The 121,876-nt window shown below is 35.3% G+C and overlaps 23 protein-coding genes and 1 pseudogene across 46 annotated transcripts; 5 read left to right on the forward strand and 19 right to left on the reverse strand.

The window, feature by feature from the left end:
- Positions 1 to 10,268: 10,268 nt before the first annotated feature.
- Positions 10,269 to 12,746, reverse strand: LOC125609963. Of its 18 annotated transcripts, none has more exons than XR_007340034.1 (6): positions 12,309 to 12,683; positions 11,961 to 12,227; positions 11,743 to 11,854; positions 11,325 to 11,424; positions 11,031 to 11,231; positions 10,269 to 10,931 (listed from the first exon to the last, which is right to left on the reverse strand). XR_007340034.1 is itself a non-coding variant. In XM_048781600.1 (6 exons), exons 2-6 carry the CDS (start codon positions 12,132 to 12,134, stop codon positions 10,551 to 10,553), a joined length of 561 nt encoding a protein of 186 aa, XP_048637557.1. In that variant the 5' UTR covers positions 12,135 to 12,230; positions 12,309 to 12,746; the 3' UTR covers positions 10,269 to 10,550. The 18 variants fall into 18 exon arrangements, 2 of the variants coding, with proteins under 2 accessions (XP_048637557.1, XP_048637554.1); XM_048781600.1 differs by lacking the exon at positions 11,743 to 11,854 and having other exon boundaries at positions 10,269 to 10,588; positions 10,849 to 10,931; positions 11,031 to 11,196; positions 11,961 to 12,230; positions 12,309 to 12,746; XM_048781597.1 differs by lacking the exon at positions 11,743 to 11,854 and having other exon boundaries at positions 10,269 to 10,588; positions 10,849 to 10,931; positions 11,031 to 11,196; positions 12,309 to 12,728.
- Positions 12,747 to 24,333: 11,587 nt separating this feature from the next.
- On the forward strand, positions 24,334 to 26,052 carry LOC106399043 (auxin-responsive protein IAA27). The gene is made up of 5 exons (XM_013839548.3): positions 24,334 to 24,865; positions 24,954 to 25,213; positions 25,286 to 25,427; positions 25,538 to 25,599; positions 25,754 to 26,052. The coding sequence occupies exons 1-5, from the start codon at positions 24,495 to 24,497 to the stop codon at positions 25,789 to 25,791; spliced, it is 873 nt and encodes a 290-aa protein (XP_013695002.2). The 5' UTR covers positions 24,334 to 24,494; the 3' UTR covers positions 25,792 to 26,052.
- Positions 26,053 to 26,213: 161 nt separating this feature from the next.
- LOC106441068 lies at positions 26,214 to 27,766 on the reverse strand. The gene is made up of 3 exons (XM_013882848.3): positions 27,679 to 27,766; positions 26,635 to 27,247; positions 26,214 to 26,555 (listed from the first exon to the last, which is right to left on the reverse strand). The coding sequence occupies exons 2-3, from the start codon at positions 27,245 to 27,247 to the stop codon at positions 26,428 to 26,430; spliced, it is 741 nt and encodes a 246-aa protein (XP_013738302.2). The 5' UTR covers positions 27,679 to 27,766; the 3' UTR covers positions 26,214 to 26,427.
- A 135-nt stretch (positions 27,767 to 27,901) lies between these two features.
- LOC106398700 (polyprotein of EF-Ts, chloroplastic) lies at positions 27,902 to 31,846 on the reverse strand. Its single transcript, XM_048781621.1, has 7 exons — positions 31,658 to 31,846; positions 30,141 to 31,497; positions 29,688 to 30,050; positions 29,328 to 29,623; positions 28,827 to 29,245; positions 28,427 to 28,751; positions 27,902 to 28,355 (listed from the first exon to the last, which is right to left on the reverse strand). Exons 2-7 carry the CDS (start codon positions 31,495 to 31,497, stop codon positions 28,071 to 28,073), a joined length of 3,045 nt encoding a protein of 1,014 aa, XP_048637578.1. The 5' UTR covers positions 31,658 to 31,846; the 3' UTR covers positions 27,902 to 28,070.
- A 288-nt stretch (positions 31,847 to 32,134) lies between these two features.
- Positions 32,135 to 34,749, reverse strand: LOC106398818 (aspartate--tRNA ligase 1, cytoplasmic-like). The gene is made up of 9 exons (XM_048781633.1): positions 34,724 to 34,749; positions 34,054 to 34,557; positions 33,867 to 33,977; positions 33,679 to 33,792; positions 33,280 to 33,570; positions 33,033 to 33,197; positions 32,743 to 32,938; positions 32,543 to 32,657; positions 32,135 to 32,454 (listed from the first exon to the last, which is right to left on the reverse strand). Exons 2-9 carry the CDS (start codon positions 34,537 to 34,539, stop codon positions 32,328 to 32,330), a joined length of 1,605 nt encoding a protein of 534 aa, XP_048637590.1. The 5' UTR covers positions 34,540 to 34,557; positions 34,724 to 34,749; the 3' UTR covers positions 32,135 to 32,327.
- Positions 34,750 to 38,809: 4,060 nt separating this feature from the next.
- Positions 38,810 to 40,822, forward strand: LOC106372520 (annotated as a pseudogene).
- A 220-nt stretch (positions 40,823 to 41,042) lies between these two features.
- LOC106398620 (26S proteasome regulatory subunit 4 homolog A) lies at positions 41,043 to 43,487 on the reverse strand. Its single transcript, XM_013839170.3, has 6 exons — positions 42,934 to 43,487; positions 42,607 to 42,852; positions 41,871 to 42,040; positions 41,572 to 41,788; positions 41,344 to 41,484; positions 41,043 to 41,255 (listed from the first exon to the last, which is right to left on the reverse strand). Exons 1-6 carry the CDS (start codon positions 43,405 to 43,407, stop codon positions 41,172 to 41,174), a joined length of 1,332 nt encoding a protein of 443 aa, XP_013694624.1. The 5' UTR covers positions 43,408 to 43,487; the 3' UTR covers positions 41,043 to 41,171.
- A 578-nt stretch (positions 43,488 to 44,065) lies between these two features.
- On the reverse strand, positions 44,066 to 45,409 carry LOC125610005 (S-protein homolog 21-like). Its single transcript, XM_048781649.1, has 2 exons — positions 45,122 to 45,409; positions 44,066 to 45,007 (listed from the first exon to the last, which is right to left on the reverse strand). Exons 1-2 carry the CDS (start codon positions 45,371 to 45,373, stop codon positions 44,783 to 44,785), a joined length of 477 nt encoding a protein of 158 aa, XP_048637606.1. The 5' UTR covers positions 45,374 to 45,409; the 3' UTR covers positions 44,066 to 44,782.
- A 1,538-nt stretch (positions 45,410 to 46,947) lies between these two features.
- Positions 46,948 to 48,113, reverse strand: LOC111200025 (S-protein homolog 21). Its single transcript, XM_022690706.2, has 2 exons — positions 47,567 to 48,113; positions 46,948 to 47,493 (listed from the first exon to the last, which is right to left on the reverse strand). The coding sequence occupies exons 1-2, from the start codon at positions 47,813 to 47,815 to the stop codon at positions 47,257 to 47,259; spliced, it is 486 nt and encodes a 161-aa protein (XP_022546427.1). The 5' UTR covers positions 47,816 to 48,113; the 3' UTR covers positions 46,948 to 47,256.
- Positions 48,114 to 48,248: 135 nt separating this feature from the next.
- LOC106372512 (S-protein homolog 74-like) lies at positions 48,249 to 50,142 on the reverse strand. The gene has a single exon (XM_048781663.1). The coding sequence runs from the start codon at positions 49,382 to 49,384 to the stop codon at positions 48,908 to 48,910; it is 477 nt and encodes a 158-aa protein (XP_048637620.1). The 5' UTR covers positions 49,385 to 50,142; the 3' UTR covers positions 48,249 to 48,907.
- A 1,846-nt stretch (positions 50,143 to 51,988) lies between these two features.
- LOC106398506 (glycine-rich cell wall structural protein-like) lies at positions 51,989 to 52,721 on the reverse strand. The gene has a single exon (XM_048781668.1). It carries the CDS (start codon positions 52,618 to 52,620, stop codon positions 52,255 to 52,257), a length of 366 nt encoding a protein of 121 aa, XP_048637625.1. The 5' UTR covers positions 52,621 to 52,721; the 3' UTR covers positions 51,989 to 52,254.
- Positions 52,722 to 58,769: 6,048 nt separating this feature from the next.
- On the reverse strand, positions 58,770 to 59,494 carry LOC106398416 (glycine-rich protein 23). The gene has a single exon (XM_013838999.3). It carries the CDS (start codon positions 59,404 to 59,406, stop codon positions 58,972 to 58,974), a length of 435 nt encoding a protein of 144 aa, XP_013694453.1. The 5' UTR covers positions 59,407 to 59,494; the 3' UTR covers positions 58,770 to 58,971.
- A 2,898-nt stretch (positions 59,495 to 62,392) lies between these two features.
- LOC106398246 (peroxisomal fatty acid beta-oxidation multifunctional protein AIM1) lies at positions 62,393 to 67,526 on the forward strand. Its single transcript, XM_048781677.1, has 18 exons — positions 62,393 to 62,649; positions 62,743 to 62,814; positions 62,962 to 63,024; positions 63,115 to 63,171; positions 63,270 to 63,337; positions 63,425 to 63,506; positions 63,595 to 63,650; positions 63,734 to 64,036; positions 64,122 to 64,208; positions 64,334 to 64,508; positions 65,224 to 65,345; positions 65,457 to 65,620; positions 65,702 to 65,956; positions 66,049 to 66,170; positions 66,237 to 66,358; positions 66,453 to 66,601; positions 66,797 to 66,935; positions 67,299 to 67,526. Exons 1-18 carry the CDS (start codon positions 62,553 to 62,555, stop codon positions 67,332 to 67,334), a joined length of 2,169 nt encoding a protein of 722 aa, XP_048637634.1. The 5' UTR covers positions 62,393 to 62,552; the 3' UTR covers positions 67,335 to 67,526.
- An 85-nt stretch (positions 67,527 to 67,611) lies between these two features.
- Positions 67,612 to 70,969, reverse strand: LOC106375555 (protein tesmin/TSO1-like CXC 5). Its single transcript, XM_013815500.3, has 8 exons — positions 70,274 to 70,969; positions 69,892 to 69,999; positions 69,482 to 69,659; positions 69,034 to 69,393; positions 68,856 to 68,959; positions 68,675 to 68,769; positions 68,224 to 68,583; positions 67,612 to 68,148 (listed from the first exon to the last, which is right to left on the reverse strand). Exons 1-8 carry the CDS (start codon positions 70,591 to 70,593, stop codon positions 67,922 to 67,924), a joined length of 1,752 nt encoding a protein of 583 aa, XP_013670954.2. The 5' UTR covers positions 70,594 to 70,969; the 3' UTR covers positions 67,612 to 67,921.
- A 337-nt stretch (positions 70,970 to 71,306) lies between these two features.
- On the reverse strand, positions 71,307 to 73,020 carry LOC125610037. The gene is made up of 3 exons (XM_048781692.1): positions 72,793 to 73,020; positions 72,042 to 72,351; positions 71,307 to 71,934 (listed from the first exon to the last, which is right to left on the reverse strand). Exons 1-3 carry the CDS (start codon positions 72,953 to 72,955, stop codon positions 71,436 to 71,438), a joined length of 972 nt encoding a protein of 323 aa, XP_048637649.1. The 5' UTR covers positions 72,956 to 73,020; the 3' UTR covers positions 71,307 to 71,435.
- Positions 73,021 to 73,499: 479 nt separating this feature from the next.
- On the reverse strand, positions 73,500 to 75,588 carry LOC125610033 (cyclin-dependent kinase F-1). Of its 2 annotated transcripts, XR_007340041.1 has the most exons (4): positions 75,034 to 75,588; positions 73,942 to 74,874; positions 73,602 to 73,739; positions 73,500 to 73,558 (listed from the first exon to the last, which is right to left on the reverse strand). XR_007340041.1 is itself a non-coding variant. In XM_048781687.1 (3 exons), the coding sequence occupies exons 1-2, from the start codon at positions 75,535 to 75,537 to the stop codon at positions 73,960 to 73,962; spliced, it is 1,419 nt and encodes a 472-aa protein (XP_048637644.1). In that variant the 5' UTR covers positions 75,538 to 75,588; the 3' UTR covers positions 73,500 to 73,739; positions 73,942 to 73,959. The 2 variants fall into 2 exon arrangements, 1 of the variants encoding a protein (XP_048637644.1); XM_048781687.1 differs by having other exon boundaries at positions 73,500 to 73,739.
- A 550-nt stretch (positions 75,589 to 76,138) lies between these two features.
- Positions 76,139 to 77,916, reverse strand: LOC125610052 (rac-like GTP-binding protein ARAC7). The gene is made up of 7 exons (XM_048781712.1): positions 77,577 to 77,916; positions 77,324 to 77,411; positions 77,128 to 77,237; positions 76,980 to 77,043; positions 76,761 to 76,885; positions 76,562 to 76,671; positions 76,139 to 76,451 (listed from the first exon to the last, which is right to left on the reverse strand). Exons 1-7 carry the CDS (start codon positions 77,673 to 77,675, stop codon positions 76,418 to 76,420), a joined length of 630 nt encoding a protein of 209 aa, XP_048637669.1. The 5' UTR covers positions 77,676 to 77,916; the 3' UTR covers positions 76,139 to 76,417.
- Positions 77,917 to 78,636: 720 nt separating this feature from the next.
- LOC125610040 (DNA topoisomerase 2-like) lies at positions 78,637 to 84,669 on the reverse strand. The gene is made up of 18 exons (XM_048781697.1): positions 83,915 to 84,669; positions 83,553 to 83,845; positions 83,396 to 83,462; positions 83,039 to 83,309; positions 82,751 to 82,947; positions 82,465 to 82,674; positions 82,249 to 82,362; positions 82,061 to 82,168; positions 81,810 to 81,974; positions 81,385 to 81,726; positions 81,187 to 81,320; positions 80,742 to 81,090; positions 80,482 to 80,668; positions 80,356 to 80,405; positions 79,837 to 80,265; positions 79,585 to 79,747; positions 79,346 to 79,498; positions 78,637 to 79,257 (listed from the first exon to the last, which is right to left on the reverse strand). The coding sequence occupies exons 1-18, from the start codon at positions 84,482 to 84,484 to the stop codon at positions 78,842 to 78,844; spliced, it is 4,218 nt and encodes a 1,405-aa protein (XP_048637654.1). The 5' UTR covers positions 84,485 to 84,669; the 3' UTR covers positions 78,637 to 78,841.
- A 1,165-nt stretch (positions 84,670 to 85,834) lies between these two features.
- On the reverse strand, positions 85,835 to 88,330 carry LOC125610049 (bark storage protein A-like). Its single transcript, XM_048781707.1, has 5 exons — positions 88,046 to 88,330; positions 87,709 to 87,776; positions 87,446 to 87,601; positions 86,749 to 86,982; positions 85,835 to 86,287 (listed from the first exon to the last, which is right to left on the reverse strand). Exons 1-5 carry the CDS (start codon positions 88,269 to 88,271, stop codon positions 85,928 to 85,930), a joined length of 1,044 nt encoding a protein of 347 aa, XP_048637664.1. The 5' UTR covers positions 88,272 to 88,330; the 3' UTR covers positions 85,835 to 85,927.
- Positions 88,331 to 97,767: 9,437 nt separating this feature from the next.
- On the forward strand, positions 97,768 to 100,045 carry LOC125610044 (AFP homolog 2-like). Of its 2 annotated transcripts, none has more exons than XM_048781701.1 (4): positions 97,768 to 97,948; positions 98,237 to 98,285; positions 98,398 to 99,353; positions 99,417 to 100,045. In XM_048781701.1, the coding sequence occupies exons 3-4, from the start codon at positions 98,462 to 98,464 to the stop codon at positions 99,803 to 99,805; spliced, it is 1,281 nt and encodes a 426-aa protein (XP_048637658.1). In that variant the 5' UTR covers positions 97,768 to 97,948; positions 98,237 to 98,285; positions 98,398 to 98,461; the 3' UTR covers positions 99,806 to 100,045. The 2 variants fall into 2 exon arrangements, with proteins under 2 accessions (XP_048637658.1, XP_048637660.1); XM_048781703.1 differs by having other exon boundaries at positions 99,420 to 100,045.
- A 1,654-nt stretch (positions 100,046 to 101,699) lies between these two features.
- LOC106374300 (E3 ubiquitin-protein ligase ATL42) lies at positions 101,700 to 103,254 on the forward strand. The gene has a single exon (XM_013814360.3). The coding sequence runs from the start codon at positions 101,857 to 101,859 to the stop codon at positions 103,108 to 103,110; it is 1,254 nt and encodes a 417-aa protein (XP_013669814.2). The 5' UTR covers positions 101,700 to 101,856; the 3' UTR covers positions 103,111 to 103,254.
- Positions 103,255 to 105,055: 1,801 nt separating this feature from the next.
- Positions 105,056 to 107,992, reverse strand: LOC106375561 (casein kinase 1-like protein 3). 4 transcript variants are annotated; one of them, XM_048781726.1, is made up of 14 exons: positions 107,759 to 107,992; positions 107,637 to 107,677; positions 107,440 to 107,509; positions 107,146 to 107,294; positions 106,969 to 107,064; positions 106,828 to 106,898; positions 106,670 to 106,731; positions 106,544 to 106,607; positions 106,368 to 106,452; positions 106,165 to 106,291; positions 105,868 to 106,080; positions 105,643 to 105,767; positions 105,368 to 105,540; positions 105,056 to 105,258 (listed from the first exon to the last, which is right to left on the reverse strand). In XM_048781726.1, exons 1-13 carry the CDS (start codon positions 107,832 to 107,834, stop codon positions 105,388 to 105,390), a joined length of 1,332 nt encoding a protein of 443 aa, XP_048637683.1. In that variant the 5' UTR covers positions 107,835 to 107,992; the 3' UTR covers positions 105,056 to 105,258; positions 105,368 to 105,387. The 4 variants fall into 4 exon arrangements, with proteins under 4 accessions (XP_048637683.1, XP_048637687.1, XP_048637680.1 ...); XM_048781730.1 differs by having other exon boundaries at positions 105,056 to 105,540; positions 105,868 to 105,925; positions 106,004 to 106,080; positions 107,759 to 107,990; XM_048781723.1 differs by having other exon boundaries at positions 105,056 to 105,540.
- Positions 107,993 to 108,353: 361 nt separating this feature from the next.
- Positions 108,354 to 110,088, reverse strand: LOC125610058 (probable xyloglucan endotransglucosylase/hydrolase protein 26). The gene is made up of 4 exons (XM_048781736.1): positions 109,838 to 110,088; positions 109,645 to 109,745; positions 109,345 to 109,538; positions 108,354 to 108,909 (listed from the first exon to the last, which is right to left on the reverse strand). Exons 1-4 carry the CDS (start codon positions 110,007 to 110,009, stop codon positions 108,498 to 108,500), a joined length of 879 nt encoding a protein of 292 aa, XP_048637693.1. The 5' UTR covers positions 110,010 to 110,088; the 3' UTR covers positions 108,354 to 108,497.
- A 1,568-nt stretch (positions 110,089 to 111,656) lies between these two features.
- Positions 111,657 to 114,612, reverse strand: BNAC01G09610D (protein SPEAR3). Of its 2 annotated transcripts, none has more exons than XM_013814362.3 (6): positions 114,311 to 114,612; positions 113,972 to 114,201; positions 113,566 to 113,640; positions 112,346 to 112,419; positions 112,113 to 112,188; positions 111,657 to 111,963 (listed from the first exon to the last, which is right to left on the reverse strand). In XM_013814362.3, the coding sequence occupies exons 2-6, from the start codon at positions 114,197 to 114,199 to the stop codon at positions 111,871 to 111,873; spliced, it is 546 nt and encodes a 181-aa protein (XP_013669816.2). In that variant the 5' UTR covers positions 114,200 to 114,201; positions 114,311 to 114,612; the 3' UTR covers positions 111,657 to 111,870. The 2 variants fall into 2 exon arrangements, with proteins under 2 accessions (XP_013669816.2, XP_048637696.1); XM_048781739.1 differs by having other exon boundaries at positions 113,972 to 114,237; positions 114,311 to 114,378.
- Positions 114,613 to 121,876: the final 7,264 nt, after the last annotated feature.

Here is a 121,876-nt window from a genome sequence, read left to right on the forward strand (position 1 = left end):
TTTTCTGTTGTAATATCTTTTAAATATTGTATATATTTATTACAAAAAAGTAATGTCAACCTTGAAATTCATTTACGTAATAAATACTTCTTTCGTTTCATATTAGCTTTGTCTTAGAGTTAAAATTTTATTTTATTTTAAATATTATTTTATGTTTTTAATGCATTTGTTTGATGGTTTTTCAATTGCTCTCATTTGGTGAAGATAGTTTCAGAACTAGAAGAATCGTCAGCATTTGCAAGTTATTTAGAAGACATCAAGATCCTGAAGAAAAAATTTCTCATACCAAGGATACAAAATTTGAGAGCGGATAGTCTAACACGCAGTGTTAGGAAGCAATCATCTTTCATCGTTTATATAGATCAAGATTTTCCGATTTAGTTCACAGAGTCAGTATGAATCCGTAGTTGATGACAAAAAAAATTAACATAATTAAATAAAATAATATATTAATTAGGGTTAAAATAATAAATTTAGTAATTTTCCTAATTTGTGTGAAAGAAACTAAAACAACGTATAAATTGAAACATAAAGAATAATTGTTAGGAATAAATTATTTTCTTGAACAATTACATTGAATCCACTTGTCCACTAGCTTGACTACTTCATTAAACAAACTTGATTTAAGAAAGAAAAAGAAGCAATTTCCATTCTCATAAGACAATGATTACTGAAAAAGAAAAGAATGTCTTGTGTTGTGTCTTGTAGACTTTTTAGTGTGGCTAAGACTTATCGGCATGCTCGATTAAGTCGGATCAAGATGAATCTATATTTTACTTTTATCTACGTATGAAAATTTTGCGATGATTCGTACGTAGTTTTGTTTCTTACTACCATATACTGCGTGTATGTCCGTTTCGTTATTTGGACTTTAGTCTAAATGTTTAACCCACTGTTGGCTTGTATCAAGGACTCAAGGAGCATACTTTACTTCTCATATTAGTTGGATGCTTCGGCCAAATCTGACGTTAAAGTGAAACTTATAATCCTAATCCGGTGATGGAAAAAGGTGAATGATAAACTTTCTGCTTAAAAAGTTAAAAGATGTAAAATGTACTAGAATCCTGACAAAATGGAACGTATCTTAAGAATATAGTCTATGATTTTGTCAATATGAAAACTTAAATATATTCGAAATTAATAGTTGATTACAATTCTAAAAGTGACTTCATCAAATGAGAATACAATATGTCAAAAAAAAGTCTTACAATATTTCTGAAGAGAATTAACGATAAATCATGAAGTTAAGATTATGAATATCTAAAATTGTTTACTTGTATATACTATTCCAAATTGCTTTTAGGGCCGACTGTTAATTACCCGTTTGGTCAAAAAGATTATGATTTTATTCATCTGTTAAAGAGAAGATATATAAGTTGTTGAATTATAATTATAACTGGCTTGTTAAAATGATTGAATTTGAAAATATAGAAGGCAAAAAGTATATTTAAAAATATCATATACTAAAATCCCTCTAATAATAAAATATCCAAAATTTTAAAAGTCGTTTTTTTACTAAACCGATGTTTATATATAACCTTTTATTTCTTAAGTGGTTGTTAAACAATTTGTATAACTTATACCATTTTCAATGTATTTTTCTATTTTTGATTCTAAAATAGAAGAATTTTATTATAGATGTGTATTCCTCTAAAATAATTAAAAAATAATTACAGAATAAAAAAAAGATTATTACTTTTGTAGAAGAAAAATAGAAACTTCTGTTTTAGAAGTAGAAATAGAGTTGGATTGGAATAAATTTGCCTCTAAATGCTGTTATAGAAACAAATATAAAGATAAGTTGGATATACTTATCCAAGTATAAGTTATAACCACATGCTTCGACCACTTTTATAAACGGTTTGTTTAATCATGAAAGTAATCCGTACGTCTAATTTGCTAACTGAGGAACGAAGAGATGGCTCACGCCCAACCGCTTCCATATCATCTTCAGTTAAATCTAAATAACTAAGTAGAATTAGTTTTGAGACCTTTAGATAGTTTTTTGGTATTAGACATGCCTAGAACTTATATGTCAGAATAAACACATGTAGATGATTACACCAAAAAAAAACACATGTAGATGAGAGGAGATGTTATTTAATCTTTGTCGACACAAGTAAAGTGGCCAATTTAAAGAATTATTTATGCCTTAAGTTCTTCAAAATGCTTTTATGTCTTTAAGAGGAAAAGGAAAAGAATTGATGATAATTACGTATAATATTGTAACTGATACGTATATGCAAACAAGAATGAGTTGGATTGCTCAATACGTATAATATTGTAACTGATGCGAATCCAGAACTGCCTTCGCCTCTTGCACTCTTCTCTTAATTTGGCTAAAATTCTCCTTACAAAGAGTCTTTATAGGAGACTTGAGTTGCTTGAGTCTGTAACACAGAGAAGTCAGGTTCTTAGCAGGGGCTCCAAACTGAATCCAACAATCCTTGATGGTAGGAACAAAGGATGGCAGATTAGCTAGATAACTCGGAAACATGAAAGCACGGCTCCCAAATTCAGGCCTGGTGGAGGTAAGCCGAATATGACACGGGGTATGATCAGAAAACTCCGACGGTTCAAAAGAGCAAAACCCTTTAGGATAAGACAGCTGCCACCGATCATTAACTAGGCATCTATCGATCTTCTTGCCTATAGGATCAGACGGACGGTGATTTGACCAAGTGAAACGAGGACCCTGCGATGCAAGATCAAAGACACCAATATCCGATAAGCAAGAGGCAAACTCACGCATGGCTCTAGTAGAATTGATAATGGCCGGGTTAGACGACTCCCGCGGTTCAAGAATTTCATTAAAATCTCCACAGACCATCCAAGGGTGAGAAGATAAATCAAAAGCAACAGCAGTATCCCTCAGAGAAATCCATAACTGCCTGCGATCTTCTAGTTCGTTAGAAGCATAAATTAATTGTTGATTCTTGACAACCCGGATTTCTTGCCTCCAACCTTGTCGTGGTCCAAAGGATGGGACTTGCGAGTAGGACTTGCAAGAAATCCTCATTCAGCTAAAATTAATTGTTGATTTGGATAATAATGCATTGAATTTATGAAGACAGTCATCGTCATGAGAAAAAGTAAGTCAAATTAAACTTAAATTAAGAGACTAAAATCATCTTCAATGATACTATATTTTTCCCTTTAAACACCAAATATACACCAAATATATAGAGTAAAAGTCACTTCAATAGAACACCAAATGTTACACCAAATATAGAGGGATGAACATTATTACTCTATATATAGAACAATACTATTCATTTACTCTATTTTTAGAGTTGAACTTTTTCCTTACAAAATGGTCCCTCGCTTTTACAAGTTTCCATTTTCTACCTTAATAAATCATATATTATAACATTATACTTTTAAATATCATTGAATTTATAAAACTAATTATTAAATTAGCTGAAATTTTAAATGAACTAATAACATATTTAATTTGAAAAAACAACAGCATAATAACTAATAAACTAAAAATACATAATCCATAATAAAAATATAAAAGATTCAAACTTATCATACACTAATGGTAATGATGGCTAAAAATGAATGTGTGTCTTTTGTTTTTTATTTAAGTGTTGTAATAAGATTTTTGTTTTAAAGTAACCATTTAGTTTTAATAATATTATAATTGTATTGTGTTATTGTTGCAATATCAAATATAAGGGTTAAATTTCAATATTTCAAAAGTTATGGGTAAAATAATATATTAATAAATAAGTGGAGAAAGAATATAATAAAAATATTTTATTATAGAGTAAATATAGAGGTAACCATTGGAGCAAAACTTTCATCTATTTTTAGAGTACTTTATATTTGGAATAAAAATAGAAGCAATCATCGGAGATGGTCTAACTAATCCAGATTTAATACGTCCGATTTTTGGTGGAGGTTTGAGCAAAAAAAAAAAACAAACTTTTAGTAGAGCCTTAAGCAAAAAAAAAAAGAAAGAAAACTTTTGGTAGAGCTGACTAAGTTTGCTTTGTATTGCTTTCAAATGTAGTCTGCTTTGGGATAATGAAATAAAAGGTTAATGATTTAGCTTTCAAGTTGGTGTAACGTATAAGGTTCAACTTCACATTATTATTAGTGTTTCTACATATTACAATAAATAATTTTATCATTATGGCGTATGAAATTATTAATTTTATTTTTAAAAGCACATTTCAGGATTTGAAAATTTAAAATGTGCATACTTTCCTCTCGTACCCCAACTACCATTTCCATCATGAAAATCAGATTTCAACGAGGCTTTTATCATTTGTATCTTATCAGTATTAAAATTACACTATATATACGTTAATATCATTTAAATTTAATTATGTACCATATAAAATAGAAGAAGTGTATTTTGATTATTAAAATTTATTTATGTGTTCACACCAATTTGATTATATGTATATGTAATAGTTAGTGACTTTTTAATTATTTAATATATATTTATTATTTCATAATATCTAAGAGAATATATAATACATAAAAAATCTTTTATATATATATATATATATAAATATTTATGAAATGTTTATTACGCGCAAAGTGCATATCTTAATCTAGTTATATTAAAAACATTTTTTTATCAATATTGAATTAATTAACATGCTTCAAAATAACCATATAAACTGGGGTGTGTTCAATTTGAAATTGGAATTGGTTTTATTTTATTAAATTCTAGTTAAACCATTTAAAAATTATCAGATTTAGAATGTAAAATTTTTAATAAAAACACTCTAAAATAACTAAAAAGCATTACATTTACGACTTAAATATTTTTAATAATAATAACTTTTAAGATATCATGTCAAATAACAAATTGAATAAATATTTGAATTGTTGACAAAAAAATAGATATTTGAATAATATTGAATTTGTTATTTTAATACAAATCATTTCAGACTTCCAATTGAATAGCTCTGAATATGGTATTCATTTATCATGGATAAAAAAAAAAAAAAATGGTGCTATATTAAAAGATAAATAAATCTAATAAAATAATAGAAACATATAAATTAAAAGAAACCCAGACGATTCAAATTAGAGACAATGGGGCAGAAACATATTCTGAGTGGGGGGTAACAGAGCAGTGCATCCAGCGTTTTCTATAAGAACTTGCACACATTTAAATAATTATTATAATTCTTCACTGAGGACAGCCGCCCCCACCTCACATAAGGTTTGTAATGTACGAAATGATAATGTTACGGTGTACTTTTATAATGTATTAGTTACAGATAAATAGGTGAATAATATTTGCAGAGGCTGGTGTGTGGGGCTCATATTCTATGGGCTTACTATTAACTTAAAACAAACTCTTTTCACACGTTGGGCTTTTCGCACGTGAAAATAACCCAATCATGTTTTTGAGACAGGATTAGGCCCACACGTCGTCCCATTTCTTACATGTCGCCTCCAGTTTCAGTCTGCCGATTTCACCCCCTACTCAACACCTCTCTTTCTTTTCTATCAACTATTTTATTTATATAAAATATAACATGATAAAAAGATAATAAAAATACAATCAATTACAAATTTAGTGAAAAAATACATTATAACACATAAATTAAAATTTGAAAATCTATCTTCTGAACTATATTCTTTGATAAAATAGACCAAATTTTATTTTGCAATTTTCTTCTGTTGTATTATATTGGCCAAACTCCAATATATAGACATAAATCGATTAATAATTTAATATAATAATTCTTTCAGAATAACAAAAACCTAAATCTGCCAATTTTCAACTATTCAAAAAATATTGCAATACAACAAAAAAAAATTAGTCTTGATTATTGCAAAAAATGATCTATAGTGCTTTTTATGACAATCTTGAACAACGTAATTAGGGCAAGTTCCTTGCCACTTAAATCTGTATATAATACCAATACGATGATTGTCTTGTTGTCGATCATGGCCACAAATCTGGATACTCACCACCTCTATTTCATGTGATATTATGGTATTTATCTCTATTTTCAGCATAATAATTGATTTCTTTTGTCGACAATATCTTTAAAAAAAAATCCGAGTGTATGTATATAAAATTGTAAAATCGAGTAAAAATCTAAATATTTCTAAAACTGATGAATAAAGATGTCTACCCGTTTAGTACATACAGATCCGAGAGTTAACGTGTATGCATATAAATTTATAAGAGAATTCAAGTTCTGTTTTTTGTCTTTTTATCATAGAAAGCAAAACATTTAAGGAAAAAAAAATTCTTAACATTCTAACCAACAAAAAATGATGAAACACTCGTTATACAAGGTTCACAAAGTTAGGAAAACTCTTGTTCCATTTTCATACAACTGATGACATTAAAAAATTTAAAGAAAAAATCACTCTCAAAACATTGCAGTTAATGTCCTTTTTTCGAAACAAGTGTGTTGTTTGATGCGGAAAATATGAAAATAGAGATTATATTAGGAAAGTTAGATTCTAATATAGCGACGTTAGTGAACAAAAAAAAAAAATATATATATATAGCGACGTTAGTATGTCGATCGTCAGTACTGGCTACTAATCGTCAATTGTCAAATGAAGTAACGAAGTCAACGTATTATACAAAATATTGTCTTCATTTAATACAAAGTAAACGACATATCCATAAATTAGATTTGTTCTACAAGAAACCTCTTAAAATAATACCAGTTTTTGATTAATAAAACTGTATAAGAAACATTAAACATACCAGATGAATCCATAACTCATGTCTTAGATCTAGATTAGATCTTCCAAAGCAATAGAAGGTTTTTCTAGGTGAGAAAAGAAATTTATAGTGATTGAGTACTAACCAATAAGATATACGATTTATCTTCAGCTTGTTTGCAATCGAAATTGGTCAATTCTTTTAGAGAATTCACGAGGACAGTTTTAAAACAAAAGTATATTATATATTAGAATAAAGTTAGCATGATTACATATGGAGTTAAATCATGGAGGCCTTAAAAGGGAGCTTAAATAATTGAGAAGAGCAGTGACAACTTGTGTTAATAATTAGTGATAACAGTTAATCTATCTATTCGTTTTTAATAACGCGATTAAAATAAAGGACCCTTAATCAATGTCCATATTTTGCCTTAGGCCCGTAGAGAAAAAAAACAAGTGTCTACATGTTCTCTTTAGTTAGATAGATTTCTCATTTCTGTATCGTTACATTAATTCTTATTCTAGTTTCTTTTTGAAAACGGGCTTTACATTCTTATTCTAGTTTTTATTTTACCTACATTCTTATTCTAGTTGCAGAGTATAAATTTTGTTTCATGGAGTTTATAAGTTTCTCTTAGTCATATATATATGTTTATAAGTGTATGTTTTTTCATAATTTTGTTTTTTGCGAACTTTTCTTCATAATTCTTTTAATACGTCTCTTTGATTCCTTACTATTTTGTTTGTTTTGGTTAGTTGCCATAAGAACGATAACGATGTTTGTTTTTTTCTTGTCAACGATCATGTTATTTGTTAGGTTTGTTAATTTTCTCGAATTATTAGGTCGTAGTTGCGGTAACCTTCTTTCGTTGATTTTTATTTTTTTTGGAACACCTCTTTCGTTGTTTTTAGGGAAATCAGGTGGAATAGCGTAAAAAACCCATAATTAACTATATAACTAAAAAAAGATACTTTCATTATTTTTGAAATATATACTATATTATCCCCATTATTCGGTTAACGAAAGAGAAAACATTTTCTTCTTTTTCTCTCCGATTATCAACTAGCATCACCCTTCTTCCATCCCCACTACTTTGTCCTCCGTCACTGTTATATATGTTGATTCCGCTTCTCTTTTGAAATCTACATACCACGGTGGTGTTACGGTCAAGACGTTTTCTTTATCTTGTAAGTTCCTGAATGTACCATGCTATTTAACAATATGAACTATGCTATTTTATTTGCTACTCTATTTTAATAATGTTTCATTTTATGTACTATGTGCATATTTGGATATTTTGGGTAGAGTTTATTTTTTTTTTTAGGGTTTAGTGATTAGTGTTTTGAGTTTAGTTTATGAAAATTTTGGGTTGACGTTGGGGTAAACATTACCCATTCCCTGAAATTATAGACATTTCAAAATTTGAACATTAATATGTACTATGTTATTTCGTTTGTTACTACTCTATTTTGATAATTATTCATATTATGTATTATGTGCATATTTTGATATTTGAGTTAATGTTTATATTTTCTTTTAGGGTTTAGTGATTATTGTTCTGGGTTTAATTTATGGAAAGTTTGTGATGATGTTGGGGTAAAAATTACTTCTTTTACATTAATCATAAGCATTCCAAAAAATGAACAATATGTGTTAAGTACTATGATATTTGTTTATTACTATTTTATTGATATTTGAGTTAGAGTTTATATTACTTTTTAGATTTAGTGATTAGTGTTTCGAATTTAGTTTTATTGTTTTCAATGTTCTTATATAATGAAAGAGTTATGTTTACAAGCTTATAATTTTATTTTCATGTTGTTTGCTATATACATATGAGCATTGAAAAATTTTATAGATGTTGAGCATGTAGACACATTATACCTTCTAATATAATCTGATATATTTGATACTTTCATTATATATACTATTTTATTTAGTTAAGTCCATACCATTCCGTTTGTTCTGCCATATTTATTTTGTTGTCGGCGTGGTAATCAACACTACCATACATTTTTATAATGATGCTTCTTCTTTTGTGTAACTGGGAACCGTCTTATTAGAAGGATAAAACCGAGATAAAATAGGACAAATGCTATGAGATCTAATTATGTGAAAATCAATGCTATATTTTTAATTTTATTTCTAAATTTGGCTATTTCACAAATTAACTTTTGTTTTTATACTGTCTTTATTTTGGGTGAGAAAAACACATTATTCTTTTTTGGGTCAACTTCGAGTTGTTTTAGCAAACCCTAAAGTTTTTTGAATGGTCAATTGCGGTCGAATCCACTACTGGGCCGTAGAGAGAATAGCTTACATGCGCTATATATCATACTAGGTGTTTTGCCCGCGATGCGGGCTTAAACATTTTCATAAATTTTTGAAAAGTTCTTTGTATACTATACTAGTTATATTGTGTTTTCCAAAAAGAATTCTTGCGATCAATTTAGTATCATCTATGCATTGTCTACTCTCGAATATATAAATATATATTTCTGAACAATTAAATATTGAAATATATTAGTGGTATAATTTAAACTTGGGTCTCTAGTCAAAAAACAGAACTTGTTTCCAATTTATGTAAAAAATATTATTTTTTTGAATGAGCAAAGATTTAAGGATGGTTATTGTTTTAAGAACACTAGGTCGTTTTCCGCGCTATGCGCGGATAATTGATTTTTAAATTTGACAGATTTGCAATTTTTTAACATCTAACTTATAGTATAAAAGGGAGGAGATTACATGCACTGATTTTGGTTGTTGAAATGTTACTTCTAGCTTTATTTTGGCCTTTCTAAATTGTAATAAATCTGTGTTTTATAAGTTTGTTAGAATAGCATGTTTGGAAGAGGGCTAAATGTTGCTTTTTGTTAGGTTTTCTTGATAATCATCATTTGAGTTATATTGGTGTGTTTTTAGCTCAAGCTCATGTATTAAAGTTACTCTTATCCTGCTTTAGAAGCTTTTGATGATTTTTATTGTATGATCAAAGTAAAACTGTGTCGACAATGATTTACTTTCCTGTAAATAAGACGTATTAATCATAGTGTATTTCATTTTTAAAAGTTGATTTCTTTTATCTTTATATATTTAACGAATAATGTTTGTCACCAAGACAATTTCACATTTCCAATTACCTATGCTTTGCAGTTCCTTGAACATAAATATTTAAATTTACAATATTGAGTGAGTTATTTTTATATGTAAAAAATAATAATGAAAAAGGTAATGTGTTTTTAATATGAATAAAAACTATATTATATGAATAACACTAAAGAGATTAATTGTAGTTACAATTAATTTTAAAATCATAAGCATGAAGTTTAAGTGCAAAAAAAAAGAACCCTCACAAAGAATCAACCACAAAAGAAAAATATTAAAGGGAAACTGATGAAATTAAAGGAAGAGGTTTGGAGTTTCTGGAGTGTTCTCGATGATTTGGTCTGGTAGAGAGAGCAGTGGAGTGGAGAGATGATAAGTAGCTTAGGGACTTTGCAGTGCGTATTTTTAAAACACATGGACACTGTAACATTTTCAAACTTACAAATTCCATGTTATCCTACCTAGACATAAATTGCTGGTGCATACTTAAGGGAAAGAGAAGTAGCAATGAGTTCGTTGCTTATCTTACAGTACCAATTTTCAGAATGTACGTGACAAATCTCTATGATATAAAGTTACAGATTATGAACTGCAAAGTCTTTTATATTTAAAGAGCTAACGCCTAGACATCAACATTGGGTTTTCAAGAGAATTAACATTGCCGCAGGTCAGTCTCCAGCTGATTTCAAGATGACTGACGGAATCAACACCAACCCTTTCTTGCTCCATACATATTATTTACAAAGAAGAAGCCAAAAGGTTATCCGCCCGACCAAGCAATAACTTATGCAATTTGGAGTTGATCCTCGTACAGTCCAATGTCCATAGAGCAAAACAAATGCAAATATACATTTTTTCAGTTCCAAAATATAAAAATACATAATATAAATTAAGCTGACATGAGGCTCAAAGAAATTAGTGTTCAACACAAGCTGGTTGTAGATGAGGCTCTGATTATGTAAATGTACATATACAACTAAGCTAACAATGCATATTACCCGGTCAGTAAGAGAGGAGATAAAAGAAATAAGATCATGTGAAAACAAACAATCACTAAAAGAAAAAATAATATACGGATTTACCTGGGAAGAGGCATGTTTCTTTTCTAGGGGTGCCACAGGGCCTGTTTTTTTCCGCTATTTTCTTCAAGATGCGCAACTGTCTCCTAAATTGATTAACAACAATGCACAACACTGACAATGTTAGCGATTGGGTGTAACACAATGCTTTCTCAGAGATGCAAACACAAGTATTATATTAAGACTTTTGATAGATAAAACTTGAATTCATTAGCAGCTGAGTATGGTACTCAGTTATCTCCCTAGATATTAACTCCATGATAGCCTCTTTAGTAACTTTTCTTCTCTCGATATCAAATTCCGTCTTTGTAATGGGCTGACACGAAGGATCCCTCTCCACTGTTGCCAAACCTTTTAATTATGGATCAAAAAGGGCCTAATGAACGCTTCAATTGGAAATGCACATTGTATAGTCAGAGCTGGAATTTTCGAAAAAAAACTTATATGATAAACTTGCAAAGTAATCAACACAATTTTACCTGTAGAAATGTGGTGGGTGTTCCAGGAAAAGTCATATATAACTTGTATGAGTTTTGACTCAAACTTGTACAAACAGAAAGCTTTAAAACCAGAGCAACACTGAAAGTAAAAAATAAAACAAAGAACCTTAGTAGAAGATCAAACACAAAAGAAAAAAGAGAAAGATAAGTGGGCCTAAATTATATTGAGATATTTATGTAGAAATTGAAGAGTCAGTAAACATACGGGAGCCGAACGTCAAAGTACCGATTCTAGAAACTTAACTATTCTATACAGATTACTAACCATACAAATATAAACAGAACCATGAGTATGGAAAGTAACCATGATTAGAACGTCAAATATATGTCATACTCATAGCTATAAACTTTACTATTCTATACAGAGAATGTGCAATAGTTGAAGACAATATACTACTTAGTTTGCAAATGGATCAAGACACACTGTGTGGTTGCTATTGCCACTTCGTGAAGGACCGGGCGTTGAATGAGCATCTGTTCATTTAGCAGTTTCATGTGGCCAACGACATCTACATCAATGGTTGGGAAGTTGCAGTTAAATGGGGCCTTCAAATGTCTATAACTACGCAGATAAGCAATCAAATTGAATATGACTTTAAAGTTGTAACAGCTTACAATAGAGGTCACCCCTGAGTCCATAGTTGGCTTCAAAACCTCATGTAAGTTAAACCTAAACCTGTCTGCGTCAATAGGGAGGCACATGTGGTCAAGATCGGAGAGGACAGAGCTGTGCGTGAAGCAAATGGCCAAACCAAGATCAGCAACTCGATAGATCTCTTTGCTTTTCATAGCAAAAAAGTTCCTGAACTATAAGTGAATCCTAGTTTGAGGTCAGGGAGGTAGAGTGGAGCACAATTAGATGAGACCTTGCATCACAGTGTCCTGCTGGAAAAGAAACCAGTGAGTGGTTAATGAGATTTCTCTATAATCCATGAAACAAAATTGGGAAAGAAACATTCATACCGGAGACTTGCTGGAGATATAAGCCGATTTCATAGCCATATCTTCATTTGGTTGTCTTAAGGTCGCAGATCCTCAATGAAAGCTTTGATGTAGGGTTATTTTTTTTTTTTAATTTTTTTTTTTGATGTAGGGTTTATTAGTTTATATAAGAACAGAAAGAAGGGGAGGTGAAAAGCTTTGATGGGGTAATATCTCTTATTATTAAGATAGTTTAAAGTACAAAATTGAATGAGTGAGAGCAACAGAAACTTGGATTGCAGAGGTTATCGTGAAGTTGAAGAGACAGAGACGACTTGGACAATGCTTGGAAGGAGGTTTGGGCTCTTTTTAATATTTTGAGCTCACGTGAATTGACCGACCCGTTTAAAACCTGTTTCAAGTAACAAAGATGACGTGGCGATTTGGAAGCTTCTGATAGGTTGATTTTCTTAACCAACGTGGCATAGCTAGAATTTGAGGATATCTTCCTTTTATTATTGTTAGATTAACTTGTTATTTCTGAACAATTAAATATTAAAATATTTTATTGGTATAATTTAAACTTGGGTCTCTAGTCAAAAAACAAAACTTGTTTCCAATTTATGTAAAGAATATTATTTTTTGTGAATGAGCAAAGATTTAAGGATGGTTATTGGCAAATAAATGTTTGAGAACTTTAATTTTTTTTTTTTTTGAGATTCTACTGCTATAATAGTTTAAGGGTTTTTGAAATATTACTAATTAATTGTTATTGATTAGAAGATTTTCAAATTTCATCAAAATTCTTTATTTATTTATGATAATAGTTTTTCATTCTATTTTAACAAAATTTAACGTTATTAAAATATAATTTATCTTTTTTATTCATAAGATACAACTTTCAAAATATTTTGGCAATTAAAATAATGGATGTAAGATTTAAAATCTACTATGTAATTTGTTATTTGAATATCACAACAAAAAATTACATAGCGGTAGAGTTTAGGTTTTTTAGCTTTAAGTTTTGAGATTATTTTTTAGTGTTTAGGGTCGATAGAGTTTTAGCGTTAGATGGGATTTATGGTTAGGTTTAGGTAGGGTTTTAGGGTTAGGTTTAGGCAGGGTTTAGGGTTAGGTAGGATTTTTAGGGTTAGGCAGGGTTTAGGGTTAGGAAGGGTTTAGGGTTAGAAAGGGTTTAGGGTTAGGTAGGGTTTAGGGTTTAGGGTTAAAAAGGATTTAGGGTAGGTAGGGTTTAGGGTTAGTAGGGTTTAGGGTTGGTAGGGTTAGGGCTAGGTAGAGTTTAGGGTTAGGTAGGGTTTAGGGTTAGGTAGGGTTTAGGGTTACGTAGGGTTTAGGGTTAGGTAGGGTTTAGGGTTAGAAAGGGTTTAGGGTTAGTAGGGTTTAGGGTTAGGTAGGGTTTAGGGTTAGGTAGGGTTAGGGTTAGGTAGGGTTTAGGGTTAGTAGGGTTTAGGGTTAGGTAGAGTTTAGGGTAGGTAGGGTTTAGGGTTAGGGTTAGGTAGGGTTTAGGGTTAGGTTTTTGGTAGGGTTTTAGGGTTAGGAAGAGTTTAGGGTTAGGTAGAGTTTAGGGTAGGTAGGGTTTAGGGTTAGGTAGGATTTAGGGTTAGGTTTTAGGTAGGGTTTTAGGGTTAGGAAGGGTTTAGGGTTAGGTAGGGTTTAGGGTTAAATAGGGTTTGGGTTAGGTAGGGTTTACGTTTTGGGTTAGGTAGGTTTAGGGTTTAGGTAGTATGAAGGGTTTAGGGATTAGGGTTAGGTTTATGTAGGGTTTAGGGTTAGATAGGGTTAAGGTCTAGGTTTAGGTAGGATTTAGGGTTTAGGTAGTAGAAAAGGTTTAGCGTTTGGTTTAGGTTGGGTTTACGGTTTGGTTTAGAATAATGCGTAGGATTATAGGATTTAGGGTTTGTTTGTTTTTTTGTTTATGCATTTAATTCTGAGTTTTTCGGATAAAATTTTATATTAATATTATTGATTCATAATTTTTCTTAAAATGTTAAAAATTTTAACGTGATTTTTAATGTCCTTAAAACAAAGTTTGTATTTTTTTATTAAGTTTTTTGTGACAATAAGTTGAATATATCTTAGACCACAAATCATAAATATTCTTAGTCTTATACATTTTGTTCTTCAAGTTATTGTTACTTTTATTTCTTTTTATACATTTTTCTTAATATTTATGTATGCATCCATAATTTTTTTTTAAAAGGATTTTTCATTAACTAACGTATTTATTGTAGTTTTAAATATATTACTAGATTTTGATCCGCGCTTCGAAAGCGCGGCTTATTTTTGATTAAAAACAAATTTTGATATGAAATAGTGTTTTATGATTGTTTAGATTATTATGTTACAAAAGTCGTATTATATCGAAAAATAGTTTTTTAAGCTAATAATTTATAAATTAGTTTATTTGAAGTTTTATATATATACTCTTGTATAACTGTCTCTTAGGCCTATGTATTTTATATGGATCAGAAAAACTGAATAAAAACCACCCAGAAATACATGTTCGGGTTTGGTTCAGATCCAGGACAAAGTACATATTGCGTATTTTTTGGACCCGCGAGTCTATGTCGAGTTCAGGTCCTATCAAAGATTCGATCAGGTATCCAAAATACCTGAATATTTTATGTATATTAGATATATTTGGATATTTTAAATATGATTTTGGTATTACAGATAATTTTGTATTTCCAGATTTGGGTTTTCGGGTTTTAGGTACAATTTCAAATTTTAAGAAATAGATTTTGGATATTGAAATAACATTTTAGGTATTTCTGGTTCTTCGGATCAGATTTCAGGTAAAATGTTTGGTCTTTTAGATATTTGAATATTTTGGATATTTATTTTGGACTGTCGAGTATTTCAAGTCTGTTTCGGATTTTAATATCTGAACCAATTTGGACCTATTATATACCCAAAAATTATTTGTATTTTACAGGTGTTTGAATTATGGATTCGAAAATAATCAATCCAAACTTAAACTGAAATTTTTTAAATATCTAATTTGGTCCAAATGTATAGGATCAGAAATGCGCATACTTAAACTGTTTATTCATACATAAATTATTATACGATTGTGTCTCCATGTAATTTTGGTTTTGGTTATGTATTAGCCATCATCATGATTTGAATAGGGACACTAATATTATATAATTCACGTGAAATAGTAGTGTACTAGGTTAAGACCCGCGCCTTGCGCGGAATAAACATTATATTTATAAATTATTTTATATATTATATGTTTCTAACCTATTATGAAACAATAAATATATATTGAATAATTAAAAAGTCAGTAACTATTACCTATATAATTAAGTTGGTGCGAACATATAAATAAATTTTATTAATCCAAAAAAATATTTTTTTCTATTTGATATGGTATATAATTAAATTTAAATGATAGTAACATATATATATAGTATATTTTAATATTAATATTTATTAAATGATGCTTTTTGCTCATGTTTTTATTATTATTTGTATCTATTATAGCAAAAAATTTAAATTACTGATAACAAAACTTTCACTGTGGGATTAATAGTTTATGTAATTTCTAATATTTTTAAAAATTAATTTGTCAATATTTTTTCAAATTTTTTTTGTTAAAAGTAAATTTCAAAATTAAGATATTTATTTATTTTCTTATATGACATATAATTTAATATGCATATACATATATATTTTTATATATATATTATTTTTAATACTTATTAAATGACACTTTCAACTTATATGATTTTTTAATTATTTGTATCATGTCATAACAAAAAGTTTAAAGCATAGATCACAAAATTTGAATGTGAAACTTTTAATGGTTTTACTAATTTATACTCGTTTTTAAAAATTCAAAATACAACATATAAAGAATTTTTTTAATTTTTATTAAATGGTTACTATGATTGTTTAATTTATTTTAATAGTTTAAAATTAAACAAAATAATATAACATACACTTATTTTTATCAAATCTTTATTATTCAAAGTCATTAATTGTCATATATACTTTAGTCATATTAGGTAATTCCGTAATTTTATTTATGGAAATAATGAAGCACATTAATAATGTATTTATGGTTAGTTTAATAAAAAGTTTATTATATATTTAGATGGACTAACATATTTCTCTAAGGATTCTAAGAATCATTCTAGTGATGACATGTGGCTACAAAAAAATGTTGTAATGCTTCTCAAATAATATATAGGGGATTATATGGTAACTATATTATATAGTAAAAAGGTAATACCATAAAAGCATATTTATGTAGTTGCCTAGATTGTTATTATAATATTCTAAAGATATTAATGATATTCCAAATAAGAAGCGTACATATAGGATTAATATTAGGAGATGTTACAAAGATTATTTTAGCTAGTCTTATTTTGAAAGATTAATGAAAGGGTGCACAATAACTTTTCATAGGTAGATTTTTTAAAACTCCTCCCCTTTTAATAGTATAGATAGTTTTCGTGCACTTGATTAAATTTTTTTGGCGTTGGTGGTATTTGAAATGGTTGAGAATCTGAATGGATATTTACTTTCATAAAAATTTTGGTGTATGTTTAAAAATAAAAATTTATAAAGGCTTTTAAATCATATGAATATAATATTCAACACACTACTGTTGACTGTTTATATAATTAAAATTCTGAAGTAGTTAATTACAAATTTGCTGAACTCATAGATTCGTTGCTATTTTATAAATTATCACAGGATGAGGTACATATGGTAAAAATTGCTTTGATGATAATATAACGTCCATATCGTAATGTGTGTTTTTTTTTGTTTTATCTACTATGTATTAACAAATAATTAACACATTCAATAATATTAAAGAGTAAAAAATCCTGTCAATTGTTCATAGTATAAGCCCAAACTTAAACTCAAGTCTAGCCAAAGAAATAAAACCCAGAAACACATGTCAGTCTCTCAGAGAGTGACTTTCCACGTGGATAGCTTAGGAGAAAGGCAAACATATTTTTATATATATAGATAGATTCATTACTAAAATAAATCTTAAAATAACTCAATATTATATTTTTAATTATATAATTAAAAAAATTATTTGGTTAATATTTAATTATATAATTTATGATTTTAACGTTTCACTAAAATACTTTTTCATATAACTATTTTTTCATATACAATAAATATATAAATTATTTTCTTAATTATAATTTTTAGATTTTGGATAATTCAATATTCTATTTTTAGTTATATAATTAATAATTTTATTTAATTAATATTTAGTTATATAATTTATGTTTTTAACTTTTTAATTAAAGACTTTTTCAGATAACAATACAATATATACATAAGTTATCTTTTTTTTTAAATTATATTTTCAAATTTTGGATAGTTCTTACTATTCTTAATATTAATCAATTATCTAATCAAAATCAATTAAAATTTCGTTCTTATTTTTTAATTTATTTTTACATTTTATTCATTAAGGGTTAAACGATATTAACCACTCTAACTTTCAACTTGAGAACTACTTTGCGAAAATTTACTTCGCAAATAATAGTTTTAAATTATATAATTAAAAAAAATTGTTTGATTGATATTTAATTATATAATTTATGTTTTTAACGTTTTACTAAAATACATTTTCAGATAACAATACAATATATATATAGAAATTATCTTTTTAAATTATATTTTTAGATTTTGGATAATTCAGTATTCTATTTTTAATTATATAATTAATAATTTTATTTAATTAATATTTAGTTATAGAATTTATGTATTTAATTTTTTACTTAAAGACTTTTTCAGATAACAATACAATATATACAAAAGTTATCTCTTTTTTAAATTATATTTTCAGATTTTGGATAATTCTTACTATTCTTAATAATAATCAATTATCTAATCAAAATCAATTAAAATTTCGTTTTTATTTTTAATTTATTTATACAATTTTTTCATTAAGGATATAAACGATATTAACCATTCTAACTTTCAATTTGAAAGCTTCATTGCAAAAATTTACTTCGCAAATAATAGTATAGATATAATACTAGACTAGTGAATGGGCTTGGATCCATCTCCTTACATTAAACTTGAAATTGCTTCGAATAAGGTTTGTCACGAGAGATCAATTAATACGTGACAAAAAAATATTTAAATGTAAATATATTATTACGAGGACTTTTTTGACAGAAACACAGAGAGAACAAAAAGCAGATCAACAGAAAACAAAACTAAACACACCCAGACTAATTGGAACCGACACTACAAACCGATAAACTAAACACACCATATTAAAGATCTTATGTAAATTATTCTTATTAATTTTTATAATTAATGACAATTCATATTTTGATACTCTAAACTTAGACCTTTTGGTATAAAAACACTAATCAAATTTTAATCAAATCACTATAGTAAGTGCTTCAACAATTTCGAAAGATGGCTTTATAAGAGATTGTACGCACTACGCAGTACGGCAGTAGCCAGTAGGCCGCTTTCTTCATTGACTTTCCAGTAACTGGAGTCTAGAGAGTAGAGACCATCTGAGGTCAACCGGTTTCCATTCCATATCAATATCCGTTCTGATCAGCTACTCATCAAACCTAACTAAATCGAACAAACCCTATATGTGCCAATGGCCATGATAAATATTACATTTGGTATTTACAGATTTCGGCAAATAGAATAATATGAATAAGCATCATCATGTGGTATATCTTCATAAATCTTGATAGTGGAACACAATAATGCAATATGCATATATAAATGGAGCATATATATAAACCTACATCATTGAGGCTTACGACTTATAAACGTCGACTCTGATTGACAAAGTCAATTTTCCAATACCAAGCACTTTCTAAAATGTCTACCATATATTTGTCAAAGAAAATTTTAATGAATCTCATGATTACAGTATTTGAAATCTTATAAAAAAATTACACCCTTCGATCAAATGTATACTCACACTAACCCTATATTTATATATGCATAACCAAACAATTTTCCTAATTTGATATAATTTTTTGACTTATTTTTGGGTTCACCTCTTATGGTGAACTTCTAGGTTCCCCAACTAATAGGATCTTGTTATTTCATATTCAATATTTAAAAAAAAATAATAATGTCAAGTTATATTATGGTTTTAAAATAAAATAATAAAGAAATAGTAATAGTTATAAAAAAAAATATTTTTAGCGTCGTCAACAAAACACTAAATCTTAAATCCTAAACTCTTGAGTAAACTCTAAATCTTAAACCTTTGGTAAAACATAAATCTTTTGATAAACCCTAAATCTTTGGGTAAACCCTGAATCCTTGAGTAAACCCTAAATTATTAGATAAATCCTAAATCTAAATAAAAAACACTAAAACACTCAAGGGTTTAGGATTTAGGGTTTAGAATTTAGGGTTTAGTGTTTTAATGTTTAATGTTTTTGATTTAGAGTGTAGGATTTATCCAAAGATTTAGGGTTTACACAAGAATTTAGGGTTTAATGTTTTTGATGACGACGTTAAAAATATTTTAAAATTTTTTTTTGTAACTATTATTTTTTTTTATTTTTACCTTTTTATTTTAAAAACATAATGTAACTTGATAATATATTTTGTTTCATTTTCTAAAAAGATATCAAATATGAAATAACGGAATCGTATTGGTTGGTGAACTTAAAAATCGTGAATCGAAGAATAATTCTATTTTTTTTCAAAGCGACCGGGAGTGTCTCATGATTACAGTATTTGAAATCTTTAAAAAAATTACACCCTCCGATCAAATGCATACTCACAGTAACCCTATATATATTTATATTTGCATCGAGGATAAAAACAATTTTCCTAAATTTGATATAATTTCCCCAAAACAACCGGGAGTGTCATTGGTATAACCGACCTTTTACTGTTGCGGCAAAGGTCACTAACATTATTATTAATCACAGCAATTTCTTAATAGAGTGAAATAACCGCGTCTGAATGAAGATGATATAATATCGAATCATTCATGGTCGTCGTATTGATTCGGTAGTAGGTTATAATGGAGCATGAGGTTCTTGTATATAGATGTTAAATCAGTGGAGTAAGTGGCTGCTTTGTGTAAAGATTCACACTGTCCCTTTGATCTTTTTCTTTCCATTGCTACACAAATCGATCTTTCACTAACGTCGTATGTACAATCTTTCACTGATTTAACGTTTTTAGGTTTAGTGTAATTCCAGTCGATATTCAACTAAATATATTTTCAGTTAGTCATTGTTTTGATGCCTTGCAGGAACTATAATAGTAATATAACAAGCATTAATTAGAATCTGATAACGTTTTTAATATATCATCATAATTTACACTTCAGTTAGCACTTAGCACACACACTTTTTATGTTCCCTTAATACGTTGAAAATAATATACACACATACAAGGCCAACATTTTATCTATAAGTTACTGGTGTCTCTTTCTAATATAATTAAAACCTATATGATTTAGTCAAACAAAGTGCTACTAGCTAGTAATAATTATAATCAGCACATCTGAATATCTGATGCAACAATTGATTAAGCAACAGCCATAGACATCTTTAGAGTTTACATATTGCATAAATTTCGATAGTGATAAAACATTGTAACTGTAACTTTTAATGAACTAATGGCTCGATTAGATGGTGAGTTGAGGTGCAATTTAAGATGAGATGTTTGTAAAACGACAAAAACTTGCCAAAAAAGAGAGAGAAAGACAAATGAAAAAGGAAAATAAAGGCACCTTATGATTAAGACCCTCGAACTTACACAAAAACACAAATCCAAAAAGCTTTAGATAAGATACAAGGCTTTAGTTAACCAAATTACTATGCATGGTGTAACAATGCAACGTACACGTATTTTCTATATATATATATATATCTATTGTATTAAAATAGAAGTCACAACCTCATTTCATATGTGATTTTTAAGTTGGACCACTCTAAATATTTTTTTTATTAAATATATTTTAATAAGACTAATAATATACAAAAAATTTGAATTATTTTAATCATAATATCTTTTGATTTCCTTTTCATTTAAAATAAAAATAAATAAATATTAAAAATTTCGAAAAAATTTGTTTAAGAAGATTTTAACAAGATCTTAATTTTCAAAAATTATATGTTAATAATTTCACTAATTTCATGATTACTTTTGAAATATTATTATGCACTAATATATTTCTATCATATTTTTATCAATTATATAATCACAATCAGTCATATTAAATGAAAATTATTATGTTCATCAAAATATTTTAACAATATATTAATTTTCAAAATATTTATGTAAATAGTTTCACTAATTTCTTAATTATCAATGAAATATTATTATGCATTAATATTTTTTATAAAATTTAAAATAAAATTCTATCTTAATTTTATCTATTTTATAATCATAATCAAATGAAAAAATAAAATTCTTATATTGAACTACATATAATAAAATTATATTAAATTGATAGATTTATAAATTTTATTTTCAAACATATAAAAGATTTACTTAAAAATATAATATGATGACAGACTACAATACATGTATAAAAATTAACATATCTTTGATTTTTGTATATACAATATTATATTATGTAAAATGAAAATATTACTAAAATGAAATCCAATTTTAAAAGGCGGTAACATAAATTAAATACAAATAATTTTCAAATATGTTTTTCATGCACATATTAATTTATTTAATAACTAAATGTAAATATAATAAGATAAATATATAATAAGAAACAACAATTACATGTGATGGTTTTAAACAACTGATTATTTACAACATATAAACTATAAATTATTATATTTGAAATGGTTATATAAACATTTAAATATATGATTAAAATTAAAATGTATACTAATGATCTAAAATAAATATATTCATACATATAAAATTTAAAATAACACCCGCGCGGTTATATAATAGAAATTTTACTTGATTTTTATTTAATTATGTATTTTCTGTTTCTTAATTTTAAAATTTTGATTAAAATATATTTTTGGTTAACAACACAATATCTATAGGACGTATCTTTTTATTTTAAAGTATATTTTTAAAATTTTGGATAATTCTTATTATATTAATTTTAATTACCCATGTTCGAAACTACGTTAGACGCTAGTCGGGCGGATGATATGGGCCTAGCGAGTTAACAATTAATCGGGAAGTAATCGGAGACTAATCAGGGCTTAGTTTTTAATTTTATTTTTATTTTTATAAATATATCATGCATAATTAGTCAGTTTGCTTGACAATAGACAATTAGTCGAAGTAGCCTGGTGGTTACATAATCTTTGCTCAGCGTAAGAATCTGGGTTCGACCCTCGATCCACTTGTTTTTTCTTCTTTTTAACTTTTTTTTTGCCTTTAATGATGAGTACTATCGTCATTTCGTCTTCATTTTCCCCATCTGTCTTTACGGTTTTTATTGTTACAGCTTTTCCATGGCCGTAAAACGTTTATAATCACACATATTATCAGATTTTGGTGCGTTTTCATGTTTTTATACTTAAAACCTATAGATCTGTCATAAAAATATAAGATTTTAAGCATTCAAACCGCAAAAAGAAAAAAAAAATTGTTGTTGCCGATTAATTGGCCAACTACAGCCAACTCGCCATGGCCAAGCACCGCCGAGCGGCTCCTCGCCGACTAATCGCCCGTATAGTACCCGCGTTTTTGAATAGGGCCTATGTTATCAAAAAAATTAAACTCTTTTTTATTTAGCTGATAAATATTTTTCATTCATTATGGATAAATGATATATACGCTCTAACTTTTAACGTGAGAGCTTAAATACCAAAAAACCACTTCGCAAATAAAATTACCTATCTTATAAAAAAAACTCATTTTTGTTTTTAGCTAATTAATATATTTAATTCATTATGTGTAGAAACGATATTATCCGCTCTAATTTTTAATGTGAGAGTTCGAATGCTAAAAATCACCTCGTAAATAATAGTATAAATATGATACATGAAACATCCTGATGCAAATATATAATAGATACATAAAAACCCACTAAATTCGAGTGAACTATGATGTATATTTGTCCAAAAAAAAATGATGTATATATAATCTGATAAACATTTATACTAAAGACACTAACACAGAGTTTCCATTCTTGATCTTTTTAATGACTTTCACACATTAATCCAACTATCCAAAATTTTATTATAGGTCAAAACTTTAAACATATTCCTGATTTTGGGAAAGCATAGTATAAAATAAAAAGGTGGTTTGTGGAGACCACACTTCTTTATTTGGGAACACTGCTCAATATTGCTACTGCGGCTAAGTGGCAAAGACCTACCCCTACTGTTTCTTTCCACTTTTCATGCCCCGTGTGGCCCCAATAATGAGAGCCCATGGGCCCAAAACTTTTCGAGATTCTCTTCTCTCCCTCATCCTCAAGTCTCATCATCTTCATTGCAATTATTGGCGATTTAGTAAATCTCTATACCATTAGTGAACGGGTAACATTACTAATACATTACGATTTAGAAACATCATATGTAAAGTTTCATTTTTTTAAATAAAATGATATTGCAGTGAAAAAAAAGTTACATACTTGTACTCATTTCAATCAAATTCACAAAAGTCATGAACTCTATTATAAGTTGATTTTATAATTAACTGACTAAACATAATTATCGGTGCAATCATCAAGACGGATTACATTACGAACGCGTATTTTAGCTGCTAAATCATATGCATGGTAGCATAACATGCGCCTCCAAGAGAAAGCAAATACTAGTTTTTAAATAAAATAAAATAAGAAAATGGAGAAAGAGAGAGACAAGGGCAGAATCGGAAAGCTAACAGGACGCTTTCTGTGACCTGTCGGGGAGTAGATGTCTATACATATGTAACGTGTATATATAGATTCATACATGTATATACAATTTGCCAAATACAGTACTACCATTTTTTCTTAATTCAATGTCAGTACTCTATTTTAAGGTTAATCTAATGTATAGTGATTTGTGTTTAAACCCCAAAGAGGAAATAATTTACTTATTGATTATAAAAAATATTTATTTAAGTATATTTATTTAAATAAATAAATAAAGAAGAGAAAGCTCTTGCTTTTGTTTATCACACAAGTTTTTAATTTTTCCTCTTCTTCATCTCATCTCTCTCTCTCTCTCGCACAGAAAGTGTTTTACTGTTTTCTCTAAATCACTATATGCTTCAACAGTTACTCCACATTCATCATACTTGAGAATGTCTGAATCCGTAGCAGCAGAGCATGATTACATAGGTTTGTCCATGGAAGCATCACAAATGTCTGACAACAAAACCAAAACCAGAGACAACAACAACAACAAAAACGACGACGTTCTGAATTTCAAAGCAACCGAGTTAAGACTCGGTTTACCCGGTTCTGAGTCACCGGAGCGAGTTGACCAGCGGTTCTTGCCTCTCAAGAGCTCATGTCCAGTGTCAGGTGCCAAAAGGGTGTTTTCCGACGCCATTAACGGGTCTACCAAATGGGTCTTCTCTCCTGGATCCGCTACTGATGTCAAAGACATTAAACCGGCAGTTCCGGTTAAGGAGAAGAAGAGCTCTGCTGCAGCAGCACCTCCAGCTTCCAAGTAAGATATATAAAAAAAAAAAAGCTCTCTCCTTTCTACTCAGACATCTCTGTTTTAGAGCTTTAATGATGTTTCTTTGTTGGAGCAGGGCACAAGTTGTGGGTTGGCCACCGATTAGATCATTCAGGAAGAACACAATGGCTTCTTCTCAATCTCAGAAACAAGGTGGTGGTGATAATAATAACTCAGAGACTGATGGAGAAGCAAAGTCTGGAGCTGAGCCTTGCTTGTATGTTAAAGTGAGCATGGAAGGTGCTCCTTACTTGAGGAAAATCGATCTCAAGACTTACAAGAGCTACGTTGAGCTCTCTTCTGCTCTTGAGGAGATGTTCAGCTGCTTCACTATTGGTATAGTTTCTAACTCTCTTTCATTGAAGATGATAATACATGTGTGTGAGTGAGTTGTTTCATTTTCTACAGGTCAGTTTGGGTCTCACGGAGGGTGTGGCCGAGATGGGTTAAACGAGAGTCGCTTGACCGATCTCTTGCGTGGTTCTGAGTATGTTGTTACCTATGAAGACAAAGACAGTGACTGGATGTTGGTTGGTGATGTCCCTTGGGAGTAAGTCTTTGATTTTGCTCAATTTTAGAAACCACTAAGATCAATCAACAACTTAAGCTTAACCAAAGAAGATAGATCAGTGAAACTCTTTACTGTCTTTTTCTCTGCAGAATGTTTATATGCTCCTGCAAGAAGCTGAGGATCATGAAGAGCTCTGAGGCTATAGGCTTAGGTTAGTCTTCCTTCTCTACTCTTGTTCTACGCCGATCACCTGCTCCTTAAACTTTTCTTAGTGAGGAATAGCTCAGAAAGGATACCACTTGGTCCCTTCCGAGCTCTTGAAACACTAAGAACTGTCCCTAACACAAATCTTGTTTGTTTTGCAGCTCCAAGGGTGATGGAGAAATGCAGAAGCCGGAACTAGTAAATGTGATGATAAAATGATATGGAAGAAAGAAAAAGATGTTATTAAGAAATGTAATAGCCATTTTGTTTTCTAAGTATTCTCAGTGTGTTTTGTGTGCTTAAGAGTGATGATGTTTGATCTTTCTTGAAACAGCCTCTACTAAGTTCTAATAAGGCCTCTCCCTATGTCTCCAATCCATCAAATGGGTTTTGTGTATGTGTGTTTTTGCTAAGTAAGACTTCATAACTCATATGTATAAAAAGTTTGTTAGTGTGTAAACCAGATGCAGTTTTTAAACTTCATATCGATGTAATCTCTCTCTGGTTTGGTCCCGGCTAACCAAACGATTATATCTAAAATTCGCAGTGAAACAGAAGTTCGAACATTCTCTAGTTCAGAGTTTACGTTAAAGTGATATCTCATTTGATTGAACTAGTGGATTCAAACGAAGTGATACGGATCATACTATTACTAAACATGTACAAAGGGATTAAAACACTCACACCACAGTTTCATATTAAATGTATTTGATCTAATATATATTACAGAACCTAATCCTCAGTTCCCTCTCTTTAAACCTCTATGTACCAAACTGGAAACTGGAAAGGCTTACAGGACTTGTAGAGTAACTCACGATATGCTTCCTCATGTCTCTCAATTCTTCTGGAAGTTCCAGCTTCTCTTGCTAAGGCCGTTCACTAACCAGCCAAAGTCGAGTAGATTTTGCCCGTATTGTATCTTCACGAGGTAGCTTCTGTAAGGTATCAGTATGTTCTTGAGACCTGAGAGCATTCAAGATAGATAGTTTCATCAAACGAAAGACATTTCTGGTTTCTAACAACCTATGACTTATATAGTTACCTGTTATGCACATTGTCTTGTAGAAGTGAGCTACTTGCGCATCACCCCTAGTAACAACGCGCTTGTTCGACTCCAAACACTCAAGAAACGCCACGTCGGCTTTCAGCAACTCAGCCTGGTCATGTGTATCATAACCAATATCATGGCAATAACAGCAATGGTCCAACCAATCAATAGGCCTCTGATCCCAAATCGGCGAACCCCCATCTTTCCCACTAGACCAATTCGGTCCACAGTAATGCCCGTACCTCGGAAAAAGCTGAGAAAGAAACGCTCTCGGCCCTGTGTGCCACGGAACCTTCGACACGTAGGGTCTAAACCGATGGACAGTAGTCACAGTGTTAACTCTAGATGACCTGCGAGACACGGCATGCCTTTTTAACCCTCTGTTTATAGTAGTGGGTTTCTGCTGCTTCCCATCACGTGAGGTTGCAGCCCAAGGAAACACAGAACCAAGGGAGAAAGTCCATATCTTTATGCCGAACAAGCTTTGCCCTTGATCATCTTGCTGTTCAAGGAGAGAAGTGGTGGATGTCACGGTTTCTACCATGGTTACATCTTTCTTCGAGCTGTTGCTGTTAAACCAGGGGATGCTCGGTAACCCAAAGTTCATCTGTAAAAACAACACACAGCAGTACATACAATGACTTCAGAAACCAAGTATCAACTCTGTCATCACTATGAATATAATCATGTTTGAGTAATTAAAAAAAAACAAGACTTTGTTTCTGAAACTTCTTAGAAACCGACCTTTTTTGTGTAATGATCAAGACAAGAAGACAAGTTTTAATTTTTTTCAGACATAGGTTAGTAGTGTAAGAAAAGGAATAAACTTTGGTCTGTGTAGTAAGACGCGAGTGTTTGGGAATTCAAGTTTTTGAATTTCATGATAATGCAAAGAGAGCAGTTTTAATGGATGATGATGATGAACAAGTCGAGATCTCAATAAACATTTAAAATTTACTAAACCTAAATTACATTAGATTAAGATCTCCAAAATGGAAATAGAATCAGACTGATTGAATCAAGATGAAATTCACGAACCTGAACAGGAAATTTTACAGAGACGCTACGAGAAGAAGACAGCTTTTCCGTTTTCCTTCACAAGTTTTATCTAACCCTTTAATTTATTCATCAGAAACTTTAATGGGCCGAAAACTTTAGTGGGCCGACGTTATAGCCCATATGGGAACTAGATTATCACAAAAAAGTCTGAAGTCTGAACTAGATCATCACAAGGTAGTGTGTAAAATGTGTTGTAGACAAATGAAAAACAATCTCATATTTTCATGAATCAAAAAAGTTTACAGATTTTTGATTAAAAACTCTAATCAAAAGGTGAATACTGAATGATTTTTGTCTACAAAACGAAAGAGGGAAGACTTTGCTTTAAACTCATGTGACAAAAGAGAACTCCCTTATACATTTTTCCTCCTTCAGTTGTCTTCTCCAAGGGTAAACTTCACAAACCTCCTGACCTTGATGTTTTCACCAAGAGTAGCCACCGTTTGCTTCACAAGATCCTTGACCAGAACGCTATCATCTTTAATGAAAGGCTGCTCAAGCAATGCCATTTCTCCAAGCCTCTTTGAGATCCTTCCTTCAACAATCTTCTCCTTTATGTTCTCTGGTTTCGACTCTAGATCCTCTCTTTGCATCTCTATCTCCTTTTCCTTCTGCTTTATCTCCTCTGGAATGTCCTCGATGGACACATATTGCACCTGCGTGTGTACACGTTTCATGTCAGAGACCACCACCAAGCTATTGTTTTCAGATGAGAAATGTTCTTTACCTGTGGATTAGCCACTGCTTGCATTGCAAGATCATCAACCAGTTCCTTGAACTTCTCGCTTCTTCCAACGAAATCAGTCTCGCAGTTCACTTCTATCAGAACTCCAATGCGAGCATCGTGGATGTATGATCCGATTCTACCTTCAGCTGCAAGCCTGCTTGACTTCTTATCAGCTGTTGAAAGACCTTTCTTCCTGAGATACTCTTGCGCTTTCTCAAGATCTCCTCCTGTCTCCGCCAACGCCTTCTTGCAATCCATCATCCCTGCTCCTGTTTCTTCACGCAGCTGCTTCACAAGACCAGCTGAAACCACTGCAGTTGGTGGACTGCAAACGCCATTTTCAAAATAGTTTAAGTCTCTAACGAACATAATCAAGAAGAGAGTATAAATATCATTTCACCTTGGAACAGCTTCCTTGGGCAACTCTTCAGCCTTTGGCTGTTCTTTCTCTGGTTCGGCTTTTGGTTTAGCTGCGGTTTGAGCAGCAACCTCAGCAGCAAAGTCCTGACTCTTCTTCTCGAGGCCTTCTCCGAGAGTGTACCTAATGAATCTCTTCACCTTGATGTTCTCTCCAATGGTTGCAATCCTCTGCTTCACGAGATCCTTCACTATCACCTTATCGTCTTTAATGTATGGTTGCTCCAGCAATGCAAGTGCGTCTACCCTCTTCTTTATCCGACCTTCCACTATCTTCTCCCTTATCTGCTCCGGTTTCGACAGAAGATCTTCCTTTTGCATCTCTATCTCCTTTTCCTTCTTCACAATTTCTTCGGAAACATCTTCAGGTACAAGGTACTCCACTTGAGGGCACGCAGCCACCTATGTAACAAGTCAATTAATGTTCTCAGTGATAGCAAAAGCGAAGAAAATGTTGTTAGCTAGAATCTTTGGAGTTACTTACCTGCATAGCCAGATCATCAACCAGTTCCTTGAAGATGTCACCGCGTGAGACGAAGTCCGTCTCACAGTTAACCTCCAAGAGGACACCGATTCTGCTGTCGTGGATATAGGAACCGATTCTTCCCTCGGCTGTGGCTCTGCTGGCTTTCTTGTCTGCGCTCGCTAGTCCCTTCTTGCGGAGGTACTCTTGAGCTTTCACCATGTCGCCTTCGCTCTCCAAGAGAGCGTTCTTGCAGTCCATCATTCCTGCTCCTGTTTCTTCTCTGAGCTGCTTCACTAAGGCCGGTGAAATGCCAGCTGCAACAGATAGAAGTTTCTCATTAGATCATGAAGCAGAGATCTAAAGAAGCTAAAGAAATACCTTTGATGCCAGTTTCCTCAGAAGAAGCTTCTGTGACTACTGCGGCAGGAGTCTCAGCTTCAGCAACAGGTACTTCGGACACTTTCTCAACGTCTTCAGTTGCTACAGCTTCTGGAGATGAAACTTCATCAGGTACAGTTTCAGCCACAGGTACTTCAGCCACCACTTCCTCCTTCTTCTCAACGTCTTCACTTGCTACAGCTTCTGAAGATGGAACTTCATCAGGTACAGCTTCAGCAACAGGTACTTCAGCCACCACTTCCTCCTTCTTCTCAACGTCTTCACTTACCACAGCCTCTGGAGATGAAACTTCATCAGTGGCTGAACTTTGAGGAATAGAGTTCTCAGAAACTTCCTCTTCACCTGGTAACGAGTAGAATAAACGGATCAATGATATTAAACATTAAAACCAATTAACTGATTTAGTACTAGTAAAAAGGCAACTCAACCTACTTTTGGTTTCTGGAACTGGAGGAACATCTGGCGTTTCCTCAACCTTTTCCACCTCCTCAACTTCAGCTGCTGCAGCAAGTGTTTCCGTTTGCTCTTCTGTCTCCTCTTCAGCTTTGGTCTCTATCACTTCTTCTTCCTCTACCTTGGGAGTTTCTGATGAAACAACCTCTTCACTTGTTTCTTCAGATGATACAGATAAAGACTCATCAACTTTCTCAGAGGTGATAGCTTCTTCTGATTCCTTCACAGGCTCCACTGGCTTCTCAGCTTCTTCCTCCCTCTTATCAAGAAACGCAGCAATCTCCTCGTTCTTACGGAAAGCAAGCACAAACGGATTCGTCGCAGTATGCACAACCCCTTGACTGAGCGTCTCATCAAACTTACCATCATCCTCCTCTTTCATCGTCAAAGTAACACGTCCCCTCGCTATCCTCAACACACGAACCTTAACCTCTTGTCCAGCTTGCAACGAAGACCCACCACCCATCATCATACTCCCAATCCCATCATCTGCTTCCTCATTAGTAGGCAGAAACCCTTCTTCACCTTCACCAATCGTAATAAACGCACCCGACCTCGTTACATTCTTCACCGTCCCATCCAGCATCTGCCCTTTCACATACTTTGAGCTGAAGCCATCTTCCTTCTTCTGTCCCCCTCTTTTCCCTCCGGGCCTCGGCTTACTATCACCACCACCACCACCACCACCGGACTGGCGTTTAGGAGGATCGTCATTGGAACGCATAGTGAGAGAGATACGTTTGGACTCAATATCAGCTTCCACAAGCCTCACTTTCACCTCTTGCCCAACGGAGACAACACTCGCAACATCTTTAACAAATGTGTCACTCAGTTGAGAGACATGGACTAATCCATCAGTGAAAGCACCAAAATCGATGAACGCACCAAAGGGCTGGATGGCTCTTACTTTGCCAGTGAAGGTAGCACCAGCAACAAGCTCCTCGTTCTTAACCGCAGGCATCTCGCTCTTCCTTCCAGGTCTTGCTGTTCCCCTTGACTGAGTAGGAGCAGCAGGAGCAGCTTCTTCTGACTTGTCATTTGCATCGGTTTCTGCAACAGGTGGAGAGTCTTGTCCCTCTACAGCCGCCGCGACAACATCAGTCTCTGTGGTGGCTCTAGTACGATGAGGATGCAGCACAAAGTGTCTTCCATGAGTAGGAAACAGTTTAAGCGAAGTGGAAAGAGGAAGGACGAGTCTTTGAGTTGATGGTGGTATCTGTTTGCCAGCTTTGCGCGAGAAGCAACATTTGATGGAGCAATCATTCTTCTTTACAGTGAAAGCTGCTCCGGGAACGAGCCATGGTTTGCTGATAGAGGAAGGAGTAACCGTAGCCATCTAAAAAAAACATAAAGCATTCATTACCCAGTATCAAAAGCTCCATCGAACAAACACAGAGACTAACTAAACAATTGACAATTCATATCTCCAGACCAGTAAAGTGGAATATGATTGCAGAAACTAAACCCATTTGATTACAAGTAAGAAAAGGAGCTACCTTTTACTTGGCCTTGCCTTGCTCTGAGAAAACTCTCTCCCAGAAAGCGATAAAATCGCTGGCTTTCGCTGATAAGCTTTAGAAGAGAAACGAGGGAAGTGGTGAGAGGCTTTAAAGCCTTATCTCGTTTTGTCTGTCTCTTCAAAGATTACATACCAGATGATTGTCTTTATCTCTCTCTCCTCGGCACCAATCAGCTCAAACTCCAGCCTGACTCGATTGTGGGCTTTAGTCTAAGGCCCATTGTGTTACTAAAATTAAGCCCATAAAGTTTCTGAAGCTTGAGTGTTTGACTGAAACTGCTAAATTTTCTGAGCCTGTGATTGGTGAGGGACCAGACGACTATTCAACTTTTTTTTTTTACTGTAGCTTGTTTTTTCATTACCAATAATTATAAACATATGGTAAGATCATTCGTTTGATCAAAAAAAAAAAATGGTAAAAGATCGTTCATCAGGAAGAAACAAGATTTGCAAAAGGATGAATATGTTTGTATTACCAATAATCTAATCTTTCTTTTACAAAAAAGTCCATATTGTCCTCAATTCATGCAAAAACACTACGAATTGTCAATGATCTTCAATGAGAAAATATCAGCAATTATCAAAGATAAGATAGATATTAAGGGAGCAAGGCTTTGAGAGACACGAGGGAAAGAGCGATGATGATATTAGGGAGCAAGCCTTTTTGGGTCACGAGGGAATAGAGAAGTTTTGCGGATGTTATCGAGGGCACATAAGAGCATTACCACACGCTCCAGCCCCACTCCAAATCCACCGTGAGGTGGTGCACCATACCTGTAAACATGCAGCCACTTGTCAACTCAACTCAACTCAACTCATAGTATGTGGATATGTAGTAGTAGATCGATCAGTTTGTGGTTACCTGAATGCATCGATGTATGTGGATATTGTCATGACATCAATGCCGCATTCTCTTGCACGCTTCTCCAAGAGTTCTGGGTCATGGATACGTTGAGCTCCTGACATGATCTCCTCTCCTATAAGAAAGAAACCTCAAATTTAGTGTATTATTATTTAATCAAGTGTACAAGTAACATAATTGGGTGACAAATTAACTCGCACCTCTGATGAAGACATCGAATGAGTTGCTGTAGTTAGAATCGTCTTCACATGGCATCGTGTAGAACGGTCTGACAGCCGATGGATAGCGATGCAGCATGTAGAACTCTGTCTTGTACTTTTCCAGAACAAGCTGGCCCAGTTTCCTCTCAGATTCTGTATTTAAATCACCAAGAGGATCAACCTCCTCGCCAGCTTCCTGTCAACATGACCCAATTATTAGTATTATTATTATTATTCATACTCTTAACTCATCAAGTTGAATGCAAAAAAAAAAAATAATCCAGTCATACCTTAAGCATTTGAATCCCTTCTGCAAAGGTTAGTCTCAATGTTTGCGGAAGAAACTTCAAAGATTGAAATGGGTATTGCTTTCTGACAGATTCAAGTTCCTTTGGGCACCTTTCTTCTATTTTTGTGAATATGAACGGAAACAAGTCCCCCACAAGATCCATAATCTGCACAAAACAGGAAGTATTATTAGAGAGATTGAAATATTATTAATATTTTTTAACACTTAGCGCACAGTCATAAACACACCTCAGAGTAGTGCATTCGTATCTCCATCTCCACATCAAGACCCACGAATTCACACAGGTGTCTATGAGTGAAAGAGTCTTCAGCTCTGAAAACAGGACCAACCTCAAAGACGCGACGCATGTCACCACATATCGCCATCTGCTTATGAAGCTGAGGAGACTGAGCCAGACAAGCAGGCTGCCCTTTGTAGTCCAACCTAAATACAGCCGAACCTCCTTCACTACTGCCAGCGATCAATTTCGGTGTGTGGATTTCAAGAAACCCCTTGGATAGTAAGAATTCTCTGAACGCCTACACAAACAATTAAAAATCATGCATGCAAGGAACGTATTAGGATTAAGTAACACATGTATAATAATGACAAATCCTATCCTAAAACTAGCTATAATCAGGGCTTACAATTTGGACATGGCACTGAATACGGAAGGTGGCTTGATTAGCCGGTGTTCTGAGGTCAAGAGGCCTATTATTCAAACGCGTGTCCTGAAGGACACGAGCAGCTGGTTTGCCATCCTGCAACAACCAATCAGATATTAAAAAAGCACATTAGGAGCTCTCCAATTCTTAAAAACATTATTATTCTCTACCTTGACAGATTTTTCAATATCTGCTTCACTTCGAGCAGCATCCTCCACAACAAGTGGTAAATTTAGCGAGGATCTGCTGAGGCAGTACATTTTTGTGACATGTATTTCAACCTGCAACATTATTATCGAGATGAGTTAATAATGTCACACTATTCGAATCAAAAGGAAAAGGAAACAAGAAGCAAACCTGCTGAGTGGTTCCTGTGAGAGGCTTCTTAGGGAGAGAGACGACACCGATAAGCTCAACAACGGATTCATGACTCAGCTGCCTGACAAATTTAAACATGCTTGTACCAACTCGGGCCTCCTCCACGACGCATTGAACACTGGATACACTTTGCCTCAAGATGACAAACAATTTTTTACCGACTAAGCGATGATTGTGCACTCGACCTCTGATGGAAACCTCTGACCCCACAATCTCTTCAACCAAGTTGCTCACATCAGTGAGCTCTTTTCCTTCAACAGCCTCTCTCCAGCATCTACCTGCAGCCGACTTAGGAGTCACGTCACCGTAGTTGCTGGAAAACGATTCATCCTCCTCCTCCAGAGGAAGAGAAGATGATGATGATGTGGCTTCTTCTCGTTCATGTTTACGGGACAACTTCTCCAGTTTAGCGGCTCTCTTCTTTGCTGCTTTCTTGCTCATCTTCTCTTCGTTGGATGACGACATGATGCCTCCTTGGAAACCCTACACATTATATATTCCCCCCCCCCATTCACTCACCAGAAAGATGACTTAAACCCTACTTTCTTGGTAATTCAAAATTTTCAATTAACTAATATAAAAAATCTGAATTTGGATAATATAAAAAAAAGACAAATATGAACAAGGGAGAGAGAGAGAGAGATCGTACGGCGAGGATGGAGAAGCGCGACTGAGAAATAAATAGGTTTAGGGATTTTTCTGTGTGATCTATATACTAAAGGTCAAGTAGCCTAGTTAATTAAATAATGACATGTGAAATTTTTTACAAAATAATAAATAAATAAAAAGAACTGAAAAGAAAAAATAGCAAAGGCAAAACAAGTTCCATAATTTTTGTTTAGCATAAGAGGGAAGTTAAAATTTTCAAATTACTAACTTTTTATAACTTCCTCATCACAAAGACAAAATATCCATTGCTTTCGCAAGTTTTACGTTATGTCAACTGTCAGACTTTTAACGTAACCAACACAACAAGCTGGAAGAATGAAGATTTCCAATTCATGGTGTTCAAAGAAAAAAAAAGATTCCCAATTCAAAAAAATATAAGAAAAACGAAGAATACAACAGCAACATCAAAAGGCAAAACACAATCTGTCAGCAATGGTAAATGATCTTAATTACACTATTAAAGATGAACATCATTAAAATAAAATAAAAATAGTTTAAAATAATAAAAACAAAAGAAAAAAAATAGAAAAGAACGATGCAAGAAACATGTTTCACAGTTATCTGTAGATTTACATAATCTATACTATTAAAGCAGAATCCTTCTTAGGATTATGCCCCTGATTTTTCCAATTAATTTCAAAAAATTTCATTACTTTTTTCAATTGTTTTTAATAGTTTTCAGAAATTAAAAGCCCAACATTGCTTCTGTCCAACTAAACAAAACAACCCAATAATTTAAAAACTTAAAGTCAAAGAAGCCCAATAGTGTTTTTCTTTAAAAACAATTATAAGTCAATTTAAATACATGATTATTATTTAATATTTGTGTAATTATAATTTAAAATTTATGCATTATTTAAAAATATGTAGAATGAAAAACGTAATGTCTACTACATTTTTCATATAATATTTAATTAATAAGTTAAAATTGTAAATAAATAACCTTAGCAAATATATAATCACAATATGATTAAATTTATTGAGTAGAAGTTTACCATTTTAAAATCTTTTAACTAATTAATTAGTACACAAATTTATTATTATATAATAAAAAAATAATGAAGACAAGATTATAAAAAATTACTATAACCAAATATAAAATCTATTAAAATATAGATTAGACAAATATTTATTAATTTAAATAAAATTTTAAAAAGAGATGATTCCGCGCTTTGAAAGCGCGGGTCAAAACCTAGTTACTAGATAAAATCAAAAAAAAAAATTTACTTCACCTCGCCGTCCGTTATTCTTTCAACACCTCCACGATCACCATTTAGTTTTTACGTCCTATATTCTAATATTTATAAGATTATTCCATTACTCCACAATTCAAAAGATCTCTCTTTTGTTTTTCATCTTTCTTCTTCATTTTTCATTTTGTGCTCGAGTGTAGCAAATTTTTTTATACAAATGTCTTGCCTATATTCATATTTATTTGTTTCCTTCTCAGTTTAACAATTTTAGTGCTCTCTAATTATTTCTACATGATTCAGGTTGAAGATGGTACTTAAGTATTCTCCTATTTCGAAAACTTAATTCTTCAAAGAAGAAGAAAAAGAAAATTCAAAACTTTGTAAGCAACTTAGGTAACAGTAAGTATGTCTTAATTTACTATATACAAATTGATTATTTACAGATTTTTGCTTTTTTTTTATAACTGAACATATTCAACTATTTTCAGTAAAAAGAATAAACATATTCAACTATTTTTTTTCAAATCTGTTTATGAAAGTTGACTATTTTATACATGTTTTCTTTGTTATCATTGAAGTTCCAGGTTGTTGATGACTGCAGAGGAAAAGAAAAACGATGGAGTAGAATCTAAAAGTGCAAGTTCAAACAAAATATCCAGAAATGTATTTTTTTTTACTTGGCCTTTTATCTTTGTCCTGAATCTCAGATATTAAACTATTCAATATATACTTTCAATACAAATTTAATGTTTTCATAATTTTTTTTCCTACTAATATTATATTTAAATAAATATGTTTACTCCAAAAGTATATTGTTAAAGATTTATTTAAAAAACAAATATAGTAAAAGTGATTGGATTAGATGTAGTAAATTTTACTATATTTAATTTTTCTATAAAATTGTTATCTATGTTCGTAAAAAAAAAAAATTGTTTTAACCCTTCTAAATATGTTGTTTGAATACAACACTTCTAATATTACGTTACCATTTTATCTAAATCCAGAATATTTAACTAAAATAATGTTTATTTTTGATTAATGGAACGTTAGAATTTTATAAAGAAAATAATTAAAATGTAAATTATATTTTATTTTAAAGCAGTATTATAATATGTACTTCTATGTGTTAGCATATTCTTATTTTTATAGTATTATAAAAAAATTTAAAAAATCTAACCAATTACACAAGTTTTAAATTACTCATATAGATTTACTTCTATAAAATTTACTTCAATTACACCTAACCAATTATACAAGTTATTTTAAAAAAAATCGAAGCTTATCTTCTATAAACATGCACAATATCCTTCAATCTTTCGTTATATAACATAAAATATTTGTGACTATAAATTTTGCCTTTCTAATATTTATAGATTAAAAGTTTTAATCTCTATTTAGTCCGCAGTTTATTTAAATGCTTGGCTTGGTTTCCTATTTATTTACTTGAATTTAAATTCTTCGATTGATTTCCTATTTATTTACTTGAATTATATAACTTTTGAATAATCGAATCGCTAAATTAATGAAAATAACTTACTAATTTAATTGATTTCTTTCGCTAATTTAAATTTGACCGTAATTTATGCAATAGCCAAAAAATAGAAAACTGATATATGCAAACGCATTTTGATTTCGATTAATATAGGAAAGTTACTTTAAATTTATTTAAATTCACATGGCTAATTAAAAAGCACACATGAAATTTGAGGGATTTACTTGAGAAACATTATTAAACAAGTTTAAAAAAAAAATCTAACCAATTACACAAGTTGTAAATTATTATTATAGATTTACTTTCATAAAATTTACTCCAATTACACCTAACCAATTACACAAGTTAAAAAAATCAAAACTTATCTTTTATAAACATGCACAATGTCTTTCAATCTTTCATTATATAACATGAAATATTTGTGATTATAACTTTTACCTTTCTAATATTTATAGATTAAAAATTAATCTCTATTTAATCTATTCACTCCGCGCATGGCGCGGATACCACCTAGTTTTTATAGAAACAAGCTTTAAAAAACATGTATGTTATATATATTTTTCAAAACTACATCATAGAAATTGTTTCGGTACTTCTAAGTTTATGTATTAATGTTTACCTAGGTTAAGAAAATATATAAATAAAATAATAATTTATTTTGATAGTCATTTTATGATCAAATAGTTTAGAAGACATTAAAATTAACAGGTGCGTAGAACCAAGGATAATACTAGTTATCAAATAGGATAATACTATGTTATTATCAATAGAGCATAATAAAGAGTTGTCTTTATTTCGGTGGCTCCTACTGAAATAATAAAAAGAGAATGATAATCGCTTTCAACTCACTGTGAAGCGTATTGTTTTTACATTAATATGAAAATTATATCCTCTAAGACTCATTTATTTGAGAACCAAATCTGAAGTTTTTATATAAAAAATTTTAATCATCGCAAAATAAATGTGTTAATTTATTTTAGATCTTTAGTAGTGTATATATATTTTTTATTTGTTTTGTTGGTTCATATTGTTTATAACTCTTTGTCTCGAAGATTTAATAATACAATCTAGCTAAAAAAAGACACTAGGACTAACGTTATGTATTTGATTTTTTTATGTTCGTGGTTCCACTCTCCACTTGATTGGTTTAACATAAACCACATCATCAATGTGTACATCATTTTCTTACTCAATACAAATTAATCTATGTATTTGTTTTCTCTTTTTCTACACCATTATTGTCATAATTTAATAGTTGAATTATTCAACGACGACTATTCAACATTTTTGAAACTAAGCTTATGAGTCCTATTGGCTTATTGTTCTGATCAATAATTATAAACATATGGTAAAGATCATTCATCAGGAAGAGACAAGATTTGCAAAAGGATGGATATGTTTGTACTAGTGATTCTTCTTCTTCTGATATTTTCCAACAAAGCAGTTTCTCAGAGTGAAGAAGGAGAGTTTGGCTTCAACGGTTACTTATACAACAGCTATGGAATTGCCAATCTTGACTCCAATGGCTTATTAACGCTCACAAACTCGACCAGCTACAAATCTGGTCAAGTTTTCTACAACTTACCAGTCCGGTTCAAGAACTCAAAAAATGGTACAGTGTCTTCCTTCTCCACCACCTTTGTTTTCGCTATAGTCCCAATATTCCAAGGCCATGGGATGACTTTTGTCATCTGTCCCACTAAAGGCTTGCCCTACAGCTCATCAGCACAACATCTAGGCCTCTTTAACTTGACCAACAATGGAGATCCCTTAAATCATATTGTAGCAGTTGAGTTTGATACCTTCCAAAACCAAGAGTTTGGTGACATAGATAGTAACCATGTCGGCATCGACATCAATAGCTTGCAATCAGAGATAGCTTCCACAGCAGGTTACTATAAAGAAGACGGTACTTTCAAAAACATGTCTCTTGCAAACCGTAAGCCGATACAAGCATGGGTTGAATATGATTCATCAAGGAAACAGCTTAACGTCACGCTCCATCCTCCTCATCTCCCTAAGCCAAAGATCCCATTGATTTCTCTAACCAAAGATCTGTCACCGTATCTCCTTGAGTCTATGTACGTTGGCTTCACTTCATCCAACGGCATGCTTCGTTCATCTCAATATGTTCTAGGCTGGACATTCAAGCTCAATGGGGAAGCTTCGAACCTAGATATATCCCGTCTTCCAAAACTTCCTGATGACGACAATCAAGAAAATGGTCTGAAAAGGATCTTGGCCATTAGTTTGAGCTTAACGGGTTTCACTGTCCTCGTCTTCTTGGCCATAAGTCTTACCCTTTTCTTGAAAAGGAAGAAGTTAATGGAAGTTCTCGAGGACTGGGAGGTTCAGTTTGGTCCGCATAGGTTTGCTTACAAGGATCTTTACGTTGCCACAAAGGGTTTCAAGAACAGCGAGCTTCTTGGTAAAGGAGGGTTCGGAAAAGTTTACAAAGGTACATTGCTGACGTCGAAGATAGATATCGCAGTGAAGAAAGTTTCACATGATTCAAGACAAGGGATGAGAGAGTTCGTAGCCGAGATCGCCACCATTGGGCGTCTCAGACATGCTAATCTAGTTCGGCTTCTTGGTTACTGTAGACGCAAGGGGGAACTTTATTTGGTCTACGACTGTATGCCAAAGGGGAGTCTTGATAAGTTTCTATACAACAAACAAGAACAGAGTCTTTCTTGGTCACAAAGGTTTAAGGTTATCAAAGACGTAGCTTCTGGTCTTTGCTATTTGCACCAGCAATGGGTTCAAGTTATCATCCACAGGGACATTAAACCAGCGAACATTCTTCTTGATGAATCTATGAACGCAAAGCTTGGTGACTTTGGTCTTGCCAAGCTCTGTGATCACGGTATTGATCCGCAAACCTCTAACGTGGCGGGTACGTTTGGATACATCTCACCGGAACTTTCAAGAACGGGGAAGGCAAGCACAAGCTCTGATGTATTCGCGTTTGGAGTGTTGATGTTGGAGATAGCTTGCGGCCGAAGACCCGTCTTGCAACGAGCATCTTCGCCGAGCCAGATGGTTCTTACGGATTGGGTGCTAGATTGTTGGGAAGATGACATATTGCAAGTGGTTGATGAGAGGTTAAAAACATGATGATAATACGTACCTCGAGGAGCAAATAACAATGGTTCTGAAGCTTGGCTTGCTCTGTTCGCATCCGGTTGCTGCCATTAGACCGAGCATGTCTAGCGTTGTCCAGTTCTTGGACGGTGGTGTGGCTCAGCTACCTCCTAACTTGTTTGACATTGTGAAAGCTCGAGAAATCGTTGGAGGCACTGAAGCCTTTGGTGAAGCAGCTAAGTCTCTTTCGCAGCCTAGTTCGGTCGCCATGGTGACGTTTACGGAACCTTTTACCTCACATGGTCGCTAAAACATCAAACTCGCAGAATCACACTCTTTCTTCATGTCACAGTTGTGTTTGAAAACTATTGTGCAACTCTACTCTTGTCCGAGTGTTTTTTCTACGAGAATGTCTTTTTAGTGTGTGTTTCAGTCATTTTAAGGGTCGTTGTAATAAAGGTGAGTTTTGATTAGATCAGATTTTTCGTCTTGTTTTCAACTGGGCAAAGGTTAAATCCGAGATTGCAAAATGTAAATGAAAACGAATTGTTATTTTGAAGGAAATCAGGTGACATCAACTCAAACAAACCCGAAAGATCCTAAGCAGAAGCAAATGTATCATAAGCAAAAGTGTAGAGGAGGATGATGATATGATGATTTTACATGTAAAGGCCTTCAGGGACGCCTTCTTTCTTCTTGAACATAACCTTTTCCTTGGCTTTCTTGAAATCCGGATGCGTCACCTGAACAGATCACACATCAAACATTAGAGTTCGTGACTACTAATTTCCCAAGGTGTGTGGGCTGAACCAAATGATTTAGACTCTTTACCTTCATACGACGCTCCCTGAGCGCAAGCAGACCAGCCTCAGTGCAAATAGCTTTGATATCAGCTCCTGAGAACTCGTCTTTTGTCATCACAAACTCTTCCAAGTTTACATCTTCCGACAGAGTCATCTTCGATGTGTGTATCTATTTTAAACAACGACACACGAGCTCAATGAACAAAGAAACTTTTGAACAAGCGGTTGAGTATGATTTCTCAGCTTAAGTAATTACCTGGAAGATGCGTCTTCTCGTTTTGATATCTGGAAGTGGGAACTCGATCTTCCTATCAATACGTCCAGGTCGAAGAAGTGCTGGGTCAAGACTCTCGATTCTGTTTGTAGCAAGGATGACTTTAACATCTCCTCTTGAATCAAACCCATCAAGCTGGTTCAGAAGTTCCAACATAGTTCTTTGGATCTCACGCTCACCTCCTGAGTTAGCATCATACCTGTTTCATTTCAAGCTTTAGTCAGTTCCTATCTCTGAAGAACAATAGGTTATATCAAGTTAGTTGTGTTAGTTTGACTCACCGCTTGGTACCGACAGCATCAATCTCGTCAATGAAGACGATTGATGGTGAAAGGTCATCAGCAACTCTGAAAAGCTCCCTCACAAGCTTGGGACCATCTCCCAGATACTTCTGAATCAGTTCACTACCAACAACTCTCAAGAAAGTAGCTGATGTAGAGTTCGCCACCGCCTGAAATAAAAACAAAGATAACAAGCACAACAAAGGTTTAGTCAACAAAGTAGCTTAATCCCACATTGTTCAAAAGTAAAGTATGTACATGCACGAAACAAAAACTAAGCCACCAAATTGCAGCAGTTCCATGTATGTGAAACGAGAAAAAAAACATTCTGGCTATGATTTAGTTTCTGTAATTCAGGTAACAAGCACAACAAAGGTTTAGCCTTTTTCAAATATGTTTTTCAAGAAGAACTCTGTTGCAATCAGACTATAGATTCATCAAAACAAGTCACTGAATGTAAATGAAATTTTAAACAAGAAACTAAGCTTCACTCCTAACAGATACTAGTACTTGTTAGATTAAAGGTATAAAGGTAAACCCTTCGCAAGTCAATGAATATAAATGAAATTTTAAACAAGAAACTAAGCTATACTACTAACAGGAAGAACTATGTTGCAACTACATTGCGACTTGCGAGTGACTCTAGATTCATGTGTACAAGTCACTATATGGACATGAAACCTTAAATAAGAAACTAATCTATACTCCTAACAGATTGAAGGTAGAAAGTTCAAACCTTAGCAAGCAGAGTCTTCCCAGTTCCTGGCTCACCATACAAAATCACACCCTTGGGCGGCTTAATCCCAATATCCTCATACAACTCAGGATGAGTCAAAGGCAACTCAACAGCCTCCTTAATCTCCTGAATCTGAGCTTCTAACCCTCCAATATCAGCATACGACTCCAAAGGCGCCTTCTCAACTTTCATCACAGACACCATCGGATCCACTTCATCTTGCAGTATCCCAACAACAGACAGAACCTAAACCACAACAAAAACCCCCAATTAAAACCACATCTCATCAAAAGATCCAATCTTTTCAAAACCCTAATCTCACAATACCTTATTATGCATCAAGATCGAGCAACCAGGCTCGAGCTGATCTTTATCAACGAAGGACAAGATCCCAACGTAATACTCAGGCCCCACGGAAGACGAAACGATTGCGTGATTCTCATCTATCAGCTCCTCGAGGTTCCCGACGCTCATCGGCGTCCCACGAAGATCATCGACCTTAGATCTATCTTCCTCGGCCTTCTCCTCCTGAGGCTTCAGCCTCTCCTGATTCGCCACGAATTCTTCCTCCATCAGGAGGTAATCCTTGATCCGCTCCATCTTCAGCAGCCTGAGCTTGCACTTGGTGGAAGGCGTCACCGTCGGGAGCCGCGCCGCCGCCTCGGGTCCTTTTTGGCGACGCTGCTTCCTCCCGACGCGGGACGGTGGCGCCGCCGGCTCGAACTTCTTCTCTTTCTTGTCGCCGCCATCGGGCTTCTTGTCTCCTTGGCGATTCAAACCTCCGGATGGTCCTTGACCCATGATTGCTTCTTCTCCGAGAGAGCTTTTTGCCTTTTGTGTTTCTTCTCTTTGTACTGTGAGATTCTTGGCTTTGGGAAGAAGATATCTTTTTTATCTTATTATTTTTTTAATAATTAATAATCAGAATTTGGGCCTATATATGTATGAGGCCCAAAATCGAATCGAGCTTAACTGTGCTACGTAAAATAAGGCCCATAAAATTTGAAGTTACCCTTCCGAAGCGTAACCAAACCTAAAGAGACCACCATGAAGTTTACTACGTAAACTGAAAACCATTTAATAAATCTTTATTATTGTTTATTGTTTTTTCTTTTGAACTAATTTTTGTGTATTGTTTATTGTTGTTACATGCAGTGGCGGACCTACATACAAGAAAGGGGGTGCAATTGACACATGTTAAATATAAAATTTAGGTTTGTAAACCTGTATTTGTAATGGATCTTAGCTCTGTTGGTTATATTTAGGGCTGAGTATCATTACTCGTTACTCACCTTAAACTTGCTACTTGACTCGTACCCGCTATGAAAATTCAAGTACTCGGTGTTGTTAAGGCAAGTAACAAGTCGACAATTTTTATTACTTCCAAGATCAAGTCAAGTATCAAGTATCATTATTATTTTTAGTATTTGACTCATTACGCTTCGTTACTTGCCCTACTACTTGTTATTTGTTACATGATCTATTAGTTACTTGTTTATATTTGTCTTTTTTTTTACTTGCATTTAGGATTCGACACAAATACTCATTACTCTTTTTATACTTGTTACTTGTTTCGTATTCATCTTGATTTTTAAATAATCGTTGTCTTCTAGTCAAACATTACATAAAGAAGACAGATAAAAAATATATATATCCATATTTCGATATAAACATTGTATAATTTTCACGATAACAAAAATGTCTTCTCTAAACATGTAACATGTAATAACAAGTCATATAACTAAATTTTCAAGTAGAATAAATAAAACAAATTTTATGTCTATTTCTAATAGAGTATTATTTAGTAAGTAATTCTTAAATATTCCGAAAAACTCGTAAATAATTCATAAATACTCGTAAATAGTAAGTAACAGAGCAATGCAAGTAACTTGCAAGTAATTTATTTTTGATCAAGTACTTGAAATATCAAGTACTTGTTTTTAACAAGGCAAGTACAAGTCAAAAGTTTCATTACTCGTACAAGACAAATCAAGTCGCAAGTACACGCAAAATAGCAAGTAACCGCTTGTGCCTAGCCCTAGTTATATTTTCTTTTATTTGTTTTAGTTGGGCCTATGACCCAGGTAAAAAAGTTTCCTGGATCCGCCACTGGTTACATGATAATAGTAATACAAAGATAATATATGGTACTATATATATTTATAGATCACTGAACTCATTCATATTCACTCGCAGGTGCACCCACTCGAGTGTTTCTTGAGGGAGCATCCCATTTATAGATGAAGTATTCTCCGTGAAATTGCTTGTTGAGGACATAGACTCCCTCTTCTTTTGCGATCCACCTACATACATTAGGGTCCATTCCAGTACACGTACCATCTATAAAATCTTTGTCCGGAAGAAACGCATTAAAAACCACATGGTGTTTGTAATTTGGTCCCTGCATGCAGAAACATAAGATATAAATTAATCTGATATATTTTAATTTCTACTTCAGGCAAATATATATTACATATATTGAAAATGTATAAAACCTTAAATATGCATATTTCACCTGCCATAGATTACACCAATACAGAGTCTTTAGGTTGATAGTAAACTTAAATTGAAAATTTTCGCCGATATTAAGATAAGTAATCGGAAAATCATGACTTCCGCTCTTGCAATGAACCTTGAGTTTCTTGTTAAACCCTAGCTGGTTTACAATTTCAATATTGAATTTTCTGAAGAGGGGAGGCATCAAATAAGAGTTTATAGAATCAACAGAAAGGAGGACAAGGAAAAAACATAGTATATATTTTCCCATCTTATTTTTTTTCTATCAGACGTATAATAAATGTTTGTACCGAGTACCACAATAAATCTATTACCATGTAAAATATATATACAAAAAAACGTACGACTAAATTTGTCCATACATTAAATATTTTGTTGATCAAAGTCCAGACATTAAATACTTTTACTCTATTTTATTGCATTTATGAATCATTCAATTAAAAAGCAAGTCTTTTTTTACTACATTTAAAAAGCAAGTTTATATGGTATTAGACCATCTCAATCCCTCTTTATATTTTACTTTAAAATGGAGTAATGAAACACAAAATAAAAACACTACTCTATAAATGGAGTAATTGAGTAATATTTTATTTTTGTTCATTACTCTATTTTAGATTAAAATATAGAGTAAAATAGGAAATGTCCTTAATATGCATACACATATTTGAACTAATTGGTTATTGTTATTCCATTAGTTTCTTTACTATAGAAATAGGCTGTAACTTTTTTGTTTTGACTTTAATTCATTTGCTATAGATTTATTTTAAAAGATATTCAAAGCATTTAATAAAATCTAGAAAATATGATTTTCATAGCTAATATATTTTATTTTCTAACTTTTTGGTTGTAGATTTTTTCTCAAGCCTAAAACATGATTGTTTTAATAAAATGCTTTACAAAATGGCTGTCCAAGATATTTACAACCCTTCACAATCACCCCTATACTTGTCTAAACAAATAGAAAATGGTATTAGTGTGCGGTTGTTTGACTGGTAATTTTTATTGATCAGTAAAATATTTCCTGATTTGGGATTTATTCGGATATACTTTCTAGACTTTTCTGGAAAATCGTTTTCGAACTTTACTTCCTATGTGGTGTTGTTCTGTTCTATTAAAAAAATTAACCAAATAGTGATAGATTAGTGATAATCTTTTAGAGTTTGGTATGTATCCACGTCAATTTTGAGTTTCATTTTTCTTAGAAATTAAATTATCACTACTTAATTAATATGAGTTTAGGTTTCAGCCCAAATGGTTAACATGATGGACCGTAACAAATGACCGGTTCACCCTTAACATTAGTCAGAATCATAAAATATTCTAAACTCGAATTATGCTATATGGTACGTTTTTGAAATAGTCCACTCTGTAATATTAAATGTGTTATTTCCTCGACCGGCCGGATCAACCAATAGAACATATCAAAAAAAAATCTGTAATTTTTTATTTCTTATTTGCAAGTTTCTGTAATGCTATTTTATATAAATAAATAAAGTTAGTTGTTACAAAAAAAACTATGTAAAGGATCGATTTTCTACATCTTGGGATTTTGTTTAATAACATACTCGAACAGACTAAAGTAATTCGACAGTGAAACATCATCCCACTTGTAGTTTATATTTAAAAATGAAAACATGATTGATTAGAAACATATTTCGTCATAAACATATTTCTACCAATTAATCAACTATATTCCATCCGTTTAATTTTAATTATCGTTATAAGTTTATGCACATAGATTAAAAAACATATAATTTTGTATATTTTCAAAATAAAAACACTATTATCTATACATCTAATCATATTTCAACCAATAAAAAATAAAGTGGAGAATCTTATTAATAAATTTTGCATTGAAATTCTAAAACGACATTTATTTTAAAACAATTTTTTTTTACTACAATTAAATCGAAGTGAAGGGAGTATTAATATGTAACTCCTATAACATCAACTCTGATATTTGTAGCAGTTGTACTCTACCTCCCTACATAGAAGCGACAGCATAACTTATTTGATAATTGTAGATCTGGAATAAAAGTTATTTGATAATTTATCCAAAGCGACAGCATAACGGTTTCGATATTAAGAATTGACCACCCAAAAACAAGTTATCCACTTGTACGATATATATTTTTATACATGATCAAATTCATATTCACTCGCAGGTACAACCTCTGAAGTGTTTCTTGTGGGAGCATCCCATTTATACATGAAATATTCTCCATGAAATTTCTTGTTGAGGACATAGACTCCATCTTCCCTTGCGATCCACATACATACATTAGGGTGCATTCCAGTACATGTACCATCTATAAAATCTTTGTCCGGAAGAAACGCATCAAAAACCACGTGGTGTTTGTAATTTGGGCCCTGAAACATAATTATATATATTATGTAAGAGCTGCATTTACATATCTCGAGAAAATGTATAAACATCTTTCACCTGCCACAAATTGCACCAATATAGAGTAGTTAGGAGGATTGTAAATTTAAATTGAAAACTTTCGCCGATATTAAGATACGTAATCGGAAAATCATGACTTCCGCTCTTGCAATGAACCTTGAGTTTCTTGTTAAACCCTAACTTGTTTACGATTTCAACATTGAATTTTCTGAAAAGAGGAGGCATCAACGAGTTTATAGAATCAAAGGAAATGAGGATAACAAAAAAAATTAGTAAATATTTTCCCATTTTTTTCTCAGATGTATAACAGATGTTTTGTGACGAATATGACAATATATCTGTCACTCATATATATATACAAAAAATAAGAACGAATATATTTGTCCATCCATTAAATACTTTGACTGCGTTTTATATTTAATGTGATATACTTGCCTAGTTGGTTGTTTTTACCGGTTTGACTAGTAAAATAATTCCTGGTTTGGGATTTACTCCCGTAAACTCTGTAACCACAAAATATCAATATTCTAAGGTTCTAAGTGATGACCAAGAGAATGAGTGGAAATAGTAAATTCTTATCATTCCTTATAACTTATACCATTTATAAAGAATATTTGTTACCTATTATTTTTTTACATTCTTTAACATTTAAGGAATAATAGACTACAATTATTCTTTATCAAATTATGAGAAGAATAGATTTTCTTCTTATTTTATTTTTCTTCATTCCTTTTTTTTATTTCTCATATTCTTTTAATGATTATCAGTTAGATTTTGTTTAAGATGGGGTTTTACCACTTATTCATAAATAATGAAAGCCATTAGTAAAAAAATAATTATTCATAACCAACTAGAGTATTTCTCGAGTTCTAGAGAATGATAATCACACTTATAGATCAAACCAAACCTCAGTGATGTATGTCAAACAGAAACAAAACATTTTCGTATTATATCCATTAGCAATTGAGATCAATACAAGATCGAATGAAGTTCATGTTGTTGTCCAAAATGTGTGTTAGAGTATTTTAAATAAAATTGCCATAACAATACATTTTAAATCAAAATCTTATTTTCAGATAAAATTCTTAAAGAAAATCCTTTAAATAAAAAACTATGTAATGCATTATCATTATAGTGTCGCAACAATATATTTTAATTAATGATTTTTTTATCATTTTATGTCCATGAGTACATCACATATATTAACAGGTTTGTATATATAGATATATAAATTTAATAACAAACAAAACATTTTATTATTAGTGGAAAAGTTTAAAAGTGAAACATGGAGATTTATGAAAGCTATTATGAATTAGTATTTTTTTATGCATAAAACAACAAAATTAATTTATAATCATACAATTAGCAAGAAAAATTTCTTCACCACCCAGTTTCCCATTTCTCTAGTAATAAGCCTTCACCAATAGCAGAGTTCCAAAGATAAAGCCCATCAGTTTTAGCGGTCCAAACGCATTTTTCCCAACCGCATCTATGAAACAAAATTACATCATCCCAAAACACTTTCACATTCATATGACCATCATCTTTACTCAAGTAGCACCAAAATAACGTTGAGTGAAGCATATTTTCTCCAAAAGTCCAAGAAAATCTATCTCCCAGATGCAGATTTTGTTCGCCTAAGTCGTCGTCTTTAGATTTACAATGGACGAAGAGAGTTTCACTGGTGATTAAACCGTTGACCACCGTGATTTGCCAGTCAGAAATCTTCGGGACTATGATGTCTCTGGTGGTCGTGCTGCTTGCTAATACACGATCATGACATGATAAAACAAGATAAATAAAAATGGCTAAGAGAAACTGTTTGATGTTGTTCATGCTTTTGTTTCTAGTAAACATTTGTGAAGAATTGTTGTTGTTGCTTTGGTTATATAATGGAAGAGCGAAACGGTAATTGACGTTTAATTAACTTATGAACTCTGAAGTTATTGCATTGCATTAACCATTAAATCAATTACGTGATCATTGACGGGTGATCATTTTGAAGCTTAAAGGTCAGCCTTCTCTGTGAAAACAAAAAAAAAAGTTAGCTTAAAAATTTTTGTGATCCAGTTAATATCATCGAAATCTATAGTCGAACAAAATTAAATTATATAAGTTAGTATAGATTAGGATGTCAAAACTATAACTCAAATGTTTATGTAATTATGCCAAAATAAATTATTTTCCTTAGGTTTCAGCATGGTGGGGGTATTTATTTCTAATAAAAATAGTATTTCCTGAGCCTCCTTTAGTTAAACTAAACGCTTGATTTATTATTGTTATTTAAAGTATAAAGTAAGTACCATTAACGTTGTACGCAGTGCCGGACCAACCTTTTATATTGCCCCAATCAAAATTTAAAACTATGCCCTCATACATGTTTTATCAAGATCACAAAACAGTATAAAAAATAACTTAAATTTTCATTAAAAAATCAAATTTCATAATATGTTTATAAAAAACATTGATAAAACACTTATTGCTGAAATATAGATCTTCTTGCATTTTTTTCTGCAAAATCATCCATTAAACTCCTATAGTCAAGTTTTTCGACCATAGCAGTCTCAATTGATAACATAGCCAACATTTTCAACCTAAAATATAAATTTACTAATATATTTAAAAAGTTTGACAAATCTTATAATAACTAAATATGTCCAATAGATAATATTTTAACAGAATCATCTACAGATTTTTTTTTATGTATATACTACATACTAATAAATTTTTTTTTTAAAACATATGCCCCATTAATTTGGATGCCCTAATTCTTGGCTTGGGTGGCTTCCCCTCAAGGCCGGCCCTGGTTGTATGTTACATTATTGGAATATAAAATATTGGATCACTGGAGTGTTTGAAGAACACCTTTTCGAAAAATGATTTCAGTTTTCTTCTTAAAAACAATACCAAAACTTAATCAATACTTCGATCAAAAAAAAATTAATCAATACAATTAAGTACATTGTAGTTAGTCAATTCTAAGAACACAATAACACGAATCCAAATATTCGAAGCAGTCTACATAGTGAAAGGTTTCGCACTATTCAAGTTTATATAGAAAAAAGGAAAAACAAATCTAGACGGACAGAAAAATCAAGACACTTCATAAATTAAATAGCTTTCGCTCGGCTGTACTTTTTGATATTCTTAACAAACTAAAATTGATATAACCAACTTACGATTAATTTGGTTGAATTTTATTATTTCATTAGGATATATCCACAAAGAATTCAGTAAAGAATTCATAAAGTTTAGTAACAGCTACAAAGCATATAATATCACATCTTATTCTCATATCATATCATTAGTAATTAATCTTGGACATGGTTATATTTTCTTTGATTTGGGTTAAACTCGAACCCCTAAAGGATCCCTCAAAATAACATACAATTAGATATTACGGTGAACCTCCGTTATAGATGACTGCTTGTAGCCTACAAAATTGAGATCAAAACAAGATCAAAGGAAATATTTCTGGTGTTGTTTGTCTTTTCCCCAAGTGTAACGTATTACGTACTCTTAACTCTTCCGTATTCACTAACCCGTACAAAAGTAGCACAACTGACATAACCGGACCGGTTGGATATTCCCAATTGACATCCCTATGCTGCTAGGCACACTCACATATTATATATATATATAAACAGTGAATTTTTCTGATTTATATTTTTAATTATTTGACAGAATTGTTTGGAATTGCTTTGGATGTGATTGTTTGACGCTGGAAGTTCCAAAGACTATGATATGAAATAAAAATAATACAAAATCGTAATTTCTTTAAAATTTTGTTTGGCGAAGTTAACATTTCTCAGTTCTCATCATTAAAAAAAGAAACATCCATGAGTTAATATTCACCTGCAACACAACGTGTAGTAGACCAAGTTCCCAACCTCACACATTTTGTAAAGAAGAGAAAGAGTAAATGCACAAAACCAACCTCGCAAAAAGTATTTTGAAATGCAACGTCAGCTCTGCCTAAGTTTGACTGTTTTTTTTGCCTTCTAATTCTAGTTTGGAACGTACTCATTTCGACTTTAATATGTTGTCACCTAACTATCCCAACCACGAAAATTGTAGATCGATCGACTTAAGTGTAAGTGTTGTTCGATAAGTATATCGTTTCCACCCTATATAATTACTTGTTACATCTACTAAATCATGTTTTTATTTATGTATATTGTTTTCATTTTTTGTTGTCATCCGTACATTATTGTTTTCATATTTCCTATCTAATTACTTGTTACGTCTATCAAATTCCATATAAAACGAAAATCCCATTTCATTAAGTAAAATTTTTTTATTTGATATTCGTTTGTTAACTTCTTTTCTTTGTATTTTAGTTGAACTTCAATTAGCTCGAGGTGCGTCCCAAACACATTTATGTACCTAGAGGGCTTTACTATAACTCTTTTTTTTTTTGTGTAACACGGCTTTATTATAACTCTATAAATAGACTTTATGATAAAAACTAGTCATATATGTTGACTAATTTATTAAGTGAAACACTGGAAATTAAATAGAATTTGAAATTGGACCAAGCCATGACACGACAAAGACACGAGTTTGATTCTAAGGACACCATAGTAACTTAAGACGCACGTCAAACAGCTAATGAAAATTCAAAAAAAAAAAAACATGATTATTATTGTTGCCCTGACATCATCTTAAGCTAGACCTAATTCAAGGACCGTTACAAATCCTTAAACCGAAAGTAACAACTCAACTACTCAAGGGAAATGAACTCCTCCAGTACTTCCTCCACCGACTCCGGAACCAACTCCACCACCTAGTCCACCGCCTAATCCACCGCCTATCCCGTTTCCTAAACCACCGCCTATCCCATTTCCTAAGCCACCGCCTAAGCCTCCACCAACACCACCAAGTCCACCAAAACCAACGTTACCACCGGGACCAGACACACCCCCTCCGACGCCACCGAAAGGTAAACCGTTGTCTCCGATGCCGGAGTACCCGCCACCGTATCCGAGGTAGTTCTTCTGGTCAGAGAGCCCTCCTGGGATGTTTCTTGCTCCGGAAGCAAAAGCTGAGGCTAGGGCAAGAACCAAGAAGAGACTGAAAAGACACTTCGCCATAATCTCAAAGTGGTTAAGAACGGTAATATTGATAACAAGAAAGTAGACAAATTTGAATTTTTATGTTTATTGCATTGCCGATGATCTGGGAGATATCTGGGTCCTTTTAAAGGCCCCGAGCGACCACATACAAAAATATGACCGGTGAAGATAGTTATTGCCAATGTAATGCTTTTTACCAAACGCTCTGATGTCAAATTTAAGTTTATTTACATTCTGAAAATGACTGGTGGTGACGTGGTAAGTAACTAACGTTCCGCCACGGCTGTGTAAGCGGTTGAGCCAGTCAAAGCTATCAGATAAAGTTGTTAAAATTTGGAACGATATTTTAGACGGTAAAATATTGAAATTAGAGAATTGTAATTTTTCTCTAAGGCTTTTAATTTAGCTTTATCAAGCGACCAAACATCTTAAAAATAATCCTGTCCTGGTTCCTCTTTGAAAATAATGGCCAAGGATGATTCATGCGTACATCAAATTAACACCTGGTGAAAATGATTTTCTTTAAAACGATAGTCTCTATCGAATGATTTCGTTTTGTAGATCTGTTGTATTAGCTACCCCACGTTTTATACGGTGGTGCATAGAGTTTGATGATTGATCGAAAAAGGAAAAGAATTGGTAGTCTCCAGTTTTACACAGAAGTGGCAAATGGTTCACCTTTCTTCTGAAAGACATGCTGGTACACACTTTCGCTGAGAGATACATGAAAAGTAAAGTAACATTTTTTTTTTTTGGTCGATGTAAACTAAAATAATTTTCTTGAATTATTTAAACCATTATAATTAGTCCAGCTACATTACATAGTAAATGTATTTAGTTTGTTTAGAGAGCTGTAGCTAACTTCAGCTTCAAAAGAGGCTTCTCTTTCGGAACTACACATTTACTCTTCAGCTTATTGGTGGTTGTAACTAATTTGTTATCCTTTTTTTGACATCATTTGTTATCCCTTATTGGAACTAAGGGGACGACTGGATTTCCCGCTACCACCCGCAAACGCAGCTTTTGCGGTTGGTAGCGGTTGTCGGCGGTTTGCAACAATCATTCAAATCGCTCTAAACCGCTTCAAACCGCTCCAAATCTCATAAATTCAAAAGCTGGTTCCAGCTAGCGTTTGCGGTTGCGGGCGGTTGCGGGAGGGTAAAAAAAATTTCTTTTTTTAAAACAATATATATATAAAAGTAAAAATATTTAATAAAAATTTTAAAATTGAAATTTTGAAAATATTAAAATATATCTATTATATTTTAATTAATATTATAAAATTTTATAATAAAAACAATTTCAATAAATTTTCAAAAATTAAAATTATAACTTTCTAAATATAAATCTTATATTTATTATAATTTTATGATTTTTGATATTTTTATGATTATATTAAACGTAAATATTGTTAATTTATTATTTGACTGTTATCACATTTGATAGTTAACCAGTCATAAGTCACCCGCAAACGCACCAATTTTTAACCGCACACTACAAGAAAACATCGGGATACTGAGGGAAAAAATCGTCGGTATGTCGTCGGAATAACGTTATTCCGAGGACATACCGACGAAAAAAGTCCTCGGAAATAACTCCTCGGAAATTCATAATTCCTCGGAATTCCGTCGGAATTTTCCGACGGAATTCCGAGGAAACAAAATTCCGAGGAAACTCCGAGGACACAATGTTCGTCGGAAGGTTCCTCGGAAAATACCGAAGGAATTCCGATGGTCCAATCCTCGGAAGTTTCGACGAAATATTTCTCGGAATATTTATCGGAAAATTCCGAGGAATCCTTTCCCTCAGACAATTCCGAGGAACTTAATGTTCGTCGGAATTTACCGAGGGATAAAAGTTCCTCGGAATTATCCGAGGACCTCCATTCCCTCGGAATTTTGAAAAAAATTATTTTTTTAAAAAATTTATTTTTTTTAAAAATTATTTTTTTTTGGAAAAAAATTAAAATTTTTAAAATTTAAAATTAAAATTGAATAAAACATAAAATAAAACATAGTAGATAATATTCAAATTTAAATAAAACATTCAGAGTTTTTGGAAAAAAAAAAACTACGGGTCTTGAATGTTCGGGAACGTCTCGTTCGGGTACATCCTCTTCATCATGTCCATCATCTGCTCGTTCAGCCTCTTCTGGGTCTCATAGCCCGCCTGTTGAGCTGCCATCTGAGCCTCCAACGTAGATATCCGATCATCCTTGTCCTTCAGCTGAGCCGTAAGAACTTCTGGATCAACATACGCATGTGGTGCAGAAGAAGGAGCAGCCGACCGGGAGCGACGACCCAAACCGACCAAACGTCCCTTTTTCTTTGGAACCGACTGAAATATAAATAAAACGAAGTTAAGATAATTTAAATTGATGATAAAATAAAAATCAAGAAATAATTAAATTGAACTTTTAAAAAAAAAAACTTACCGATTCAACGATTTCGTTGATTCGAACCCGAGACAAGTTGGTCGAGGCCGTCGAATCGTCATCATCGGTTTGAAGCTGAGACACTTCGTCATACACCTGAGTCTGGACCAGGTCGACTGCGCTCCTGATCAGTAAGTCGACGGTCTTTTGGTTTTCCGCTAAGTCGTCCAACGTCTGTGAAAATGTCTGGAACCTTCCAATGATATGTTGCCCGTTCGCCTCTATCATCATGCCGAGCAGGTCTTCTGTTTTTGGTCTGAACTTCTGCTGGAAAGTAGTACTCGGCAAAGTTTGAAGTTTCTTCATTGATCATCTGTGCGACTATAGACCCTTCCACCCTACTTAAATTTTTCACCATCTTCTTCAAATGGAACATATACCGCTCATACAGATACATCCATCTATACTGCACAGGACCACCAAGCTCCAATTCTCTTACCAGGTGAATAACAAGATGCTCCATAACATCAAAAAATGAGGGAGGAAATATCTTCTCAAGGTTGCACTGAATCACAGCTATGTTAGTCTTCAAATTTTCAATACCTTCAAGAGTCACTGATCTTGTGCATAAATCGCGGAAGAAACCACTTATCCCTGCAATTGCTTCATGAACATTTCGTGGTAATAGTTCCTTGAAGGCAAACGGAAGGAGACGCTGCATCATTACATGGCAATCATGGCTTTTCAAGCCAGTAAACTTTCCTTCCTTTCTGTCGATACAGTTACGCAAATTAGATGCGTAACCGTCTGGAAATTCCACATCGTTTGAAATCCAATCAAAGAACGCATCCTTTCCCGCTGCATCAAGTCGGTATATGGGAAAAGGAGCCCTACCACTCTCATCAACATGAAGTTCTGAACGAGCACATATATCGACTAAATCCAGTCTTGACTTCAAATTATCCTTTGTTTTACCTTGAACATTAAGGATCGTGTTCATCAGGTTGTCAAAAAAGTTCTTCTCGATATGCATGACATCTAAATTATGCCTTAGTAGATGATCCTCCCAGTATGGCAGATCCCAAAAAATACTTTTTTTGTGCCAGTTATGTAGGTTTCCAACACCATCTACCGGAAAATGCTCATGTCCACCGACGTCTGGCGTTCTTTCTGCACCAAAATCTCTAAGTTGTGTCTTCAAATCTTTCCCACGAATTTCCGGAGGTGGACTGTCAAACACCCTCTTGTTCTTCGTAAACAAATTCCTACTTCTACGATATGGATGATCTGGTGGTAGAAATCTCCTGTGACAGTCAAACCAACACGTTTTCCTTCCGTGTTTTAGTTGGAAAGCATCAGTGTTATCTTGACAATATGGACATGATAGCCTTCCATGCGTTGTCCATCCAGATAACATACCATATGCTGGAAAATCACTTATTGTCCACATTAGTACTGCCCGCATTTGAAAGTTTTCTTTATACGAAACATCGTATGTTTCAGCACCTTGAGTCCATAGTTGTTGCAACTCATATATTAGTGGCTGAAGAAACACATCAAGTGATCTCTTAGGATGCTCTGGTCCGGGAACGAGAATCGAGAGGAACAAAAACTCTCGTCGCAAGCACAAGTTTGGGGGTAGGTTGTATGGTGTAAGAATGACTGGCCATAGAGAATACTGTCTTCCACTCTTGCCAAACGGGCTGAAACCATCAGTACATAATCCAAGGTAGACATTTCTTCTCTCATACGCAAAGTCGGGATACTTTGATTGGAAATGCTTCCACGCTTTTGCATCTGAAGGATGTCTGATCTCACCATCTGTTGAGTGCTCCGCATGCCATCTCATTGGTTGCGCTGTGCGTTCAGACAGATACAGCCTCTGCAACCTTTCCGTCAAAGGCAAATACCACATCCTTTTATATGGTACTGGAATTCTTCCACTCGTATCTTTATAACGAGGCTTCCCACAAAATTTGCATGAAACCCGCTGTTCATCCGCCCTCCAATAAATCATGCAGTTGTCTCTGCATACATCTATTACCTGATACGATAAACCAAGACCAGCTACGAGTTTCTGAACCTCGTAGTATGAGCCAGGAGCTACATTATCTTCAGGTAGAATACCTTTTACATAATCAGCAATCGCATCCACACAGTCTTCAGCCAAATTATAATCCGTCTTAATGCCCATCAATCTTGTAGCAGATGATAAAGCTGAATGACCATCTCTGCAACCTTCGTACAATGGTTGCTTTCCAGCATCCAACATATCATAAAATCTCCTAGCTTCGGCATTGGGTAAATCTTCCCCTCTAAAATGATCATTTACCATCTGCTCAGTACCTACACCGTAATCTACATCCGTTCTAATTGGATCTTCTAATCTAACCGGTGGCTGAGGTTCGCTAGTACTACCAAGTTCATAATCAGTTTCTCCATGATGATACCAAATTTTGTAACTTCGTGTAAACCCACTCAAATATAAATGAGTCCAAACATCCCATTCTTTAATAACTTTTTTATTTTTACAATTAGAGCAAGGACATCTTAACATACCTGTTTTTGCTTCCGGTTGTCGGTGAACTAACCCCATGAATTCGGTTATACCTTGTTGGTATTCTTCCGTAAGCAATCTCGTGTTCGGATCCAAATGAGGTCGATCGATCCAAGAACGAAAATAATTGGAAGAAGACATGTTTTTTATGAATCAAATTCGTGTGTAAAGAAAGTGAGAGGGAGGATGAAGATATGGTGTGAATGAAGAGGAAGAGGGGTGCTTGTATTTATAGGTGAAATCCTGCCGACGGTCCGAGGAAATTCCGACGGAATTCCGAGGCAAACGGCTAGTTCGTCGGAATTTCCTCGGAATTTTTAAAATCCCCCAACGGCTCTCCAACGGCTCTCTAACGTCTATAATATTTCCTCGGAATTCATCGGTTTTTTCCGAGGAATACTAGTTTCCTCGGTAGTCCGTCGGAATATTCCGACGAAATGTGTTTTCCTCGGAATTCCGTCGGAATATTCCGACGGAATTCCGAGGAAGCAAAATTTTGTATTTCCTCGGAATTGCCTCGGAAATGCCTCGGTATATTCCGAGGAATTCATTTTCCGTCGGATCGTCCGTCGGAATACCGCTGTTTTCTTGTAGTGGCAGTACCAATCGTACAAATCTCTTAAAACCGCTAGAAACCGCAACCGCCTGCATCCACAAACTCCCGCAACCGCAACCGCAACCGCTGCGTTTGAACCAGTCAGACCCTAAATCGGTAAATATGTGTATATATTTGTAACAATTGAAACACATGATTCATTCACGAATAGTTTGAGCTCCCACCATATAGATCCTACTGCAAAACATCTCAAGCAATGCATTATACTGCATTCATAACATAGTAAGATACTCCACCGACGATATTCTCGAGAGTACTCTAAGACTCTTAATCTCTTGATTTTTAAACAGGTACATACAAACTCTTTTAGAAACTGTTAAATTGATTGAGATCCAGTTAGATTTAGTTCAAAACAAAAACAAAGTCTAACAATATTTGATGTCCATTGTTTTTTGGGGATTCAAATCTGTAGGCTCTTGGAAATATGTAAATAACTGCTAGCACTTTGACGCATAAGCTTAGTTTTGTAAACTTAATCTCGTCATAATGAGAAATTGCACGGTGAGACGAGATTTGTTTTCATTTGTTAACTTTTACAAACGAGATTAAGTTTGATATTCTTGCATGCTAATTGCAGTTATATGAATATCTTGGATCACAAGAAAGCAACACTGCTGTGCTACAACAAAAACACTCTATTTATTGATATCAAGGTTTCTCACAACATAACAAACAGCATGAAAAATAAACATATATATAAATTATACAAAGACATAAACATAACATACAACATGATAAAACTGATACAAATATTAATAATTGTGAACCCTTCAATCGATCTAATTTTGTTTATATAGAGAGAAGAAAAAAACGCTTTTATCATCAAGGGTGAGTGAGACCACCGCAATCGCTTCCACCGCCTATTCCTCCCAAGCCACCAACCCCGCCTAGACCGCCTACACCGCCGAGTCCACCTACACCACCACCAAGACCTGAACCACCACCAATTCCACCTATCCCACCACCGAGACCTGAACCACCGCCTAGACCACCTACACCTCCTAAACCACCAATTCCTCCTCCTACTCCGCCTACAGGCAAAACCCCGGCGACACCACCGACTCCACCGGCTACACCACCAAGACCTGCTCCGACACCACCAACTCCAGCAGCTCCACCGATCCCAGCAAACGCAACAAAGTTCTTTTGGTCATCAAGGCCAGCTCCGACATTCTTGGCCGGGGCCGGTCTTGTGGCACTGACGGACTGAGCCACAGTGAGAGCAACGAGGAACACGGCTAAACACCTTATTGCCATCTCTTGTTAATCTTTTTGTAACGAACTTTATTGTGTGTTTTGTAAGTAGAGAGTGTGTAGTGAAGAATGCATGATACATTGGGAGGTTTATATAGGAGAATGACCGGTTAAAACTAGGGCTATAAAATGACACATGGAGATAAGTTGTAAATGAATGTTGGACCATCTCATCTCTTATTTGTTCGATGCAGATCCCTCCACGTTTACAGTTACTTTCTACTACTCTATATATGTTATACAGTATACTATCTTATATATTAAAACAGAAGTCACAACCTTGATTCATGTGTGATTTTTTTTAAAAATGGACCTAATAGACCTATTCATAGAAATTCATACTACATTTTAATTCAAACTGATAATAAATAGAATTTTTAAAATATTTTAATCATAATATCTTTTGATATCTTTTCATTTTAAATATAAATATATTTATTTTAAAATTCTAACAAATCTGTTTAAAAAGATTTTTTACAAGATCTTCATTTTTGAAATAATATTTAAATATTTTCACTAATTTTGAAATTAGTTTAAAATATTATTATACATTAATATATTCAGTTATATAAAATGAAAAATAAAAAATCTATAATATTTTATTTATTATACAATCATAATCAATCATCAATTAAAATAAAATTATTATATTGAGCTATATATAATACAATTGTATTAAATTTATATATTTATATATTTTATTTTCGTAATTATAAAATATTTATGTTCAAAAATAAAATCTAATATGTTGGTAAGATGGGTTAACATTATCAAACTATATAATACATGTATAAAAATTAACATGTATTTCTTTAAAATTAATAATATAAAATCTTTATAACTACTTTAATCATAATATATTTTCATTTTAAATATAATATATATTTATATATTATATTTTAAAAATTCTAATAAATCTGTGTAAAAATATTTAAACAATAACTTAATGTATTTTAAGTTATCATTTAGAAATGAAAATAAATAAAATATATCCTATTTTATCTACTTTTATAGTCATGATCATGTTAAAATATAATTATCATACTAAAATAAATATGATAAAATTATATTCAATTGAAAATTTTATAAATTTTATATCCATAAATATAAACTATTTATTTAAAATATAATATGATGATAGAACGGCTTAAAATTAAAAAACTATATAATACATGTCTAAAAATTAACATATCTTACACTTTTATATATATAATAATAAATTATCTATAATGAATAAGCATAAAAATATTGGTAAAAAGAAATCCAGTTTCGAAATACGGGTCAGAATTTAGCATAAATTAAATACAAAATATTTTTTAAATATATTTTCTCATGAATATATTAATTTGCTTAATAACTAAATGCAAATACAATAAGATAAATATATAATAAGAAGTGGCAAATACATAAGGTTTAAACAATTAATTAATTATAACATGTAAATTATAAAATTATTGTATTTGAAATAGTTATATAAATATTTAAATATATGATTAACATTAAAAATATATACCATTTATGTTCTAAAATAATAATTTATGTATAGAAAAGTGAAAACAAACACCCGTGCGGTTGCACGGGTCAAAATCTAGTTAGGGTTATAACTTATAAACTGACAAACGGAGCGGATAAGCTATAAAGTTCTTCCTTAGCAAAAAATAAATAAGTAGTTCGTATTGGTTTTTCGTAGTGTCAAAATCTAGAGTGATATATTATGGCACTTCTAGGATTTTACCACCAGAAATTTTTCCTAGCTCGCGTTTGTTTTTGTTGAAATATTGCATCGTTACTTGTACGCGGATTAGACATTAAAGTGTTTTAACCAATCTCATTTAAACGTCCGTAGTTATAAACTCAATACTCATGAATGAAATTAATGAAATTAATATGCATACAAAAATGTAGATATAAAACAAAAATGTATATAAAAATAGTAGTTTATAATGTACTACAAATATACAATACAAGTGAAATAAATGTGAGCATGCAGGGCATGTGGCTGCACCCAAAGCCCAAAGTTAGTAGAGAGCATGTAAATGCATTGAACTTACAGTTGGAAGTCAAAAATATTGATATGGAAATTAACAAAAGTAAATCCGTAAATACGCATTTCTCGAAAAAGATTGATAAATTTAGTTAAATGAAGCAATATATGACTAGTTAATTGAGTGAAAACAAAAACAAAGAAATAAACGAAATGAAACCCTTGATTTTGTACATTTAGAGGGTTTGAAACGAAAACGGTAGTCTCATATTTTAAGCACAGACAGACTTGGATACGATCGATCCATTATTCATATGGTCAAAATCTTGGTGAAAGAGTGAGATATCTAAGTAGTAACTCATAACTGAACTACAGGTAATCTACACACCCAAACAAGTGGAATATATAAATGCCCAGTGGAAATTAAATGATCACGAGATTTCGGTCAGTAGCAATAACTCTACTAGCCAACGCATAATATTAAGAATGACAGCCTGAAGCCAGTAAAATAGTTGTGTCCTTGGGCCTGCTTATATAGTTAACTTACTTCACCTCTATAATGTTCTTTTGTCCTCACATGATAAGAGTTTCATATACATTACTTTCTTTCATCTCTTGGGATGATTATATTACTCATAATCACAAAGATAACTTCAATTATTTTTGTGCTACACATGAAGCTTCAGTTTAAAATTACTTTTTGAATTGGTTATGTTCTATTTGATCTGTTTGTAGCTAATGCTGTCAAATTGAAACCGATTTTCATCTACTGTGCAAATTGTTCTCCGTTCAAAATACTTGAAGACACTTTTAAAATTGGCCTGCCGACAAGAAAAATGAAGCAGCCTAATATTACTGTTTAATTTGTTTGGCGGCAAAGTTTTTTGCTTGGTTTTAACTTTTAAGTAACTAAAGGTCCAAATATTAATGAGTTAGGTGAAAAAGGCCACAAGGGCCCAATAAAACATCGACTCGGCCTTGTTACCTAAGAGGTTTGGTTGCTGCTTATGACAAAAACGACGAAACAAAACAAACAATGTTAGGAAAGACAACCCACTCACGTTACTAATCTAATGTACGTAACGCTTTGATCTTATCTGGGACAAATAAAAAGCACAGATCTTTATCCGATTAGGGAAGAAAGCTAGAAACTTTGTTAAAAGCTATGGCGAAGAAGATGGGAGTGACGATGGAAGTAGGGAACGATGGTGTTGCTGTGATCACCATTTCGAATCCTCCTGTTAACTCTTTGGCCAGCCCAAGTATTTAAAAAGCTCTAATACTTTTGATCATTGTCGATATGTTGATTTGCTTTCTCTTTTAAGCTGATTTTTTTATTTTGTGGAATTATTTAGTTATTTCTGGGTTGAAGGAGAAGTTTCAAGACGCGAATCAGAGGAGTGATGTTAAGGCCATCGTCTTGACTGGTAAATTACACACAAAATTGAGTTTCTTTTGTTGATCTCTATCGATCTTAAGTGTGGCTAAAGATTGAAAGTTCAATCCTTTTACTTATACTTGTTTCGTGTGTCTAGTTTGCTGAAGGCCCTTGATTGTATTTTTGATAATTTCAGGCAACGGTGGAAGATTCTCGGGTGGTTTCGACATCAATGTTTTCCAGCAAGTTCATAAGACTGGTACAAAAAGTTTCTTCTGTTGTTAAGTTTTTTATAGTGAAAGAAAGCATATTGTGTCCTGTGTTGTTGACAATTTAGTTTCTTGGGCAGGGGATATATCACTTATGCCTGAAGTATCCATTGATCTTGTGTGCAACCTTATGGAAGGTAGTTAGCTTAGCCTTCTTTTTTTTTGAAGGATCTCCATATGATAGCTTGCAATTGTTACACGATGTGATATTGATACTGTTTTCTTGTTATCAAAGACTCTAGGAAGCCGCTTGTTGCTGCAGTTGAAGGATTAGCTCTTGGTGGTGGTTTAGAATTGGCAATGGTAAGACTTTTCAAGCTCATTTTTAAAAGTATCTTCTTTGTTTTTGTTGTTGTTGTGTTGATTATTGTATCACTTGTATTTATTTAGGCGTGTCATGCTCGAGTTGCTGCTCCGAAAGCTCAGCTAGGCTTACCAGAGCTGACACTTGGAGTTATTCCAGGTTTTGGAGGTACGTATTTGTGTTGTTCAGCTTGGTCTTCTTTTAAGTTGACAAAGACAGTTTTGTGAATAACCAAGCTAATTGTGTGTCTATGAAGGAACGCAACGTCTTCCAAGATTAGTAGGCCTTGCAAAAGCAACTGATATGATCCTGGTACGAATGGCTTTTTTGCAGTTACCAACAGTTCAGTTACCAAAATCTGATTTGTTTGGCTGAGAATTTTGTTACTTTTGCAGCTTTCCAAGTCGATATCGTCAGAGGAGGGGCAGAAGTTCGGTCTCGTTGATGCTCTGGTGCCGTCTGGAGAATTGCTGAGCACGTCCAGAAAGTGGGCTCTAGACATTGCAGAGGGACGTAAACCCTTTTTGCGTTCACTGCACAGGACCGACAAGATTGGTTCTTTATCTGAAGCTCGTGCTATACTGAAGGATACTAGACAGCTAGCCAAGAAGATAGCTCCGAATATGCCTCAGCACCATGCTTGCATTGATGTGATTGAAGAAGGAATCGTCCATGGAGGATATAGTGGAGTTCTCAAGGTGACATTGACACTGTCTTCTGGTTTCCTTAATTTGTTTAATAGCTTTGTGCTTTGTTAATAACACTCCTTGATTCACTATGCAGGAAGCAGAAGTTTTCAAGCAGTTAGTAATGTCAGACACTGCAAAGGCTCTTGTTCATGTTTTCTTCGCACAGCGTGCAACATCGAAGGTGAGATTGTCCAAACCTTTTAATCCTCCTAAAGCTATAGTTTCGTTAGGATTAAACTGCACTGCGTTTGTTGCTCCTAGTACTTCTTGTTTCCACGTCTGAGCATATTTTTAAACATTTTCCAGGTGCCTAATGTAACTGACGTTGGATTGAAACCGAGACCGATGAAGAAAGTTGCAGTTATTGGTGGAGGTCTGATGGGTTCTGGCATCGCTACCGCTCTACTTCTAAGCAATACAAGAGTTGTGCTCAAAGAAATTAATCCAGACTACCTTCAGAAAGGAATAAAATCAGTTGAAGGTTCTTATTCTCAATCCAGAAAATATCCAGTTACTATATACTATAAGTGTATATCTTGGTATTATAAGAAGTTAGAAAGGTGTATAAACACCTCAGTGAGTTGTTTTGAGCCAAAAGAAGCATACATAGCATATGACGGGGACGGCGGTTTGGTTCACGTACCCGTACCGGAAACGTTTCCGGGACGGAAACACCATAGAAACAGCACGGGGACACTTCGGGGACGGGATAGTTCATTTATGGAATATTTGAAATATTTTTTTTTCAATATTATTGTATCTTAAGCTAATTCATTTACCTTTTCCAAAAAATAAAAAGAAGTAAAATTTTAACTGTATTTTTAACTTTCAATCTTGTTTCTAAGTTTATGAACTTTTATTAGATGAACCCAAGTTTGATTAAAAAAATGTTTAATTATTGTTTTTATTATTATTATTTAAAATAATATATTGAATTATTTTTTATGTTAAGATTTTGGTGTACTCTTTTCTTATTTTGTCCATTATGGATAGCATATATATATTTTTAATATATATATATTTGCCGTACCCGTACCCATAATTTTTTAGTTTTGCCGTTTCCCGTCCCCGCTTCCGTACCAGTATCTGTCCCCGTATCCGTCCCGGTGCAACATAGTGATGGAGTAATAGACTATATGGTTATCACTGTTCCTGTTTACAGTAGATGCAATAAAGTTGATTTTTTCTTGTGACAGCAAATCTCAAAAGCTTGGTATCTAGGGGAAAACTGACACAAGACAAAGCAGGAAAGGCCCTCTCGTTGCTCAAGGGGGTACTCGATTACTCAGAATTCAAAGATGTGGACATGGTTATAGAGGTATGCCTTACTCTTTATCTCCCTTCTCTTTGGTTTCAAGTATAATCAAATCTAGTTAGTAAATAAAATTTTCCTCTGACTATAAGGTGTTGCTTCTGGTATAATTTTCAGGCAGTGATTGAAAACATTCAGTTGAAACAAAAGATATTCAAAGAAATCGAAGAGATCTGTCCACCACATTGCATTTTGGCGAGCAATACATCTACTATCGACCTCAACGTAATTGGGGAAAAAACTAACTCAAAAGATCGCATTGTTGGTGCACATTTCTTCAGGTGCATATTCAATATCTCAAAGACTTTCTAAGCTTTTCGTATTTTTAATGTAACTAACAAAGGTTTGTCTGTTTTATACAGCCCGGCACATATCATGACCCTTCTCGAGATAGTTCGTACAGAGAATACTTCTGCTCAGGTGATTCTGGATCTCATGGCGGTTGGAAAGGCAATAAAGAAAGTTCCGGTGGTGGTTGGAAACTGCATAGGCTTTGCAGTGAACAGGACATTCTTTCCGTATACACAAGGTGCTCATATGTTGGTCAATCTAGGTGTTGACTTGTTCAGAGTCGACAGAGTTATCACATCTTTTGGCTTGCCACTGGGTCCTTTCCAGTAAATCTCTCCCTCCTTCCTTATTTCGTCACCTACCACTTTTTGAATGTGTGTAGAGAGCTTTACTCTTTGTGGGATAACTTACTTCGCAGGCTAGGTGATCTGGCTGGACATGGGATTGGAATGGCAGTTAAGGAGATATATGCCAAGGCCTATGGTGACCGCATGTTCAGATCTCCACTGACCGAGCTTCTGGTTAAGAGCGGGCGAAATGGTATGTCATTTGCTCTTGCCTTTGAAAACTTCTCATCTGCCCACTTTTAACATTTTGCTGCTTCAGGCAAAATCAACGGGAGAGGATACTATATTTATGAGAAGGGAAGCAAACCAAAACCTGATTCATCAGTGCTTTCAGTTGTTGAGGAATCTAGGAAACTTACCAATATCATGCCCGGTGGGAAGGTATGAACAAAAATGATGTTTTACGAAATATAAGTAGTATTATTATTTGGTAGTTTTCAAAAGTTAGTGAAGCCTCCTTGTCTTTCTTTTGCAGCCTATATCAGTAAGTGATAAAGAGATTGTGGAGATGATCTTGTTCCCTGTGGTTAACGAGGCGTGCCGTGTCCTAGATGAAGGAGTTGTGATCCGAGCCTCAGACTTGGACGTTGCATCTGTCCTTGGAATGAGTTTTCCTTCTTACCGGTAAGAATTTTAATGTAATTCAGAAAAGAAAAATTATGCTCTGTTTGCACTTAAAGTTGAAGTATCCATCTTTATCATCTCGTTGAGTCTCTTTGGTCATTTGCTAACAAGTCAATAAGCAAAGGTTTTTCCTTTTTATTTTTCTATGACTAAAAAGTTGGTGATGATCTTTTCTCTTTTGGTTCCTTGTTGCAGCGGAGGAATTATTTTCTGGGCAGACACGGTTGGACCTAAGTACATATATGAAAGGCTCAAGAGATTGTCCGAGACTTATGGAGGCTTTTTCAAACCTTCTAGGTATCTGGAGGAAAGGGCAATGAATAAAATGCTTCTGGTAAATCTCTCAATTTTCTTTTACATTATTATGATATCACAAGAGAACACAGTTCCCCAACTAAGTTGCCTATTAACAAATAGCTTGACAAGGTGAACATGGATTAAACCCCCCAAGCAGAGTTATAGATATAATATCTTGAGACTAAGTTTAGCATTGACCCATGTAGATTTGTTTTTGTAATTTGGTTCGCTAAGGCTGCAAAGACGATCGTGTAGTATGGTTATAGCCTACTTAGAGCTATGAAATAAATGTTTCCAAGCTTATGAATGCAGTAGTAGTCCGGCTATCATCAGTTTATTCATTTTTTTTTCCCAGTCTTTTTGCCCTGATTCATGATGGAACTCTGGTTTTTGACTGCAGAGTGAACCTAAGGCGTCATCGAGGTCTCGAATGTGAATGCACAAGAAGGGAGCTTAAAAGTAATCAGCAAATAAACGTTTGAAATATGTTTATGGAGAGGTTCAAAGTGTTAGTCACTAAATGAGAATAAATTAATCTCTCTTGTTACTTGAAAGCAACAGTTCCTAAGGTGCTTTGTTTTAAACACTTGATTATTATGTTCTTAATAAAATGTTTGTAGTGACTCCATTCTCATGTATGTTCCAATGGTTAAGAAAATAGTAGAATTGCTTCATTGTTTTGGTCAAACAGAAAATAATATATCAGTTACAACTTTAGTAAAACTGGGGATTTTATTATATGTTACTCTCTAATGTTACATAAGTTGAAAAGAGAACACCATAACTAGACATAGCAAACAAGGATGTTTCGGCAACCAAAACAATCAAAAGGAAAAAAAGTAACAGAAAACTAACAAGTAATAATAATAAATAACTCGTGTAGTAAAGAAACAAAAGCTCTCTCCAAAATCTGGAAGAGGCTTAAAGAGGAGACGAGAAAAACTATGGTAACATTACCTCGTAAAGTGAGGCAGTGGTGAGGAAGCTTGTTGTTTATGTTCTCTCTGGTAAGTTATTTTTGTCCTAAGTAGAGTCTTTCTTCTCCGGCAAAGCTGGAGGTTTATGAGGATGCTGAGTGGTTGATGTACTTGTTGTGGTCGTTGGCTGCAACGGCTGTGGTTTGGTGAGTGTAGGTTGAGCAGTGGTTGGTGGCTGTGGTATTTGCTGAATCCCATTCTCGGTTTTCACCGTTGCGCTTGCGGTTGGGGGTGGCTGTATATGCCTTCTTGCTAAATATGAACACTTTGATTCTGCAAAAACCAACAAACTTAACTAATTAGAGAAGAAACTTTCTTGCTGAGTTGTGTGTGAAGTAACAACAGTACCTTTTATTTCTGCGTAAGAGATAAGTCTACTAAGGCAATCTCTGAACTTGGTTAACACCACCCTCTCCTGCTCTGCGTAAGTCTCTGACTTCTCCTGTGAGTTTGTTCCGCAGCCACCAGGGTCCACTGAACCATTAGGTTCAGCTGCTGCTACCATGAAGATAGTGTCCTGTTCATCACACATCAAAGCCAGAGTTGCTGGAGATAATGGATTTCCTTTAGAGGCATCTGAATTGGAACCCTCTGGTCCAGACTTATCAGCTTGGTTTGCATCAGCTGCAACCATCTCAACATCTTTATTCCCTTGGGAGTTATCTTGAGCAGAAGAAGCTAAACAAGTTTCTGCTTCATTTCTTTTATCTAAGAACAAAAATAAAGGAAGGTCAATGAATAATACACACACAGAGAGGTGAAACGTCAGCAATAAAGAGTCTTTCACTCAAAGTTAAACCTGTTAATGTCTTTGCTGCTTCTCCGGCTACAGCGACCAACACAGAGCAAAGCGCTTTCACATCCTGAGGTTGGATTATATCTGCTAAGAGAGACCTTCAAAAAAAAATATACAACATAAACTTCAGTTCTATGCAGCTCTTTGGATCAAATAGATAACTTGAGAACAGCAGAAATTTCACCTATATACAAACTTTGATGGAGCTGCCGATGAATTGCCACCAGGCCTAGAAACAGTTGCTGGAGATGCACCTGAGGTTGGGCCACTAGTTCTTCCATTATTTGCCTAAATACCAATAAAAGGGATATTATAAATGGATACACAAAAGCACATATAGACTAAATTGGGAACTTGCAAACCTGTTGAAACTGGCCAAGTCGATGAGTAGATGAATCTTTGGTTGCTTGGTTGAAAGAAATATCATGACCTTTCCTTCTCTTAGGTGCTGGGGAAGGAGCAAAGCCAGAGGAGCCAACAGCTCCGGTAATGGCTGCGTTTGCTGCTTGTTGGAGATAAGCCATGTTGTTGGCATGTTCACCGTGAAACAGAGCTTGTCTCTCCTCACTTCCGTCAAAGTTTTTGCAATCCAAGCATCTGCAGTTCTCGGAGCAAAGAATGTTGGCTTGAAAGCACTCGCAATACTTCTTAAGGCATCCTGATTTCTTGCAGTGGCACCCTTTGTTATGTTTCCCTAACAACACAACTTCACCAATCTCCTCCTGCAAAAGACACATCAACAGTTTAAGCATCTCACTATGTAAATGCTTTTATTTATCAGTAACGTTGTTAATCCTCAAAACAACGTACCCTTTTATCCCTAACACCATGTGGACTGCTAGCAATTTTTGGTCTGAAAGCATTTGGATTCCGCTCCAGAGTTGCTTCAACAGCATCTCGTCTTGCAGGTTCGTTGTCAACGTTGTTGAAACAATTGACACAGTTACAACCATCACAATATGTTCCGGACGCAAAGCATTCACAGTACCTGTAAAGATACAGCAGAGTTTAAGTCTACGAAGGTTAAAAAGACTAAAGCACAACCAGAATCTGCAATTCAAAAATCTACAATTAAGGACATATAAAGGGAATGGTATGAACATGCAATAGCTTGAGTAGTCAATTTAACCAGACTAACATGTTAGCACACAAAGAAACTACAAACATAACAAGTTTTTGATAAATGCTAATCTCTAAGCATGAATAGGAAGAAGACATACAGTTTCAAGCAGCGGGAGTGTTTACAGTTACACTGCTTCTTCTTTTGAGGGGTTCCATCTCTACCTTCCACAATAGGCCTTGCTCTAGATATTGGAGATTCCGGCTTTCTGTAAAAAAAAAAAGCAAAAAAAAGAAGAAAAGGTTGAAAATTTCGAAAAAATCATTGAGGTAATATCAAAGGTGAATAAGAGTGTACTAAGAAAGCTTTAATTATTGGATATGTTAAAGATTCAAAAGGTTGAAGATTTAAATCAAATTTCTGCAAATTCAATCACTAAAAGTTTGGATTTTTCACAAAAACAAAAAAAATCAAACTTCTGCAAATTCAAAACATTTATCGAAGGAGGAAGCAAAAGGAATCAACTAGACAAAAAAACTTACGGATGCCTAATTGGCGCGTTAACGATTTGTGACTGTGAAGGCGAATTAGTCGCCACCACTGGCACCGTCGGTCGTACCACCGGATGAAGCCGCGACGCCATCGTCGTCGTAATCGGTGAAGAAGAAACGGACGGAGTGGCGATTGTCTTAACCACCGTAGCAACGACAGTAGGAGGAGCTGGTTTAGACAGTGAATGTTCAGCGGAGCCACCAGTGAAGTCGAGTTGCCTCGCTGGCGTCTTCGCCGGGAAACCAGACTCATCAGTTACACCTTCCTTTTTTGGCGGGAATTCTCCTCCTCCGCCGCCTCCTTCACCCATCTCCACAATTTTCGAATCTCCAAAAGGAACCCAGAAAGTTTCCTTTTCTACAAAATTGACACAGATCAGCTCAAAGTAACACGCAGAGAAAACCCAGATCCGTATCCCCCACGACGGAGCGCGGAAAAAGAATCAGAACCGATTCGCCGGCGGCTGTTAAAGCTCGGGACTTTGAATTTGATCCGCGTATAGAGAGGGAGAAAGTGATAAGCTTTGGGAGAGAGAGAGATTGGGGAGAATTAGGGTTTCTATTGGGGTTTTAGCTCACGAAGACGATGACGACGAAGCAGAAGAAGGAGAAGCCCCCCTCAATAAGACACTTTCGGTTTTGTTCTTCCTTCTTCTTCTTCCACACAGCATCTCTCCTCCCTCTTTCTAACATGTTTTGAAATTTCAATTTTCTTAAATTATATTCGACGGTTAGATTTGCGCGGCGTTTTCATCGTACGGTTATCATTAACTACACTGATCCAACGGTTTAAATTCATAAAAGCTTTATGTTTCGCCGTCTTTCCACCGTTCGATCGTCTCTGAATAAAAAAACTATCTAAAAGACCTTTAAAATGTGCGTGTTTTAGATGCCTACCAATTGTGAACCGACACGTAGGCAGACTAGTCGTCACTCTTACCGTCGAGTTTTGGAAGTAGGAAAAAGAAGAGCAGTATTTTGATTTCTTTCCGGAACTTTTTTTTTTGCATAAAGAGCACAAAACTTCGCTAAACGTTCAAATTTAGCACAAAAGAATCTAAGGTGTAATACAAAGGTCGCTTTGATTTGATTTTCAGGGAAAATTTTTGACTGTCTAAACCATGTTCCCCAAGACATACACACTGTTCTGGTATCAGTAACCGTTTCTCATCCTGTCTCTGTCGCCACCACGCTGATCCTCTCTCCCTCCTCTCTCTAAGTAACTATCACGGCGGTAATCTCTTAGCGGTGGTGGAGGCCCTCTCATTGGCGGTGATCTGCTCCTCTCTCTTGAATGTCGTCCCCATCCGCCACCACGAGGTGGACTGAGAGGTGGTCGTCTCTCATAGTGAGGTTCCGGGACCCAGTCAGATGCTAATCTTCTGTTAGGAGGATACTCGAGGTTGGAGTAACGCAGACGGTCTCCTCCTTCTCTGTCTCTGTCTCTCCATGTGGGATGGTCAAGTCTTGGCGGCGGGTAGTCTCTGGGGTAGCCACGTGGAGGAGACCTGTAGCCATTGAAGTCTCTTCTTGGGGAGAGATTCATGGGAGGAGGAAGAAGACGAGGGGGTGCAGGAGTATTGGCAGGTGCATAGCGACGCCTCTTGCACTTGAAACACACTTCCCGTCTCGCAAAGTTCAAGTTCCTACATCTGTATTTAATAACCCAAACAAAAATATACATACAAATGAAACCTATAAAGATAATAAACAAACAAATCAAGAGTTCTTATTCATAGCCAAGGATACTAGTACTTACAGTGGATCTAGACAGTACCAATCTCCATCTCTTGGTTGCACCTTTGGATGATTATTGTTTCTGCCAATGCCATCGCTTCTAAAAGAGCGGCCATGAGCAGGTTCAGGCCCATCAAAGCGACGAGATCCAGCTCCAACTCTAGCATGGGGTGGTGAATAGTCTCTGTGTCTCCCAGATGACTCCCTTCTACTGCTGAACTCTCGGCCACCACGAAGTAGAGCTCCTGAATGATTAAGATCAGAGCCGTGTCGGTGGTGATCTTCATATGGACGACGGAGTGGTGAGCTAGAACTTGCACGAGTTCTATGTCCTAAACATAAAAAGAAGAAGATGCCAAGCAGAAGGAGACGGGGTAAGAACAATAGAAAACAGTGAAGTGCTGACAATGTGAAATGACAAGCTCGTTGGTGCCTCAACGTATACACTACACCAAACAAAACATGCAAGAGAAAAAGCTATGTTGTTATGCATCTGTAGCAGTGTTAACATCTCAAGAATACAAGTGTAACTGATTCTATCACCTGTAGCAAAACAAGATTCTATCACCAAGAGAAAAAAAAAAAAGCACATGGGGCATTGTCAAAAACAAGTTGTATACAAAAGAATCTCAAAACAGAAACTTGACACAATCAGACTAACATTCTCAATACACGACATACAGACAAAACCCTGCTTAGTGTTCTACACTCCCAAAATTCAGAAACCGAAACTATATGGGATGTGATGTAATAATTGTGGAGGAGATACGAACCATTGTCACTCTTATGACGATCCGAGCGAGGGATTGAGGGCCGGTCGCGAGAGTCATCTTCGGCGGCGGCGTGGCGGTCGCCTTCTCCGTCGTTGCTTCCGGACGGACGCACGACGAGACTGCTGATGTGGGGAGGGTGATGCTCTCTTTCGTTTGACCCCATTTCTCTCCGATTCTCTCAAGGCCTGGTTCCCCTCAAGAAAAAACCCTAAAGGGTGTGTAGAGCTGCAAACTGTTGTTAATTTATCTTTTAGCCTCTCATCTTTAGTCTAATTTCTCAAATAACCCCTTAAGTTTATTATTTAACTTTATAGTCCTATAACGTGTTATTTTCACAAGATGAATGCGGAAACTAGTTTTTTTTTTTCCCAAATTGTTTTTATTGATAGATGGGCCAAGCCCAGGGCCGAAGCCCAAACAGAATGGGATTTAAACAAAAGCCCACGATACTACGGGCCACAAGACAAAAACAAACAATGGGCCAAGCCCAAGAAATACACGACGGCCACACGGCCCAAACACGTAGAAACCGGGCTGTTCGCCCTAGGCGCGCCGCAAGGAGACGCCACTACCGCCGGAGCTCCAAACCTGCAGAGTCTCCGCACGTACACACACGTTCATCGCCGTACTGTCTTCATGACAACGAGGATTCGTGGCCTTATTATATCACTCATTGAACCATCATCAACTATGAATAATGACCATGATGAGAGAAAATATTACACATTTTCTATATGAAAAGAACAAAATGGATAAACAGATCATACAAAAGCTTTTATAGCTCTTTAGCTATTGAGCTAAAGGCTAACACCAACTTTCCAATTGTAATTGTAACTGTTTTTTTTTTCAGTACAAGAGAAACAATACACAACACAATCTTGACACAGATGCAGGGAAGTCGGCTGATCAAGATTCTCAATCATGGAGCCATGCACAATGTAATCCATCTGAGGAAACATCAGAGATAAACACAATTGAGATCAATGATGAGACGGCGCAGAGAAAAAAAACAGAGTTATGAGAGAAGAAAGCAGCAAATAATTCCAAAAGCAATATAAAACCAAACAAGCTAAGACCTAGTGGTATTAAGATCTTAGGCAAGCACACATTTGTCTGAAGGAGAAAGAGGCAAAGCTTTTTACTGCGTACCTTAAATGCCATTAAGGCTCAGGGGAATTCTATTGTAAATCCACTACTTGTAGGCTTCACATTCACAGGTCCAAAGCCATCTGAATCTGAATCCATTTCTCTGTAATCATTCCACTTCCTAGGAGAGTCCTCCTCATCTGGCCCACTCATCGTCGGAGGCACATAGAGCTCTGAAACAGGCACCGGAAGAGGCTCTTCCTTGAAATATTTATCACTCAACATCTCCACAGCAGTAGCTCTCCTAGCTGGATCGTAACAGATAAGCTTCTTGAGCAGCGATATCACATCCCCTGAATGGTTGGGAAGACATCCTTCTACACCAAGAGGAGACTCTACTTCAGCAAACGAGATCGACTTGTAGTCAGGAAGATCAACACATCCTGGCCAAACCTCTTCGTTTAAGTTCCCCAGCACGTTGGTTACTCTGCTGATCTGATCTATATCCGAAACTCCAGGGAACAAAGGCTCCAGAGACAAGAGCTCCGCAAACACGCAACCAAGCGACCACAGATCGATCTCCAACCCATACATTGTAGATCCGTAAAGAAGCTCCGGTGGTCTAAACCACCTGGTCCCCACGCAAGATGTCATCAAACCTTCTCCACCACCATCCAATCCCTCCTCATCATAAGCAAAAGAGTTCGTCCCGAAATCATCATCCATTTCACTAACAGTACACGTGGCAAGACAAGACGCGTCTCCATCAGGCACGTTGGAGTCCTTATCAGTGTCATCCCTCACAACCTGCTTAGCCTTGAGCTCTTCCACCTGTCGAAAGTACTCGTCTCTACTCAGTACCTCCTGTTCCTGACCTTCTGAGCCTTTCTGAGACGAGTTCACATAATCAGGAATCACTTCTGGTGGCTCCCTGCTGGCTTCTCCTTCTCTCTCTTCATCTGCAGCGACGTTATCAGGCTCCATGAGTATCCTAGCCTGTAAAACAACCCAAGCAGCCAAACAACACACGTTATTACAAACTTGATTCAAAGATCGAAACTTTACAATAAGGGTAAACTAAATTTGATTCAAAGATTGAAACTTTACAATAAGGGTAAACTAAATTTGATTCAAAGACCGAAACTTTATACAAACCTGACCAAAATCAGCAAGCTTGAGCACTCCATCATCAGACACTAACATGTTCCCAGGCTTTAAATCTCTGTGAACGATCAGATTCCTATGGCAAGCATCGACGCCATTGAGAATCTGAATCATCCATCTCTTAATCTCCCCCACGGAGAATCCATCTCCTCCTGATCCTTTCTTCTTCCTCCTCTTGGCGTCTCGGATCACTGCGGAGAGATCAGACCTGAGGAACTCGAGGACGATCACTGCGTTCTCGTCCTCGCGCCAGAAGTACTCGTGCATAAGGACGACGTTGGGGGATCCGTGGAGGATGGAGAGGGCGTCGATCTCCCGGAAGGCTGATTGGTAGTCGAAGATCTCCTTGAGAGCGACGGTGAGGCCGTCGGAGATGCGGCGAGCTCGGTACACGTCGGCGTAGGCTCCGGATCCGACTCGCTCGAAGATCTCGTACTTGGCGGTTATCTCCGGCCGGGTGTGGATACTCCAGCTGCTCGCCGGCTGTTTATCCATCGTTACGGTGTCGTTTTTTGAACAGATTGTTCTTCCCTTGTTTCCCGGTTTGACGATGATGATAACATATAACGCTAACGAATTTACCCAGAGCTGTAATTACGAAATTGCCCTCGGTAATTTTATTCCTTTGGTACTGATTTTTAACTAATTTACCATCTGCTTATGCTCTACTGTAATTATCTGTATTTATGAGCATTGGTTTATGGATATGAAGTATGACATTTTCAATTTTTAGTCCCGTTTTAATGTCTACTCTTATTTGAGGGTGCTACAATCTATACATATACATAAACATGGCCTTCAAATGATGCAAACATTGTTAAAAACAACACAAGAATATTTGTTGGATGCTATCTGCTATGCTACTATGTGCTTATAACATGTTTTTCATCTGTATTTGCTTAACTATTGTTGGATGTCACCTGCTATGCTACGATGTGATTTAGTTAGATATATTAATGAGAACATTTTAGTTTATGGAGAAGGACATTTCAATTTTTAAATTGAGAAAGGAATGTGATTGGTTCGATATTGTTTTAGTCCGGTTTTAGTGTGCATCATTATTTGAGGTGATACACTCTATGACTCTACGTATATATATACAAACATGGCCTTCAAAATGATGCAAACATTGTTAACAACAACAACACATGAATATTACTGGAATCAGCAAATTCTACAACACAAAAAAAAAAACATCAAGAGAGAAAAGAAAAAAAAAACAGAGAAAGGAACTTCACATACAAATTAAGAGAACCAACAGTTCCCTTATCTTCCATAGTTGTAATTCTTCAGCCTACAACAATACCAATAAACCGACCAGAGATAGAGAGAGAGACAATGTTGTTGGGACTTGTCACTTCCCTTGTGTTATGTCCTACGCTGTGGCGCAGCCTCCGCAGACAATGCTCCTGCATATTTATAACTCTTGTTTGTAAACTTTTTTACTGCAACCTCTTTACAGAGTGATAAAAAAACAAACAAAGAAGGAGATACAAAATAATTAAAAAAAGCGGCTTACGCAAAGGAGCAGCCGGATCTTCTGTGTTTCTTCTTATTACCAGTGACCTCTTTCCTCCGTGGTGGCTGGAGAACCACTTTGATAGCTGTGTCAAACACTCCTTTCACATTCTACAACAAAAGACCAAGGCAAAAGTTCATCAAAAAAGACTCTGATATTGTTTATTCACCAAAACATTCGCTTTCCGAGGAGAGCTTACCTGTTGAGTCTTGGAACTGCACTCGATGTAAGCAGCTGCACCGATTTGCTTCCTCAATTCCTCTCCCTGAGTAGAGGTAATGACATTGGTGTGATCCGCAAGGTATCCCTTGTCATCACGGAGATCTTAAAGAACACAAACCACAACGTAAAGAGGTATCAGCAAAGAGAAGAAATTCAAAACAAAGATCTGCAAGAACAACATACAAAATGAACTTACCTAGCTTTGTACCAACAAGGACAATGGGAACATTAGGCGCAAACCGACGAAGTTCAGGCATCCACTGTCATAAAACAAACAATCAGCACCAAAATTCACAATCAAACATCTAATTCCAATGCAAGGAGATATAAAAAAAATAAGATACCTTCTTTAGTACATTCTCGTAACTAGCCTTGCTAATAAGAGAAAAGGCTAAGACGAAGATATCAGCTCCTCTGTAACTCAATGGCCTCAACCTACTGTAATCTTCTTGACCTAAACAAATCAAACAACAATGTATGTGAGTGAGATTATAAAAGAAGAAACCTCTTCATAGTCAATTATTTGCCTTAATGGTTTACCAGCAGTGTCCCATAGCCCTAGATTCACGATCTGTCCATCCACGGAGACATTGGCACTGAAGTTGTCGAACACAGTCGGTATATAATCCTGAACACATTCAGAATCAAAATATATATATAACCCACAAATACACGAGATCTCTACCTAAAGAGTTCAAAACCCAGCAAGAAAAAAATTAAAGCTTTCAAAACCCAGAAAGAAAAAAATTAAAGCTTGACAGTGGAAAATGATAAAAAGGAAAGGAACTCTCACAGTGGGAAACTTGTTGCTAGTGTAACAGATAAGCATACATGTCTTCCCGACAGCTCCGTCTCCGACAGTTACACATTTAATGAACTTTGAAGCACTCATTGTCTCTTTAGTAAATGAACCAGAATTAAGACCCTAGAAGAAAATTAAAGAAGAAGAGTGCTGGAGAAGTGTGGAGATAAGCTTTACAAGAGTGTGTGAATTTCGATATGTTATTAGAGAGAAATGAATGTTTGTAGACAGAGAGAGAAGAGGAGAGTAAATGTGTCGGATTCTCAGGTTTCGTCCAAGTCAATACTAATAATCTCTCTCTCTAAAAAAGGGTCAATCTTTATTGTCCCTCTCATTAAATTTCAAAAACTAAGCAAAAATTATTATTATATTTAGAAAAATGATTTGAAATTACTTCTTCGGTTTCTATAACCTTCCTGTCAAAAAAGTTTGGTATTATCAACGGTTTAGTTGAAACACGTATCGACCGTTGCGAGATACGACACAGTTTCCACTTTTTGTCCTCTTGTTGGTATCCAGCTAAGTGTGTGTATTTTTTTTTCTCTTGGGAGTTTCACGTTTCTTCTCATGCACGAGTTTCTCTTGAGCCCTTCCATGGATTTTTCTTTTATATTTTAATCCTAACTCATTCATTATTTATTTCACTCATTCATTATTTATTTCTTTCATACAAGTGGAGTTTCAACTTTTTGTAAACCTCAGAATACTTCTTTTGTTCCTTCAAATTCAAACAATAATGAATAATATAACATACTCTTTTTATACGCGATATTACATTACATTCAAATTCGAATGTTCTTGGATCAAATGCTTCAGGCCTCATGTATGTGGGCCAATTTTGAATGGAATCGTTGGGTTATACTTAGAAGTAGATTCATCAGGTTTAGTTATGTGGGGCTCATGACTCGCGTCCATTGATCAAACAACAAGCCCTCTCATGTACAATGTATGATTATGTTTTCTTCATAATCAACTAGTTAGATTTGATGCATAGCGGTGGTTAACACATAACCGATTTGTTTTTCAATTAGTTGTGGACAAGCAACTCTAATTTCTGAATATAGATTTTATTTAGTCATATGATTAGCGCCAAAGATTAACACAAAAGTTATTGACCATAGTCTACCGAAATCACAACCAAACACGAGATACGGCATTGTCAAACACAAAGTCTAAAAGAGAATATAAAGTTTGAGACAGCATTTGCAAACAAGTTTTGGAAATAGCAAAAGAACCGAGTTGGTTTCCTCTTCACTCTACTCATCATACTCGTCGTCTTCAATATCATCAAACTCAGAATCATTCTCACTCTCTGAATCACTCAGCACATACTTCATCTGCTTCCTATTTGCTCTTTTTGGCCTCGATGAGGTTTCAACCGCCACAGTCTCAGTACTCTCCTCCTCTCCTTCCTTGTTAGCCAACCTCCCCAACACCGAACTACTCTTCTTGTTGAACGGGGAAGATCTCATCTTCCTCACTTTCTTCTCCGGTGACACAGTAACAACTTCCGCAGCTGGCTGCTTCTTGCTCGCCGCTGGTCCACGCTTCCTCGGAGCTGCCGGTGGTTTCACGGTTTTGCTCGCAGCCGCTGGTTTCCTTCCTCCTTTTGCTGGTGCAGCAACCTCAACCACCACGTCGTCTTCATCGTCATCCAAAGAGATTGCCGCTTCTGTTGATAAACCAGCATAAAAGAAGTATAAGATTTAAACTTCATGATCATTCAATTCTGTTTCTCAAAAATGTTATTATGAACTTACTGCTTGGATTCTCAGAGGTGGAGCCGAAATTGTATTGAGCAAGCCTTTGTGCTAGATCCATCATCTCATCATCATCAACTGGAGCAGCAGCAGGCGCCTTCTTTTTGGCTCCTTGTCTACCTTTCGGCTTAGCCACTTCCACTACGTTGTCACCTTCACAAAATCATTTAAAAGGTTTCCAAAATATATGTCAATCAGATCCATACAAGAAAAAAGCTTCCAAATAGCACATGACATACCTATCTCCATTGCAGAACTTGAAGCCGCCTTTGTTGTTTTCTTTGGTGCCTGTTTCCTTGGCGCTGCTGCTTTACCACCCTTTGGTGCTCCCGCCTTGGCCCTGAGCTTCTTTTGTGCTTTCTCTATCTCTTTTTCGGCTTCAGCATCTTCCTGATCAAGTTTCTGGAAAAAAAGGAATAAAACATTGCATAAACGACTAAGTGGCGATTTTGTTAAAGCATTATAGAGGGTTTAGGGTTGTGAATGCTTACATCAAGCTCTGCATCAAGAGACTCTAGGTCTCTGAACCAGAGAGATCTTGGTGTGGCTTTCTTCATGTCTTCGACTGCTTTCTCCATTTTATCTCTCTCCCCACATAACTCCTGCACTTTCTCTAGAGTCAACGTAGCTATAGCTAGTGACAACAGGTAGTCATACTCTGAACCAGATATAAACGTTGAGCGTGAACCAGGAACGCCCGAAGTTTCTTCTTCAGCTGAATCCGTTGCTCCAGCAACCGCGGCTTCAACAGGCTTGCCCTTCTTGGGGAATGGTGTGAACCCTTTCTGTCCCAACTCCTGGACAAGTTCAGACTTCTTCCTGTTGTTCACTATGATTTCTCCACTGACAACTCCAAGAATAAACTTCACTTTGTTCTCTAGTTTCAAGAGCTCAAGTTCCAGATTCTCCAGGATAACTCTCTGCATACATAACAGATAGTTAATATGTTAAGCCATTACCTCAATAGCTGAAAACCTTTAAAGACTGATCGAATTATAAGATGTACAAACCTTTCTCTTCTCATAATATTGGAGCCTGAGTTGGAAGAACTCTTCAACGACTGCAAGGTTGTATTAAACGTTAGTGCCTCTTATGAAGACGAAAAACAGACTGAACAATTTCGATCTGATTCTTACTTTGTTCTGGAGATGCGTATTTCTTAATCAAATTGTTTTCATCAAATAGATGCATATTTGTTGTAGCGATTGTCGTGGTGAGTTTGAGCATCTTCAAAATGCCCTCTTGCCGAGCCATCATCATGTTCTCCTCGCTAAGATGAAGCTCAAAATCCACAGACCTATCATCATTGTACGCCTTAACGCTCTGCAGAAATAAGAAGAATGAGTAAATAAGAAGCATCTACGAATATGATCATTTTCTGATTTTAGGCGTTTACCTGAAAATAGGGGGTGTTATTATTTGTCTTCAAAGCCTCCAGGAACTGCTTATAATCTTCGCTCCACCTTCTGATTGGTAGCTCCGTAACACGGATAATTGTTTCGTCAATCTCCTCATATACACCAGTGATAGTGTAGGTAGACCCGCCTTCCTTGGACGCAGTTTTCTCAATTGTTCCTTTAAAATTCCTATACCAAGGATCCATAGCCACCATACTTTCACCATTAAGTAGACGCCTTATGTTGGCAACAATATCTCTTGGGTTGTAGTTAGGTATGAATGTACTCCACCCGGTTCCAATTCCTTCAGAACCATTGACAAGCACAGTTGGAATGATGGGCATGTACCTAACAAGGAATAACATATCAAGTTAGTCTCTGCAAAAAAAAAAATGTGTGTACTGAAGAGATATTAAGGAGGACTTTGTCATCCCAACGAATTACCAAGTAGGCTCTATCTTCTGCCCATCTTCATTCAAGTAATTAAGGAGGACATCATCATCCTTGGGGAACAACACCCTTGTTGCTGAAGAGAGCTTAGTGAAAATGTATCTTGGGCTTGCTGCATCTTTTCCACCCTACCACAATCAATGTACAAGATGAGTATGAGATAAACAGAACAGTTTCAATGTCTATACTTACCATGTTCCGTGTGCCAAATTGACCATTTGGTTGAAGCAGGTTTATGTTGTTGCTGCCAACATAATCCTGCGCCATGCCAATGATCGTACCGGCAAGACTCTGCTCGCCGTGATGATATGCCGAGTGCTCAGATACATAACCAGAGAATTGGGCAACCTTTGCCTCCTTTGTGAAATTCCTTTTAAACGAACAAAAAAGTATCTTTCTCTGGCCTGGTTTGAGCCCATCCACCATGGAAGGAATTGACCTTTGAAGATCCGCCATGGAGAATAAGATAAGTTCTTTGTTTACGAAATCACTGAAGGAAATTTTCTGTTGCTTCTGATCAAGATGAGTGCCAGGCTGAAAAAAATAATCTGACATCAGAACATGCAGAAATAATGAGCAAAGAACAAATATTTAAGGTACCTAAATGTCCTGCATACCTCAAAATGTGAAAGCCAGTTCTTTCGAGCTTCAATTTTCTTTTTACTAAATGCAAGTTCAATCGCTTCTCCATCTTGTTCATCCTCCCAAACAAAATCCTTTTTGTGAATGTCAAGGTTTCCAAAGTACTCTTTGCCCTCCTTAGACGTACTTGTTCCCAACCCCTAGAAAAACACAGTGACAGTTAATAAACAAAGAACATGAGACGTTTACAAGAGTACAAACTTAATAGTTATAACAGAACGCAAACCTTGTAGTATTTAATAGTCCAACCGGTTGCATTACCACTCAGACTTTCTTTCCAGCTTTCATACTCAGGCATGGAGTAAAATGACAAAACTTCATTCTTGCGCGTAGCCTGAATACAATGTATTTATTTGCAGTTGTTAACATTCATTCGCAAGCACTGATATTATACAAGGAAGAATTTATATTTACCTTCACAATGGGGGTGATAAACTCAACTAGGAACGATGGAACCTTCAGTAATGTTGGCCAAAAAGAGTGGATGAAGTTGATTAAGAGACCCTTTATATGGGAACCATCGTGATCCTGAACACGGTGGACAGAGAAAATTTCGTTAAATGAGCATATAAAGAGACGCACACATATATGTAGTATATGCGCTGAATGCAGAGACAGATAGTAGAATACCTGATCTGTCATGATCATCATATGCCCATATCTCAGTGAGTTAACGTTTTCATACACCATATTTTGCTTCAGTCCAAGGATCTTCTTAATATTCTCAATTTCCTTGTTGTTTGTGATCTGAGTGGTGGTGGCTTCCCTGACATTCAACAACTTTCCTCGGAGAGGGAACACTCCGTAATAGTCACGACCCACAACAGCCATCCCCGCCATCTAAACATAATGAGTGTTAGGTGTCTGTTGGGGTAAAACAATATAAGTAGCTGACAAGAGATCACAAACCCCTTACCGCTAAAGCCTTAGCTGAGTCTCCTTCGGTCAGAATCAACGTACAGCGTTGGGATTCCTTTCCCCCAGCTTTGTTAGCGTCCTCCAACTTCTCAACCTGAACCCTGTCAGTCTTAGTTCCATCGCTCTTCTTAAGATCTTTACTCTGCTTAAAAGTTGCCCATGAAAGCAGATTTTCCACTACTCCAGATTTAGCCACTGGACAAAATGAAACAGAAGCAAATTTTAAGCACTCTTCAAGAAACCGAATACACTAGTGATCCAACAAGAAAAAAGAAGCACAACATACCTTTCTTCAAAATATCTTCTGAAAGCTCGCATTTAGACCCGAAACTGCTCTGACGAAGGGTCAATGTTTCTTTGGTTTGAGAATCAAAAGCAGGATTGTCAATCAAAGAGTTGACAAACACCCACAGATGGTTCTTAACATTGTGAGCCTTAACGTTAGCGGTTTTGTTCTTCTTGTTCACAATACCAACAATGTAGTTCGTGATCTGACTGGTCACATAGTCAACATGCGTCCCACCCTTGATTGTAGCAATAGAGTTCACAAAGCTGACCTGAAAGAACACAAGAAAACATTGTTAAAACTTCTACTCAGTCTTCACGAAATGAGAGCGAGGGTAGTATCCAGCCAAATCCATACCTGTTGAAACTGTCCTTCACTAATGCTCACACAAACCTCCCATCTGTCATTAACTTTCTCGACCATCCTAATCACAACACAAAACCAAAATAACAAAATTAAATTCCGAAACACAAATCTCCCAATCACTTTCATAGTACAAAGAAAGAACACAAACCTTGGGAGAGGCTCAGTCCTTGATTTGTTGGCTGCAGTCAGGTACAGATCAACATAATCAGTGAACGATTTGATTGGAATCCGTTTACCATTCAGCTCGACCTTCACAGTCTTTCCCAAACACCCAGCAATATCAAAGACCCTTTTACTCATCAAAGCAACCACATCGTCTTCTAAATGAGTCATCCCGAACTTCCCCAAGTCGGGTTTGAACGAGACTTTGGTCCAGTTATCGCTCTTGCTGCACTTGGTTATAACCGGTTCAGACTTCTTCCCCATGTTGTTCTCAAACACCTACACAATCACCACAAAATGTAAATCAATCGATCACAGAATCATAAACCTAAATCAAGCAATGTCTACCTGCTTGTACTGCTTCTGCCTCTTGCCATCGGCAGTTTCGATCGTGAACTCCGTGGAGAAGATGTTGGTAAGCTTCGCCCCGTAACCGTTTCTCCCACCAGTAGTCTTCTTCTCGTTATCATTGTAGTTACTGCTCGTCAACAGATGACCAAAGATCATCTCGGGAACATACACGCCTTCCTCCTGATGGATCTCGACGGGGACTCCATCGCCACTGTTACAGACGCTGATCAGATTCTGCGCCACGTCGATCACAACTTTGACGGAATCCATCTTCGGATCCCGCTGCTTGTTGTCAGCCGCGTTCACCAGAATCTCGTCGAAGATCTTGTAAAGGCCCGGGACGTAGGTGACGGGGCGATTGACCATCTCCTCGTTCTCGTACACCCAGAGAGTCTGCGTGTGCTTCTCGATGGAGCCGATGTAGGTATCGGGACGGAGCAAGATGTGCTCCAGCTGAGATTTCTTCTGGTACATCTCCTCGATCGTCTTCCCGCCGCGAGAAGCCGCCGCCGCCGCCTTCGCGACATTGACGTTGTTGCTGGTTTGCAGAGGGAGTTTGGTAGCCATCCTGAGGGGGGATCGCGAGTTTCTGAGAGGGAAACTGTGTAGATCTGAAGGAATGGAGTGAGGATTGAATCAGTCTACGAGATTAAGGAGTGAAGTGAGAAGACGATGGATGGAAATAGAGGAGAGTGAGATGATAAATAAATATTAGATGAGAGAGAGAGAGACAACGGTTGGGCAAGTCGTCGGATCAGAATTCGAAATTTGAATTTTGCGATAGGAGCGGGATAATTATTAGGGTTTTTCAAAAAGGATTCAACAACGTACGATGAAATCTGACGGCTGCAGAAGATCAGATTTCGAGATGAAAGAACTAAAGTAAAGGTAAAAAGATATTTTATGATAATTATTATTAGGGCCCAATCAAAGCCCATTTATTTCAGAATACAGCCATGACTCAGTTAAGCCCGTGTTGTGAAACAAAGCTAATATGTGTCTGTCATACATGGGCTTATTATGAGTCATATATTAGCTTAATATGTGTTATATTAACTTATATTTATACGTTGTTCAAAAAAAAACTTATATTTATACTACTTATTGAGATTTGAGAAATTTCATAGGATAGACTTTTTTTAGTTTTTGTAACAAAAATAGCACTCAATGAAAAAATGACCAAAATAAATTTTATTAAAAGGTAAAAATGTGTTTTTATCCTAGGATTAATTAACATAGACTTAGGGTTTAGAGATAAAGGGTAAGGTTTTGAGGATATGATTTAGGGTTTAAAATAAAAATGGTTATTTTGGTCATTTTCATTTTTTTAGGCATTTTTGTGACAAAAACTTTAAAAAATCTATTTGAGAAAATTGCCCTATTGATTTTAGACTTTAAAAAGCTAAATTTTAAAATAAAATAAGAGAAATTTCCTAGGATATTATTTTTAGTTTATTTTCACAAAAATAACGTTCAAAAAAGAAAATGACTAAAATAAGTTTTATTAAAGTTAATGGATTGAGTTTTGGGGATAGAGTTTCAAAATTTTAAAAATAAAAAATAAATGTCAAAAATTTTAAAATAAAAAAGGGGCTATTTTAGTCATTTTTAAGATTATTTTTGTGACAAAAACTTAAAAATGACTATTTAAAAATATTTCCTACGATAGCCGTCTTTAATTCATATAGTTTCTATATTTTGTTATAATATTACATTTTATTTTATTTTATAGACTTCTCGATAAAACTTACTTATTTCAGTATGGCCAATGCATACTCTGCCATGCAGTATTCAGTTTTGTTTTTGATTTTTTTTAACGCCTTGTAAATATACGAAACAATCTTATTATGCAATCAAAACTCATTCTACACAACTCAAAATAAATAAAATAAAAGTGTATGAATGTGTTTGAGGAAATGAGCAAACACACAGTTTTATTTTGGAATACAAACATAGCTCTTATTATTGAAAAAGACAGATACATCATACATCTTGTTTTTACACTTATTATTATGAATGAGTCTTGCTTTTGTGTCTAGGTAACAAACCAACGAATTTCACAAGCACATCGACGGAGTTTTGCGCGGCTAAGCTGCCAAATAAGTCAGCCTCGTTGGAAACGTCGGAGCCGCCTCCGGCGAGATCGGATAGGCTCCGGATAACGACGAAAGGGAGGGCTTGCTGGTGGCAGATTAGAGCAACGGCGGCGCTTTCCATGTCGATCGCGGTGGCGTTGAATTTGGAGCGTAGGAAAGTCCGGTAAGCGGCGTTGTCGACGAAGACACTTGCACTCACCCCACGGTCAACGATGGTTACCTTCGGTGGTCGAGGGAGACACGTGGTATTCACGCATTGTGGTAGTCTCATGTCCTGTTGTTTGTTTGAATATATTATTTCAGTTCACGTAACGTAGACAAAATAATTTCATACAATGAATTATATAATTGTCGAGCTTACGTCATTTTTATATTGATGTAAATTTGACAAATCTTTGACCAAGAGAAAAAGAACATATGTACATTTAATGACTAATATGTACATTTTCAAATTCACTAATTTATGCTCATATGACTAATATGTACATTTTCAAATTTATTAATTTATGCTCGTGTAGTACTACTACTAACGTTCAATGGACGACATTGATATGTTTATTTTCCGAATTATATAGTTGGACAGTGAATGGTTTTATAGGGCGTCCATAAAATGTTGAAATTTAATTTGTAGTCAATGATATCTAATCCAGGTAACGTGTGGTACATATTTGCCGAGAATGCAACTTGAATATAAAATCAGTTAATGAGTATTAACGAAACGAATGTTAGTCAAACCTGGAGTTGGCGTGCAAGATCCAAGTAGGACTTGTCAACGGGAACCCAGAAGACGTGTTCCCGGAGTTCCGGAGTTCCGGTGACCGGAAAGATTTCTTCTGGTTGGTACCAAACTCGATTGAGCAAATTGTCGCTTTGGTTATTGTACTTAGAAAACTGGAGATAACCAATGTCCCGAGTATAGTCTCCACCAGCTTCCAAAGCTAGCTCGTCGTCAATCCCATCTCCATACCTCTGTATATTTAGATACCACGTAAAATATATACGTAATATATTCTCAACATTGCATCATCAATATGAGATCGTTATTGACAGTTGCAAAGTAGAATATTGTTATTGATATATGATATCAGATTCTGAACATGTGCAAATGATACTAATTAATGCGTACAGAGAATCCAACCCATGATAAACTATAGTAAAAACTTTTCATATACGTCTCTTAGCATCGACGACCACAAGTTTCAATATTTAATATTGATGTAACCATATAAACTAAAGGCCACGGCAATATATATTGAGACCTGGTCCAATAGATTTTCTAGTCTTTCCAACGAAATAGCTAGATATAGTGATTAGCATGTAGATGTGAATATATGATATATGAGATCCAACATGTCAAAATAACTATATGAGCTATCCTTCTTAACATTTTATCCCAAAAAAACTATGAACTATCTTTTTGATACAACTCTACCTGCCAATTCCAAAGACCAGAGTGTGCCCAAAACTTAGGAATAGTAACGTCACCAATATCAAGGTTAACATCTGCGTTTCCAGCGATTCCATAATGCAACACTCCTTTCAGCCTAAACAGGCTCACTAGTAATTGTGTTACTACTCCTGTATTTACCTGTTCATAAATGTATATTATTTAAAGAATATTACATTCAAAAATGATAATATTATTTTATATATGTATAGATGGGCGAAAGAGTTGTATTTGATAAATGAGCGAACCATTCCTAATCCCGTCATTACGATCACCACCCGTTGGTTTGATATATTTCCAAATCGAAATCTTCTACCTGCGTAATTTATAAAAAACAGATCAATATCGACATATATATATATAGACATTCACACGAAAAGCTCTCTTAATTAATAGTAAAAAATCATAATGACACCCTATTTAAAATTTTTGACGAACGGTAATAAAAACAACTTAAGCTATACGTACGCATGCTAATAAACAGTTCAAAAACATACTGTATTAATCGATGACATATACAAGAAGGAGATTGACTTTATGAATTGATTCAATGAACCTAAAGTTAGATTATAGAAACATTGTTACCCGCAAAATCGATGAAGGGTAAAGAGGGATAAGGAACATAGGCTTGAGAAGCGAGAAGAGGATTAAGCTCAAAGTTGTTTGGAGCTACAAACCCCAAATAAGGACCTCTCTTATTCATCATCTTTATGTTGCTCAAAACTTTTGGAGATATTTCACCATTTGCTTCTTCAATAATATTTCCAATCGACAAAATAACCATAAGAAGACCAATAAAAAAGCATCCCATAATTTCTTCTCTCTCTCACCCTTTCTTGTATGCTTATCGATCGTGAGTCTCATATCTGCCCTTAGGTTCCTTTTATACATACACGCAAATGTACTAGACGAATAGTCTAATACACAAGAAAGTGGACATTATATATGCTCAACTATTATGTGTGCCCCTAAAGTATCAAGGTTTAATCTTTGCTACTTTGATTTCATCTTTAAATTATTAACTTTATTTTACAACAAATTAAATATAATGGCATGAGTTGTAACTATAAGTATCAGCAATGCTTAGATACCATATAAGCCTATTAAAAAGAATTAATACATTAATATTAATTATACATAAATCTGTGAATGACACATGCACAATGGATTTCTCAATACCCTTTTTTTTTCAAACAATAGTCTCCTACACTTTTTTCTTCATTTTCAATTGTTTTATATATTTTTATGGTGAGAGACTATTATTGAAAATGCCCTTTAAAAGTATAAGATGATTTGTGGAAAAGTTCCCCTAATATTATTTTCCATATGGTGGAAAAGTTCCCCTAATATTGAAAGACAAGTAAAGTAATGATTATCCATATGACATCGGTTTCTTTGGTAGGTAACTGAGGCTTCACTGTTACTCTCAGGACTTTAGCTTTCTATATTATTGACATGGATGACGAACTTGTTACTTGGTTGCTTCCTTTTACGTTCCACTCACTTGGCTCTTTGAATTTTCTATAAACAAACACAACGATATGAGCTGAGGTTTACTAGGTGTCTCTATCATCCCTATTACGTTGGAGCCAATGACACATCCAGCAACTCCCTTTGCAATCGTCAGACGTGTGTTTTCAAAGATTTATTTCTAAAAGAGAGACATCCTTGCGCAGACCAAAATTTCCAGACTAAAAGGTAAATTTTGTAGCAAAATACTCAAAGATCCTTCTCTTGTCTAATACAATTTGTCTTCAATGCTTATAAGATTGGATGTGTTTGTTATCTTTTAATTTTATCAAGTGGCAATATATTGTGGTGGACATATTGCCTTAATGATGCGTATGTTATCTTATCTACAAATTGAAGCTTTCCCATGATGTATCATATGTCAACTAAATGCTTGCGAACTGAAACATTATGATCATAATCACATAAATCTGATAGGTTAATGAACAAAAAGAAACTCTTGGAAATTTGCAAATACTATGTTTTGTCTCAACAATAGAGGGATGTTTGTGTTTTTGATATGATTATGATTGCTCTGGTGATCATATGGATGTAATATATATTGAAACTTAGTATCCGATTGTTCTCTGTGTATGCGAATGAAGATTAAGAATAACTCTCTTATATTAAGCTCTTAAGGCAAAACTCACTCAAAACCTTTTGTTCCTCAAACTCATACAATCACATCATAACTCGATGGATGTATATATATATAGCTAAACACAAATCCTAATCCTACTAGTAAAGATATGCTTATAGATAACTCCTAAAACATCTTTATCTTAATCCCCAACATTATCGGATTAGAACTTTGCTTAGCTTGGCCGGCAAGTCTTCACGCTTGATCCAATAACTTCATGCTTACTCCAACATTGTCCCCCTTAAGCTTGAAGTTATCTTGTGCTGTATCTAGAACGCCAATAAACTCTCTCATCTCCTTGAACTTAGTCCTCCCAAGTCCTTTTGTCAGAATATCTGCCTTCTGTCTGTTTCCAGACACATGATCAACCTCTACCTGTCCATTTTCGACACACTCCCTTATGAAATGGTATCTTCTATGTATGTGTTTAGAACGTCCATGAAAAACAGGGTTTTTGGTGAGTGATATTGCAGACTTGTTATCCACTCGTATGGTCACTTTCTCGCACTCATTGCCAGTGATCTCACTTAGAAGTTCTTGCAGCCAGATTGCCTGTTTAGCAGCTTCAGTGGCTGCCATGAACTCAGCTTCGCAGGAAGATAAGGCTACAGTTTCCTGTTTCTGAGAGCACCATGTAATGGGACTATCCTCCAAGTAGAATATGTGTCCTGTTATGCTCTTTCCATCGTCAACATCAACATTGAGAGAGCTGTCACTATACCCCAATAGCCTAACTTGATTCGCCCGTTTGTAAGTAAGACCAAAAGAAAGAGTACCTCGCAAGTATCTAAGAACTTGCTTCAGGGCCGCATCGTGTGACTCCTTAGGTTCGAGCATGTATCTACTCAAGACTCCAATGCTGTATGAAAGATCAGGTCGGGTATGAATGAGGTACCTCAGACATCCAATGGCTCTTCTATATTTCTTCTCGTCCACGCCCCTTTCTTCAACTGCTTTTGATATCTTTGTGTTCATGTCCATTGGAATATGAGTGGGGTTGCAGCTGTCCATCCCTGTCTCAACAAGAATCCTTGAGGCGTATCTCTCCTGTCTCAATGTGATGCCATAGTCGTGTTGTACAACCTCGATGCCCAAGTAGTATGTAAGCCTCCCTAAGTCGCTCATCTCAAACCTAGCAGCCATCTCATCCTTGAACTCGTTTATCATGGTTATGTCCGAGCCTGTGACAAGCAAGTCATCGACATAAACAGCCACAATAAGAGTATCTTCATTCCTCTTTCTTTGGTACAGCGAGGGCTCTTTGGAACAGCGGCCAAACTTTAACTCCTTTAGTATCTTGTTTAACTTGTAGTTCCAAGCCCTAGGAGCTTGTTTCAATCCATAGAGAGCTTTAGAGAGCTTGTATACCTTTTCTTCACTTCCCTGGACTTTAAAACCTTCTGGCTGTTTCACATAAACTTCTTCTTTAAGGTCTCCGTGAAGGAATGCTGTTTTAACATCAAGATGATGTATTTCCCAACCATGAGAAGCAGCTAAAGCAATGATAAGACGGATTGTTTCTATCCTTGCAACGGGAGCAAAGACTTCATCGTAATCTATCCCATGCCTTTGTACATAGCCCTTTGCCACTAACCTCGCTTTGTACTTGTTCACACTTCCATCAGGGTTGCGTTTCACTTTGAACACCCACTTTAGCCCAATGGCTTTAACTCCTGCAGGTAGATCAACTAGGTGCCAAGTGTGATTCTTCTCGATGGAAGCTATCTCGTCTTCACAGGCCTTTACCCACACAGTCATAGTCTTAGCTTCCTCAAAATCCCATGGCTCCTCGTTGATTGCCATTAGGAGCCACTCGCATTCCGTTTCAGCCATTAGAACGTAGTCAGATAGATATTCAGTTGTTGTTTTTACCCTCGTTGATCGCCTCAATTGTGGCTGCTCCTCTGTTTCATCATCATCAGAGATGTCTACAACACTCTTATCATCACCTTCAGATTCATTCTTGACAATTTCTTCTGTCTCGTCTTTATTATCTTCTTCCTTGTTATTCACGTCATCCTCGACTTCTCTAAGTCCTCTGTTTCCAAACTGGCCAAGGCCGATACTCAGAGAGCCTGCGTCGCTCTCCTTGTTCCAGTTCCAACTCTCTTCTTCCATAAATACCACATCTCGACTTACAATGATTTTCTTGCTCGAGGGGTCGAGTAACCTATAAGCTTTAGTTCCTGGCTCCGTTCCAAGATGTACCAAAGCCTTTGATCTGTCATCTAACTTCTTCTTGTGAGGCGTTGAGATTCTTGCGTACCCGACACATCCAAAAACTTTCAGGTGAGCTATGTTTGGTTTGCTTCCTTTGAACATCTCGTACGGTGTCTTTGAGGCTAGTGTTCTTGTTGCAGAGCGGTTGACAAGATAGGTAACATGCCTTACGGCTTCGCCCCACATATAGTTTGGAACACTCATGTGTTTCAAGATGCTCCTAGTCATCTCTAGTATTGTCCTGTTGCGCCTCTCGACTACACCGTTTTGTTGGGGAGAATACGGCGCGGTTAAGTGTCTCTGAATCCCGTTCTCTTCACAGAAACTGTTGAACTCTAGAGATGTAAATTCTCCTCCCCGGTCTGTTCGAAAAGTCTTGATGGTGGTGCAGGTTTCTTGCTCTATATATCGTTTGAAACCTTTGAACCTCATGAAGGCCTCACTCTTCTCCTTCAACAACAACGTCCACATATAACGAGAATGATCGTCGATTATCACAAATACATACCTGTTTCGACCGATCGTTGGAGGGTTGATTGGACCGCAGAGATCTCCGTGCAGCAGCTCAAGTCTCCGTGATGCTCTGAATGTTGTTGCTTTTGGGAACGGTCGTCTTGTCTGTTTACCAAGTAGGCAAGAAACACACGTATTCCTTGTAACTAAGATCTTTGGCACTCCTGTGACAAGCTCCTTCTCAATCATTAGCTTCATGTTGTCAAAGTTGATGTGACCAAGCCGTGCATGCCACTTGCTTGACTCATTCGATGTTATCACTTGTAAGCAAGAAGTACCCTCGGCTTCCATTACTACTTTGTATAGACGATTCCTTCCCCTGTTAGCCTTGAGAAGTAACCTTCCATCACGGTCATATATGTGTAGCAAGTCCTCTTTTAACCTAACTTCACACCCTGTCTCCGTAGCTTGACCCAAGCTTATGATGTTGCTTCTAAGAGCCGGTATATAGTAGACGTTGGACATAACTTTCTTCACACCGTTTTTAAAGATGAAGCTGATGGAGCCCTTTCCTTTTATATCCACTCGAGAGTCATCACCAAACTTGACCTTTCCCGTTATTGTCTCGTCAAGAATAGTGAAATAGGAGCGATCACCCGTCATGTGATTGCTAGCACCGTTATCAAGATACCAGAGGTTGTTTCTTTCAAGACTTGAATCAAAGATGCTGGGTTGTACCTTTTCTTCGTTAAGGAACACCACCTCATGTATCATTAATTCGTCAGCTTCATGTGTTTCTTCTTCTTTAGTCTCCTGAGCCTCTTGAAGCTTTAGCAAACGATCCGGACAATCTGTAGCGTAATGTCCTAGCTTGTCGCATCGGTAGCATGTGATCTTTGTTGCATCTCTTGTCTCTCTTACGTAGTTGTAGCGACCTCGACCTCTACCTCTACCGTAAAACCTTCCTCCACGTCCACGTCCTCTGGCTTCACTATTGACGCCTCGGTTGTATTGTGATTCAGAGTTAGCGTACATGAGGTTGTTGTGCTCTTCAGACGTCTCTTCATCCTCGCTAATACGTTCTTCATAAGCTTTTAGACGTCCGATAATGTCCTCAAAACTAGTAGTCTTAAGGTCCAATACTTGTTCCAGCGCAGCTACAATATGTATGTATTTTCTCCGAGGAAGGCTCTTTAGAAACTTCTTGACTAACTTTGATTCCTCTATCTCTTCTCCAAGTGCAGAAGACTTTGAAGAGATTTCGGATATTCTGCCCGTGAAGTCGTCAATAGTTTCGTTGTCTTTCATCCTAAGTCGGTCGAACTCAGCCATAAGCGTTTGTAAACGAGCTTCCTTGACTCTGTCAGCTCCCATATGTCTTGTCTTAATTGCTTCCCAAACTTTCTTTGCTGTGTCTAATTCACCTACTTGTAAGACAAGAGTTTCAGGAATCGATTGAACCAGCAACGCCATGGCCATGTTGTTTTTCTCATCGTCTCCTCCTTCAGCTTCAACAGTATCCCAAACCTTGTGTACTTTCATCAGAATCTTCATCTTGATCGCCCAAACTGTATAATTCGTGGCGTTCAGAATTGGACACTTGATTGACGACGACCCTGGTTCCTTCTTCTTGTCCGTGGCGACAATAATATCTCCCATAGTTTCAATTTATCAGCTCTGATACCAAATATTGAAACTTAGTATCCGATTGTTCTCTGTGTATGCGAATGAAGATTAAGAATAACTCTCTTATATTAAGCTCTTAAGGCAAAACTCACTCAAAACCTTTTGTTCCTCAAACTCATACAATCACATCATAACTCGATGGATGTATATATATATAGCTAAACACAAATCCTAATCCTACTAGTAAAGATATGCTTATAGATAACTCCTAAAACATCTTTATCTTAATCCCCAACATTATCGGATTAGAACTTTGCTTAGCTTGGCCGGCAAGTCTTCACGCTTGATCCAATAACTTCATGCTTACTCCAACAATATATAGTTGTTAGATCCTCTACTGAAAAGAAGAATCATCACGTGTCGACCGAAATAAGGCTAAAAACTATAGGGAGCTACGATACGATGTCTGAATTAAGGTAGGTTTTACAAATTCAAATAAATTCAGTTAGTTGTCGATTATTTTTTCTTTATATCTTTTACCCGTGTACAATTTTCTTTTCCTTTGCGTAGTACTAATATTATACCCGTACTGCGTACGAGAAAAGAAGATGATTAGTTTGTTATGTTAAAATAGTATGTTTGTAAAACAATTAAAATAATATGTTTTGTAACAAAATTTATTGATGGATTCATGCTAATATCCAAATGTATTGCAAATTTGTAGACAACATATATACTTGAGTTCAGTTAGAATGATGATAACATTCTTCTTTTTTTGACTGGCTAATTTGTTAAGAACACTCTGCATGTACATATAACATATATATATATTCATAATCACACGAAGCATATTAGCCTCGTTTATTTATACCACAGATTAAAAATTAGATTAAATTTATATTTTCTTTAAAAACAGATTGTTTGAAGTAAATGGTATAACATAGATCCATACTATAAAGTGAATATGAGCCGTTCAGATTGAGATAATGCTCAATAAATATCACAGAACTAACATTTGGATTTAAAAAAAAAACTTAAAAACTGAATAAAAATTCATAGAGAAAATCAAATCATTAAAATAAGAAAATAATAATATGTCATCAATTGCATTGAACTCATATTGTGTTGTTGTTTCACAATTATTCAATGTCAGTTACTGCCTTAAATATAAATGAAAGAAAATCCTACTATATAAAAGGAGCTATTTTTAGAGCTTCTAAAGGGTGCCACATAGGATGAAATATTCCAGACCAATCGTTTTGCCATGTCGGTTTTTAGCTTATGGGCCTCAAATAATCCAAACCCATCAAGATAACCAATCAATTTGCAAAGGTTTTTGGCTTGGCTACATCTGATTAAATGTTCGAACCAATAAAAATAGCCAGCTGTCTAGACTAACCTAAAACATCTTCATTTCTTCAATTTTCGTTGCCGAAACCAAGCTCTCAACCTCTCGCCTTTTCCCATTCTTTCCCCATCTTCGTCACTTTTCAGATTCTCATTTCAGTTGTAACTTTAGCTATAACTACATTCCTCACATCAAAGACAGATTTTTCACGAATCACTTCAACTTCCCCTCTCAAACCCTATATATATGCCGATGTAGTCATCCTAAACCCTGTCAAATCTTAAGCAACAATGGCTTCCTCTCAAGTATCTTTCTTATTTCTTTCCTGGATCTTCAGAAAGATCTCGACATCACCAAATTTGAGAGGAATATGACACACCCATAAGTTTCCTTGGATTCTATATGCTTCATTATTTGTTTTTAACTTCTATTCCTAGATTTAAAGCCTCAAGATTTCAATCGTTGGTAAGTTTTAGTGAAAGTTTTGTCTTGCTTTTACTACAGTTGGTAATTGTTGTAGATGATGAGGATATAGAGAATGCATGCTCTTTGTAATGGTATGTGTTTCGTCCCAGTTAATTTAATACATGACTCGAGCTTATTATAATTTCCTGACTTTTGTTTGTGCTTTGTGATCTTCCCCAGGTTCATCGTGGTCAAGATAAAGACGAGACATGACTGGAAACAGGTGAGCTTTTCAGTACGCATCTTTAAAATATGGGAAGCGTATTCACTACAACCACACTAACACTATGATGGGAGTTTTGATGTATTGTTATCTTTTTGCACTGATCTCTGTTATACCTTACAATAGTTCTTTTTTCGTATTTCTTCTGCGTGATTTCAGCTCCAGACGCCATGACTGGCTCGAGTTCAAGCTTCAAGACACTGCCACAGTTAGCCAAACCACCAAGTTGTTCAGGCCAGTTTCTGCTTCTTCTTTCTGTTATTTCCGACTGCATAACTAATCTGCATCCATATACTGCATATCGGCTATGCATTACTAAACCCTCATTGGTGTTAGTTCAAGTTATTCAGAGTTCCTTGAAATTACCGAGGCTTGCAAACATATTCAACCAGCATGCCAGAGACGAAGCTGGTGAAGACATGGCTACTAATCAGCCCGCAATCAGAAAAGTAATTGGAGGCACATGATAAGTACATAGTCTATGTAAGTGTCTCGAGAACCAAACCATATTTCACAAGTCCATGGGAGAGGCATTTAAGATTTTCAGAAATAAAGCAGTCGTTGGAAGCGCTTTAAGTGCTGAATCGCTCGCAACATTAGGAGCTGAGTGATCAAGCTATTAATAAGGTGATCGGTTTTTTCTTATATAAGTGATGCTAAGGATCGTTTTGCAGAGTTTTACAGGAAACTGGCACGCAGGGGTCTTACTAAACTGCAGTAACTGATATGGCTGAGATCGAGACTTAGCTTAGGTGTGAAGCAAGAGGATTATTGCGTCTTACAATATAACAACTTATGTTTTGCCGGTTTTTATAAAAGAGATAACTTAAGTGGTAGAGGGTAAACAGATGAGCAGAAAAGAAAAGTAAATAAAAAAAATCATTGCTATGTATAACAAAACCATTTGTTCAGTGAATCAACTTAAGAGTTTTTTTGGGATTGTATACTCCTGGTCAGTTCCTTAAAATAGTTGTATTATAAATGTATAACTGTAGTTTTAGCGCAAGCAATTTGTATTATTCCTACACTTCTATTTTTGTTTATGTTTGTGACTGTGTTTCAAAAAGAAAAAAAAATTATGTTTGTGACTATCGTAAGTTATCAGCTGCTTTAAAAATTAAAACTCACACAAAGAAAACAGATACAAAGAAAATTGGAGACAGTGGTTTAATCTAAAACTTTTTCGCTGGTCAACTTTCATACATCTCTCATAATACGATGACAAAGTTGCAAATTTTAGACCATTATAGAATCCAAAATCGCAAAGTAAAATCATATTGATAACATAAGCCAAACATATATAAAATTGAAAATAAAATAAAATTCATATACGTTTTATGGTTACTAATTTTATAAACAATATAAAAATTTTATTTTGTTTTAAAACCAATTACTTCAACCCTACCATATATGTTATTAGTAGGTTCAGAAAAGCAACATTAGTCAAATTAGACCACTTAGATCAAATATGAAAACACTAGAAAATACATAAGACCAACCATTCTACCAGATATAACAATATATATATAGGAAAACACATTCTGTCTTTTATGCTCTATTATTTTACTCTTTAGACATTTCCCAGTTTATTAGTTTTAAATTATGTAGAACTATTAAAAATAATGTAAAATATGATTGAATAAAATTTATAAAATCCAATCCGCACGTAGTGCGGACACAGAAACTAGTTATAATAAGACAACATGCCATTGTGCCGAAAGTTGTTTTTGTATAGGCCTTTTGCCCCTTTGTTTATCTTGTTGTTCGGCCATGCCTGTTGGGCCTGGTTCTTTTTATAAAATATCAGTGAAAAGAAAAAAGACAACATGCCATTGTGAGTATCGAGTGTGTGTAAAAAAAACAAACAAATTGAATAAATAAGATTAGGAAATAAAAGAACACACGAGATTCACATGGGAAAAAAAAAAACGAAAGTAGTCATAGCCTGAGTCCCCAATCGCTGCAAGGAGCTACGTTCTAGGGTCATCTCCTTCCCAGCTTCAGGTTACTTCTCTGCCTCGATTTCGATTTCATCTAAATACGAATGTTTCGCTGATTGTGAACTCGAAAAATTGGAGTGATTTTCTTTTGATTTAAAGATGAGTGAAGAAGCTCTTTCGTTATCTGACGGATCTGCTGCATATTGTGTTTGTTATGAATCGTTGTTGCTTAGGCTATTTTTAGCTGATAGAAAGCTTCTCCTTTTGCTTCGTTTCCTTTTTTAGTTTAGATCTTCAAAAGGGGAAAGTTGTAGAAAATGAACTCCTTTTGCTTTCTTTGTTTCTACTACAGGGCGGTTCTACTTGCTTGCACTGTTCTTTTCAATGGTTTCGTCCCTAAGGTAACAATTTGACAAGACTGTGGCTTTAGTTGCTCATGTGTTGCTGCTGCTAATCAGAAAGTTTAGCCTTTTTTTGTGTGATAATGAGTCTTTTCTGTGGTATGCTTCTCAGATGACAGTCAAGGCTGCTGAGGATATTCTAAACATCTGTTAAGCTGTTCGGAGTTACTTAAAAAATGGATGATGATAATGGGCTTGAGCTCAGCTTGGGTCTCTCTTGTGGAGGATCTTTAGCTAAGGGTAACGCTGGGAGCTCCTCGGAGAAGCACATAGTAGAAGGAGGAGATAGAAGTGCTAAAGTGATTGATGACTTCAAGAACTTCCTTCATCCAACTTCTCAGAGACCAGCTGAGCCGAGTTCTGGTTCCCAGAGTCAGAGAAGCGATTCTGGTCAACAAAAACCTCCACAGAATTTCTTTAATGATCTCTCCAAGGCTCCTACCGCTGACGCTGAAGCTTCCACGAAACCTTTGTGGGTGGAGGATGAGACAACACGACAAGAAGCAGGAAACAAAAGAAAGTTTGGGTTCCAGGGGATGAACGATGAGAAGAAGAAGAAAGAGAAAGACTCCTCACATGTTGATAAGCAGGAGAAGAAGACTAAAGCATCCCATGTTTCAAACGCCACAGATGAAGGATCAACAGCTGAAAACGAAGATGTAGCAGAATCTGAAGTAGGTGGTGGTGGTTCTTCCTCCAACCTCGCTAAGCAGGTGGCTCGTCCTACCGCTGATACAAACGTTGTGGACAACTTAGCCGGTCAAAGGAAGAACAGCCATGGCGCTGAAGAGTTTACCACAGTCCGTAACACGAGTTACAACACCAAACCATTCACTGCTCATCCACAGAATGTCGTCACTGGTTTACCTTATTCTTTACCGGCAAAAGAGTCTGGACAACATGCAGCAGGTACAAGTCTAACGCAACCTACTGCTAATGCTGGGAATAATCTCCCAGCTATGTTCGGATACTCACCGGTTCAGCTCCCTATGCTGGATAAGGATGGTTCAGGCGGCATTGTCTCGCTTTCTCAGTCTCCATTCGCCGGAAGAGTCCCATCAAACTCGGGTAAGCAAACATGTCATAAAGTCCTTTACTTGCAAAGATAACAACTTCTTTTTGTCTCTCAAGAAGCTACTGCTAAAGGCGAGGGAAAACAGCCTGTTGCAGAAGAAGACTCATCAGAGGATGCATCAGAACGACTGGCAGCAGACAACAACAACATTAGTAATGCTTTCTCTTTCGACTTCTCCGCCATAAAACCTGGAATGGCAGCGGATGTGAAGTTTGGAGGATCTGGTGCACGTCCTAACCTGCCCTGGGTCTCTACCACTGGTTCAGGCCCGCACGGTCGAACAATCTCGGGTGTTACGTACCGGTACAATGCAAACCAGATCAAAATCGTATGTGCTTGCCATGGCTCACACATGTCGCCGGAGGAGTTTGTCAGGCATGCAAGCGAGGAGTATGCTAGCCCGGAGTCATTTATAGGAATGACTGCTGCCTCGGCTCATACCTGAAAGTCGCCGGAGAAGTCAGAAGTGTCTTATATCTTTGTAAACAAATGGAAGAAGAGGGGTTTCTTTTCGGAAGATATACTCTAAGGCCAAAGTTTTATTGGAGCTTTCCACTATGTTACTGTAATCTCTCTGTTTCTTTTGTTCCTCGTTTCAGCTTTCATCACTTTTGTGTATTACCATTTAGTTTTGTAAGATTCTTCTCTTTGTTTTTGGGTTCAAATAAATACTGTATTCTGAGAATTTACTTTTGTTAGTCTGTTGATTTAGATTAACACACAATAGCACATGATCTTAGAGCCCACTAATTAAGCAAATGGGCCTAATGATTGATATGTAAGCTCTTATCTTATGACAAAAGATTCTTTAAGACAGCTTAAAAACTACAAAAACAAATTAAATTTTAGTTAGCAAAGTGATTTAGTTATATTAAACATCAAATTTCATATCAATATATCATTATGCAGATGCTTGAATCGTGAAACCGACATATAGGTTAGTTTATTCATTTCAAATCTAAGATTATTATTAGGGAATTGGTTTGTGCAATAATTGTAAGAGTAAAATAGTAATGCATGGAAGCCTATATAATCACTCAATCATGAAAAACGCAAATTTTGACTTTTCTTTTCCCTACCGGAATTATGTGCAACTGGTCCTTGTTGACTTACACTTCCGGCGAGTGCAGCAAAAAAAACATTTTAATAGTATTTATTTTGAGCTCATCACCATTTACTATCTCAACAACTATCATTTTTTAAATTATAATTACTAAGAATATAACATTTTTATTGGTTATATGTTAGTGGCCTTTCATATATAAATATTTTAATAAACACTGTCGAGAATATTTTTAGGGTATTTGGCTTTGATTATTAGTTAACTAAAACAAGAATGTTGGATATAGTATATCTATAGTTCTTTGTTCAACCATAGCTTTCCATTTTGATGTTTTATAAACGAAAATATCAAATTATAAAACCATAACTGAAAAAACATGAGCAAGGACTGCCCTACGTGTTTCAGATCAACTAAACCAAAAACAACTTATCAAAATCTAATATTTCAATTAATTTTACACTAATTTGAACAGAGCCGGTCCTGACGAACTTGAGACCCTATTTAAAATTAGAAGAAAAAAAAATTAGTTTTTAAATATATAATTTGAAAACAAATATTTAGTCTAAAAATTATTTTCTTTTATGGGAAATTAAAGTTGTAAGTTTTAGCAACATAAAATATATGTTCAAATTTTAATTATACAATTAAATTTATTTTTCTATATAGCAAAAATATTATATAATTAATACTTTTTAATATAATTAATACTTATATATAACACTATATTAATGTGTGTATATATATATATATATATATCAACTTTTTAAAATGCGGGAGCCCCATAAACAGGGACCCCCATTCAAATGTTTCGTGGGACTCCCCTCAAATCCGGTTCTGAATTTGAAAAACAATAGCTGATCAAAATATAGAACTGTTTTTTTTTTTGAAAGTGGTCTATTTTCTCATTGAAAATATTGTATACCAACAAACCCACTAATTGATTGTTATATCCTTATTTTTGAAGTTCAAAACTTTTTTTCTTTTCAAAATCAACAATACATTGAACTGAATTGAGAAGAAAATTGGTTTAATTGTATAGTTAAACTATTTTCTAGAACCATGCACCAAAAATCAATCAAAGAACCAAATGTGATGCAAGTTGTAAATCTATATATAGATGTACAAACAAGTTTCGATTAGTCTATCGTCCTAAATATGATAAAAATGAGGTCAGAGAATAACAGCCCACCAAAAGGTGATTTGTTTTTTAGTTAATGGAGAGAATAGTAGTAGTAGAAGAGACAATGAGAAAGCAATAGCATACAAAATGTTGTCACGTAGATGACGACGACGTGATTATATTAATTTATGTCTACATGGAAAATAAAAATTAATTCTCCTCTGCAATAAAACTATTTAAGACACAAGAAAAAGACTTTCCAGGAAAATCAAGAAAAACAAAAAAGTTCTCTGTAAAAACTATTCTTCTTCCGATGTATCAAATCTTCATCTTCTTTCTTACAATCTTCCACAGTTACTACTATGCATCTGCTCAGCCTCCTGCTCCTCCGTTCCGAAACGGCGACCTCGTCACAAACTTCGAGCCGAGTTTAGCCGTCGTCACCGGCGTTCTCGCCATCATGTTCACACTCACTTTCGTCCTCCTCGTCTACGCTAAGTGCTGCCACATAGATCTCCGTTCAGGCACCGGCGACGGAAGACGTCAAGATCGCCGGCTCCGACAAGGAATATTCTTTAACCGGTCTACCAACTCCTCGGACCGGTTCTCCGGTTTAGACAAAACCGCGATAGAGTCACTTCCTCTGTTTAGATTCTCTGCTTTGAAAGGATCGAAACAAGGGCTTGAGTGTTCTGTCTGTCTATCTAAATTCGAAAGCGTCGAGATTCTTAGATTGTTGCCTAAATGTCGTCACGCTTTCCACGTGGGATGCATCGATCAGTGGCTTGAGCAGCACGCAACGTGTCCTCTATGCAGAGCGAGAGTCTCAGTGGAAGATGAGTCCTCTGTTTATGGAAACAGCTTCCGGTTCTTGAATCAGTCTGAGGTAAGGGAAGACTCGAGCTTGGAGCTTTACATCGAGAGAGAGGAAGAGGAAGAAGAGAGGAGACAGAGAGAGGAACTTGGTGGGTCGTCGAGGTTCAGCATCGGAGGGAGTTTCAGGAAGATTTTGAAATTAGGTCATAAAGATAAACCGTTACTTGATCAACACGGAGAAGATAAGGCGATGCATAAGTTCAATCATAGGATCCTTGTGTCTGATGTTGTGTTCAAGAACCGTTGGAGCAACGTGAGCTCGTCTGATTTGATGTTTTTGAACTCGGAGATGGTTAGTTCGATTTCCAGTGAGAGATTCTCGTCGATGGATAGAGTGAAGAGAGGTGATGAAGAGGATCAAAGAGGTAACGTGGGAATCAAGGAAGAGAAGGGAATGTTGGAGAACAAGTTGTCGGAAAACAGAGACTTTGGTTCGAAATCAAGAAACGTTATGATCGAGCCGGGAAGAAGATCGATTTCTGACATCACTGCGGTTCCTAGACTGAGTGTTGTGGTCCATGGAGATTGTAGCGGTTCAAACGCAGCGTCTGCGTTAGAAAACGGTGGAAACGAGACGGAGGAGAGACGACGGCGTTTGTGGCTGCCCATCGCTAGAAAAACCGCTCAATGGTTTGCCAATAGAGAAAAAAGACATCAAATTAACACAACACACCAACACTTTGATGTTTAGTTTCTTTGCAATTTTTTTTAAACATTTTACAAAATATTTAGTTTTGATCTATGTTCTTTACAAAAATTCTTACACATGTTAGTTAGATCAAAGAAGATGATTTCCGTAAATAAATTTGATATATATATGATTGTTTTGACAATACATATTAATTATTACTGGGTTTTATTCTGGTATTATTATCTTTTTTTTATTAATTGTTTTCAATAAATAGAACATGTCAGCTTACCTGGTTACAGAAGCAACCACGCTCATTTGAAATTTATTAAATTTACTAATATGGCTGCATTATTGATTCTTTTGTCAACGACTGCATCATATCAATAGAAATACACACATGTAATATTTGCTTAAACGTCTATTTGATTTTTAAAAAAAAAGTATTAGTTATACCAAATTGGTTTCGGCTCTTGATAAATTGTGTTCTCTTGTTTGGACTAACATTACTAACTCAAGTGTTTGATTACAAAACACATAATAGTAGGTCAACTAAACTGCTAATAATGTAAACTTAGCTTCATACGAACACTACATTTGCAAATTTAATCATCAATAAATATCTCATTTTAATAAAATAGAATGTTAGAAACAATGAATCTAGGTTATTAATAAGCAACATATTAGTTTGTCACTTTCTCAACAGTCCCAATAATATGAAACCTAATCCCATTTTCTAGCATTTTCCTTTGGAGTATTTTAAAACCTTTTTCTAATTGCAAATTATTATATCATATCACCAATCAGTATATAATATATGATATTTATATATCATGATTTGATGTAGGAATCTGACTCCTCGGATCTTGTCCACTAAACTTAAAATAGACGTATATTTTCGTCATGCACATATGCACGTAAATATGCTATATCTAAAAGTCTCTATAATTTAATGGAAAACATTTTCTTTTACTTGAACATTATTATACCTTGTAACGAGGGACACGAGGATAGGACCTGGGATGCCTTGAGTGCAGGCTGTGCAGCACCTTGGGGGGAACCTTTTTAATATTGTATGATGTGATATTTCATCTAAAATCTTATAAGATAATAGGATATACATAACTTATTTGCGTTAATATATCTCATTTCTACATTTGAGAATCATGAAAAATATATATGTTCCAAGTGGTTCTGCAATGTGTTATAACTTATAATACAAGACAAAATGTGGAGTTCATTAACTACACGAAACCCATTTGTCCACAATATTGAAGTAGTCTTTTGTTATGATTGACATAAATTCTCGTTTTTTTTATTTTACCAAAAAAAAAATTCTCGTTTTAATTGCCCTTTACTGGGATAGCTGACAACAACAAAATAAATAATTATTTTCAGATTAGAGAAAGTTTCATCTACATATGTAAACAATTCAAAGAACATAAATATAATAAGAAATGTGCAAAAAAAAATAGATATAATAAGAAATAGGTAAATGAGGCCAAAGATTGTTGTTATGTAGAAAGCAAGTCACTGCATCATGATATCATGTGGTGGTTCAACTTTATGACGATAGTGAATAGGTCCTCTCTTACGCCTAGAGATATTGTTTCCGTTGAAGCTGCAGATAACACACCTACACCTATCTCTTGGATGATAGTGATGATGATAATTATGATGATGAGGATGATGACGCAAGTGATGATGGTTTTCCTAAAGAGCGCAAACAAACCGAGCTGTCTGATACCGCAGAAACACAGGCCGACACCAGTAGACTGGCTTCATGAGCTCACTAACATTTGTTCTTTTCCAGATTAAACTGCTCCACTCTTGGCAAAATCATTGATATCAGAAAGCTGGCTAAATGATGTTGAAGTCCTCTGCCACAAGCAAGCTCTTGACTCAAAAGCCTTTTTAGGACATGTACAACTCTATGCTCAAGGCCTGGCTCTTGATTTTCTACAAACAAAATGATGACCAAGTAGCAAAACGCAAATTACGCCACAAGTCAAGTGAACTATGAACATGTATATGAAACCAGAATACACTGATGATAATGGAACACAAGAATCAAATTACATGTCCGGATTGCAAAATATTATACAAAGGTGAAGTCAGTAAGCTGTTCATGGAAAGATAAGACTTTCATGCCTTGTGTGAAACCAGTAGGCTTTGGTCATGTAGAATCTGCAGCCTCGCCTAGAGATTCCACTGCAGAAATCACAGTTTTAAAGCTCTCACTTAGTCACTAACTCCTTCATTTCTCCCAAAGTCTATATATAATCTTTGCTCAGCAGATTAGAAGAAAGAAAAACTGCACTTTGTCTTTTTGCTTTGGCGTCATTTCCCTCGAGACATGAATGATGAAGCCCAGCCACCGGTTCTCTTCCCACCCCCATTCCTAGAACTTGAGGTTTCAGGAGGGAACACTGTCTTTCCGTCATTTCTTTTAGAAGTACCCGCAGGAGATGCTGAAGTGGATGGCATTTGCATCTGCAATGGACAAGGAGTTTTCAGTTAAGTAACGGTCAAGGACAAGGCACTTTGAATAAAAGCAACCAAGAGATGTTAACACAAGAGGGGTGGAGTATGTACCTTATTGTGGAGGGAGTGATCAAAACCTGGACTCCTATTGTTATTCATCTGCCGGGTTGGACCAATGGTATTAGCCGATCTAACACGCTCAGAGGACTCAGCTTCATGTGAGATATTAGTTACTCCTGCAAGAAAAAGAGTTAGCATCAACACAACAGAGATACTGGAATCATTATTATTAACCAGCAAGTGACTAAATCAAAATTGTTAACTAGAGCTGCTAACCTTGATGATTGCTTGTGTCCATTGGCATTGCACGACCATTGCTAGACCCAGGAATTGCCTGCAGTATACAAGTAAAGCTTATCACTAAGGAAACTTCTTTATGAATGAGACAAAATATGCATACATACAAGTATACCTGAGACTGGTTTCTAGCTTTCTGTGCTTGCTGATACTTTATTATAGTCCAGTCAAATATATAGTCGAATTCATATCCTGCAAACATACAAACACTTTAACTGAGAAAGGTAGTTAACTGATTCTGGTGAAGATGATAGAGACATGCCTTTTTATAAGTACCTTCCCGTGAGAATAAATCACGAAAAAGCCGCTTCAAGAACCCGTAATCAGGGCGCTGATCAAATGTCAGTGTGTGGCAATAATGAAAATATGAAGCAAACTCCACAGGGTGATCTTTGCATAGAACCTGCAAAAGGATTGTGGTATGAATATGCAGTTGAAAGAGGAAAACAATTTTAACTCACAGTAGAGAGAAGGTAGACCTCAATAGGAGTTGATATCTTCTTCTCACAGATTTTCTCATACTTTTGCTTCTTGTCAACAGCTTTAAGACCCTGCCATGGAAGACTAAAAAGAGAGGTTCATGAAACTAGAAACACAAACTTCGAAAAAATGCAACGCTAGAGAGTTTCTTTCAAGTCAGAAAAGTCCAACACACCTGCCTCTTAGGAAATAAAGAAGCACATATCCAAGAGATTCTAGATCATCCCGTCGACTTTGCTCTGTGAAACCAAAGTATATGAGCATAGAGTCATAAAGAGAACAGGTGGATAGCATTCCTTACCAATCCCAAGATGTGTATTGCAACTTGCATACCGTGCAGTTCCAGTTAAATTCTTATTTTCCCTGTAAAAAAAGAGCAAATAACTTGTATAATGTGACCAGTAATTAACAATAAGCCAAAAAAAATACTATAATGAACAATGAAGGAAAAAAAAATACTTGTAAGGGATGTGGCGGTTGGTGCTAGCATCACGGTATCTTTTAGCAAGTCCAAAGTCAATAAGATAAACCTGATTAACTCAAACTTATCATTCCCTTATCAAAGTTTCAGATAGAGAAGAGAAACTACAGTAAACATACCTGATTCGCTTTCCTCCCTAGGCCCATGAGGAAGTTATCAGGTTTGATATCTCTATGCAGGTATCCTTTGGAGTGTACATACTCTATTCTCGTTAGCTGTAACAGTAGTAGGATAAAAGAAATTTGAATCACACACTAGAACGATCAATTGTAAGCAGCCAAACACACATGCCATACCATTTGATCAGCCAACAGCAAAACTGTCTTTGGTGAAAACTTCCTCCCACAATACACGAACAGATCTTCAAGACTTGGTCCTAGCAAATCCATTACTAAAGCATTCTCTGTTCCGTCCACTCCAAACCATCTTATGCGCGGTATCCCACCTGCAGACCACAAAGAATCAGCTTCAGTCAGTTCAAGTGATCACAGGGACGAAACTAATATTACATGTTGTGGTTTCGGGCCTGGAGGATTACGGGCTTGGGCCCAAAAAAAATCAAAACTCCTAGAAAAAGAGAGCATACATACTTTCTCCTTCAAGAACTCTGTATAGCTTAGCTTCATATAGAAGTTGAGGATGCTTTGTTTTACTGTTCTCCTACAAAAAAAAAAAACAAATCCAAGATGATCGAACTAAAAGACAATTTAATTCCAAGTCCGACAACATCAATTCAGACAGAAGAGATCCAAATCAAAATTAAAATCTCAAAGTAGCTTAAACTTACGATTTTAACAGCTACGATCTCGTAAGTATCGACGTGTGTAGCTGCGGAGAAAAGCAAAACAAGAAAAGTCAAATAGGAATCAATTTTGAAACCAAAAGAGTATAGATGAGAATGACACAGACCGAGGAATATCTCTCCGAAGGAACCGCGGCCGATCTTGCGTCCGAGCTTGTACTTGCCGCCGATGATACGTTCCATGGAAGCTCCGATTACAACCCAATCTGGTGGGAGATCAATAGTAGATGAGAGTTTAGGACTTTGTTTGAATAGACGAGACACAAGTGGATTTGTGTTTGGATGATGTGGACAGATGCATTATTGCCAGACTTGTCTTTTTGGTCAACGCGCAAGGAAATACTTACATTTATAGTATAGATATTTTTATGTATTTAAGTTCATTTTTTAACTTACACGAAAATATATAAAATGGGTAAACTAACAAAATAATATGCATTTTATAAAATAAAAATGATGTAGATACTATTCTTAATTCAATATTATTAAATGTTACAAATATCTTAGTATAATTTATAATTGTTTGTAAACTATATATAAAAAGGTCTCGAAATATACGATTTCTATGTAATATTATATGTTAATAAAAAACTATTTGACATACAATACTTTTTTTTCCTTGGATATTCTCTAACATTGGATAAAATTGTTTTAGATTTTGACTCTAATCAGGGGTTTTCATCTTTATATTGGAGTTTTAAGTGAAAAGAACAAACTTATCCTTGTTTATTATATAAATGGAAAATTATAAATGAATCAACACACAAGACGAATTCCACACAAAGAAAACATATTACGATTGTAAATCAGAAAAGGGGAAAATATATTAGAAAAAAAAAACTTTGATTAGAATTGTCTCTTGGAGCATTCGGGAGGCATGACACCTTTGAACCTGTTAGTGTCCTTGCAGTAATCATAGATCATGAAGCCAGATCGTATCTTTTGCATCCTGTCTATTTGCGATCGAGTTAGCTGGCTAAACGACGGTGAAGTCCACCAATTAGACTTGATGGTTGGGTCTGCGCATTGCTTGATGCTAGCCGGTCCTTGCCACAAGCAAGTTCTTGCCTTGTACCTACGGCCCTCAGCGACAAACGGTGCTTGTGTCCAGTTTGTCTTCACTCGACCTCCTTGTGTCGCCCAGTCGTCTGCGCTCCATAGACTCGCAAACACTTTCATACCTTGCTTGTTTGGGTATGCGACTCCTTCTTTCTCGTAGTTCCTAAAAACTCTGATTGGAGTTCCATCCACGAACCACCTATATAACAGATTTTACATAATGTAAATTAAATATGAACAACGATGATACAATAGATACGTTGATTAATCTCTCCTATAACGTTTTTATTTCTGGTAGTAGTATACTGTATGATGTCTGACATGTATATGTAGTATAGAACTATAATTACATTTAGTTATCTATGTAAGACTATAAAGAAAACATGCAATCATTTGGATTCTAAGAAGTTCTTTTGGGATTTTAAGCATGATCATAAAGTATGAACATAAGACAATATTATCAAGAAGTGGGTACTTCAATGTTTACATGCATCAAGAAAGAAAGTATCTGCTCTATACTTTCCTAATCTTAATTATGCTTTTTATGTAGTATTTTACTGATAAAAGAAAAGTTCTTAGCTTTGTCTGGAGTGTTTTAAAACTTAAGACACGACCCCAAGTCCTATTTACTTACACAACTTCAGATGGGTTCCAATGAATGGTATAGTTGTGGAAACCATTGGTCGGGTTAAACCATGGTTTGAATTGTTGCTCGCGATCTCCTTTCCCTTTAGCAAATATGTTGGTGTGGATCGTGTACGGCTCGCCAGTGGAATTCCCTAGGAACTCAAAGTCTATCTCGTCGTGTGCAGTTCCCGTGGACGACATCTAATTTAAAAAAAAAGTATTTATCATTACTCTCATTAAAAAAAGAAAACATTAACCAACTTTTCACGAATAATTTCGTAATATCGATTTTAAGGCGAAAATTTACGTAATAAGCTGCAACGGTTCCAGCAGAGTTTCCTGGCACAAGTTTGATAAGCATTTCTACAGTTCCGAACAAGTGAGCCACCTTTGAGCGAATAGCAGATCCTTGAAAATAAACAAAAAGAAAATTAGTTTTCACGCATTTATATATCAGACTCTCACATAATATACGTCGATGATATTATATTACAATATACCTGCAGATTTGTCGAGGACAAGTCGAAGGTTGCCGTTGGTCGTTCCAATATGATGTTTACCCCATGTAACAATAAAATTCTTGTCGAAGTTTGCTTCCACGAATGTACGATCTAGAATCGCTAACGCGGCCACCAGAACGAAGATCAGCGTTTGCACTCGGAGACCGGCCATTCTTACGAATTTTGAGTGTTGTATGAAACACGTTATAAATTGGTATTCTATTTGATCACCATTTGGCTGTGAGGAAGGCTTTATTTATATATAACTTCTAAAATTCGAATTTCTGATGTTTGTTCAAAAAGAATATTAGTTTTCGACGTGCAGAGAATGAAGTATGTATACATTAATTGAACAACATGACAATTAAAAAACATTTTCATGTATATAAGGAAATGGCTATGCTAAAAGGGTACATTGAACTAGTTTTTTTCTTAAATTTTTTAATGACCACTATGTGGATTTTGATAAATTTAAAATTGATAACAAAAATAGAATAACATGGACAGTGTTAGCTCACGCGGTTGTGACAGAAGCCGAGGAATAAACGTGCGTAAGACTATACTAATGGGGTCGATGACCTTGTCATCAGCTTCTCACTTCTCTTATTCCAGTCTCCAAATTATTTTTATTCCTAATCAGAGTTTTACAAAAATAATTTTGTAGGCATATCACGTATATTTTTATTCGTAATCAGAATTAGGTAAAATATGATTCTTTTTGTACTGTAACTACTTAATTTAAATAACCAGGTTTGATCAGTTTTGGTACCGCCAACATTGCACGTTAGATAATGGTGTTGTTTATGTCGTTGGTTATGTTTACTTCCTTTGAGTATCGGACCCGTATATAGCCCTTCTGGACAGGCTAAACGTTGTCGCGATCGTTCCAGCTGATCAGACTGGCCTAAGCGGGCTGGGTCCATTGAGTTGGCCATCTTACAATCTTTGTTCTTTTTGAACATAGCAGAGATTGGAAAATAAAATAATGTGTCTTTTCTTTTCAAAAGCAATATTATTTCGGCCATGGTAAGCTTTAACATTGGAATTTGTAAGCTTTAACATTGTAATTCTTCATTCTGATTATTCACATTCATAAAGGACTAAATATTTAAGACATAACAATAACGTGTTTTAAGTTTTTTGTGATAAAAAATAATCAAATCTAGCTAGTGATCAATCAAGAATAACTTTCGGTGGGGTTGATTAGTATTGGAATATTCGTTTATGTTATATTCACAATAAATCTCGATCAATGGTAAATAGACAAATATTGTACGAGACAAAGTTTGATAATGAGTAAAAGAGAATGTTGATCGCGTTTTTGATAGTCTTGTTCAGAAATGATCATGATTGTCTATTCAAAACTTTTAGTTTCATTTTCATTTCTTGTCATTATTGTTCAGTGCCACCAGTCCCTATCATTCCAAATAATTTTACGCTTAACCGAAGAAGCCAACCAATTACATAACAATGAATTTTAATCATAATCAGAAAAGAAAGCAGTCAACACCATTTTTATGACGTTGTACCATTGTTGGCTCTTCTTACAACATCTAATCATATAAAAGTATGACTAACATTTAAATTGATCCGAACATACTTTTGTCAGGATTTTGTTTACTTAATTACGGTACGTAAGTATGCTCACCATCCTCTTTTGTTTTTGATGACAAGCTCACCATATTCTTCCCTTACGTAATTTGAAGTATGTGCTAATTACACAAGAAAAAAACAGGTATACAGTTTTTAGCTCATGATCTTCTGTCTTCTTATTAATAATTCCATCTACTGCATTTGCATGGCTTAGCAATATACGGAGATGACTTTATAACTGCTTTGATTTGTATTTGAAACTTATGTTGATTTACAAACATACTCTTTAGAAAACATAGCATCATGATATCAAAATCTGATTCCCAAAAATCAAATGAAATCAAATGATGACCTAAGTTACATATTATTTCTTTCTAAGTTGCTTTGAGTGTATAACAAATCCATGGCCTCATTGAAAATAACATGAGTTCATACATTACTCAAAGTGACAATCTCAACTCCAAATCTGGCTCAGTTGCGTCACTTGTTTCGAAGTTCATCTGGATACCCGATCCCAATTTATTTCTCTGGTCCTATATCATTACGGAAAATCATTCAGAGATCCATATATTATTAAGCCCTAATTTTAAGACGATGAACGCAGATGATCATATCAAATTAAGTTGCATTAAATATCTTGACACAATATATATATATATATATATATATAGTACGTACTAACCTCATGTAAAAAGTGTCTGGTTATGTTAGGTTCAACAAAATGTTGGCTCTCCAAGATGCCGTAGTTGGGGTTCCAACTGTACACATGTAAAAATCATTAGCCTTTATTTATATAACACATAAATCTATTATATATATATATATATGTGTGTGTGTGTGTGTGTAAAAACACCATGACATATAATTAAATATTATACATGTATTTATGAGCTAGTTATAACAATGTGTACACACCTTGTTGCTATGTGAGGCTGAGCATCTCTGTATCTTATGGGTGTTCTCTCGTATAGATCATTACTTGCATTCATCTGCAAGATCGCAAATAGAATAATGAAAAAGTGCTTTAATAAAACATTGTTATATATTATTATTTACCTCGAATTTAGTTAAATATATTTTATTTATTTGTTTTCAGTTCATGACTACAGTTCATAAAAATAATTAGAATTCGGTATGAAACTTGTTAAAATTCCTTTTGTTTGATAGTTAGAAAACATGATAATTCTTCTTTTTGTAACTATTTTTTTAAAACATGATAATCACAATTAAAGATTTTGCGTATTATAAGATCAGATGTTTGAAAAGAAAATGATTTCGAATTCAATTAAGAATCTGATTGAAATTTCTTATAATCTAAAAGATATGCATTTAGGAACACCATGTGATGTGTACATTAGTTTGTGAAATCAATTAATGATATTATACTTAGTACCGTATAGACTGTGTGTATACATGCAACGCTTATATATATATATATATTAGGGGTGGGCGTTCGGGTACCCGTTCGGGTTCGGATCGGGTATTTCGGATTTTCGGGTATTTCGGTATAGAGGTCTAGAACCCGTTCGGGTATTTCTGTACTTCGGGTCGGGTTCGGGTATTTTTAGTTCGGATTCGGTTATTTCGGATCGGGTTCGGATATTTAGATTTTGAAAAAAAAAAAAATTCATTTCTCAAGTTTGTTGTATTTAAAAATATAACTTTTAGTTAACTAATTTTCTATTTTTAATAGATTGAATGGTTAATATATTTTGACATAACATTTTAAAACTAAAAAGGCATTAATTTAGTTTTTTTTTTACGTAAGTTTTTGTTAATTTTTGAAATAAAAAACTTGACATGCATTTTAAGTGATTAACAAATCATTTTTTCCGTAATTGTATGTATATCATATGAACTTAAAGTATGTGTAGTATCAATATAAATATTTTATATAAAATGAGAGATATAAACTAGAAATATAAAGTTAATTATACATATGTTCGGTTATCTTCGGATATCCATTCGGATTCGGGTATTATCCGTTCGGATTCGGGTATCCAATCTCTTCTTATTCAATACCCGTTCGGGTATTTTGCTACTTCGGTTCGGATTTCGGTTCGGGTTTTTCGGATCGGGTTCGGGTGCCACTTCGGATTTCGGGTGAAGTGCCCACCCCTAATATATATATTTACCATTATGTTTGGATGAAGGCCATAATGAGTTGATGATGGTATAGATGAATATTCTGCGTGAATCCTCACATCCTCCTGAAGTAGTCAATAAGATGAAACAAACGAATGAAAAATGCATCTAAAACTATATAATTCATCTCGATTTAAATATAAAAAATACTTTCTTGTAACTGAAAATTAAAATATATAAGCTTTTTGCGATAAATGATCATATGATGTTATGCTATAAATGCAAATATGGTTTCTTTCTAAACCTGTGCTTCAAAATCTTTAAAACACACAACAGATAAAGCAAATACGTTCTTGGATTAATTAACTATCATGGTTAATAGACTCAATACCAAAGTTAATTTTGATATTTTTTTAACGTTAGATTAATGAATCTATATATGTGTGGAGTTTTTACCTGATCATTATTAGTTGAGGGATGATAAGAAGGATAAGTATTGAAACTGTTGCAGTTTAATTCGCTGTGTAATCTAATCTTCTCTAACTGCGCCACCCCGAGACCTCTCTGTGGCTGCTTAGGCTTGTCAGAACCATTCTTGTTCTTCCCTCTCTTTGCCGGAGAAGATGTTGGTGAGGAAGACGAAGATCCACCCATTTTTGGTCTCCCAAAGAAACTACTACCCATTTCTTGATTTATACACCGAAGCAACTGATAATCAATACCTAGAGAGAGACAAGATTGGTAGAGAGAGAGAGAGAGAGAGAGACCCAACAATATGTGTGTATGTGTGTGTACCTGTGGGGTTGGTTTGGTTAGCTTTGAGCTGAGGAATCAAAGAGATGTCCAATGGTGATCTCTTCTTTATAAGACTTTTTTTTATAAGATTTTTATTTTATATTTTAAGAAAGAAAAAACAACTTTTTTGGTTTGTTTTAAAGATCAGTAACTATTGCATCGCTGGATCAGATTGTGTCCAGATTTCATTAGATACGTCCCATACACACACATACATACATTACATAGAATTTATGCCCTTATTTGATTTCACAATTAATTCTGACAAAAATATATCATTTAATAAATAACAATGATTGTGTGATATTTTAATCATGATTTATCATATATTTTCCTATTTAAATCGTTTTTGAATGACTTCAAACACAAAAGACTACATAAATTAAAAAAAAATATAGGATCTTAATTAATACAATATTATTCACTAGCTAACGGGTTATTTCAGTATTTTCATGTATGCTATTCATTAGCTAACAGTTTATTTCAGTATTTTAGTAAATGAGGGGTTTTAATAAAAACCAGTAAACCACATAATAATAGGTTTGTATATACAATATCAGTATTATATGATAGCAAAAAATATTATAACTTGGGCTTGCTTTTCTTTTTAAATTAATTATAAAATGCTAAAAATTCTTTTAGTTAAAAATATTTCATTTTTACTATAGTGTTTTTACCTTGTCCTCATGATATATCGATATTACTTTATTAAAATAGAAATTGTAAAGCTTTGATGGATATGTTAAATGATTAGAGAATGAAATCACAATTTTGAAATCTTAATTATCGGGCTATACTAGAGATGTACAATTAAAACCAACAATTACCTGGCAAATAGATCTAAAAGCTAAAATAGATAGAAAAAAATCCTATTGTACATTTTAGATATTCATATAAATCTTAATCGAACAAAACATCTATACACATACACCAATTAAAAACATTTATGCGTAAGAAAATACTTCTGATTAACTATTTCTGATTACAGTACTACGTACAATCCAAAACTCAATTCGCAATATATAATTATATTGTAAATTCTGAAACTGGACCAGAAACGGATTTTTACTAAGACACCCATAGCTTAAGGTTTGACCATTTGTGTAATATTTTGTTTACTTTTTTCATGCCGCATCATAACTTTCTCAAAGTATAGTTGTTTTATTATTATTCTGGTGTTGCATATATAATCATTAATCTTGTATTATAAATAAGTGTGCTGGCTGTAAATAAAAAGAAAAAAAAATTCTGGGACAGCGATGATTATAAATAGCTTTGAAATTTTACTTTTTTTTTTTTTGCCAAGGATGTGAATATCATATAAATATGAAAGAAGTTTGTAAACTTTACAAAAAACTAAAGCCAGACTGGGTGCACTTTGGCAAAAAAGAATAAAAACAAAGTGAAACCCATATGAGAAGAAGATTTTCTAGACATTTCTTAGCCATGATAGCATAAGTGTTTTGAAGCTCTTCTTGATTTTTTTCTTCCCCAAGATCGTGTCTCTGATGTTGCGGTCTATGAGCTTGTAGATCGTTGGAGGAGTTGAGGAGATTCCCTGGTGTAGGCGTTTATTCCGCTCTGCCCAAATGTTGTAGATAGTTGCATGAGCAACCAGCTTCTTGAGAATCAAAGGAGTAGTGGAGTCCTTTAGAGAAATCCATTCAACAAAAGAAGTCCAAGTCATGAAGGCTGAATGTGTATAGCCCAACCGTTGAAGAACCAGTTTCCAAATCTGTTCACTGATTTCACAACCCAGAAGAAGATGATCTCTTGTTTCCAGAGCTGAATCACAGAGACAGCAGCTTGTAGAAGTCCCTAGACCCCAGCTTGATAGTCTTACCCGTGTAGGCATTCTATCATTATGCGCAATCCACATGAGGAAGGCGTGACGAGGCGTGGCCATCTTGAACCATACACTGGTGGACCAAGAGACTAACGGTGCTCTGTTTCGAAGCTCTTCCCAAGTTCGAGAGGCAGAGTAACGAGGCATAGCATCACCATCAATAACCCAGTGAAACACATCATCATCTTGAGAGAGTGAAGGAAGAATAATACCCGTGAGATAAATTTGAAGGCTTTCTGCAGCAAGAGATCGAGCGCCTCTCAACCGCCAGCCATTCTCATCACAAGTATCAGCGACTGAAGCATATAAAGGAATGCAGAGTTCTCTAGGGCCCGAGTCGCCAAATAATTCAATCAAGCGACCAAGAGGCGTCCAAATGTCCCACCAAAAACTAATTTTCTGTCCATTCCCAAGATTTGCTTTCAAAAAGTTTGAAGCTATAGGGCGCAAGTTCAGTAGAGATCTCCATGTCCAAGATCCTGCCTTTTTAGCTTCTAAGCTCCAGAAGCTTTCATCTCCAATTTTGTATTTCCTGATCCAAGAAGCCCACAGTGACGGGTTTGGTGTATATAACATCCAAATAAGCTTTAGGCAAAGAGTCTTGTTCCACGTCTCAAAGTCCCTGAGCCCCAGTCCTCCTTCTTTTTTTGGTAAGCACACTGTACTCCACGCAATTTTCGCTACTCCTTTGCGAGTGATATTTCCAGTCCACAGGAAACAAGAGCACAGACTCTGGATTTGTTTGATGCATCCTTTTGGGAGAACAAACGCAGATGTCCAGAAATTTATGGTACCATAGATAACCGAAGAGATCAACTGAGCACGACCAGCATAAGATAGCTTCTTTGTAGACCAAGCAGTAAAATGTCCCTTGATTTTTTGGAGCAGTGGTCTGTAGTTGGAGATCTGCAGCTTGCGATGCATAAGAGGGAGGCCCAAGTAGCGGACAGGCATTGAACCGAGGTTGAACCCGAGACTAGTAAGGTCAGTAGTTTCAGCCTGATTCAAGCCTCCAACGAAGAGTTCCGTCTTGTCCTTATTCATTCTTAATCCCGACCATGTGGCAAATAACTCCATAGTATCAACAATGTTTTCAAGGGAGCTTTTCTCACCATCAAAGAATATCATAATGTCGTCAGCAAAAGCCAGGTGCGTAGCCTCAATCTCTGATGTATTGGGATGATAGCCAATGTCTCCTACTCTGAATTTTGCATTTAGCATTTGGGAAAAGACCTCCAAAGCGATAACAAAAAGATAGGGAGATAGCGGGTCTCCCTGACGCAATCCCTTTGTTCCTTTAAAATACCCACAAAGCTCTCCATTCACTGAAACAGAAAATCTGGTGGTGGAAATACACTGAGAAATCAGTTTCCGAAAGTGAGAAGGAAAACCGAGAGCCTCTAGCGTGTTCAAGATAAAATCCCAGTTGATCGAATCAAATGCTTTTTGCAGATCAACCTTCAGCATACATCGCTTTGAGATATCTTTCCACTTATACCCAGAGACAAGCTCTGTAGCTAACAGCACATTCTCAACCAGAAGGCGCCCCGGTACAAAGGCTGATTGAGAAGAAGAGATGAGCTTTGGCAAAGCTGCTTTTATTCTGTTCGCAAGAAGCTTAGAGGCTACCTTGTAGACAGTATTGCAACACGATATTGGCCTAAACTCAGTCATCTGATTCGCATTAGGCTTCTTGGGGATCAGGGAGATGATAGTCGAGTTCCATTGCTGTAGGAGACAGCCTGTAGTCAGAAATTCTTTGATCGCTGCTATCATATCCGTCCCAACCACACTCCAGTTCGCTATGAAGAACTCCGCAGGGTAACCGTCCGGGCCAGGAGCTTTGGACTTTGGAAGAGCAAAGAAAGCTGTCTGAATATCGAGATCGCTGAAACCTGCATCAAGGAGACTCACAGCCTCAGGAGAGCAACGAAGAGGCAGGAAAGAGGCGATAACAGAAGGAGAAGGAGCAGCTGATGAAGTTGGGCCGCCGAGAAGAAGAGTGTAGTAATCAACAGCATGCTCTTTTATGTCCTCAATCCTATCAATAATAGTTCCATCCCTGCCTAGCAGAAACACAATTTGGTTTTGAGCTTGCCTTGATTTAATTATTCTGTGATAATATGCAGTGTTTGAATCTCCATCGACAGACCATTGAACCCTCGATCTCTGCTTCAGAAAGGAATCCTCAGCCTTTGCTAGCACATGCCAACGGTGATGCGCATCTCTCTCTAAATTAGTAGCAGTAGGCGATGGGTTATCAAGAGAGTTTGCTTGAGCAAGACAAAGATCCGTGAAAGCTTCTTCAACCCGTTGCTCCAGATGAGAGAAGTGTTCTCTACTGAAGGATTTAATAACTCCCTTAAGCTCTTTCAACTTTTTAGAAACTCTTAGCTGATTAGTACCATGAAAATCCAAAGAGTTCCAACAGTTACCAAGGATCTCAACAAAATCCTCATGCTGATTCAGGTGAGCGAAAAATTTAAAGGGTCGTTTCTGCTTTGGCCTGTGTTGGTCAAGAAAAACACAGCATGGAGAGTGATCAGAAATACCCGGAACTCCGAAGACTCCAATAGATTCCGGAAATTGCTGGAGCCAAGCTGAATTAGTGAGAATTCTATCCAGCTTTTTTGACACATGTCCATTGGACCAAGTGAAAGAGTTCCCACAGTAAGGAAGGTCAAAGAGAGAGCATTCGTCAATGCACTCCTTGAAGTCCCTCATGCCCCGTGGGAAAGAGAATTGGTCAATCTTTGAGTGTTCTGAAGGATCTAATATTTCATTGAAATCACCATAGATAAGCCACGGGACGTTTACCAGCTGCGGAAGTGAGGAGCATGCTTCCAATTCTTGCCAAAGCGTGCGTCTCTCAATCCTGCAATTTGAACCATACACACAGGAGATTGCAATTTCATTTCTGACATTTGGGAGCTTCACAAGACAAGTAGTCATTTGACGTGAGCTCGAGATGATTTTGACTTGAACAGATGGGTGCCAAACAACCCAAATTCTTCCGATATCCGAGTGATCGTAATTACTGTGAAAAGACCAACCCGGTAGAATAGAGTTCAAAATAGCATCCGACTTAGGTAGCAGTACATGTGTCTCCACGAGACCACCAAAAATAGGTTTATTCTTCCGCATCCATTTCCTAAAACCCCTCCGCTTTACAGAATCATTTATTCCTCTTATATTCCAACAAAAAAGATCCATATATAAGAGGTAAAATTTAGAGGATTAAAGGGCCTCCTGCCCTAGCCTTTCCTTTTAACTGTTTCTTCATTCTTCGAGAAATGACTTCGATGTATTTATCATCTCCGTCACCCGGATCCTCATCACCCGAAAAGTTACTACCATCAGAAACATGACCAGATGAGATGGAGTTTTTTGAGGAATAAGGGGTTAAATCAACGACAAGGCCACCTTCAACCAGATCATTAATCTCGACAGCCAACGTCTGGGAATGAAGATTCACATGCTGAGAGTGGTGGCTGATAGGAGACACTGATCTTTGCCTGTTCTCCAAGGACTTCGAGCGCTGTGGAAGTGAAGGAGGATTAGTCCGTAGTAAAGGAGAATTAGCCCGAGCTGGAGTAGACCGCTCTGAGGGAATATCAGACCGTGCTGGAGGGACAGAAGAAGAGGCCGTCGCACCCTTGTTCTTATCTCCCACTGGTCTGTAGACTTTTTTTGTCTGAGAGACAATTGGTAGAAGGCTTTTTATAGGAGCCTTTCCTCTTGCCTTTTCGCGGTTATATCTCGAGCAATCAACCGTTAGGTGCTTGACAGAGTTGCAGAGAGTACATGTCTTAGGCGCATCCTTACAGCGGGAGATGGTATGACCGACTTTCTTGCAAAAGGAGCACAATGACGGCATGAAGGGGCTAGAAACAGATATGCGTCGAGTATCTCCACTCTCAAACCGTGCATTGACAAAGTTTGGGAGAGGCTTTCGAGGATCAATAACAGTGTAGACCTTTGCCACTTCAATGTCGATAAGTTGCTCCGTTGACGGATGAAGGCAAACAGGGTGGCCCACTATTCCTGCAATTTCTTGCAAAGCATCTTGGTTGAAGAACTGAAGCGGAACTCCTCTAAGCTCGAGCCAAACCGGCACCATCTCGAGCTCAGGTTTAACCTGTTGAAGGCCTGGAGACCACTTGGCTACAAACATCGTTTGCCCATCGATCTGCCAGAAGTTCTGAGCAAGGATGCGTCTACGGGCATGAGGACAGGGTACACGGAAAAGGAAAGCTTGATTATCCATCTTCGATACCGTGATGTCTCTACGGTGTTTACTCCAAATTCCATTTACAATTGCATGAACGGCACCCCGGGCAGGGGCGTCGTTGTAGAACTGACCAAGGATAAAGCATTCCCAGGCTTTTTTGTTCTTTTCAACAACTGCATTTGGAATGGTAACGCACGGTTCACCAGAGTCCAGCAAGAACGGCTTCTCCTTCGGTTGAAGTTTTATAGAAGCTTCCTTCACAAAACCTTTCCAGAGTTCTGCAGGGCTGGGACTCGATAGAGGAACAGTGGACTTTGCAGTGTAGATAAACACTTCCATAAGGGACTTGCTTAAAAAGCTGAAAAAGGAAAGCAATCGACCAATATATTATAACGTAAAACGACATAGATATAATTAATTGCATATTATAGTTTGATCAAAAGTCATTCATATTGCAGATTCAATAAATACTTTATCGATGCCCTCCTTGCATTGAGAGCCTCAGCAAAGATTAAATAATTTTTTCACTCCATTTATCTCTAAAGATCGATAATTTTTTTTTAATTTTCCTAATTTAAGTATGTTCTCGTAAGTCATTTGAGGTAATAATAACTGACAGTTGAAATAGTATCAACCAACAAAAAATATTACTAATAGTCTAAGAGTTCATTCCAATAAGTTTAATTATATTTTACTTTCTAATTCTAAAGACTTTGTCACAATATGTATACTTAACTAACCATTGTTTATAAGTAGCTTATAAGAACTTTCTTTAGTTCGGGTTGTGTGGTTGCTTTATACGCGAGGACGAGTTTTCGGCACTAGTACTATTAGACTAAGGATGCTCTATAAATATAAAACAATCGCCATCGATTAATTATATTAGCTACAATACAATTATCAATTTATCATACTATATTATCTGCCAAAAGAATACCAATTATAAATTGGAGTGTATAAGTATGTCGTGAATCATGTGATCCCCCGAACATCTCTCCTAGCCTTAGTAACTCAATAAATAACAATTAAGTAGCAAAGGGTCACATTTTTTAAAGACAATGAACTAACAGGTGTGTGCCACTTGGTAGGTCAGATGGTGACGAGTTAATATTCTTTCTTAGTAATGACGCCACTTTCATAGTAAACTTAATTTTTGAGTTATACTATGTTTAATACATCAATAGGTTTTGAGTGGTAATCATATTTTATCTAAAACAAATTATTGAGAGAAACCGTCCTCGGCCTCGATCTACCGGCGAACAGAGAGCTCTCGATTTTACTACGCTTTAATTTGATCAAATTTGCTACTAGAAAATCAAAACTCAGACGCCTATTAAGCTGCCATAATGCACAAGTGATACAAGTATCAAATCATATATATGCATATTTAAATTTAGATGGTGTGAAGCTATTACAACACTAGTAAAACCCACTAGATTATATATCCTGATAGCATGATACAATAATTTACATAGCATAGTGGAACGAA

This window comes from Brassica napus, chromosome A1, assembly GCF_020379485.1.
Source record: "Brassica napus cultivar Da-Ae chromosome A1, Da-Ae, whole genome shotgun sequence".
NCBI lineage: Eukaryota > Viridiplantae > Streptophyta > Magnoliopsida > Brassicales > Brassicaceae > Brassica > Brassica napus.

Bases quoted from the DNA above. Each gene is read 5' to 3' on its own strand.
- LOC106372512 (XM_048781663.1), bottom strand. From the start codon at position 49,384: ATGTTTACTAGAAACAAAAGCATGAACAACATCAAACAGTTTCTCTTA.
- LOC106398700 (XM_048781621.1), bottom strand. From the start codon at position 31,497: ATGGCTACGGTTACTCCTTCCTCTATCAGCAAACCATGGCTCGTTCCC. The intron at 28,752-28,826 runs GTGAAATGATAT...TGGCGTTTGCAG, and splicing joins CCCAAGGAAGCTGTTCCAAG to TCCACCAACTGCAGTGGTTT. The intron at 28,356-28,426 runs GTAAAGAACATT...GTACACACGCAG, and splicing joins AAGCAGTGGCTAATCCACAG to GTGCAATATGTGTCCATCGA.
- LOC106399043 (XM_013839548.3), top strand. From the start codon at position 24,495: ATGTCTGAATCCGTAGCAGCAGAGCATGATTACATAGGTTTGTCCATG. The intron at 25,214-25,285 runs GTATAGTTTCTA...CATTTTCTACAG, and splicing joins GTTCAGCTGCTTCACTATTG to GTCAGTTTGGGTCTCACGGA. The intron at 25,428-25,537 runs GTAAGTCTTTGA...TTTTCTCTGCAG, and splicing joins GTTGGTGATGTCCCTTGGGA to AATGTTTATATGCTCCTGCA.
- LOC106398506 (XM_048781668.1), bottom strand. From the start codon at position 52,620: ATGGCGAAGTGTCTTTTCAGTCTCTTCTTGGTTCTTGCCCTAGCCTCA.
- LOC125610037 (XM_048781692.1), bottom strand. From the start codon at position 72,955: ATGGGGTCAAACGAAAGAGAGCATCACCCTCCCCACATCAGCAGTCTC. The intron at 72,352-72,792 runs GTTCGTATCTCC...TTTTATGTTTAG, and splicing joins TCGTCATAAGAGTGACAATG to GACATAGAACTCGTGCAAGT. The intron at 71,935-72,041 runs GTAAGTACTAGT...TATTAAATACAG, and splicing joins TGGTACTGTCTAGATCCACT to ATGTAGGAACTTGAACTTTG.
- LOC125609963 (XM_048781600.1), bottom strand. From the start codon at position 12,134: ATGAAAAGCAAAGAGATCTATCGAGTTGCTGATCTTGGTTTGGCCATT. The intron at 11,425-11,960 runs GTAAGCTGTTAC...TTTTACTTTCAG, and splicing joins ACTCAGGGGTGACCTCTATT to TGTTGCTCTGGTTTTAAAGC. The intron at 11,197-11,324 runs GTAAAATTGTGT...CATAATTAAAAG, and splicing joins CACCCACCACATTTCTACAG to GTTTGGCAACAGTGGAGAGG.
- LOC106398416 (XM_013838999.3), bottom strand. From the start codon at position 59,406: ATGGCAATAAGGTGTTTAGCCGTGTTCCTCGTTGCTCTCACTGTGGCT.
- LOC106398620 (XM_013839170.3), bottom strand. From the start codon at position 43,407: ATGGGTCAAGGACCATCCGGAGGTTTGAATCGCCAAGGAGACAAGAAG. The intron at 42,853-42,933 runs GTATTGTGAGAT...GTTGTGGTTTAG, and splicing joins CGATCTTGATGCATAATAAG to GTTCTGTCTGTTGTTGGGAT. The intron at 42,041-42,606 runs GTTTGAACTTTC...TTTTTATTTCAG, and splicing joins GGAAGACTCTGCTTGCTAAG to GCGGTGGCGAACTCTACATC.
- LOC106374300 (XM_013814360.3), top strand. From the start codon at position 101,857: ATGTATCAAATCTTCATCTTCTTTCTTACAATCTTCCACAGTTACTAC.
- LOC125610005 (XM_048781649.1), bottom strand. From the start codon at position 45,373: ATGGGAAAATATATACTATGTTTTTTCCTTGTCCTCCTTTCTGTTGAT. The intron at 45,008-45,121 runs GTGAAATATGCA...TTCTGCATGCAG, and splicing joins ATTGGTGTAATCTATGGCAG to GGACCAAATTACAAACACCA.
- LOC125610040 (XM_048781697.1), bottom strand. From the start codon at position 84,484: ATGGCTACCAAACTCCCTCTGCAAACCAGCAACAACGTCAATGTCGCG. The intron at 83,846-83,914 runs GTAGACATTGCT...GTGATTGTGTAG, and splicing joins GGCAGAAGCAGTACAAGCAG to GTGTTTGAGAACAACATGGG. The intron at 82,948-83,038 runs GTATGTTGTGCT...CATTTTGTCCAG, and splicing joins AGAAGATATTTTGAAGAAAG to TGGCTAAATCTGGAGTAGTG.
- LOC125610033 (XM_048781687.1), bottom strand. From the start codon at position 75,537: ATGGATAAACAGCCGGCGAGCAGCTGGAGTATCCACACCCGGCCGGAG. The intron at 74,875-75,033 runs GTTTGTATAAAG...GTTGTTTTACAG, and splicing joins AGCTTGCTGATTTTGGTCAG to GCTAGGATACTCATGGAGCC.
- LOC106398246 (XM_048781677.1), top strand. From the start codon at position 62,553: ATGGCGAAGAAGATGGGAGTGACGATGGAAGTAGGGAACGATGGTGTT. The intron at 64,209-64,333 runs GTGAGATTGTCC...AACATTTTCCAG, and splicing joins CACAGCGTGCAACATCGAAG to GTGCCTAATGTAACTGACGT. The intron at 65,957-66,048 runs GTAAATCTCTCC...CTTACTTCGCAG, and splicing joins TTGCCACTGGGTCCTTTCCA to GCTAGGTGATCTGGCTGGAC.
- LOC106375555 (XM_013815500.3), bottom strand. From the start codon at position 70,593: ATGGGTGAAGGAGGCGGCGGAGGAGGAGAATTCCCGCCAAAAAAGGAA. The intron at 70,000-70,273 runs GTAAGTTTTTTT...TTTTTTTTACAG, and splicing joins AACGCGCCAATTAGGCATCC to AAAGCCGGAATCTCCAATAT. The intron at 69,394-69,481 runs GTACGTTGTTTT...TGTCTTTTGCAG, and splicing joins ATGGTGTTAGGGATAAAAGG to GAGGAGATTGGTGAAGTTGT.
- BNAC01G09610D (XM_013814362.3), bottom strand. From the start codon at position 114,199: ATGGGTAGTAGTTTCTTTGGGAGACCAAAAATGGGTGGATCTTCGTCT. The intron at 112,420-113,565 runs GTAAATATATAT...GCGATCTTGCAG, and splicing joins GCCTTCATCCAAACATAATG to ATGAATGCAAGTAATGATCT. The intron at 111,964-112,112 runs GTTAGTACGTAC...GTAATGATATAG, and splicing joins CCAGACACTTTTTACATGAG to GACCAGAGAAATAAATTGGG.
- LOC125610052 (XM_048781712.1), bottom strand. From the start codon at position 77,675: ATGAGTGCTTCAAAGTTCATTAAATGTGTAACTGTCGGAGACGGAGCT. The intron at 77,412-77,576 runs GTGAGAGTTCCT...GAATGTGTTCAG, and splicing joins CTAGCAACAAGTTTCCCACT to GATTATATACCGACTGTGTT. The intron at 76,452-76,561 runs GTAAGCCGCTTT...ATAAATATGCAG, and splicing joins AGATCCGGCTGCTCCTTTGC to GAGCATTGTCTGCGGAGGCT.
- LOC111200025 (XM_022690706.2), bottom strand. From the start codon at position 47,815: ATGGGAAAATATTTACTAATTTTTTTTGTTATCCTCATTTCCTTTGAT. The intron at 47,494-47,566 runs GTGAAAGATGTT...ATTATGTTTCAG, and splicing joins ATTGGTGCAATTTGTGGCAG to GGCCCAAATTACAAACACCA.
- LOC125610049 (XM_048781707.1), bottom strand. From the start codon at position 88,271: ATGGGATGCTTTTTTATTGGTCTTCTTATGGTTATTTTGTCGATTGGA. The intron at 87,777-88,045 runs GTAACAATGTTT...TAAATTACGCAG, and splicing joins ACCCTTCATCGATTTTGCGG to GTAGAAGATTTCGATTTGGA. The intron at 86,983-87,445 runs GTAGAGTTGTAT...CTAAATATACAG, and splicing joins CTGGTCTTTGGAATTGGCAG to AGGTATGGAGATGGGATTGA.
- LOC125610058 (XM_048781736.1), bottom strand. From the start codon at position 110,009: ATGGCCGGTCTCCGAGTGCAAACGCTGATCTTCGTTCTGGTGGCCGCG. The intron at 109,539-109,644 runs GTAAATTTTCGC...TTTTTAAATTAG, and splicing joins GAACCGTTGCAGCTTATTAC to ATGTCGTCCACGGGAACTGC. The intron at 108,910-109,344 runs GTAAGTAAATAG...TCTGTTATATAG, and splicing joins TGGAACCCATCTGAAGTTGT to GTGGTTCGTGGATGGAACTC.
- LOC106375561 (XM_048781726.1), bottom strand. From the start codon at position 107,834: ATGGAACGTATCATCGGCGGCAAGTACAAGCTCGGACGCAAGATCGGC. The intron at 107,295-107,439 runs GTATGTATGCTC...TGTGGTCTGCAG, and splicing joins CAGAGTTCTTGAAGGAGAAA to GTGGGATACCGCGCATAAGA. The intron at 106,292-106,367 runs GTCTACCTTCTC...ATCCTTTTGCAG, and splicing joins AGATATCAACTCCTATTGAG to GTTCTATGCAAAGATCACCC.
- LOC106441068 (XM_013882848.3), bottom strand. From the start codon at position 27,247: ATGAACTTTGGGTTACCGAGCATCCCCTGGTTTAACAGCAACAGCTCG. The intron at 26,556-26,634 runs GTAACTATATAA...GAATGCTCTCAG, and splicing joins CAAGACAATGTGCATAACAG to GTCTCAAGAACATACTGATA.
- LOC106398818 (XM_048781633.1), bottom strand. From the start codon at position 34,539: ATGTCGTCATCCAACGAAGAGAAGATGAGCAAGAAAGCAGCAAAGAAG. The intron at 33,978-34,053 runs GTTTGCTTCTTG...ATAATGTTGCAG, and splicing joins TCACAGGAACCACTCAGCAG to GTTGAAATACATGTCACAAA. The intron at 32,455-32,542 runs GTAACCACAAAC...GCATGTTTACAG, and splicing joins ACATACATCGATGCATTCAG to GTATGGTGCACCACCTCACG.
- LOC125610044 (XM_048781701.1), top strand. From the start codon at position 98,462: ATGGATGATGATAATGGGCTTGAGCTCAGCTTGGGTCTCTCTTGTGGA. The intron at 99,354-99,416 runs GTAAGCAAACAT...TTGTCTCTCAAG, and splicing joins AAGAGTCCCATCAAACTCGG to AAGCTACTGCTAAAGGCGAG.